Source organism: Myotis myotis, unplaced genomic scaffold, assembly GCF_014108235.1.
Source record: "Myotis myotis isolate mMyoMyo1 unplaced genomic scaffold, mMyoMyo1.p scaffold_m19_p_1, whole genome shotgun sequence".
In the NCBI taxonomy this organism is placed as follows: Eukaryota; Metazoa; Chordata; class Mammalia; order Chiroptera; family Vespertilionidae; genus Myotis; species Myotis myotis.
In genome coordinates this window covers 223142449-223263374 of record NW_023416313.1, presented here as the reverse complement: position 1 = coordinate 223263374, position 120926 = coordinate 223142449, and the positions used below count along the sequence as shown (strand labels likewise).

General features: G+C 55.4%; 1 protein-coding gene across 2 annotated transcripts; it reads right to left on the bottom strand.

Annotated features, from left to right (window-relative positions):
- Nucleotides 1-22984: 22984 nt before the first annotated feature.
- CLMN (calmin) lies at nt 22985-108931 on the bottom strand. Of its 2 annotated transcripts, XM_036317935.1 has the most exons (14): nt 108782-108931; nt 52844-52905; nt 48135-48230; nt 45811-45894; nt 43354-43446; nt 41567-41757; nt 39320-39513; nt 38389-38471; nt 32878-34470; nt 29687-29883; nt 25879-25939; nt 25227-25297; nt 24754-24850; nt 22985-23181 (listed from the first exon to the last, which is right to left on the bottom strand). In XM_036317935.1, the coding sequence occupies exons 1-14, from the start codon at nt 108861-108863 to the stop codon at nt 23017-23019; spliced, it is 3069 nt and encodes a 1022-aa protein (XP_036173828.1). In that variant the 5' UTR covers nt 108864-108931; the 3' UTR covers nt 22985-23016. The 2 variants fall into 2 exon arrangements, with proteins under 2 accessions (XP_036173828.1, XP_036173829.1); XM_036317936.1 differs by lacking the exon at nt 24754-24850 and having other exon boundaries at nt 22985-23185.
- Nucleotides 108932-120926: the final 11995 nt, after the last annotated feature.

The window sequence follows — 120926 nt, the reverse complement described above, 5'->3', positions numbered from 1 at the left end:
TTTTGCTTTTTATTACTTAATGTATCAAAAATATGTCTATAGCAGTATATACAGAGCTCCTCGTTAATTTTTTTTCAATTCCCATAACATTTTATTGTAGGAATATGCCATAATTTATTTAACCAATACTCTATTGATGGGCACTTAGACTTCCAGTCTTTTGTAATTAAACATCGGTCCATTTGGAACTGACTCGGTATATGGGGTGAGGTATGGATCCAAATTAATATTTCTTCCAGACGCTACACAGCGTGCCATTATTGCCCATTTGCTGAAGCGTTCCCTTCTAGACTCTTTTGTCCCAGTGGTGTGTCTATTCATCTTCCAGTTGCTCATGCTTTAAATCTGGAGAAGAAATCTTGTAAGGGATAGTGTTTCATACTTGGTTGAGATCACTAAAAAGCTTAGCGCTAATATTCCAGCCCATATTAAACAGTACAGTACCATGTGGTAAGCATTTTCTGTGGGTTAATTTTTATTTCCTCCTTGCCCTGACTATATTTCAGTTTGTTGTGTTTTTTTATAGAACAAGGCAGGATATAAATACACCTTTGTTTAAGCCCTAGCCGGTGTGGCTCAATGGATAGAGCGTTGGCCTGTGGACCAAAGCGTCCCAAGTTCAATTATGGTCAAGGGCATGTGCCTGGTTGCAGGCTCCTTCCCGGCCCAGGCCCTAGTTGGGCATGTACAGGAGGCAACCAGTCGGTGTGTTTCTTTCACATCAGTGTTTCTCTCTGTCTTTCCCTCTCTCTTCCACTTTCTCTCTCTAAAAGATCAATGGAAAAATATCCTCGGGTGAGGATTAAAAAAAAAAAAAAAGATTCTCTGTTTGTAACAGAAACCAACCTGAAGTAGCTTAATGGAAAGGGAAGAATTTATCATTAGGATGTCAGTTTCTCACAAAGCCAGGACCAGGAATATAGCTACATCTTAGCCAAGGGCTAGGACCAGGGTTAGGAAGTGCCCGGGAACCCAAAAGGTACGCCTCATGTCCTTCTGTGATTTTTCCCCCTGTGTGTCTGCTTCCTCTCTCTCTCTCTCTCTCTCTCTCTCTCTCTCTCTCTCTCTCTCTCTCTCTCTACTAATTTGTTCTCTCTGCTTCTCTGTCTACACAGGATAATACAGCCACGCCCATATTCAGCTAGGAAGTTGGGCTAGTGTGGGGGTCAGACCCCAAACAAGGAAGCAAGGCGGCCTCCAAAGCCAGGCGGCGGATTTCGTGGAGGGGCCCCACAGAGGAAAACCACACGAGGAAAACGGAAGCCAGGGGTCTCACCGCGGGGAAGGGGCTGCAGGCCCAGTAACGCGAAGAACAGGAAGGCTGTGACCGGACTGGAAGCAGAGGTATTAATGTGAATTCAAGCTTTGCAGTGTGCGTAGCTATAAGGATAAATGGAAATGTATTTGAAGTGCCATAGAGATGAGCCTGGAGCATCTTACTGTGTCAGAAAGTATGAAATGCACAAGGAATGATGGAGACATCTCAAAAACACAAAGCAGTCATCTTGAAGGGGCCACGTCTGGGGCAATTTGAGCATCAAAATAAATTATAAAAGGAGGAGATGGCCCATGTGATTAAGTGTAACCCACGAGCCCACACGGATATTTTTTATTGAATAAATAAATGGGGAGAAGAGATAGCTCATACATACAGTAGAATGCAGCCAAGAAATAATGGAATTAAAAATCACTATTTGGCCGAAACCGGTTTGGCTCAGTGGATGGACCGTCGGCCTGCGGACTGAAGGGTCCCAGGTTCGATTCCGGTCGGGGGCATGTACCTGGGTTGCGGGCACATCCCCAGTAGGAGATGTGCAGGAGGCAGCTGATCGATGTTTCTCTCTCATCGATGTTTCTAACTCTCTATCTCTCTCCCTTCCTCTCTGTAAAAAATCAATAAAATATATTTTTAAAAAATTTTTTTAAAAAATAAATAAAAATTTGGCAATCATCAGATAAGAAATATCAATGTATGCTATATCCAGTGGATAAAAGTTGGACAAGCAATGAACTATTTACTTAGGTCCAAAGCATCTCCCCATAAAATCCTTCTTTCAAATGTGAGAACTTTATAAAAGAGAATCTAGCCGACACCACCTTACTCAAGTATACAAAGCTAACTGTCACCCAAGGGGTCACAGACACACCGCTAAGACGACATGGTGCAGCTATAACCTGGGGTTCAGCGGGGGAAACATGTGCAGAGAAGTGGCAGAGTGCACGCTGTCCCCCAACATTCATTATCACTCAGCATAGGCCAAGTGTAGCTATTGTGTGAGCACCATGGCCAGGGACCAGCAGTCGGTATACCACGGACAGGGACAGAGCAGAGCCTGACAGAAGTGGGCACCACCCCATGGGCGCTGCATGTCTCCATGTTGACCAATGGGGTTAGGGAACTCCTGGTGTCTCTAAATAATGAGAAATAGATCCAGGGCCCCCAGGTACAGTGCTGGGAAGTTGGCATTCCCAGGGCAGAGGGCAGCTCAGTGGCCTTGGCCCACCGGAAGCCTTGACTGGCCAAGGTTTTGTCTCTCCACCGACCGGCTCAGTCCTGCTTGGGGGGCTGTGACCTCTGCTGAGAGGAGAGGGAAGGAGACGACCTTCAGGGCCATCCAGATTTGGCTCTGCTCATTAAGGTCCCTAGTGACCGAACAAATCAGCATCAGGGGCGACAGAACCACTTCTGTAGTATTTCTGCCAAAAATGCGTGTCTTACATATTAGGAGAAATGTCACACGAACCCCCAAAAGAGGGCTGGTCCACAAGATGACGGGCCTGTAATCTTCAAAACTTGAAGGTGATGAAAGTCAAAGGAAGACGGAAAATACAGCTTCGGGATGAAGGAGGCGAAAGGGACGTGACCAGTAAGTGCGTGTGGCCCTGGCTTGGAGCTCGTGGTCCTAAAGGCTTTATTGGCGTAACTGGTGAAAAGTGAACGGAGTGTGGGAGTTTTTGTGCCTGTATGTTAGGCTTCTCCAGAGAAACAGTAGCCTATATCTGAATAAAAACAAGAGATTGGCCATAGGAATTGACTCAGGCCTGTGTGGAGACTGAAACGCCGCACACTCTGCCGCCTGCACCCTAAAGAGCCAGGAAAGTCGGGGGCAGCATTCAGTCTGCGTCCAAATGCCCGAGAAGCAGGGGAGATGATGGTGCAGCTCTCAGTCTGAGGTCAAGGCCCGAGAACCAGGGGCCCATGTGTGGGAGTCCGAAGGCCTACGAACCAGGAGCTCCATCTGCTGTCTGAGCGAAGGAGAAGATGGACAGTCCGGCTCGAAAGAAGAGAGAATTAAAAAAAAAAAAAAAGAGAGAATTGCTCTTCCTTTGGCTTTGTTCCATTCAAGCCATTAAGGGATTGGACACCCGTCCAGCAGGAGAAAAGGTCACATCATAGGAAGGAGGCTGGATGGCTGCTATGGTGGCAGACCATATGGATGGCTGTGGGGCCACAGAAGGAGCGCCTGACAGTGCACGGGGTCCAGGAATTTCTTCCTGAGGAAGAACTTACATAAGCTGAGACCTGAAGTACTAGTAGCCGGAGGGAGTGGGGGATGTTCCGGGAGAAGGAACAGCAAGTCCGAGCCCACAGGCAAGGAGGTGTGGCTCATTCACGGAACTGAAAGGAGCCCAGTGTGGACCCAACCACAGAGCAGGAGACGAAAGACAGGGAAGGGCAGAGAACAGAAAGCACTTGTGTGTCCTGTTCAGGATTTACTCTTTCATCTCAGCGGTGGGGAGGCCATAGGAAGGTTCATGAGCACAAGGTGACGTGGCCAGATGCACCTTTTTAAAAGTTAACTCCAGCCTGTGTAGCAAGTGGGGAAGAGCAGCATCAAGTGTCCATTTGCAATCGTGCAATCTGACGAGAATGGCCTGGATGGGAGAGCGGTGCCCCTGAATTAGAGGTATCCGGGAGGTAAAAATGTGACTGTTTCAACTCTCCCCTTTTCTAGTTGTGGTTTCAAGGCCACCAAGACTCTATTTCCAGAAAGTAGAGGGTGCGGTGAGCAGAGCACTACTGGGCTTGGGAGCTTCCAGAGCTGACCAGGTCCGGTTCCGCTGTGATCCTGTGAGGTGGCCTCGCCACAGGGCCATACTCCTTCTGTTGTCAGTGTGCTTTGTTGCAAAATAATTAACACAGAGATGCATGAATCTTCATCTCGTCAAGTAGAATTAGACTAAAACAGAGGAAAAATATGCACCAGCCAGGCATACTCAGTGCGTTTTCCACTGTCCTGGATCAGATCAGGCCTCTCTTGACTTGAGGAGTGAAATGATCTCAGTGCTTCTTGGCATCTCTTTGGGGGCGACTTGGAATCCCACCGTGTTTGTGGCCGGCAGATCAGTACTGAACCCTGAGGCGTGTTTCACTTAGAGCTAAAGAACCCGCCTGCAGGCTGCGAGGCACTTTCCCAGGGAAAGCCACCCGAAACCGCCTTCTGCTCGCCCACGCCCTGAGCAGCTCGCCTACAGTTTCAGTGCCTTTTCACTCCCACAGAAAAAGACAACAACAGAAAGATGGCCGTGTGGTAACCAGATCAGCGATACAAGATGTGGCTGATAGTCCCCCTCATTGGAATAGAAACAATTTTCCCATATCTTAGGATCAGCTTTTTTTCATTTCATTTTCATTTTTTTTTTCAAAGAAATGCTGTCATTTTAATTTACATTGAATTGTTACTCAGTAAACAATAATCGAGCAGCATTCGTACTTCTGCAAGACAAATGCCTACAGAAGCTTGGAATTAAAAATCAGGTTTGCCCAGATTTAAAAAAAGAAACAAAAACAGTTTAGGGATCTTAAGCCAGCCAAAGGAATGACATTTCAATTTTTCATTTTTATTTTTTTATTATTATTTTTTTAGCTCTTTTTTTTTTTTTTTTGCTTTTTTCTTTGTTCTCCTTTTTTGTTTGTTGCTTTATTTTCTACTTCTTTTTACGTTATTTTTTCATCATTCAATTTTATTTTAGTTTTACTTGTTATTTTCTATTTTTATACCATTTTTTTAAAATCAATTTTTTTTGTAAATATATCATTTTGTTCCCTTTCTGTCTCTTCTTATCCATTCATCCCTTTCCTACCTCCGCTATACTGAAGTGAGGTCCTCCCCACATTTATCCAATTCTTAACCTTATTTCCTGTATATCAGCTCAGCCTCTACAGATTCTGCCCCTACACTCTTTGCTGGGTGTTTGGTGTTTGTATTTGTTTGGTTTATCTATTGGTTCTGTGGTGTTTTCTCCTTTTTCTTTTCTCTCCTGTCTTTTTTTTTTCTCTTTTTTTTCTCTCTCTTAGATATCATTTGTACTCTCTTTTCTCTCCCCTAATTCTCTTTTCTAAGGTGGTCACTTATATTGGGGTTATCGGTATCATGAGTACATTCATGCTTTGTTCCCATTGAGTCATGTCTTGTTAAGGTGAATTTTATCCTGTCTGGCTAAAGTGCTAGAGAGCAAGCCACATAACCAGACACCTGGAGATGAGGAGCAGTGATGCGTGCAGCTCACTCCCGTCCAAAGAGCAGCAGCCGTGCAAGCAGCCCACCCCAATCCGAGGAGCAGCAGACTTGCAATCAACCTGTCCAAGTCCAAGGAGCAGTAACCCCACAAGCAGCCCACCACATCAGAGGAACAACAGCAGCGTGCAGCCAGCCTCCATTCAAGGAACAGCATCCACGTGAGCAGTCTGCCCCAGTTCAAGGAGTAGCAGCTGTGTGTGTAGCCCGCCCCTATCCAAGGAACAGCAGCCTTGTGATCAGCACACCCTCTGTCTGAGGAACAGCAGCTGTGTGTGAAGCCTCCCCCCACCAGCCAGAGGAGCCACCACAGCTGTGAACAGCACCCACCGGAGGAGCTGCTGCCAACTGAGGAGCAACTGCTACCACAACCACCCGAGGAGCAACCTCAGCCCGAGGAGCCACAGCCACCCAAGGAGCAGCCCCTGAACAACTCAACATCTAGATCTGTCGGTGAGATCAAATATGGGTAGACAAAGAAACCCCCAAAGGAAAGAAGAGGAGGACTCACTAGAAAAGCAGCTAAGTGAAACAGAGGCATGCAACATGTCAGAAAAAGAATTCAGATTAAGGGTTCTAGAGTGCATAAACCGGATGGAGGAAAAAATCAACAATTTATGCAAGATTCAAGAAAAAACAGATGAAAAAAATCAACAACTTATGTAAGAACCAAGAAGAAAGGAAGAGTGATATAGCTGCAGTAAAAAACACCATTGAGCCCTAACCGGTTTGGCTCAGCGGATAGAGCGTTGGCCTGCGGACTCAAGGGTCCCAGGTTCGATTCTGGTCAAGGGCATGTACCTTGGTTGCGGGCACATCCCCAGTGGGGAGTGTGCAGGAGGCAGCTGGTCGATGTTTCTCTCTCATCGATGTTTCTAACTCTCTATCCTTCTCCCTTCCTCTCTATAAAAAATCAATAAAATATATTTTTTTAAAAAAACAAAAACACCATTGAAAGTTTCAACAGTAGACTAGGAGAAGTGGAGGACCTAATTAGCGAATTAGAAGACAGGGAAACAAAACACACCCAAACTGAACTGCAATTGGAGAAAAAAATTAAAAGACAGGAGGAGAGCTATGGGACAACATGAAACAAAACAACATACGAATAATAGGGGTGCCAGAACAACAGAAAGAGGAACAAGGGTTAGAAAATCTAATGGAAGAAACCCCCAAAGGTTTCAGAAAACTTCCCTGAGGTGGAGAAGAAAAAAGTCACACAAGCACAGAGAGTCCCAAACAAGGTAAAAAGACCCACACCAAGACACATCATAATTACCATGGCAAATGTTCAGGACAAAAAGAAAATCTTAAAGGCTGCAAGAGAGAGACAGAAAGTTACATACAAGGGATCTCCCATTAGATTTTCAAATGATTTCTCAATAGAAACACATCAGGCCAGAAAAGAATGGATGGAAATTTACAAAGTGATGCAAAGCAAAGGACTGAATCCAAGAATACTCTATCCAGCAAGGCTATCATTCAAAATTGAAGGGGAAATAAGAAGCTTCACAGACAAAAAAAGGTTAAGGGAGTTTATCACCACCAAGCCAGCAATACAATAAATGCTGAAGGGACTGGTGTAAAAAGAAGAAATAAAAAGCTAAGAAAGAAAACAGGCACAAAAAATTGAAATGGCTACAAAAAAGTACCTTTCAATAATAACTTTAAACATAAATGGACTAAATGCTCCAATCAGAAGACATCAAGTGGCTGAATGGATGAAAAAACATGACCCATATATTTTCTGTCTACAAGAGACCCACCTCAGAATAAGGGACTCACACAGACAAAGTGAAGGGATGGAAAAATATCTTTCAGGCAAATGGAAATGAAAAAACAGCTGGGGTAGCAATACTTATATCAGACAAAATAGACATCAAAGTGAAGGCCATAACAAGAGATAAGGAAGGCCACTTCATAATACTAAAGGGATCGATACAACAAGAAGATATAACCCTGATAAACATATATGCACCCAATGTTTTTTAATACATTAAAAAAAACTCCTGGAAGATATTAAGGGAGAGATCGACAACAATACAATCATAGTAGGGGACTTTAATACACCACTGACATCACTGGATAAATCCTCTAGACAAAAAATCAGCAAAGAAACAGTGATCCTAAATGATTCTCTAGATCAGATGGACTTAATTGACATCTTCAGAACATTTCACCCCAAAGCCATGGAATAAACGTTCTTCTCAAGTGCACATGGGACATTTTCAAAAATAGACCACATATTGGGTGACAAGCAAAGTCTCCCCAAATTCAAGAAGATTGAAATCATACCAAGGATCTTCTCAGATCACAATGGCATAATATTAGAAATAAACTACAATAAAAACAACCCAAAATACTCAAACACTTGGAAGCTGAATAGCATGTTATTAAATATTCATTGGATTACCAATGAGATCAAAGAAGAAATTAAAAACATCCTGGAAACTAATGACAATGAAAACATAACAATCCAAAACCTATGGGACACAATGAAAGCCATCCTGAGAGGGAAGTTTATAGCCCTACAGGCCTACCTCAAAAAACAAGAAAAAATGGTAGTAAATCATCTAACTCTTCATCTCAAAGAATTAGAAAGAGAGCAACAAGAAAAGCCCAGAGTGAGCAGAAGGAAGGAGATAATAAAGATTAGAGCAGAAATAAATGACATAGAGACCAAAAACAAAACAAAACAAAACAAAAAACAACAATACAGAAAATCAATGAAACCAAGAGCTGGTTCTTTGAAAGGATAAACAAGATTGACAAACCTCTAGCCAGGCTCACCAAGAAGCAAAGAGAGAGGACCCAAATAAACAAAATCAGAAAAGATAGAGGCGAAATAACAACACACCCCACAGAAATACAAATGATTGTTAAAAAACACTGTGGACAGCTCTACTCCAACAAACTAGACAACCTGGAGGAAATGGACAAATTCCTAGAAAAATACAACATTCCAACACTCAATCAGGAAGAATTTAAAAATCTCAATAGGCCAATAACTATGGAAGAAATTGAAGCAGTCATCTAAAAGCTTCCAGCAAACAAAAGCCCAGGACCAGACGGCTTCACAGGGGAGTTTTACCAAACATTCAAGGAAGAACTAAAACCTATCCTCCTCAGACTACTACAAAAAATTCAAGAGGAAGGAACACTTCCAAGCTCATTCTATGAAACCAGCATCACCCTAATACCAAAACCAGATAAAGACAACACACTGAAAGAGAATTACAGGCCAATATCCCTCATGAACATAGATGCCAAAATCCTCAACAAAATCTTAGCAAATCGGATCCAGCAGTACATCAGAAAGATCATACACCATGACCAAGTAGGATTTATCCCAGGGATGCACGGATGGTACAATATCTGCAAATCAATAAATGTGATACATCACATAAACAAATTGAAAGAAAAAAACCACATAGTCATATCAATTGATGCAGAAAAAGCATTTGACAAAATCCAACACCCATTTCTTATAAAAACTCTCAGCAAGGTGGAAATAGAAGGATTATTCCTCAACATAATAAAAGCCATATATGACAAACCCACAGGCAACATCATACTCAATGGACAAAAACTAAAACCATTTCCCCTAAGAACAGGGACAAGACAGGGATGCCCACTCTCACCACTCCTGTTCGACATAGTACTGGAAGTATTAGCCATTGCAATTAGACAAGAAGAAGAAATAAAAGGCATCCAAATTGGAAAAGAAGAAGTAAAACTGTCCTTATTTGCAGATGACAGATATTATACATAAAAAACCCTAAAGACTCCATCAAAAAACTATTAGACTTAATAAATGAATTTGGCAATGTAGCAGGATACAAAATTAACGTCAAGAAATCTATGGCATTTCTATACACCAATAGTGAACTTACAGAAAGAGAGACTAAAAAAGCAATCCCGTTTACCATTGCACCAAAAAAATTAAGATACCTAGGAATAAACTTAACTAAAGAGGTAAAAGACCTCTACTCAGAAAACTACAGGATGTTGAAAAAAGAGATAGAGGAAGACATAAACAGATGGAAGAACATACCATGTTCTTGGATTGGTAGAATCAACATCATCAAAATGTCCATTCTACCCAAAGCAATCTATAAATTCAACGCACGTCCCATTAAAATACCAATGGCATATTTCACAGACCTAGAACGAACTCTTCAAAAATTCATCTGGAATAAAAAAAGACCCCAAATAGCTGCAGCGATCCTGAGAAAGAAGAACAAAGTAGGTGGGATCGCAATACCAGATATTAAGTTGTATTACAAAGCCACTGTTCTCAAAACTTCCTGGTACTGGCACAACAACAGACATAGATCAGTGGAATAGAATAGAGAGCCCAGGGATCGACCTGAACCAATATGCTCAATTAATATTTGACCAAGGAGACAAGAACATACAATGGAGGTAAGACAGTCTCTTCAATAAATGGTGCTGGGAAAATTGGACAGATACATGCAAAAAATGAAACTAGACCACCAATGTATACCATACACAAAAATAAACTCAAAATGGATAAAGGACTTAAATGTAAGACGGGAAACCATAAAAATACTAGAGGAATCCAAAGGCAACAAAATCTCAGACATATGCCGAAGCAATTTCTTCACCGATACAGCTCCTAGGGCATTGGAAACTAAAGAGAAAATAAACAAATGGGACTACATCAAAATAAAAAGCTTCTGCACAGCAAAAGAAACCATCAACAAAACAACAAGAAAGCCCACTACATGGGAGAACATATTTGCCAATGTCATATCTGATAAGGGTTTAATCTCCAACATTTACAGGGAACTCATGCAACTTAACAATAGGAAGATAAACAATCCAATCAAAAAATGGGCAAAGGATCTAAATGATGTCTTTCTGAAAGAGAGTTCTGCAGACACAGCAGTGTAACCCCAAAAGGAAAAACCACCAGTGGTGTTATTTCCAGCCTGGAGAGAGGATGGGCCCGGTGTGTGTTTGGGGGGAATGAGAGAGCAGGGAATAGAAGAAGGAATGAGAAATACTTTAGGTGGAGGGCTTTCTAGATCAGCGGTCGCCAACCGGTGGTCCACGAACCACTTGTGGTCCCTGAGGTCCGAACGGTTGGCGACCGCTGTTCTAGATCCCACCCCCCACCCCATAAAAAACTCCACATCCGTAGAAACCACCTCTGCGGGTCCCGAAGACTCGTCTTAGGTCTTCCCAGCTTTGCTGTTGGTTGAAGGATGGCCTTACCTGCAAGCCAGCGTGGATGTCAGCGGTGAACCAGAGGGAAGCGGCCGAGAGTCGGGACAGGCTGGGGGTCAGGGTTCGGGAGACTAGTGTACCCGTAGACTGGAATCCACCAGGTTCCCAGGATCCAAAAGAGATCGATGGGTCTGGGCTTGGTCCAAGAATCCTGTCTGCTGGGTAGGACCAGTAGCAGATGGGGTTCTCAGAGAGTCATGACTGTCGTAAGTGTTTCCCTCCACGTCCTGCGTGGTTCAGGGTTCGGGTCTGGAAGAAGAGCCGCACAACAAATGAAAAAGAAAAGACACAAGATAATTTGGGAATATTGGGGGACCAGGCGGCAAGTCCAACTCAAGAGGAAGGACTTCCACTGTGCTCAGGCCTCACCAAGCTTTTTATAGTGAGGGGTAAGCAAGGTAGTAGTTACCAAAGTTACACTTTTCTTGTGAGTTTCACTTGTTTACACCATGGTTATACTTCCTGCACTTCCTCAGCCCCTTAGCTTCCCAGAAAAGATCTAGGGAGTATTGTAAGGTCAAGCCTAATTATGCTAAGAGGACTGTGCCCTCTAAGCTGGGAATTGTTTGTGACTTTGCCAGCAGGTCAGTCCGAGGCTTAACCCTATATCAGTTTCCCACACATGACTTCACCTCATTTTCCAGTTTGTGATAGGATTCCCACTAACTGAGGATATTTGGACAACAGTTTTGGGCTCCAAGGAGTGATAGGAAAGGCCGAGCCGTGTATCCGAGTTTCCGCCACATCGGCAGGACTCAGGGCTGCTCTTGAATCTCTGCCTGGAGAACTAAGAGGCAACCAAGAACCTGGGTGGAAGGCCGGAACCAGAGTTGGGCAAACAAGGCTGGAGTATGGGGGGACTGCGAGCTGGGGGCCGGACAAGGGCTATTCGGCCAGCCCTCAGGCTTAGAGCAGCGCCAGTTCTAGCCGCTCAGGCCCGGCCCCGCGCCCCACCCCCCCCGCGCCGTGGCTCCCCAGTGGACAGCCTTGTACTTGTAAGGGAGGAAACCTAATGTTCTTTTTGCCTTCTCCGTTCTTGGCTGAGACCCCTGTAATCAAAGACAGATTAACGAGAGGAAAACAAATGCTTCACTAACACGTGCAGCACAGACACCGGGGAGAAACCAAAACCCGAAGTGACTCCACAGGGTGGTTAGAGTCCAGCTCTGCCACCTTCGCCAAAGCACAGCGCATGTGCAGTCCGTGGCAGCCACAGGGACGCGGCCTTGGGCTTCCGAGGGAGCCGGCCCACGGGGCAGTTTCCAAGGAGGACACACAGTGTGTTTAATCCAAAAGGAGGTCATTTTTTTAAAGAAGAGATTAAATGATTTTTATTGTTCCGTCCACCCACCCACCCACTCATCCATCCATTCATTCATTCTTGATCAAAGGGCTTGCAGCCCTGGCCACGGTCTGAGGTCCCCCTGGAGACGGGGGCTGTAATGGCGAATGAGTCCTCGTGTCTGGCTTTGGAGACAGAGGCCAGTGAGGTGTTGTGATAGCCTCACGCTTTGCAGCTGCTTCACGGGGCAGCATTAAATACACTAAGTGACAGAGGCTCTGGCTTGAGGCTTCATGATCATAAATGCAATAAAATGGGTTTTCAAGTGGCCTCCGGTATTTTGCTTGCTATAAAGAAATCCAATGACAGGACTGTCCTAAAAATTATCTATGAAGATGGGTACCTGGAAAAAATCACAAAGATGACTTAATCTTTGAGATGTATAAGAGCAGTAACAACAATAAATGCCATGGATAGAACACTTTTTTTAAAAAAAAATGTCTTTATTGATTTTTTAGAGAAAGAGGATGGAAGAGAGATCCAGACATAGAAACATCGGTGAGAGAGAAACATCGTCATCGGCTGCCTTCAGCCACCACTCCCCCACCACCCCCGACCGGATTGAGCCCGCAACATGGGCATGTGCCCTGCCCGGTAATCAAACCAGTGGTCTCTTGGCTCCTGGGTGGATGCTCAACCACTGAGCCTCACCGGCTGGGCTAGAACACTTTTAATGTGTCATTTCCTGTGCCAACAGGTGGGTCATAATCAAATGCCTGATTACTCCTCCTCTGACTGTCCGGTCTTGGTTAAAGATGTCCCTCCAGCCCAGCCAGTGGCCCAGTGCTGGCCATTCCAAAGGAGAATGTGACCTCCCTCTGGTGATTCTGTTTCCTCCTCTTTATACCGTCCCTGCCCTGGTCCTGGGCCTCTGTTTCTCTCTGACCTCATTACAAGAGCTTCCTCCCGTCTCCCTGACCTCGTCTCAGCTGCTGCAGTCCGCCCTCTGCTTCACGCCCTGATAGTTCTCTCGTTTCCGCCCAGCCTCCCAGCTCGCACGGCTCTCCGTGTCTGCAGACTTTTCACCCCGGAGTTTGAGGTCCCGCAGAAGCTGGTCGCTGCTTATGTAACTTCTTGCCCTGCCATCTCCCCAAGCTTCAGCTGCAACCAGGCCGTCCTGTTTCCTGACCCAGGATGAAATTCCACACCTCTGCGCAGTCGTTCATGCTGTTCCCCTTGCCTGAAATGCCCTTCCTCTCTTTCTGGGCCCTTAGAAATCCTCCCCCTCTTCAGTGTTTATCTCCTCTTTCATGAGGTCATCCATCCTGAGACCTGGTTCCCCACTGGTCCAGCCCCTTTGAATGTCTGTCTTCTCTCTACTCTCAAGGCACATGGCAAATAGCTTTATTCTAGCATTTCTCACAGGGCATGGCTTTTACTTACGCATCCTTTCCATCACTAGGCAGTAGCTGTTGGAGGGTTCTCGGGGTCAGCATGCCATCTGGCCTGTGCTAGGCACATAGCTGCTGCAGGTGAACCATCACCTTTGGCCATGACCTATCCCTGCCCTGAAATGCTGGTCAGCCCGGATCGATGAGACCCCCATGGCCTCTCCTTAGCTTGCCTCTGGATTTCCATTTCTCTACCCCCCTCCCCCACACTTTCCAAAAGTCCTCTCCCCCTTGTCATTGATTCCCTCCCACTCCCTGTTAATTATGTTTACACCCCTCAGCGTCTAGCAAAGTGCTCCAGGTGCAGCATGACTTACAGAATTCCTAAATGAAATTCATTATGAAAGTAAACTAAGATCCATAACATATAAAAACCAGAGGTAGCCAATTCAAAGTCTTTACAGTAGATGGAGCTATATATTTCACTGTGCTCCACGCGGAATGTCATTGACTGTGTGAAATTACTAACATTTTGGCAGTTTTTCATTATACTTTCTGCTTACGTATATGAAAAGTGATGGGGCTCACTTGACCTGTTTATCCTTGTTAGCTCGAAATTGTTAGAAAATGTTACTAAAAGTGTTCTTGAAAATTGTTCTGTGAAAACTGTACTGTGGTTAAAATCAATTGGTACAATTAATACACATTATTGAAAGCCAGAGATCACCCCTAAAGTAAACTACTGAACTCCTGACTTTGGGTGAAAGCGATGTATCAGTGTAAGTTCATCAGTTGCAACAAACATCCCACTCTAGTGGGAGATGCTGATAGTGGGGGAGGCTGTGTGTGTCTTGGGCAGAGGGTATGGGTATGTGGGAAATCTGAATACTTTTCTCTTCAATTTGCCATGAACCTAAAATTGCTCTAAAAAACAAAGACTTAAAAAAAAAAGAGAGAGAGATACAATGACATCTTGAAGACTCCATTACAAGAATTCATTCTGTCCCTTCGTGTCAAATCTCAGTTAGGCTATCACTGCGCAGGGCCAGAGAGAACTATAGTGCCAAAACACTGTCCGTCTAACAGGGTGGGACCTTCTCCCTGCCAATGGCCATCGGATGTTTATGGCATCAGTCAAAGGCCACACAAAGTTATGCACTTAAAAATTAGCCTGCATGCGCGGCCGGTGAGGCTGTGGTTGAGCATCAACCAATGAACCAGGAGGTCACAGTTTGATTCCTGGTCAGGGCACATGCCCGGGTTGTGGGCTCATCCCCATGTGGGGCGTGCAGGAGGCAGCCAACCAATGATTCTCTCTCATTGTTGATGTTTTTATCTCTTCTCCCTCGCCCCTCCTCTCTGAAATCAATATATAAAAAAGGAGCCTGCTATATTTGGTCTAACATTTAATTAACTCGCCCCTAATGCCTTGGCAGGGCCAGAACAATGACTTTGCTGGCCTTATATGGCTCGCAGGCCAGACGTTCCCCACCCCTGGAAACGTTCAAGGCTGTCGGGGCATTTCAAGGATTATGGCAGTGACAAAAAAATGTCTGCAGGTGAGGACTTTTGGGTAGGAGGGGGTTGAGTCCTATAAAATAATGGAGTTTTAAGATTCTGTTGTTTAAGAGGCAAAGAGAGAAGAATGCAATTCTAATCATACCATGAACATTTGTCGTTGGATTATTTCCGGGGTATTTTCGAAGACAGTAGCTCATTTCAAACCTCAGCATGCGCAGCTGTCAGCGCCTTTTCACATTGGGAGGAATCGAGGCCTGGGCAAGCGGAGACTCATCGGGGCCCTGGATCTGCCCGATGCCGGTGGCAGGGGGCGCTCAGGCCTGGTTGTCCGCAGCCCCATCTGGGAGCCGCAGTGGATCCCAGGCCCGTCCGTTCTCTCGCCACTTCTGGGCGCTCAGAAGGTGGGCTGATGGGTTGGTACAAGCCTGGCAGCCCCAGGCCCTTCCTCTGCTCTGCGGGGCAGCACATGAACGAATGCATTTTTCCCAATCTCCACCATCCCATGGGCGGGATGGGGCCGCTGCCTCCTGGGTGGGGGCGAGTTTATGACCCTGCAATGGGCCTCCAGTCGAGGGCCTGAGAGCCCTGGGGAAATGGCGGCTCTGCTCCATGCACAGCGCTCCCCGCATGTTCCCACGAGCGCCTTCAGAGGGCAGACTTCATCTTATTCCTCTGTCTGCCCCTGACACTGAGCCCGCACACCCAGTCGGGCCTCTGTAAGAGTGTGTAATGCACAAGCTGCCCGCCTCTGGCCCAACCCGCCAGCTAAGACCGGGGCAGGTGTTACCCAGGTGGCCAGCTGCCTGTGTCCCTCCCGACGGGTAGGCCACTCAGCCCAGCGGTCAGCCAGAGGGCGCCGGGCCCTCCTGATGGCCTAGCAGCTGTGGTCAGTGACAGCGCTCGGACAATGAGCTGAAGGCTGAGGCGCTGTGTGGTGGTTCTGGAAGTCGAAAGGCAAGGGCGGCCCATCCTGCCGCCTCTCCCATCCTCAGCACGGCACCTGGATGTGTGGTTCAGACGGACAGACGCCAAGCTGCGGAGCCACCCGGCCTGGATGGCCTCTCTCGTAAGAGACACAAGTCAAACCTTGATAGTGGTGAAGCCATTGCTCCGGGGGTTATCCTGTCTGAGGCGGCTGACCTTAATCCTAGATGTTATGGCAATTCCTGGGAGGAAGACTGACACCCCATCTTCCCATGTGAGCTCTTTATGGTATAACCACCCTGAACAAAAATAAGACGGAAGCCATGGCAACCAGGTGAGCCTAACACGCCAGTCAACACGCGCTCAGACTCTCCAGTGGCTCCCACTCGTGCAGGGCGGAGGCCAAGGCCCTCCAAGGCCGACCCGACCTGCATCTCTTCCAGCTCCTCTGGTCCCCCCTCCTCCCGCACTGCGCTGGCCACAGCGGGCTCCTTGCTGTCCTTGAAAACACCAGCCACGGCCTCAGTGCCTTTGCGTGTGCAGCTCCCTTTGCCTGGAAAGCTCCTTCCCCAGATGGACAAGTGCCTTGTCCCGCATCTTTCAAGGCTTTAGTCAAGTGTCTCTTCCTCAGAAACCCGTCCAGACCACTCTGTCAACATCGTGTCACCTCCCCACCCGCCCCACTCTGCTCCCTCTTCCGGGCCTTTCTCATGCATTTACGGATGCATAGCGGATGTGCCGTATATTTCACTTATTTTATGTCCAGCTCCTCCCACTGCAATATGAGCTCTAAGGGGGCCAGGGCTATGGTCTCACTGATTGTTCTCAGCACCCAGAACAGTGCCGAGACCCCGCAGATGGGGAATCAAGATTTGGCGCCTCGCCTTTCATTTGCTTTCCGTCCTTCCTCGCCTCACTCCCGCTGCCCTCACTCACCCAGCTGGTAAGAGACAGATCCAGGACTCAAGCCCAGGCACCCAAGCAGGAAGTCTAACTCCAGGGCCACGTGGCTGCTACTGCTACTATCACTACTGCCACTACTGTCCTACTACTACTGCCACTCTCCACCACCACCACTAGTCCTGCCACTACTGGTGCTGCTACTGCTACTATACTATTACTACCACTACTAGTGCTGCTACTATACTATTACAACACTCCTACTATTACTGCTATTGCTACTATACTATTACTACCGCTATCACTACCACTACTAGTGCTGCTACTATACTATTACCACCACTCCTACTATTACTATTGCTACTATACTATTACTACCACCACCACCACCACTACTAGTGCTACTATACTATACTATACTATTATCACCACTCCTACTATTACTGCTATTGCTACTATACTATTACTACCACTACCCCCACCACTGCTAGTGCTGCTACTATACTATTACTACTACCACCACCACCACTACTAGTAATACAACTATTGTTTCTTCTTGGAGCCTCCCATGCAAAGGCCCAAGGCGAGCTGCAAGTTAAGGAGGGTACATTCCCTACCGTCTCTACAACCAGCGGCTTCACCTTCACCCTGGCAATAGCACTTTGTTGGGACAAAGGAAAGAGTGTCATTTCCGGTTGGCAGAGACACCAATGCACATGGAAATAAAGATCATCAATGAGAGTGTCGGTTCCTGAAATTTATACTCAAAAATTTTCTTAAGAATACATGTGATTTTACAAGACCACTCATCATAGCACCAAGCCTAAACTTCCTTAATAGAAAACAGTCAACAAATACTCCAGTTAATTCCCCACAGGTATAAATTATGCAAATAGTCATTAACATCTTCATTTACAATCATCAATAAATAAGAGTGCACATTCATACAACTGTTTTTACAAAGATCCCTTTTTACAAAGCTACGGCGATGTATATACTAAATCAACAAAATAACCCTCGTACTACAAAATAACATCCCGCTTTTTTCAATAGTTCTCTTGGAGGCCTCGGCGAAAACTCTCACACACTGTCCATTGGGTCCTGCCAGGGCATTAAAAGAAACTCTAGCACGAAACCTGCTAAACACATGACGGACCTTGAAAAGATAAACGCCCGTCACCGTCCAATACAACATCCTCTGAGTGAACTCCCGTGCCCAGGGTTAGGCCTTCGTCCTCGTGGCGCGCGGACGAGGATCTTGCCACCTTCCATCTTTGGCTGATGCCACCAGCACCACGCGAGGGATGCAGGCAGCTATCTCAGGTGCAGGTTCAAGGGCAAAGGGCTCTTAGGCACCCCTCCCCCACCGTACCGTGCCCGCTGCAGGAACATGCCACACCAACGTGCCAGCCTTTGGCTTAAGGGATCCGATGCCAGCATGCAAAGGGCCTCTGGCTACAGGACTTTCTGTGCCCAGGCCCCGAGTCTGCTGGGGGAAAGGGAACAAGATGGGAGGAGCAGGCAGGGCTAGTGGGTAAAAGCTGTTTATTCCTGCGGCTGAACTTCTCAAATCGAAAGACATTCCCCGGGGAAACTGTCCCTGATGCTGACTTAAGGAAACCCCGTTCGTTCTAGGAGCCTGAGGAAGGAGATCTCCCATTTCTCTCGCAAACTCTCATCCCCACACCTTTAACATAAACTACCTTTTATTTACTAAACCTTCCCAGGCACTTTCTTAGATACAAAGCAGGAAGAATGCTCTAAGCTTTGGCATTCGCTTGCCAATACAGAGGTACATTTATTTTAAGCAAATAGGCCACGTACTGAGCTTTTATAAAAATAATCTAAACTTGCTACGATTTAGATTTTAAAATCTAGGACTTTTCAAAAGTCTTCCAACGCCCAACCCAGAGAGGTGAATGGATTGTTCAAGGTGTCAGAGCAGGGGGCCACAGCCAGGATGCCGGCTCCTGGTGCCCGGGCAGCTTGTCCTAGTTTGGAACAAAGCCAGCTCTCTAGGTTAGACACTCGCAGTGTTTCCTTTAAAAAAAAGCGCTCCCAGCCCTGCATGGCATTTAGGGATACAAACGCTTTGTGGCTGCCCAACCCACAGCACACTTGGCAGGAGAATGTGCTCATACTGACTTGTGGTGGGATTGGTAGAAGTGGTAGCTGTTGCAAAAATTATGAATTTTAAACTTAAATAAAAATTACGATGCCCATCTCAGACCAACCAATCATGACGTAATCCAGGTAGTCCGTGCTCTTCATCCCACGGGGACTGTGCTCCGCCCCCTCTGTGCTCTCTATCCCACGGGGACTGTGCTCCCATCCCACGGGGACTGTGCTCCCATCCCACGGGGACTGTGCTCCCATCCCACGGGGACTGTGCTCTCCATCCCACGGGGACTGTGCTCCCCATCCCACGGGGACTGTGCTCTCCATCCCACGGGGACCGTGCTCCCCATCCCACGGCCGGGGACTGTGCTCTCCATCCCACGGGGACTGTGCTCCCATCCCACGGGGACTGTGCTCTCCATCCCACGGGGACTGTGCTCCCATCCCACAGGGACTATGCTCCGCCCCCTCTGTGCTCCCCATCCCACGGGGACTGTGCTCTCCATCCCACGGGGACTGTGCTCCCATCCCACAGGGACTGTGCTCCGCCCCCTCCGTGCTCTCCATCCCACGGGGACTGTGCTCCCATCCCACGGGGACTGTGCTCCGCCCCTCCGTGCTCTCCATCCCACGGGGACTGTGCTCCCCATCCCACAGGGACTGTGCTCCGCCCCCTCCGTGCTCTCCATCCCACGGGGACTGTGCTCCCCATCCCACAGAGACTGTGCTCCGCCCCCTCCGTGCTCTCCATCCCACGGGGACTGTGCTCCCATCCCACGGGGACTGTGCTCCGCCCAGGCCGCTGAGATGAGCGTTTTCTGAGACAGCCCACCTTCCTACTCTGAGAAGCACCTGCTAGTGGTGGAGAAGCGATGAGCAGGGGCAGGGACGAGTTGCAGTTAACTGAAGTCACTGAAGTCTTCGATGTCAAACACTGAGGTTTTACTACTTAGGGCCCCTTCGAGGCATCTGGTTGCGAATTTGCAGCCATCCGCTGAAACCTGAAACGGGCGCCTCCCAGTCATTTTCGTGTGAGCACAGGAGGATTAAGGTGTGGGTGGGACCACCACTTGGGAAGGGGTGATGGAGGCTCCCACCTCCTTCTGTCCTCTTCAGGCTTGGGTGGTGAAGCTGACCACAGGCGGGTCACTGGGCAGAGGCCCGAGGGAGGCCTCCCAGCAGAGAGGAGAGGGCCCCGTCTCTGAACTCTGGCGGGGTTTCTGGAGTCCTCCTGGATGTTCGAGAAAACCTGAGCTTGACCGAGAGTTCCTATGACCGCACTCCAGCCGCAGAGCCACAGGCAGACCACAGTGTGGTGGTGGTGGTGTGGGGGGGGGGGGGGTGTTACTTTTCACCTGAAATTCTGTGCCCAGCCACACCTGGGAAAAGGCAGAACGAAGATATTTTAAGTTATGCAAAAATCCCACAATTTTACAATAGTTACTTCCCATGTTCCTTTTCTTGAGAAGTTATTAAAGAATGTGTCAGCCCGGCTGGCGTGGCTCAGTGGTAGAGCATCGACCTATGAACCAGGAGGTCATAGTTCGATTCCAGGTCAGGGCACATGCCTGGGTTGTGGGCTCGATGCCCAGTGGGGGGCATGCAGGAGGCAGCTGATCCATGATTCTCTCTCATTATATATATATATATATATATATATATATATATATATATATATATATGCTCCACATCAAAAAAAGAAAAAAAAATCAAATCACTAAATGCGACAGGAGAGAATATGTAAGCACAGTGCACACCAAGTGATTCAGGGGCAAAAACAGTCCTTATACAGCCTCACTGAACAGCGATGCACCAAACAATACGATCCGACTGCCCTGGCGAAGCAGAGCGAGCCTCGTCTGCCATAAAGTGATGCTTCTAAATTAATTAAACAACAGAAGCATGAGCATGCTCCGTAGAAACGCAAAAGCAAGCATTAGCGTGGAAAGCGTTACTTCTAGAGAGCAAGACGGGGGGCGGGGGGGGGGGGGGGCAGGTCCTGGTTTTCATTAAGAGCCTCGTAGACCTTTCTTTTTAAACGACGAACATGTATTCCTTGGATAAGAGTCTAAAATAAATTGTTTTTAAAAATTAAAACCCCTGGGGTGGTTTGTCCTGCAGGCTTCTCTGTCCACCTTTTATACCCGCTTCTTCCCTGTGAGCCTTTACTCAAATGAGAAATGTTTTTTCCTTAAAAAAAGAATGCAGTTTGCTGCCAACCTGAACCAAATGACTCTTAGGCATCTGGCCAGTGGACGGCTTTAAACAATATTACAAGTTGTAACGGGTGAGAGGTGCAGCCTGCGGGGGGTTTTCTGAACGAGGTCTAGACCGTAAATGAAATGGTTGGACGTTGGGTCGGCCCTTCCCCGGCATCCGAGCGCCTGAGCGAGGTGAGGGTTGTAAAACACCCCCGGTGTCATCGTTAGTGTCTGTGCCGCTGAGCCTGCGCTGATGCCGGGCGCTAATGAGCTCACTTTCCACGGACACGCGGCCTGCAGGATGGAATCGCTCCAGGCTCCCGCAGCGGGGTAGAGGCCGGACTCCGCTGCCCACGCAGATGGGCCATGCGAGTCCTTTTGGCCACGCTGGGGTTCTGTCAACGTGAACCTCGCTGCCTGATGTACACGAGTCCTTGGCTTTGCGAGAGCCACACGTGGTTCCTGGAGTGAGAGCAAGGCTGGTCTGTCAGCGGCCAAGGGTCCCCAGCAGGAAGCGGGGACGGGCTTGAGAATGAATAGAAACTCTTAGTGGGAACATCCAAGAACGAAACAGAGGCTGAGAGTTGGCCTAAAAATCCTGGTTTTGCTTCCAAGAAGGTCATTCTTATCTAACCATTTTCTCCTTTTTTTCTTCAGGACATTCATGGGCACAATGGGAATTCCCTAGAAGGGGTGACTCTGGGCTGGGTGCTGGGTGGCCTGGGGTGCTGGCAAGTCTGCTCCTGGGGAGGTGGGCGACTTTGGCCATTCCCCTCTGCCTCTCGGGGTTCAGCTGGACCAGGTGCTGTCTGAGGGTCCCTCCTGGCCTGACCGCTTGTGGCTGACAAGTGTCACCTGACTTATTCTCTCTGGGGAGGAAGCCACATGGCCCCGGGACCTGCATCTCTGCAGGAAGCAGGTGCAGAGGGAGCCCAGCTGGAGGGTGGGAGGGCGGCTGGGTGCCCTCTCCTCTCCCAAACCGCCTGCCTTTTCAGGAAACCGTAGCGAAGGACCACAAAGGATGCCCGAGCCGAGACCGCACGCCCAGGCAGGAGCGCCAGGCTGTCTTGGGCAGGAACCTGCTGGACCACGTCCAGCTGCACCATCAGCCGGAGCTGGTTCCTGGCCCAGCCTCTTCTGTAGTCGTCCTTCAGCTTTTGCTAGGGCAGCTGCAGTGCCAGGTGGAGCCTTGGGGGTTAGCACAGACCCCTCAGGAGCCCCCCACGGAAGCCAGGGGGCTGCCTGGGCAAAGTGGGAGGGGTCCCAGGCCCGCCCCGCGTCAGCCAGAACTCTGCTTTTATAGATCATCTAGACTGCCCACACTCCGCCCCAAGAATTCATTTGAAAACAAACACCGCGGGCGAAACAGCGCCAGCGCCCCGCAGCTCACGTACAACGGTCGCTTCCCTGTTTGGATTCTGCTTTTCGCAGATGCCTTCCTGGGGGTGGCAGCCGTGTGTCCCCCTCGGATGTCCCCCCAGCCGCCAGACCACACAGGTGCAGGGACACCAGGCCCCTTTGCTCCCGCGCCCCCTCGGCCCAGAGGCGGCTCTGCCTGGGGCCTCCACCCCCTTTCTCACCGGGAGGGGGAGGAACCCAAGGCCACCCAGGACCTTGAGGACCGCGTGTGGGACGGGCTGAGCCCGGGCGCTGGCTAGATGCTGACAAAGCAAGGCACGCAGCACAGAGCCCACGGGGCCCGCACCCCGGAGGCCGAGGGCGCGGCCTGAGAGAACGCACGCTCAGGACGCCCAGGAGGAAAAGGAATCGTGAAGGAAAAAAGCGAGGCGTCCGCGTTTGCTGGGAGACGCTCAGCTGTGTGCAGAGGTCCCTGTGCAGGGCCCGGAGACAGTGAGAGAGAAGGCACTCCCGCCGGCCGGTCCGGTCTCTTTATTGCGCGGACGCGCTCAGAGTCTGTTGACGTCGAGCTGGGGGAAGAGCAGCAGGCAGTACACCAGCAGCCAGAGGAACAGGATGAAGTACATCATGTCCGGCTGCTGGACGAACTGCGTCAGGGAGTCGCTGTGCGGGCTCTGGCTCTCCCGCAGTGAGGCTTCACCCGAGTGGTTGGCCTTCCTGCAGGAGGGAGACACGGCTGTTATAAGCGGGACCCGGGGGAGCGGACCCCACCGCTCCCATGCTCCCACCTGGCTGCCCAACCGGAGAGCTGCGGGCAGCCCAGGGAGGCACCCACGGGCCCCCGCAGTCCACATGGAGACCCAAGGAGGGCGCTAGGGGCCAGGCGTCCGCAGCACGAAGAGGGAGGGGCTGTGAGCCCATTGCACAGCTGGGCAGACTGAGACTCACTGGGTGACGGGGCTTGCCCAGGCCACACGATGACTGTGATAGAGCCGGGCTCTGGCCCAGGTCTCACTCCCAGGCCAGGACACCTTCCTTGCCACCTCAGTGGCCTGAACACCGTTAGACACGGGCAGTTCTATTATCAGGGACAGAGGGGACTTCCTGGGTCATACAAAGGAAGAGAGCATTCCCTGATGTCAGATCATTTGAAAACAGCGGTCAGAAACAAATGCCAAAACCCAAAAACTACCACCAAGTTTGGTTTTGGGCTTTTAAATAATTAATGACTAGATTTGGTTTTGGTCAGATTAGTCTTTCTTCTTCTTCTTCTTTTTTTTTTTCCCACAGAAGGCAGCATTAAAGCAACCTTTAGCTTTTGCCTGGTGGATAAAGCCCAGAAGTTCCAAATTTTCACATCTGGTTGGAAGGGGTGCTGGGAGCCTCTGCTTGGAGCTCACTGGGACGTTTTGGGGGGCTTGTGATGGAAGCTCTGAGAGGGAACCCTACTTCATCCCGACTGTCTCCCACACAATGACAGGCCAGGCCAGGCCTTGGCCTAGGAACCCAGCGATTCACATGCGGAAACCCGACAATGGACAGAGTTGCTTTCTCTTTCTCAAAACTGTTTTTAGAGAAAATTTAAACTATATTCTTTATTGCAAAGGTAATAAATGTTCAAAATCACGGGAAACTGCCGGGCTGGTGTGGCTCAGTGGTTGAGCAGCGACCTGTGAACCGGAAGTCACAGCTGGATTCCCGCTCAGGGCATGTGCCCGGGTTGCGGGCTCCATCCCCAGGAGGGGGTGTGCAGGAGGCCGCCGATCAACGATTCTCTCTCATCACTGATGTTTCTCTCCCTCTCCCTTCCTCTCTGAAATCAGTAAAAATGTATTTTTTTAAAAAAACAATGTGGAAAACTGACCGCACGTCTCCACCTTGCCTGTTCCATTTTCCGAGTGACCCCCTCATAAAAGCTAAGCGCCGTTTCCCCAGGAGTGTGTCGAGCCTGACGGAAAATGTGAGTTCATCTCTCCATGTGACGGCAGGAGAGGGAACAGGTCTGGCCTCCAGTGAGGCGCCGCAGAGGCGGGACTCCGGCCATCACACTCCTGGGGGCGGGGGAACTTTCAGGCAGAGGTTTTCCGTTCCAATCATGCAAGTCCTTCCATGCCCATTCAAATCCGTGGCAGATATTAAAAAAAGATCAGCAAAATGAAGCGAGTCAGCGACTCGCACGGGCCCCGGGAGCAGGCCTGGCTTGGTGTTAGAGGCTTCCTGGCTCCCTAGGCCCTAAGCGGGCAGCGGTGCGGCAGCTTAGCCTAGTTCTCCACGGTAAGAGATACTTTCATGGACATCCTGGCATGTTTGCACTCCCTCTTCATGTCTGCTCTGACGCCATAAAACTGTAAAATCAGCTCAGTGAGCCTCTGAGTATTGTACCTGCAGTGGCGACAGAACGAACAGGGCCGTCAGCGCATGGCATTCCCAGCATCGCACCCCTTCCGCTCCCGCCTGGCCCTCCCTGGCCCCCAGCACACGCTGCTCACAGGCAGGTGCCCGACCCACGCCTGTCTCCACACGGAGCCGCGCTTTCCGCTCGTTAATGTCACTCTTCCCTCCCACTCTTCGCCAGTTCCCATTCATCCCCCCGGGGACGTGAAGCTCTTCGGCATGATCTCAGACTGCATTTTGTTATCGACAAAGCCTCGCTGGGGAATAGCCACCCCGCCCCCACCTTTTGCAGACGGCTGGCTGCACAATTAAAACAGAAAGAGGTTTTTTGAAACCCCACCACCCTTGGAGGGAAGCCACCAACCTGGTTAACATTCGGTTTCTTCTGTCATCCAGATCGGCTGCATTCCTCAACTGAACATAGCTAGAGTGATCCTACAGTGAAATTCATAAACAAAACCCCCGCAACCCAATTAGTAAAGATGAAATCTCTGAAACAGAAAATAAAATGGTTTTAAACATACAAAGCTGAGCACGCCCCGCTTCTCTCAATATCGTACACACCTAGTTCCTGAGGCCACGTGCTCAGCCATGTTCCACAGTATTCCACCCTCTCCCCGGCCCACCCCGGACTGGGGGCCCCATCCCCTGGGTCAGGGCCGTGGACCATGGTGCTTTGGGTGCCAACACAAGCAGAGCCACGTTGTTGCAAGCGTCAAGGACCCTCCTCTCCCGCTGCACCTGCCATTGAACTTCTCTTTCTGGGTATGGTGGGGGCGGGGGCATTGGGTGCATTTTCTTATATAACAAAGAGACCTTCGGGCTTTAAAATCATCACTTTATTTACATCCCCTATGGCCCAAACTGGACATCCGACTGGACTGTGCTTAACAACAAGATTTCAATGTGCTTGCCTTCTATCCAAAAGTATAGTTGTTGCATGCTGGGGAGGAGGAAGGATGGAAAGGAAGTGATTAGCAGTGGCGCTCAGAAGAAGAAGAAATTCGCATACTAACCGATTCCAAAGACCTGTTAGTATGTCGTCGAATGTAAATGCTGGAGTCGCTGTGGCTAGTCCTGAAAAACAAACACACGTTTTGAATTGGTGCCACCAACAGCTCCGCGTGGCTCAGCGGGGCTCCCCCACCTCCCGAAGCTTCTGCATCGCATTAGGCAAACCGCGACTTCAGACCCGGCGAGGGAGACGAGACCTTCCACCCAGGACGTCCACGCGGGCGGGAGAGGGCTACAGACACCAGGATGGATGTGAGACACAGTGAGCAAGCACTGCACACGGAAAGCAAAGCACGTGTTCTCGAAAGTCACAGGATTTTGCAGCAGAAAGGGCTCTCTTTTCCCAGCAGCCCGACGTCTGGGGCCTGCCATACGCCCTCTGCAGGTCCACCCAAGGGTTGGAAGAGCGGAGGTCAGACCTGGGCCATGACCTGGAACCCGCACCCTCCCAGGGCTGCGTCCCAGGCACCGCCTGCCCTCAGCTCGGCTAACCCTTGGCTGGACGCCCGCTTCTCATGCGCGATGAGGCTGATTTCCTGGCTGTGGCTTTGAGGCTGATGTGGAATAGATCTGACCGTCTACGGTCAGTTTTCCTCGTCTCTAAAATGGATCACTCCCCCCCCCCCCCGTACTTCACACAGCTGGGGGTGGGTAACAGGTCAGAGTGGCCCCTCTGGTGGCTTAGCAGGAAAACTAGATGCTGGGTGTCAACGTGCCGGCAGACAGTTATCTCAGTTTCCTCCCGGGAGACCGACTGTGTGGCACCCTGGGGGCCGGAAACAAGGCATCGGATGCAGAGCTGACCCTGAAGGCATTCCCCAGCGAAGCCCAGGTTCGCCCGTCCCCTGCAGTTCTGCCAACATCAGCCAGCCCTGCCTGCGCACCGGGCACATTTCAGGGACTGCTTGGTGCGGGGCGCCCGGCCAGGCCTCGGGGAAACCTCAGCCCTGTCCTTCACCCAGAGCCTGTGCTGGTTTGTGCTGGTGTCACGGCACCAGAATGAAACAACAACACTCGCCCACAAAGAAAAGAGCCCCCCTGCCGTGTCCTTGAGAGCGGGCGCAGCGCTAGGGCCCGGGTGCAGGCACTCTCTCCCGGATTTGTGATGTTTTCTGGCAAAAAGCGCATCCCCCCAGGGCGGGGCCTCCCGCTCTGCCCACCCCGCTCCCAGATGCGTTCTCTAGGTGGGCTGTGTCACAGTGCCATCCGCAGGAGACGAAGGTCTGCTCCCTGAACGTGGATCTCCGAGCACGCACAGCACCCTCAGAGCCGACGGGCGCCAGGCACTGGGCCAGGTGCCCAGGCCCCGCCCCCCAGGGAGCCAGCCACTGCCTGTAAGCATACGTTCCTTCCTTTATTTGTCCACCCACAGAACGCCTCCTGAATGCCAGCTGCAGCCAGGCTGTGCTAAGGGCACGGGCAATGCTGATGCGCCCTCCCCGCCCCCAGGGCACTGGCCCACCTCCAGTGGGGAGCCCTGGTAAACATGCTCTTCCACAAGTGATTAGAGAAGCCCTGCTCTGACAAGAGCAGGGGCTGTGAGAACATAGAAAGGCGGGTCAAAGACAGCCTGGAGGAATCCAAGAAGGCTGCCTGGAGGAAGTGGAAGTGAAGCTGGGATGGACCCAAGGGAGCAGCACGGCAGGAGACAGGCAGGGGACAGAGGGTCCTCAAAGGTGAAGGAACTTGGATGAGGGGGTGGGCATTCAAGGACCTCAACTAACACCAGGTGCCTGGAGCGCGGGGAGAAGGGGGCAGGGTGCCTGAGGTGGACGGAGACGAAGCTGGGAGGCAGCTCACGAGGGTCCAGCAGGCTGGGGACCCAGGCCCTTCCTGCCTCGACCAATAGGAAACCACAGGTGGTGACTGAGCCAAGAAACAGTCGGAAAAGCATCCTGGGAAGAGAAATGCCCAGAGCTCAGTCCCATTCAGTCGCCTGGGGCCAGGTCCTGACTTTAAACTCAGCACCATCCACACTGCAGGGAGCAGGTGAGCGGGCCGGGCCCCAGGAGGGCCCCGCGGTCCTCACTAGTCACACTCAGGAGCACACCCGCACATGCCCCGCCCGCCGCTCCTTCCCCACGCCCACCTCTCCTCCTGCCCGCCGCATGCCACCATGTGTACTGAGCGCCCCCATGCCAGACGCCTGCCCAGCTGTTTCCTTCATCTGTGATGCCTTCCCTTCTCTCCCTCCCCCAGGTCCAAATCCCGCAGAATCCTCAGCGCTCACCGCAAATGACAGGCCAGCCCCCACGCCACCCTGACCCTCCATCTGCCTCTGAGGCCTAAACCGTGAAATCCCCACTTGCCTCTTGACACCTGAGGCGTCCGTCCCCTCCAGGCCTAGTCCTGGGAGACCGGAAGGAGCCGTCTTCTCTCTCCAGCTAGGAGGCCCTGGAGGACAGAGCCGAGCCTGCACCCCGCTGTGACTGACCTCCTCGGAAGTCCCCAAGCCTCGTGGACACCATCACAGGTGGCTGCCCACACATCACTGAGAACTAACTTCTTAGGGAGAAGCTAAGCGGCCTGACAAGTGACCCTCGGCCCCTCCCCAGGCTGTGATCGAGTAGGTGACAGCGGGCCGTGTGCCTACAGAGTCAGCAGCACGTACAGCAGCCCAGCTCCACGCTAAGACACAGGTGTCTGCTGGACAGTCACGAAACGGGCGGGGAGAGGGACTCTGGAGTCAGGGCCAAAGGTGGTAGCAGTCTCCCATTGTGCCCCCCCCCCCCCCCCTCGAAGCAGGGCAGAGGGGAGGCGGGAGGCTGAGCATCTGCCAGCCACTTCTCGGCTCTCCCGTCTGGGCTTCTCACCACCCCACACGCAAACCTCACCAGCTTCCCTTTGCAGCCAGGATGGCTCCCCCTGCAAGGCCACGAGGGGCCAGGAATGCACATGGTGGTGCAGTCCCACAGGTCTGAGTCCGAGACCCAGCTCTGTGGCGTCCTAGGCTGAGGGCTGCTGCGAGCCTCCTTGTCCGCCATCATGAGGCACAATCCTAGCCCCCGCCTCTGGGGGTGCCGGGGGAGTTAAAGAGGAAACGCATAGGAGATGCCTGACCACAAGGGCAAACAGAGACCCCGTGACAGGAGTGATAATGGGGAGAGGCCAGGGTCCCCTGGAAGTCAGCAGTTCCATGTTTTCCCTGGGACGAATCCGGCCCACCTGGTGGCCGGGGAGGACAGAGTGGATGTACCTACATGCCTCGTGCCCATCAGTTCAAGTTCATGATCCTCCCTGACAAAAAGGAACCATCCTGAGCTCTTTAGAACCAAACTCCCGGGCGAAGCCATGGCGTTAAAGTCCAAATTCCATGTGACAGCTGAGACAGGTCCCTCGGGCCCCATGCGGCTCAGCCCTCCCAAGTCTGGAGGACTCTGATAGTCAGCTACGTCCCATTTCTAACTGCGCAACCTGCGGTCACCTGCGGGCCGGGCCGGCCATTGCTCGGCACACCCCACACCTCCCCGCGGCCCAGCCACGTCTCTGCTCACTGCCCTTCCCCCACAGGGACCTGGAGGAGGCAGGGGCAGGCTCCCGTCTTCCCGCTGTGCTGTTTGTCAGCAGGCCTGGCGACGGTGAGGGCCGGCGGGGACCCAGGTGGAGAGCTGAGGAGTCAGTTTCTGATTATGGCAGATGGCCACCTTGCCAGACGAACTTGGTATGAATCGGAAGAACCTTCTTACAAAGTTTCCTTTGCTGCCAGTCCCACCCCCCAACCCCGTCACGTCAGAAACTAACAATGTGCTGGGTTCAGAGACCCTCTCTCTCTAGCTGGGTCTCCCGGGTGAGGAGATGGCGACACAGTACCTGGAAGGGACTCTGTGGAAGCCAGGGTCTTCGTCCAGCTCGTCGGAGGACCGCACAGCCCCGGGGGTGAGCAATATTGAACTTTCTACGTCGTCCACATGCTTCTTTTTTTCCTTTTTTTTGCTGCTGACCGATTCTTCCATCACTTTTTCTTCTAAAGCGTTTCTTAAGTTTTCTGAGTTTGGGGATTCCTGGGACTTAAGGACAAGACAACCAAATATAAGTCAGCATTTCATGCTGAGATACCCAGTGGGTGACACCATCCCGCACCTGGATCCAAGGCCCAGAGGGGGCCTCCCTCTCACTCTGCCTCTCCCACGAATTCCCTCCAGCACAGCCTGCCGGGGAAGGGGGGCCATCCGAACTCCTGTCCCCAGTGCAGAGTTCAAATGCTCCCAACAGGTGCGGTGAAATGCCAGGAGGTCTAGAGTCCGCAGACTCTAGTTTAAAACCCTGACCAAGTCAGCTCTCTGACCTTGAGTGACTGACTTTCTCTCTCTGACCCTCAGTTTCCTTGTCTGTCAAACCCTATATAATAAAGAGGTAATATGCAAATTGACCCTCAAACCCACACAAGATGGCTGCCTATGACCAGGCCGGCAGGGGGTTAGTGAGGGATGACCAAACAACTGAACAAACAGGCTGCATGGGGCGACCAGGCTGGCAGGGGGGCCGTGAGGGGTGACCAGGCCGGCGGGGGGGGGGGGGGGGCGGAGCAGTTGGGGATGACCAGGCCAACAGGGGAGGCAGTTGGGGTGACCAGGCCGGCAGGGTGGCAGTTAGGAGCAACCAAGCTGGCAGGGGGGTACAATTGGGGGCGACCAGGCCAGCAGAGGGGGGCAGTAAGAGGCTATCAGGCTGGCAGGGGGAGGGATAGTTGGGGGCAACCAGGCCAGTGGGGTGGGGTGGGGTGCAGGAGTGCAGTTGGGGGCGATTAGGCTGGCAGGGGGGCTAGCAAGGGACAACCAGGCCAGCAGAGGGGGCAGTTAGGGGCGATCAGGCCGGCACATACAGGCAGCGAGGGACGATCAGGCCAACGGTGGCGGGGCAGTTAGGGTCAACCAGGCAGGCAGGCAGGTGAGTGATTAGGAGCCAGCGGTCCAGAATTGTGAGAGGGATGTCCGACTGCTGGTTTAGGCCCAATCCCCAGGGATCGGGCCTAAACCAGCAGTCGGACATCCCCCGAGGGGTCCTGGATTGGAGAGGATGCAGGCTGGGCTGAAGGGACCACCTCCCCTCCCCGTACACAAATTTCGTGCACCGGGCCTCTAGTGGGTATAATGATGACCAACCTCTTCCCACAACATGATTGTGCTTCCTATAAAGGATGTCCCTCACAACGGGCAATGGTTGGACCCTTCACACAACCATCAGCCGCTTAAACAGAGAAACGACTCCTGGAAGCCAGGGGGGCCCAAGGGTGCAAGGTCGCCCGAGTTTGGAGACGTGCACACACAGACACACGTACAGCTGGTGGGAGGACCCTTCCCTGTGCCCTGGCCAGAGGTGGATTATAGGGCACCTCTCACGCTTACTGGATAAGGAACGTTCTTTGAGCCGTGTCTACAGCCAACACTCTGAAACCCGTTGGCAGTGCTCGCGAGTGAAACCAAGAAGCGTGGGAACGTTGGAGCAGTGTCTCGAGAATTCCTTCGGGGCCGGAGGAACCTGCTCCACAGGCGGTGGACTAAGCACTGAGCTGCCGGCCTGCGCAGCCACAGAACAATGGCCTGTGCAGAGAGTAAACCGCCCTCGGCAACTGAAACTCCAGCCCTCCTCCGTCATCAGTGGTACCTTTCTGAGAGGTGAAATGAGGAGACACCTTTTTTTTTTAAAGACTAGAAGAACCTGCCATTTTCTGGTCTCTTTTGAAGGCATATTTTCCTTTTTTCAAGGAGGGCCAGGCATCAGAGAGATGCTCCCTCCTGTGCTGTCCTGGCTGCCCAGGGGCAAGGCTCACAGACCTCCCCTGCCACTCCGAGCTGCACTCCCTCCCTCGGCGGACCCACAGGGACCAAGGCCAGGGCTACACTCGGGCCAACAACAAGGTGGGCTGGAGAGCAGTGGGCACTGCTCGGGGGACAGGTGAGAGCCAGAGGGAGCAGATCAGGGCCGAGAGCAGACCCGGCTCAGTATCAGAGTTCCAGTCTAGGTTCTGGTTTCACTCCCGGCCCAGTGCTCCGCAGCCCCACCCCAAAGCACTGGCCACTGGCGGGGCACACGAGCAGGTGTGCAACCTACTTTCAGCAATGACCGCAAGGAAAGCGGAAGAGATCGAAGCGCCTCATCTGCGATTGATTCCATAGGCCACGTTCAGCCAGCCGGAGGCAGAGGGAGGGGGGCTGAGCCCCTAATTAGCCATTTCAAGTATCACAGAGGGGCAGAGGGTCAACACGGGCTTTCTTCCCACCAACACTCGGTCCCCTGTCTTTTGTCCTAAGAGATTTTTGGCCCATAACCACCCAGAGAATAGCCCCATTTGCTGTCACGGCCCCCCAGTCTGAGGACCCCAAGACCTGAGCTCACTGAGGGACATTTCTAACCCCTGGATCTTGGGGTTTCTGGCAGGAAGAGCCTTCTGGGACAGGGCTGGCCTCCCACAAGCCTGCAGACAGCAGGTAGAGTGGGTGGAGGACTGGGGTCAGGTCCCTTCACGTGGGGGCAAACGGGGAGATGGCAGCGGGTCCCTGGGGACCCATCCAGCCCTCTACTCCATCCCAAGATGGACAGAGTGAGTGCCCCCGACTCCCAGGGCAATAGGAGCTCCCACCGCGCTCCTGAGAGCTGCACACCCCTGTCCAGAGCTGGCAAACCGATAAGCACAAGTGACCACGCTGACCTAAACGCTGAGTGCCTCATAAGGCTGCTCGGACCCCCTCCTCCTTCGGCCTCCCAGCGGCAAGCCGGCTCATTCCTCCACCCCTCCAGTGCGTGAGCCAGAGCATCGTCGTCTATCTTGGGCTTCAGTGCACCCTACCTTCACCTTTCACCCCAAACTACCACGCAAAACACACCTTCGTCTCCCAATTGCAGGCCGTCAGGGGGTCTCCAGAGCCCAAACCTGAATCGCAAACGCGCACCTCTCCTGGGAGAGACCATCCAGCCGCGAGACTGGCGGGGCCCTGGGAGGGAGGCTGTGCCGGGGCAGGAGCTGAGCTCTGGAGGCGGAACTCCCAGGGGGCGGCCCCTACCTGCTGGCTCGCCCCAGGGGCGCGGGCTGTGGCCTCCCTCTGCTGGTGGTCCTCTGGGGCCAGGGCGGGGGGAGGGCCCGAGGCTGGCTTGGCCCCCTGTGCTCCCTGGTCCCTGTCGGGCTCCTGGGTGGGGGGCCGGGGGAGGTCCTCGCCCAGGCCCCCGAAGCTGCCGCTGCTCTCGGAGGCCTCGGGCTCGTCCTCGTCCTCCCTTTGCTCCAGGTCAGACAGGTAGTCCTCCGGGTCCTCAAAGTCCGCGTCTTCGGCTTTGAAATCCTCCTGGCCTTCCGCGTACGCCTCCAGGACGGCGGCCAGGGGCACCTCGTAGTGTGGGTAGTAGAAGAGGTCGTGCGGGATGACGGAGACCTTGGAGAGGGGCGGGGAGGGCCTGAAGTCCAGGCCTTCCTCGCTGTGGCTGCCCAGGGTCTCCAGGCTCACTTGGCTGCTGGGCGGGTTGGAGGGCAAGTCCCCCACAAACGCGGGGGGGTCCTCGGCCTCCGCCTCCTCCTCCCCGCGCGGGGGCCGTGGGGACTTGCACTTCGCCTTTTCATACACCTCTGGCTTCCTGCCCCCCGGCTCCTCCTCTGGGGCCACCACACGGCTGTGGTCTTCGTGTCCGGGCTGCCCCGGGGGCTCGTCCGCACCTTCCATCCTGGGGGCGGACGTGCTTCTCCCGTTCCCCCGGTTCTCGGCCTGCTCCTCCGCAGCCTCCGCCTCCGCGGGCCCGTCCTCCGCGGGCGGGGGGTCCTCGCCGAAAGCCTGGCTGGTGGAGGCAAAATCGACGAGGTCACTGTTAAATTTAGAGGCTTTCAGGGGTATGCCTTCGAAATCGTCTACCTCGTCCGTGGCCTCTCCGGTCTGCAGCGTCACCTTGATCTCCGAGGAATCGGCCAACACGGTCTCCTCTCCGAGGCGCGCCCGGGGGCAGCCCTCCTCGCCCGGGCTGGCCGGCCGCTCCGAGGCCCTGTTCCGGGGGGCAGAGCCCTGGGGGGTCTGAGAAGGGCCGGTCTGACGGTCCGCCGGGCAATCATCGCCCGGGGCCTGGTCCGGGGCTGCCTCCGGCCTTTCCTGGGCGACCTCCGGGCCGTGCCCATCCTGCTTCCACAAGTCCTTGGTCCCCCGCGGGCCGCCTTCGAAGCCGCAGTCTTGGCCGTGGACGGGGTCCTTGCTGCAGGAGGCGTCCTTGTAGACGTCCGCTTCAAAGTGCACCGTTTTCTTGACCGGCAGGGAGCTGGACCTCTGGTTGTCCTTTCTGGATAAGATGGAAAATTCTGGAGGCGGCTCGCTGAGGCTGCAGGTCCTGCCGGCGGCCCCGAGGGTGTCCCAGTCCGTGCCCTGCTGTGTGACCTCGGGGGGGCTGTTTGCCGGCGTGGGGCCAGAAGCGCCACCCGGGCGGGAGTTCTTCCCGCACGCGGGCTTGTCGCAGACGAAGACCTTGGAGGGGGGCGGGTGGCTGGTGTCGTGGTTGACGGTGTAGGCCCGCTCCCCGTCGTCAGTCACATAGAAGACGGTGCTCTCCTGCTCCGAGGGCGTTTCTTTAATGCGGACGAAGGTGGACTCGATCGGGGCGTCTTTATCTGGGTCCACAAAATCCTCCTGCGGACAAACACAGGGCAACAGGGTGTCAGCAGCACCTTGAAGTACAGCGTATCCCCTCTCAAAGGGCACGGCCCAGAGCAGGAAGGTGGCTTCGGAGCGAACGCTCAGTGTTGTAACTAACGTGCAGATGGGTGCCAAGGACTACTGTTTCTGCCACAGTATTTCACAAAGACTGCATTTCCCAGCTCTGGATACAAAGAAATCTCAATGCACTAAAGTAAGTAGGATGAGCCCTTCTAAGTGAGCAAAGATTTTCAGCTTTGTTTTTCCAATATATTTTTATTGATTTCAGGGAGGGGGAGAGGGAGAGATAGATCAATGATTCTCTCTCATCATTGATATGAGAGAATCACTGATCAGCTGCCTCCTGCACAGCCCCACTGGGGATTGAACCCACAACCCCGGCATTGCCCTGCCCACGGGAATCGAACCGTGACCTCCTGTTCCAAGGTTGACGTTCAACCTCTGAGCCACACAGGACAGGTGACTGTCAGCTTCGGTGGGCCACTGCCTAGTCTGGGGATGGATAGGAGGAGTGCTGACCCACCTGAGATAAGGAAAGATCAGCCCACCCTTCACTGATTGTGTGGGCAGGTATGAATCTAAAAGGACCCCAAATGCAAAACCAAATCTCCTGACAGTATGCTAAGTCTCCCACACGGGGACATTTGCTGAGTAAGAAACAGCTGTGGGCAGGGCTGCAAAGCAGAGAGTGACCTGGGGTATTGCCGTGGTTGGCACCCGGTGCACGTGTGGAATCGGTGTGTTGACCTCATCTTAAAATGATGTGAAACCAGAAAGCCAAAACTAAATAAAACTGCACCATATCCCTTACTGAGTCCTGGGAAGGCCAAAACGATTAGTTCCTCATTGTAAACCCTTGTTTAGGAAAGGACTACATTCTTGGGGGTGGGGGAGAGGGAGGGAATGTTCATTTATACACTAGGTCTGACATAAAAGAAACAATGTTAAGATACCAAGAAGCAGGGGAATGAGACCCATAAAGGAGAGAAACAACTGTCATTAGAAGTAGACCCATATATGAGCCAAGATTAGAACCAGCAGATAAAGATGCTGAAATTAACTATTTAACCTATGCTACAAGAAATACACAGGCAGTTCTTTGGGCTGAAGAGAAATGATCATAGAGGGAAGCCAGGATCTGAAGGAGGGAATGAAAAGTGCCTGAAATAGTAAATATAGGGTCAATATCAAAAAACGAAAAAGTTTTCTTAAAAAGCCTCCTAACTATTTAAAGCAAAAATGTGACAAAGTATTGGGATTAGAATATAGAGAAGTGAGGTAAATGACAGTAGTAGCACAAAGGAATGGAGAGGAAGTGAGTGGAATTAAATGTTTACATATATAAAATATATAAAAAATCCATTTTACTGCAAATGTTATAATAGGAATTCAACGTAGACTGAGGTATGTTCAAGATGAGTATTATAACCCCTAGAACAACTACTAAGAAGATAAAACAAGGAGAGGTGGCTGAAAAGCCCACAGTGGAGCTAAAACGGAAACAAAAGAATAATTGAATCATCCAAAAAAGGTTAGGCAGGAAGAACAAAGGAGCAGAGCACAGGCAGGACCAGTGGAGAACAAGGGTCAAGATGGTAGATGAAATCTCCGTAAATGGCCGAAAAACACACTAGTTAAATGACGTGCTAATTCTTGTCAGAATGGACAGAAAGCAAGACCTGACGATAAACTGTTTATAAGAGACGTGTTAAAATGTTAGCGCACACACACTGCAAAGAAAGAGAAGGAAAAAGACATATCGTGCAAACAGCATGAGAAAGCCGCTATGGCTACATACTTCTATCAGACAAAGTACCCTGCCAGAGAAAGAAAGAACCTGCGTAAAACTACAACCACCGAGTCACCAGGGCGCTACACCCATCCTAAGTGTGTGTGCGTCCATAGCATGGCTTCAGCATCCACACAGCGAAGACTGACAGAGCGAAGGAAAACAAGCCCACAGTCACGAGTTGGAGATTTTAAACATTTCTCTCTCACACTCACCGATAGGGAAAGAAGAAAAAATAGCAGTATGCCTATAGGGTGTGAGAACAGCACATTGACCAACCCGACCTAACTGATACTCAAAGAATGTTAATTCTTTCCACGCGTAGGACACATTCTTTTCAAGTGCATATGGCACACGTAACCAAAGTAAACTACATATGGGGACAGCAAGCTGGGCACAGTGTCCGGTACACGGACGGCTAGGGCTTAGAGAATGTCTGCTGAAATGAACTACACTCGGCTGAACTGCCAAGGAACAGTCCGATGGTGCCTAGATTAGTGGGGGCTTGTTGTCTGTTGTCCCCTGGGGATGTGTATGGACTGTTCTGTGGTGACGCACTATGTTCTGGGACTCAGGGGGACTTTGTCAGGTCCCATCCTGCTCCACCTCTCCTTCCCCCGCCCTGTCTGCAGCACTGGGGAGAGCCAAGTGTCAGAACTGCTGAATCCTGGCTGTGACCCCTACAAACACCGTAAGTTTGAGTTGATTTCAAACTTTGCCTACATCTTAAGGGCTCAGGGCTAAGTATCCCCGAGTTTAATCATGGACTAGGAAATTTACAAAATATTATTATACCATACTAGAGGCCTGGTGCACAGATTCAAGCACCGGTGGGGTCCCTTGGCCTGGCCTGCGCCCTCTCACAATCCGGAACCCCTCGGGGGATGTCCGACTGCCAGTTTTGGCCCAATCCCCACAGGCCAGGCTGAGGGACCCCGCGGGTGCACAGATGCGTGCACCGGGCCTCTAGTATACATATAAGATCTTTGGTTAATCTCTTCCTGACCTTCCTTCTGAGGTTCATCAGCCTGTTCCATGTTTCCATGCCTGTGCGTTGAGCATTTGCCTATGGTGTCAGTGTGCATCATAGATATCGGTTGAACGGTCGCTTAGGCTTTTATATTATATAGATACTAGAGGCCTGTTGCACGAAAAGATTCGTGCAACAGGCCTTCCCTTCCCCTCCCGTGGCTGCCAGCACCAGTTTTCCTCCAGCACCCGGGACCCAGGCCTTTGCTCCGGCCGGAGCCGCCTTCAAGCCTTCGCGGCTCCGGCCAGAGTCGCCTTCAGTCTTTGCTCCGCCGCTTCGTGCCTACGTATGCAAATTAATCGCCATCTTTGTTGGTGGTTAATTTGCATATCTCGCTGATTAGCCCATGGGAGGCGTAGCGAAGGTACGGTCAATTACCATGTTTGTCTATTCTTAGATAGGATTGTATAATGTATACAGCTGCACAATTTAATATATTAGACTATATATTGTATTATTATAAAAATAATAACAGTCCTAGCCTGTTTGGATAGAGTGGATAGAGTGTTGGCCTGTGGACTGAAGGGTCCCAGGTTCGATTCCAGTCAAGGGCACATGCTGGGGTTGTAGGCTTGATCCCTAGTAGGGGACGTGCAGGAGGCAGCCAATCAATGATTCTCTTTCATCATTGATATTTCTATCTCTCTTTCCCTCTCCTTTCCTCTCTGAAAAAATAAAAATACATTTAAAAAAAATTGTTACAGGTGTGTTTTGAACATTGTCTTTTATAAATTTTCACACTCTGATAAAATCTGCCAGACTGCTAAAATGTTCTATCTGACATCTAAAAAATCAAGCAAGTTACCCATATTAATGCGAGCATCTTTTATAACCTTAGTACAGTTTGGCATGTGAAGAGGTTTGCGAGAGGCGTAGCTGCCTAACTTCCCGTCCTGCTTTTCACATAATACACATCATACGTGATTTTGAAATTAACGTGGGGCAGGGCAACGCTCAAGGGGCTTGAGATCAAGTTTTGATGATTCCCCCTCCTCAAACAACACAGCCCAAGCCCCAGCTTCAGTGGGTGGAAACGTAGTTTCAGAATTAAAGGCAAGGAAAACCAACATACGGCTTCCAGCTCCGGGAAATGTTCTAGAAACTGTGCCACGTAAGTCACGATAGACTGCTCGTCCGGCGTGTCAACCATGATGTCTGTTAAGAGAGACACGGGCGTTAGAAGGCCACGTGAACATGCGGTCTTCAAAGAGGCCCGCGCAGGACGCCCGGTGCGAGGGATCCGCTGGCCGCCGCGGTTTTTCCCGTCTCACACTGGAGGGAAATCAGGCCGAGAGGGGGAATCTTACTCGGGCGCCCTGAGCCCCGAGCCTCACACTTACTGGACTGAAGGCTGGTGAATGGGGGGCCCGAGTGTAGAACCCAGGACTCCTTATTCCCAAGGTCATCCATTACTCCTCTCCGTCCCACCACTGTGAGCCGCCAGCTCCCGGCAGCTCTGTCAGCGGGTACAGTCACCCAGGACCTTCCTCGCTGCTGGGGGGAGCCCCACACTAGCCTGGCCCACTGGGGAGCCCATCGGACAGTGAGAGCCAAGTGCCCTGGAGGGGCGTGTCCTTTCCAACCTGTCGCTACACGGATGGGACTGGTCCTGAGGGTAATTGAGAGGCCCCGGGCTTCCTTCAGCGAGATGCTCAGTGAGATGCAGACAGGACTGTTTCTGCAACAGCCCAGGGTGCACCAGTGGCAGGAGAGCCTCGGAAACATCACAATGCCCAATAGAAATAGGTAATGAAGACACGCTAGCCCCATGCAAAACACTGACGCCAAAAGTAAAACGTTAAGTAAAAAAAAGGAGAGACAAAACCATGCATACACGGAATGATCCCATTACGTTTTTAAAAATGTAGTTAAACGCATAAAAAAGCACTGGAGACATGAGCTCAGCGGTAGGAACGCAGACGTTATAAAAACGTCGTCATCGGATTTTCTGTATTTTCTACCCGGACAGCATGTGTGACGCAGAGCGCGAGAGCCGCCGCTACCTTCCGGCTCCAGGAGCCTGGGGATGTGAAGGGCGTCGTGCGCGATGCGGAAAGCCTTCTCCAGATTCTCCGGCATGGAGTCCTCCAGGGCCGCCTTCATGTCCACCAGGCTGGGGTCGATGGCCTTGATCACAGCCAGGAACGCCAGCCCACTCCTCCAGCTGCCCGCGAAGTCCTGCACCGCCACGCCGTACCTGCGGGAAAGCAGCGGGCGGCCCCAGCAGCTCAGCAAAGAGAGCCACTGCCGGGGTCAGCACGCAGCAGCCTCTCGGGCCTCCAAGTGCGGCTGGGAGCTGCGGACCGCGCGAGGCCGGGCGCCCCGAGCCCCAGAGAGCTGCAGGGAGCCATCACATGTCCCTTCTGGACAAATGGAAGGGGAAGGTACGCGTCCTACAAGGAGGCCGCGCAGGAAGGACCTCGTGTTCCCCGATGTCCAGATAGATAAGGAGCAACGTTATAATGCTCACCTTATCAGTGACATTCAGAGCAGCAGACAGCATGCGCTGTGTAATACGGTGGAACCAGAAAGTCCCCCTGCACACCCGGCTGCCCCCTCTAGGCTTCCTGGCTGTGGCCTTGGGCAAGTCCTGCCCCTGCCAGGCCTCAGGCTCCTCAGGGATAAACAGGGATCACCGCACGGTGACCTCCTGGTGGCGGTCGCAGAGAATACGAGCTTGAACCCCAAGAGTGGGCATGGCAGGCGGACACCCAATGGGCCACGTAGGCAGCACCTGGGCGCCAGCCACTAAGTGGCAGCTAACGTCGTATGTGAGAGACGCAGAGAGCTGATCCTGCCTCACCGCTTCCTTTAGAAACCATCCCGAGACCTGCCAGTTTCCCCCCTGTGGCCACCGAGTTCTCTGGGAAACAAACAGCCCGACCTTTTCCATTTAGGAACCATTAAGATTCACAAGAAGCTGGAAAGCAGCGAGCACTGTGCGCCCCGGAGTGTCTCAGCCAGGGCACTGACGCCGGGGCAGACGACCAAAGGCGCTCCAGGCCTTGTGGGTCTCCCCAGCTTCCTTTTCACGGGCGGTGTATGCGCCGTGACATTTTACCACAGGCTCAGAGGCCTGGAGCCACGGCCGGGAGCCATGGAGACTCCGACTGCGGCATCACCCCAAGGACACCTCCCCTCCTCATCACCCCCACTCTTTTTGGTTGTTTTATTTTTATTAGAGAGAAAGAGAGAGGGAGAGAGAGAAACATGGATGAGAGAGAGAAATGTTGATCGGCTGCCTCCTGCACACCCCCTACTGGGGTCGAGCCTGCAACATGGACATGTGACCTGACTAGGAATCGAACCATGATCTCCTGGTTCATGGGGTTGATTTCTTTTCAAACAACAGGTAATGACTATTTGCATACATCAACTCCACTGTGCTCTGCCCCTCAACCAAAGCTCCAAAGACCCAGCCTCACTCCCATCTTTTTTCCTTCACCGTTCCCCCCTATGCACGGGGAGAAGGGACAGGGTCTCTGTGCAGCGCTTTAACGTGCTGGTGCCACAGGCACTTTCCTGGGGTCTCTATCATCTCAGCCTAACCGCCCTGCCAGGCCGCGGATGGTAAATGACCATCTTGCAGCTGTGGCCGGCGGGGAAAGTGATTCTTCAGGGTCCCACCTGGCGTGTGCACGGCAGAGCGGAGGTGGCCCTGAGCTGGGGTGGCTTTTGCCTGCGTGGCCTGGCTTTCTCCCCAGCCTGGCCCACAGCCCAGAGGCCCAGGGGCTGTCGGCCACCGCCAGTTAAAGGCCCGACACCCAACTGCTAAAAGGCCTGGCCTGCTACCGCGCAGGGTCAAACAGGAGGCCGGGAACTTGGCTCCAATTCATGGTGTGCATTTTGGAAAGGCCAAACCTAGCTCTGATCAGCTGCAGCCTTCACTGTTACTAGTTAAGTGGGTGCAGACTGAGCGACACCTGGGCGCTTGGTAAGAAATGTGTACGTGCGCTTAGGATCCGAGAGACAGCCCCACTGTGGGGCTGAACGCGGGGGAAGCCCCTCTGCTTTGTAGTCAGATCCTCTCATGAGCTCTCTGCGAACCACGTTCTGCAAATACAGTTCTCTGTGCACAACACCTGCAGATGCCCCGCCCGTGCGGCCGCTCTGCCAGGCTCCACGCAGCAGCCGGCAGGGAACTGGCGCCTAACGTCATGGCCGCCAGGCCCCCTCCGCCGCCCCCCGGGAGGTCCTGCTCCCCTGCCTGGCGGCGGCCCGGGCGGGCGGGCGGCGGGCGCGTGGCTCACTTGCGCGTTTTCCGCTGCACCCACGCCAGCAGGGTCCGGATGGCCTTCCTCTGGTCTTTCACGGACAGCGCCGCGCTCCTCTCGGCCGTGGGCGTGGGTGGGAACGAGGAGTCGGAGTCTGTGCCCCCGGAGCCCGGCGACAGGCTGGACGGTGGCGAGTTTCTGCTGAGGTTGCCCGTGAGCTCCTTAATCTGGGAGGAAAAGAACCGTTTCAGACCCGGAGACAGACCCAGAGCCAACCCTCGTCTGACCCCAGGGACCCCGGGGGCCCGAGTGGCGGGAGCAGCTCACGCAGACGGGAGGCCCCTTCCCGACGCCGTGTGGGGGCCACGCCGCACGCGAGATGGCCTGCCCGTTGCACGTGCCTGGCAGCACACGCAGTGACACAGACCGGGGCGTCACCTCTCCCCGAGTCTCTCTCGCTGTGGCCTGACTCCGCACACAGGTCATCCTGACCGCCTCCCCCGTCCTCTCCCATCCTGCCTCTGGCTCCCAGCCCGCTGCCTGTGCTCTTCCGGGTCCTGCTGCTGGAAGGTCCCTTTCCTCCATCACTGAACTCCTGGCCACTCAAAAGGTGGCTCCCATCACGGGGCACATGGGAGAAAGGCAGATGCCCAGGCCCTGCCCCAGACTGGCAGAGTCAGAATCCGCAGTCCACACACACACACACACACACACACCCCTGCGATCCGTGTGCACGGCAAGTCTGAGGAGCACTGGTCTGGCTCTGATGTCACTTCCCGTAGGCTGACGCTGCGGCTGGGAGTCTGCCTCAGGCCCTCTCCCCTCCGAGGTAACTGCCCCTGCGCGGTGCTCTCCCAGCTCTCTGCTCACACCCGGAGGGCGGCCTGCCCCGAGGAGCTCTGTGAGATGCGGCAACTCATCTGTGATCCCAGAGGTCATGGCTGAGGACTGGGCATGCCCAGAGCCTGGCACGTAGCAGAAACTCAACTCACAGCAGCTCTGCACGCTCACCACGCCTATGACCATGGCGCCCCCTTTCCCAGATGTGGAAACTGAGGCTCAGAGAGAGAGGCTTTGGTTTTGGACGTTCAAGGCTCACCTAGGACTTGATCTGTTACATCCAGACTTTGTCTGGGCTCGTCCCTCCCTGAAACAGAAGCATTGAGCCCAACCCCCAGCCCATCGCCACCATCTGGGTCACTTTCACTCGGGAGGGCGGTCAAGTGATGCGCCACGCGTTCTATTTCAAACGAGGGGCGTGAGAAGGCGAGGCGGCAGCTCCTGCCCCGGGAGAGGACGCAAGCATGACTTTCAATGCCGCCTTCGCAGCCCGGCCACGTCCCGCCCTCCCTCCATTAAGCCTGCATTTCCACGGAGGCGCTGCCGCTGCTACGGGTGGAAGGTCTCCCGCCACACGCGCCCCTTCCTCCCGCTGTCTCTCAGACGGGCCTTTCCTCATCTCTGATGAGCACGGCTCACTCTGGGAGCGTAACTCTACCACGTTCAATCGTTGGAAGTATTTCCCCAGTTCTTGTGACACTTTAGAACGAAGTTATTTTTTCGAGGTAAATATTTAATTCTTCCATTCCCAAGAGGATGGATGGACGCTTCTGGGGAACAGAGCTCTCACCACTTTTAAAATCATGGGGACTCAAATCTTTAGCTCCCATAGTCCTCCAGTTCTTTTTCAGGGAACAGAAAAGTCAAAACCTGCCGGACACTGAATCCCACTGTTGCCTCACTCTGGCCCCACTCCATGCTGCGGGCCCTGAGCTGACTGGAGGAGACTGCTGCCGCGTGTTACAGAAAGGCAATGATCGTACCTGGAAGAAGAGGATTATGTTCCATATCAGCCCAAGAACCAAGGAGGGGTTGCCGTCCGCTATTTCTGCCGCGTCGATGCTAACCAGTTTTACCTGCAGGGAAGCAACGGATGAGCTTAGCGGGGTGGCCACGTACGAGGAAAACAGGTGGTTTTCGGATGCCCTCGTGGGCCTGTTTCTCTGTCACCTGCCCTGCTCAGCATTGCCAAGGCCGCCTCTCAGGGCCCAGCATGCAGAAGTGTGCGGAGGAGTCTTTTATCATCACCTACAGAGGACTTACCCCGCAGACACCAGGCTAAGCTCCTGAAAGTATCACCTCAGTTCGCCCCACACCAACCCCTCCACGCAGGTACTTCGATGAGCCCTGTATTTCAGGTGAGGGAATTCCAGAGAGGGCAGACGTGACGTGCCCAGGGTCGGTCATCTTTTCCAGGACAGGTGGTGAGAGCCCGGCAGGTCTGCGCATGCTACACTATCACCCTCACACCTGCGATTGAACACGGCCGTGGACAAACACAGAGCAATGACATTGGCCATCGTGGGCCGCGATGGGAACGAGAATGACCCGAATGGGTGATCGGACACAGTGTGCCGGATAAGGCTGCTACCCGGAGTTTTGGCATCATTACCAAATAGCCTACTGATTGGCTAAACTGCCCGTCTGAGGAACCCTTAGGCCATCATCTACTGATTGAACTGCTGACCCCAGGATGACGCTCTTAGCAATGGTTCTGAAGGCAATGGTTCTCAAAGTGTGGGTCCCAGATTGATCTCCTGGGAACCCCTTAGAAACGCAAATCCTGCCCCAGACCTACTGAATCAGAGGCTCTGGGAGGGGGCCCCCCATGTGCATTTAAACCGGCCCTCCAGGTGAGAATGAGGACCACGGCCCTTAGTCACGTTGTTCTGCAAACAAAACCCGAGCCCGCAGATCAGAGAGGAATCTGCAAGACTCTGCAGGCCACTGTTTGTCAGGTCCTCCCCTTGGTTCTTCACACCCTTTATCCATGTGAAAGCCACTCCTCAGGGGACAGAAGGGGGAGGGAAGTCACACTCCATCCCATCCACCCCCTTAAAGCACGTGATTCGCTGGTTTTTTAACGAGTCCACAGGTAAGCACAGCATCACCACAGTCCATTTCTGAACATCGTTATCCCACTGACAACCCTGTCCTCTAGTTCCCTCTCCCTGAGCCCCCGTCCCCTCAACCCTAACCGACCACTAATCACTTCCCGACTCCAGGGACCTCCCTGTCCTGGATGTGTCATAGGAACAGGATCATGGAACACGGCGTCCTCTGAGCCCGGCATCTTTTATAATGTTTTCCATGTCCATCCATGTGGCAGCCGGTACGGGTACTCGGTCCTTTTTCGTGGCCGAATAATATTCCACGGATGGGCACTTGGGCTGCCTCCACCTCTTGGCTCTTCTGAGTGACGCTGCTGTGAACCGAGTGAGCTTTTTGGCCGCCGCCATCTGAAACGCCTCCTGTGCCGGGGCTCTCCCCACAGCCTGGGAGGCAGGGCACCTCCCCAATCAAGACCCGAAGTACTTTCCTCACGAAGCTCCCGTGGCACCCCGGAAGCCGGGGTGTGGGCAGGGACTGATGCTCGGGAGCCGGCCTTGGACTCTGAATGTGTGACACTGAGTTCATTCAGGGGCGGTGATATCCTCAGCAGCGGTGGGGACAGTGCGGGGCGGCAATGCCCACTTGGATGGGGGCGTGGGGAGCTTTGCAGTGGGCGCCAGGCATCCCTGGGTTCCGTCTCTGGTCCCCCAGCTTTGCAGTCGCTCTGTGCGCTCCCAGCATGCTTTCGATACATCCCTTTCCTGCTAAACTCAGCCAATCCGAGTTTCCCTTGCCGGCGGCCAGGGACGCCAAGTGAATGGCTTCCTGGCCAAGCCGCACGCGGGCAAGCTGCGTGTTTCACCCGGGCTGCCCGCGGAGGCTCCCTGGGGCGCTCCATAACCTCATCCCTCTCGGCCACCCGCCCCACGGAGGACACCAGGCAGCGTCAAAACATAGAAAAAGCGAATGAAAGTCTAGAAAGTTCTATCCAAGAGGGGAGGTATTTGTAAGTTTTCCTGGCTCACTTCGCCCTGCACTTCTCCCTGATGCGGGGTTCTAGGAGGCGGGGTTACACTGCGAGGCTCACCGCACTCTTAGTCAAAGGAGGGAAAATGTCACCTGACCCTAAAGAGCCGAGACCCCGTCAGCGTCCCGCCCTTCCCACGTGGGGGAAGCTTTGTCCCGATGGAGGCCCGGGGTGGGGGGGTGGGGGGAGGGGCAGGGGCCGCCTCGCCAACAGACGGGTTAGCCGAGTTCCGTTCACTTTGAACGTGGTCTGTAGGCCTTTCCCAGGCTCCCTCCCCACGCTTCTCCGTGACCAGCACTCAGCCACGCGGTCCTTGCAGCTGCCGGAAAGGGCCTGCTCGCCAGATGGGTCGCATACTTACGTTGCTATCTTCCAAAAACTTAAGTGCTTTCGCTATGTTGTTCAACCGAAAGATGCGGTGGGACGAGGATTTGTACTCGTGGAGCTGAAACAAACCAGACAGCCCGCGTCAGACAGCGCATCCCGGCCCGGGAGCCCGCGGCCGCCGCTCGCCTTCCCCGGCTCACATTAATCTCGGGGAAGTCGGGGGGCCCAGCTGAACCCACCCTTTATTTATGGTTCCTGGGACTTCACAAGGCTGAGCCGGTGAGTGGGGGACCCAGGGGTTAAGCAGGGGACAGATGTGTCAGGCTCTTCTCTCTGACCCGGCTCCTGGCCTTTGATCGGCCTCCCCCTCCAGAGCCCCCAGCGACGTGCTCGCTCCCACTGATGGTTTCTGTCAGAGCAGGAGCCTCTGCAGCAGCTGCTAAATCATCCGCCGGTCCCCCCGGGGGCAGATGTTCCGGTTTGCTGGCCAAGAGCTTTGTGAACAGTGATCTCAGGTCAGAGAGAGACAGAGAGGAGGAGGGGTCGGGGCGGGGGGGGGGGGGACAGAGACAGGCAGAGAGGAGGGGGGAGAGAGAGAGGGAGGGGGGAGACACAGAGAGGGAAAGAGACAGACAGAAGGGGGAAGAGAGACAGAAAGAGAAAGAGAAAAAGAGAGAGACAGAGAGAGAGAGACAGAGAGGAGGAGGGGTGGGGGTGGGGGGGGACAGAGACAGGCAGAGAGGAGGGGAGAGAGGAAAGGAGGGAGGGAGGGAGGGAGAGAGAGAGAAAGAGAGAGACAGAGACAGAGACAGAGAGAGCAAGACAGAGGGAGAGAAAGAGACAGACAGAGAAGGGGGAAGAGAGACAGAGATAGAGAGAGAGAGACAGAGAGAGGGAGGGAGACAGGCAGACAGAGAGGAGGGGAGAGACACAGAGAGCGAGACGGGGGAGGTGCCTGCAGAAGCCCAGCCCCAGCGATGCCCGCTACACTGGAGCAGCGTCAGGGTGAACACCCTACACCGCATCCCCTCGTGCCCCTCCAGGGCCTGGGCGGGAAGAGCTGACGCCCCCACCCCTCCAGGAGGGTGTTTACAGGGCAAGGCAAACCAGGCGGTGTCGGTCACCCTGGCCCACACTCGTGGGTTGTGGCTGCACCTCTGTGTCCGCCACCAGGAGCCACACAGGGCAAATCCAACCCTGATGGGGTCATTCTGGCCAGGTCACTGCCCCCCCCCCCCAGGGGACATCTGGCATGTTGAGGGGACGTGTTCGGTTGTCACACCTGGGGGTACCACTGGCACCCAATCGAGTGGGTGGAGACCAAGGATGTTGAACAGCCTGCAGTGCGCAGACAGCCCCCCCATGGGAACCCTCCCACTGAGTCCTCAGCAGCAGCAGGCCGAGCCGCGGCCACGAGGGGGACAGGGCCGGCCTGGGCACGGCAGACGCCCCACGTGAAGGGGGTGGGCTCAGATCAAAGTGAAACAGCCTCAAGACCAGCGGGTCCAATTCCATTCTGGTCATACGTATAAGAAGGTTCTAGAAGCTGGCAGTTCGTTTCAGCCTTGGGATGGATGATAGAATGTGGGTGTAATATACCTTCCCATCATCCCGATTATTTTTTATTTTTTTTAAATCTTTACTGTTGAAAGTATTACATATGTCCCCCTTCTCCCCCATTGACTGCGACTAGCTCGCCCCCGCGCCCACCCCAGGCCTCCACCCCGCTATTGTCTGTGTCCATGGGCCATGCATATGTGCACACAAGGTCTTTGGTTGATCACTTCACACCCACCCACCCTCCCCCGCTTCCCTCTGAGATTCCGCCTCTGTTCCCTGCGGAATCTGTTCCCTGCGTCCATGTCTGTGGATCTATTTTGTTCATCAGTTTATTTTGTCCATTAGGTTCCACTATGAGTGGGATCGTGTGACACTTGTCTTTCTCTGATGGCTTATTTCGCTTAGCAGGATGCTCACCAGGGCCTCCATGCTGTTGCAAGGGTAAGAGGTCCTTCTTTTTCTACGGCCATCACCCTGATTCTTAGCTATCGTTCTGGTTAATACAATGGCTGGCCAGTTCTTATTCTTTGCCTTATCATATTCACAGAAAACACGGGGCATTTATTCATCTACTTACTAAAGTATATTTTCTCAAACAAACAAAAAGAGGGAGATGCTGCCTAGTTACGCGGGATTGTGTCAGTCTTATCACCGAGGAAGGAACGTCACCCACAGTTTGGTGCCACAGGACGTGCGTAGGGCCAGGACGCACGTGCACAGGGTCTGTGCTCACAGAAGCCTCCAGCACCGCCTCCCTCGGCCTTTTCTTTCTTTCTGACCCTTCCGTGCCGTACGTACCAGGTTTCGCCCGGACAGGACTTCTAACAGCGCCATTAGGATTCTGCCGTCTTGTATGTCAATGAATAAATCTTTAACTTCCAGAGGAGGGTCGCACTGCGCAAGGAGGGGAAGAGGTCGGGCGATTAGAGACCTGTAACTCCCGGAACTAGTCCCCGTGTGCGGCTGCCACTCAAGAGAGAACTTCCCAGCACCCACATCCGTGCACGGGCAGTCAGGCCCATCCACAGAGGCCCCTCCTCCCCAGGGGACGCCCGAGCAGCGGGGGGCCTGGGGAGCTGCGGGAGCTGTGACAGGGGCCCCATCGAGCGAGTGACCCTTGGGGACCCTTCTAATAGGATCCCTCAGACCCCAGTCGTATTACACCCACGCTGCTCTTCAGGGTAGAAAGAGCAGGCATGCGCGAGAGTTACAGCCTCCCATCGGGTGAACTAGTTCTAGAAGCAGGGCTCACATCAAACGCCCGGGGGCGAGCCCTTCGCCTCAGGTCTGGGGACCCCGAGGCTCCAAGAGGATGGGTGACGTGCCCAGTGTTTGGACGAGTCAGCTCTTTGGTGCAGTCCTGTTCCATCAGGACACACTGGCTGACCACAGTGCCGCCCGACCCACCCCGCAAGGGCGTGACCCTGGGTCAGTGACCCTTTGGGCCTCGGTCCAGATGTCAGCAGGGCTCCTCCGTCCCCAGTGCTGCTCGGTCCAAGCATCACGCCTTCCTGAGGGGCCCGTGGTCCACATCTGGAGGTGGGCCACCCCCGGCCGCGGAAGCCGGAAGGAGGCTGGTGTTGATGGACACACAGCTGGACACACAGCTGGCCCGCTGGATGCTGGGAGTTGGATGAAGGGAGAGAATCTTCCCTTCCACCCCCAAGTCTGCAGGTCTGCCAGGATCTCAGCGTTTGAGAGGCTGAATTAGATGTGCATTTATATGTTTAGGTATACAACGCAACACATGCTCGTTATAGCAAATTAAACTAATTAAACTTGTTTTAAGAAGTTGATCGGTGGGACGTGACTGCCTCTTGCCTCCACCACACCAGGCTCCTGAGATAAACTGTTCTCTCAGATGCACCTTGCGCCTGTCCCACGAAGAGGCAAGGGGGTTAGACACACCTGAGTTCAAATCCAGGTCTACCCCTGACTGAACTTGGCCTTGGCATTTTCCTTCACCTCCCTGGGCCTGAGTACCCTGGGCTGCAAGGTCGGGCCTGGAATCCGACCCACCACAGGGACGGGAGCTGCAATGGGGTGAGGTCGTGCAGGTAAAGGCCTGTCCTCCCCCACAGCACCTGTGCCCCAGACCAACATCACCCGTCAAACCAGTTTCCTATGGAGGGGCTGCCTCCCTGCAGGTCTCGGGGTGCCCAGGCGTGGATGCCTCAGGGCTGGGAGTCCTGCAGGGAAGTGTCCTTAGCCGGCGCCCCTCCACAGGGAGCCACTCTGTGAGCATCATCTCTATGCCCCACTGGCTTCTCTCTCTGGGTTCCTGGGCTCGGTAAATGGCACCCTGGGCCCGAGCTCACCAGGTTCTCCCGCTGCCTGAGGAAAAGGCTCCTCTCCACAGGGGATCTGGGGGTGGAGGGGCCTGGCCGGGAGGAGGTAGACGCCCCACTCCCAGCCCGGCATTATTCTCTGAGCCTAGACCTGGAGGGCCTGCTGTCTAGGTGGCTGTGCCCACCAAGGGTTTGGCTCGATGTGGCCGGGAGCCCAGAGCCGCTGGAACTGGTCGGTCGGATGCTCCAGTGCAGGGATCTGCAAACTGGGCTTCCCAGGCCCCTAGGCTTCAGCAGAAAAGGGTGCCCTCTGGGCGCTGGGGGCCAAGAAGGGGGCTGATCCATCGCACCCCCTCCAGCTCCTAGGGGCCTTTGCTCAGGGTCTCATGCAAGAAAGGCTTCTGTGAACTAAAGCTTTAATGCTGCCTGGTGAAGAGCTACTGCAACAGAACCTCCGGGAACAGGGTCCATAAACCTGCATGCTAATGAGCCCCACCCAATGCTAATGAGCCCCACCCAGTGCTAATGAGCCCCACCCAGTGCTAATGAGCTCCACCCAGTGCTAATGAGCCCCACCCAGTGCTAATGAGCCCCACCCAGTGCTAATGAGCCCCACCCAGTGCTAATGAGCCCCACCCAATGCTAACGAGCTCCACCCAATGCTAACGAGCCCCACCCAATGCTAATGAGGCCCCATTCAATGTTAATGAGCCCCACCCAATGCTAATGAGCCCCCACCCAGTGCTAATGAGCCCCCACCCAGTGCTAATGAGCCCCACCCAGTGCTAATGAGCCCCCACCCAATGCTAATGAGCCCCACCCAATGCTAATGAGCTCCACCCAATGCTAACGAGCCCCACCCAATGCTAATGAGGCCCCATTCAATGTTAATAAGCCCCACCCAATGCTAATGAGCCCCACCCAGTGCTAATGAGCTCCACCCAGTGCTAATGAGCCCCACCCAGTGCTAATGAGCCCCACCCAGTGCTAATGAGCCCCCACCCAATGCTAATGAGCCCCACCCAATGCTAATGAGCCCCCACACAGCACAGATTCCCTTTATGTTTCAGTGCTGGGGCGTCTGCAACATTAAACAGTCAGGCTAGTGCTCTCTGCTCCCGGGGACAATGAAAGGGGGTGTCCACAGAGGTGATGAGGACACGGTATAAGTGGGGTGGGCAGCTGTGACCCCGGAGACTCACGGTGGAGCTGGGGCCCAGGCACCCTTTCCTCCAGGAAGGCTCCTGCCCGGCCAGCCTTGGAGGCTGTGGTGTCCAAACACAGGGCGATCCCACCCACAGGTGCACAGCAAAGGGCTTCGCTTCCAGGGCAACAGAGACTGCCTCTGAGCCACAGGCAGGTTATTTTCTCTGCAAACTGCCGCAGCCCCTTGGGAGCGCTCCGGGCCGAGCACCCGGCATCGGGTACGGAGCCTCTCCCGGAAACACTTTCCCTGCTAATGGGAGGCAGCGATCGAGAGACCCAAACCAACACCCCCTGATGGACGGACAAACAACGTTTCCCGTGAGCAGCCCCGACTGTGGCCGAGCCTCATGTGCGAGCAGAACTGGGAGGATCTGGGAGCCCGGGCGGCGGCAGCACTCGGGCCTTGGCCGCAGTCCATCCTGCGCGAGGGCAGGCGGAGGAATTGAACCGGCTCCAGGACAAACACTCCGGCCCGAACGTTCCGTGGGCTTCATGAGATCGGTATGGCCGAGCAAACAGCACCCCCAGGGCTTTCTTCATGATCTAACCCTTTGGTAAATGAAGGAATTTTTCCAGAAGCCAGAGCCTCGGTAAATATTTCTGACAGCCTTCAAATTGCAGGTAAGCCCAATTCCCCCAGGAGGCCTGGGTTTCCTTCCCATGAAAGGCTGCTCTTGAAAGTCTCGGGGTTGGAAACGGGGCTGTTAATTTTGCCCCGTTTATTAGGCATCAGTTCCAGGTGCTGCCTGATTTATCCTCAGAGTGGGCGCGGCCCACCTGCCCGGATGGAGCCGGGCCGGGCCGGGCCAGGGGGAGAAGCCCCCGTAGGATAAGTGCTAACGGAGGGATTTGCTCTATTCCCCTCTGTACCTCCCTCTATTTATTTTTTAATTAAAAGCAAAAAACAAAACAAAACAAAACAAAAAAACCAGAACAGAAGAAAGCTGCCAGGGCCACACTCCGTCCAGCAGGAGGAACCGCTACCCTCACACGCATCGGGCGAATCGGGAGTTCAGTGAACTCAGGACTGGGACGCGGGCTCCCTTTTTTCCAGAAGTAACACTTCTCTTTACGAGCCCCGGGAAATGCACCCACAGTCAAGTAACTGGCGAGTGATTTTTACCGCTTCACCCACGATAGGGAGGCTCTCCCCTGAAGAGTTCAGGAGCCTCCTGGGTCAAGGGTACCCCATCCCACAGGTGGGGGACAGGTGTGGGTGGCCAAGTGCTGCCAGGGAAACATCCCAGGCCCGGAAAATCAACTCCGTGAATGAGAATTTCGGCCAAGAGCCCCACTCCCCACAAACCACATTCATTTTCTCTGCTGCCTAGCTGCTCCCACGGTTCCCTCTCAGGCCCTCATTTGGGTTAAGTCTAGGACAGTCTGCAGTCACTCCTGTCCCTGTGAGGGGGCAGGAGAGAAGGAAGCAGGACCTGCCAGGCTGAGGAGGGAAGGAGGCTGCGGCTGCCTGTCCGGAGACCCAGGCAGTGGGATGTCCGAAGAAAGAAGTGACGCGGGTGGGACGAGTCCTGGTGAGTCAGCTTTCTGATAAAGAGCAAAACAGCTCGGCCGGCGTGGCTCAGGGGCTGAGCATCGACCTATGAACCAAGAGGCGAGTCCTGGTTCGATTCTCCGTCAGGGCACAGGCCCGGGTTGCGGGCTGGATCCCCAGTGGGGCGTGTGCAGGAGGCAGCCGATCGATGATTCCCTCTCATCATTGATGTTTCTATCTCTCCCTCTCACTTCCTCTCTGAAATCAATCAATAAATAAAAAGGTAGACCTCTCCTTCCCCAAGTGGACTGACAGCCCCGGCGGATAGAACCGCGCCTTACTCACCTCCCCGTTCCGGCCCGGAGCGCGATGCCAGGCCGTGAGAACACGCACTGTGGAGGTTTAAATGAATGACAACAACAACCACAGAAACCCACTGCCCCGCGTGCCCTCACCGGGCTCCCGAACTGGACTCGGTTATGGATGAGCCCTTCGTCACCCAGACCCAGGTGCCCGCTTACCTTCTCCAGATGGAGGTTTATCCACCGAGTGAAGGTCCTCTTCTGCACATTCTCCCTCTCCTCTGGGAACAGAGAAACGCGTCAGCCAGGCACAGAGAAACATGGACGAAGCCCCCCTGCTCCTCCCCAGGGGGTCGTGGGCGGATGACAGGCAGCCCCGGAGGGTCCCATGGACGAGCTCAAGGGGCTTGGCAAGGGGTTGGGTGGCACCTCGCATTCACCATCCCCGGCGTGTCCCACAGATGAAGCACCACAAACTGAGACGCACAGAACAAAACGTTCTACACGCCCTCACGTGAGCATTTGGGCCCTCGACCCTGCAGCTTCGTAAGTGCTGGCGGTGGCTCGGCGGTTGAGCGTCAACCTATGAACCAGGAGGTCACGGTTTGATTCCAGTCAGGGCGCAGGCCCGGGCTGCGGGCTCCATCTCCAGTAGGGAGCGTGCAGGAGGCAGCTGATCCATGATTCTCTCTCATCATTGATGTTTCTATCTCTCTTTCCCTTCAATAAAAATATATTTCTTAAAAAAGAAGCGCTGGTGGTAAGATACAAATTAGCCACAGGTGACGGCGCTGCCACCCGCCTGGCCAGAGCCATGGGGCTGAGGAGCGGGGACCCAGGAGAGACGGGGCAGGGGGAGGCCAGCGATTAGGGGTTGGGGTGCAGGCTCTGGGGTGTGCCAGCGTGGGGTGGAGAGAACGGACAGGCCTGGGTTTGGACTCACTTGGCCCTGTCATCTCCCAGCGGGGTGCTCTTGGCCAGCCGCCCGTCCCCACGTGGGACCTGCTCACTCCCAGGCCGCCCCCAGGGACCTGCGATCCCGCAAGTCAACTCAGCACAGCACCTGGCACAACGGCTGTTCATTTACTTTATTTCACATTTTGTTACTATTCTTTCTAGAGCCAAGAAACATGTGACCTCCTCCCGGGAGGAGAGTCCCGCAGGAGCCACAGAGGCCGGAGGGGCCAGAAACCAGATGGTGACTCCTCCGCCGACAGCACCCCACACAGGCTCCTAGGGAAAGAGCTTCCCTTTCCAGGGGTCCCTGCCATCAACTCTGTTTCCGTTTGTCTTTACAACCTGACAGCACTGCCTGCGAGCAGAGTTATCTTACAGATGAACGAAATGGGGCCCAGCCAGGTACCAGGACTGCCCAGGGCACCTGCTGGAGAGGCAGGACTGGGCATCACCCTCAGGTCAGTCTGCCCCCCATGGGCACTCGGAAAGGAAAGGTCTGGGTTCAAATCCCAGGTCTTTCAATTACAGCAAAAACATCGGCAATAACAGTAACAGAGATGGGAACACATTTACCAAGCGCTCGCTCTGTGGCGGGTGCCCATCTGGGCCCTTCACCCTTGTTCACTGTTCTAACCCTCCTACCACCCGTGGAGGCGGATGGGAAACCTGGCACCGGCCCAAGGTCACACGGTCACTAAGGTCACCGCTCCTAGTTTGCAGATGAAGAAACGGAGGGTCAGGTAACGAATCAGCGACGCTGGGACTCGGAGCCGGTGCTGCGCTCCTCCCCTCCTCCCCAGCCCTGTGGTCCTGGCCTGGCCCCCTGGACCCGAAGGTTGTTTGGAGATGTGGCAGCGGGGTCCCAGGGCTGGGCCCGCCGGCAGCCCCGCCAGCAGCCCTGCCGGCTCAAGCCGCTATGCCTCTCAGGAAGCTGACTCTCTAGTCACCGAGTTCTGGGTTTCAACAGCCGGGGACACATCACACATACTTCAGACCATTTCACGTTTCTTTAGAAAACATTTCATAAGCAAATGAGAGGCCATTTGTCTCCTGCGGGAGAAAGAGGGCTACAGTTTTCTCTGATGACTGTGGTTCTTTTTTTCCTCTCGGCCTCATTACTGGGTAGATAGTGGCGCCCATAAATCAAATTTTAATATTGTGCCCTTCAATCTTCTTAATTGAAGGGCCAGCAGACAGTAATTATGCTTTATGAGACGGGTTTTTCTCTCTTTTCCCTCCTTTTCTATAAGGGAAGGCCGCTGGCAAGTAGGCCTAAGGGTTAAGTGTCTAATTCTTGTAACTGGTGCGAGGAAGAGGAGGGAGAAAGGGAGTTGAGAGAACTGAGGTGGGGAGGGGGGCCTCTGCTGGGGGCATGAGCTCCAGAGTCTCGGAGCTTTCCAGAAGGTCGGAGATACCTCCCCAAACCCCACTGGAGACCTTGGTGCCTCTGCAGCTTTTCCCACAGCTGGGTGTCCATCTCTCTGTTGATGGCACTTAGCTACTTCCCGTTTTCGCCGTTACGAGCACCTTGTATAAGCGCCCGGCATGTGGTTTTGTGCACAAGCCCATGCATACATGTCTCCTGCCTGACAACTAGAAGTGAAACCGCTGGGTCTTAGTGGTAGGCACATTTAAAATTTTAATAGCTACTTCCAAATTGCCCTCCCAAAAGGCTGCCCCAGTTTATACTTTCGCCCCCAACTGTCTTTAAACAAGTTTATGGGGATTGTAAAGTATTTATACACACGTTCTAGCACTCAGGCTGGTTCCTCCATATGGCGTCAGAGAGAGCAAAAGTATGAAACAGAAGTACATTCAGTGGAAGCCCGAGAGGACCTGGGTTAGGCTGCTGGTTTAACTGTGCAGAAAGGTGTAAATGAGGAAGCGGGTGTCTGTTAGTCTATATATGCCTCATCCATCCATCCATCTTTCCACCCAACCATGTATCCGTCCTTCCATCTTTCCACCCATCTATCCATCCATCCACCCACCCAACCATGTATCCATCCTTCCATCTTTCCATCCACCCACCCATCTTTCCTTCCAACCTTGTATCATCCATCCATTCATCCATCCATCCATCTTTCCACCCAACCATGTATCCATCCTTCCATCTTTCCATCCACCCACCCATCTTTCCTTCCAACCTTGTATCATCCACCCACCCATCCATCTTTCCATCCATCCATCCATCCATCCATCCATCATCCATCCATCCATCCATCCTTCCACCCCACCATGTATCCATCCTCCCATCCACGCTTCCTCCCAGCAGATACTTATTCAATGATTATTACATGCCAGGAACTATGCCAGACCCTACGGGCAAAATCAGATAAAGAATTAAGCATTCACAGAATCAGCACTCCAAGAATTCACAGCCAAGTAGGAGAGAAAACACAGACACCACGGGGCACACATGTAAGGAGAAGTGAATTAGGAGTTTCCAGGGTGAGGACATGGTTTCAGGCCCCGGGGGTGCTCCGCCAGGAACTCTAAGAGAATCCTACAGTGCAAGTGGGACACGGAGGGGCTCCTGAAGACAAGGACATGTTTCTCACTCTGCCCTGACCAGGGCCAAGCTCTGGGAGGCTCTCCTTCCATTCCAGCCATGGCCAGTGGGCACATCTGAGCACATACAGTTCAGCGTGGACAGCGAAGCTGACCCACAGGAGCACAAGGTGGTGACGGAAGTTATGAGGGAACCATAAGACTAAACCACAGCCTGGCCGGTGTAGCTCAGCGGTTGAGCATTGACCCAAGAACCGAAAGGCCACCAGTTCGATTCCCGGTCAGGGCACATGCCTGGGTCACGGGCTCTATCCCCTGTGCGGGGGGTGCAGTAGGCAGCCTATCAGTGATGTTTCTTTCTCATCGATGTTTCTATCTCTCTGTTCCTCTCCCTCTCTCTCTAAAAAATCAATAAAAACATTAAAAAAAAAAAAAAAAAGACTAAACCACAAATAACAGACGAGTCCCAAACTGAAACTGGGTGCAGAGACCATATTTCCTGGACCTGAAACTGGGACACATCACTCAATACACAGCAGAGAGAGCGTGTGAATTTGGAACATCACGTGAGAGCCACACGCCATCAGCTGGGCGACCTAGGCAAGTTCATAGCTTTCAAAAACCTTTGCCTCAGTCTTCCCTCTGCAGAAGGAAGGTGGCTGTGCCGCTCACCCAGACTTCGATCGGATCACCTCCACTCTCCCTGACGCCCCCCCCTCCCCCGCCCCCCCCCCCTGCCCCACGGGCACGCCCAGCCTCAGGCGCGGTGCCTGGTGTCCCACACAAAGGTCTGCGCCCTTCAGGGCTCTCTCCGCCTCGAAGCCCCCACCCCCACGCTGCAGGCCTTGCTACTTCTGGCCTGCCAAGGCTCCATAAACTTTATATAGTTTCCATAAAGCCAACGGCCCCTTTTTTCCACCGCACCTATCACGTTGTAAAGGTGTAGGAAACCATGGCCCGGGAAGGGTCTGGCCTTCTCACACGGCGTTTGTGGGGCCCTGTGTGGGTTTCCTGGGCAACGAGAGTAGTAACAGTGCTGTAAAATGGCCCTCCCTGGCTCTGCCTGGCTGGCCAGGGTGCCCAGTGCCGGCCAGGGTGGGCGAGGAGGTCACCAGGCCCAGGACTCTGGGGACAGAGATGGAAAGGGAGGCCCAGCCTTCCGGCTCAGCCACCATCGCTATCCCCAGGCGTGAGTGGGGTCCCTGCTTTGCCAAACGCAGAGTGTGTGGAAATGAGAAGGCGGGCCTCCCTCCCCTGTGCAAGCTTTCTCAGGCGGTGGGAGCCACGGAGGGAGGGACACAGCTCTGAGCGCAAACACTGTCACTGACACAGCAGGCGTGGCCTTCTTTCCCTCTGCCCACGGTCCCCACGCACTCACATCCTATGTCATGTTTCCTCTGTAAAATGTCTGCTCTTCCCGCCCACGAGGCAGGCGTGGTGGCTGTATCTGTTTATAAAAACTGTACACTGATTACAAACAATTAAAACCATTAGGAAAGCATGTAGAAATATATCTAAAATATCTTGAACTCTCAGCATACACAGAGATCACCACTATTGACGTTTTATTGCCTATCCTCCCGGAAGGGCGTGCGCGCGCGCGCACACACACACACATACACACGGAGCTAAGGCTGGAGAGAGATATTACTGCGCACCATTTCAATGTGATCAGTGAACGACACAGTGCTTCTCAAAGCAGGACCCACAGATCACAGCATCAACGGATGACAGGCTAATTCCTGGGCCCCCGCCCCCGCCCCCCCATGACCTACCGACTCACTCCAGCTGGGGGTGACGACGGCGCATAGTTTAGGAAGCTGGGTATTAGCTGGGAAGACAAGTGCCATGGCTCCGTGGTCCCCCTTGGGCAGAGTAGGGAAGGCCGTGGCACGTCACCTGGCCCAGGAGAGGCGGCAGGCAGCACGGGGCCCACCGCGGACACGGGGCCGGGCGGACTGCCACCCCCGCTGGCTCCGGTTCCATGCGCAGCGCTCAGGCAGGAGCGTCGCTTCCGTTCCTTCTGTGGCCCAAGCACTTGCAGGCAGCGGCTGCCGTCACCGAACGTAGTCGGGAGTCTCTGATCCTGGGAGATGAGTCGGGGTTCCCCTGCAAGGACTCAGTTCCCAAAGGGAGCCGCCCCTGTGACATCGTCCAGTGGGTCCGTGGGGGCATCTGCTTCCAGCTCCAGGGCGCTGCCAGGGCAGGAGGAGGGAGGATCGAGGCCCCTTCGCTCTGTGCTCACTCCTCCAAGCCAGAGATCAGGAGGCGGAGGGTATCGGCTGGCAGACCCTCAGTGCCCACGGACCCCGACCAACACCGGGATGAAGGCTCTGGGCAAACTACAGGAAGCCACTCCCCTCCCCAGGGAAGCTGAGGAGCAGGAGGGGACCTGGGAGTTAGGGAGCCCACCCCGTGCAGCCGCTGGGAAGGCCTGAAAGCAGCAGTGGGGGCTGCGTCACGCTGCTGTCCACTGACATCCCCGAAGCTGGTCTAGAGCTGTCCCCATTCCACAGAGGAGGAGGCTGAGGCACAGAGCTTCTAGCTCTCACTGGAAGATCGGGACTTGAACCCGGGCTCCAGGGTGACCTGCCCCATGTGCCTACCACGTTTGCAGGGTCCTCTGGGTGCCCTCAGCCAGGCTACTGACCTCGGTGCCCCAACACTGTGCAGGTTGGCCAGGGGAGTTCAACCAGGGGGGCCTCTGCCCCCAGGGCACACTGGCAGGGGCTGGAGACACTTCTGATGATCACAACTGAGGGACATTCCACTGGCATCTAGTGGGTCGAGGCCCAGGACGCTGCTCAACACCCTACAGTGCCCAGGACGGCAGGAATCACTATAGGACTGCAGTGGTTTTGAGGATCAAATGCATCCCAGCTGCCTTACCCACCACGCGCGGGTGGGTGGCAGAGAGTCCACCAGCCGGACTGCCCCCAGCCCATACATGGGCACCCACGGCCCACGGACAGTGCCCAGGGCAGCCACCCGGGCGGCCCCGGCCTGTCCCCTCCAGCCGCGGTGCCACTGGACTCCCGGGATCCAGGGCGGCTCGGAGAAGAGGCCACCCCGTCTGGACGCGGCCAGGCCCCCGGCCAGGCCCTGCCCGGTGGTTTCGCTCTTTCCCGTCTTTCAACACCTCCCAGAAACACAGCCTCATTACATGGCCCCATGCTGGTTCACTTGAGAAATAAAACTCAGAAACAAATTAAATGGCAATTGCTTTTCAAACAGGAGAGGGGCCAGGCTGCAGGAATCCCGGGCCGGCGTCCTTTGGTTCCGACTCCTGGGGACCACTCCCCGGTCGGCTCTGGCGGCATTAAAGCCGGGGCTCCATGTGGTCTGCACCAGCCGTGATTTTTGCATTTAATTTCCTTTGTTTTTCCTCCTCGAATGTTTGCTCTGACCCAAGTCGCTTTTATCGAGACTTTGGCCATAAAATGTAAAACCCTCCTTGGGACCGCAGACGGAGCAGCAGGCGACTCCTGCACACCAGCGTGCAGTCCTGGCGGCCGAGCAGGCAGCGCCCCCCTCTGCGGCTCCTCCGCACCTTCGCTCCTTTGTCCCTCCTACAGGCCCGGGATGCGGGACCCTGGGCCTCGGGACAAAGACAGAGCAGCCGGCCCGAGCCCGCACAGACCGGTGGTCTCCCACTCCTCGCCCCCACGGAGACAAATAAAACTGCCAAACGCATTCTAACGGGGGACTTCAACCCAATTCTCTCACGGGTCCCAGAGGCCACCAATTAACAGGCCCCGTTCCGCGGCTCTGCCCTGCCTCTCAGCTGCTCCAAAACACATAACGCAGGGCTCCAAAGGGCGAGTCCCAATTACACACCAAATTAAGTTTTAAGCTCCATAGACATATGCAGGGCTGGTGCCTGCAACTAAAATAAAAACCTGCTCTAGTTTTTTCCTGAGCGCGACTCTACCCTCAGTGCTAAACCTCAGCCCACCTTGATTCATGACAGATGACGCCAGCCAGCCATAAAACCCCAGCTTAGGGAAAGGGGCTTTACATCCACCCAGATGGGGAGCCGGGGGGCACCGCCAGCCCCGCAGACGGCCCTGAGGTGAGCAGCCGGTCGAGACGGGGCTGCAGTGGTGTTGTCCGGGCGCCCGCACCCACCCAGGCCGCAGACCGTGAGGACGCTCAACCCCAGAGAACACTTAGCCCCAGGCTCCAGGAGAGGGAAAGGGAGAGAGGGAAGGGAAGGAGGGGAGAGAGAAAAACACTCTCTTCGCACATCAGGAAGTCTCGCCTCAGATGCACCCCGACATCCCGATCCCTAGGGCACCCAACTTCCTGGCGGGGACCGCACATTTTGGTGATTTTTTTAATTCCAGTGTTTTCTTGGAAATGTTCTGGTTTCTCGATATACACTTGAGCAACTTCTAAAGCAGTGTTTTCCCAACCACGTTCTGCGAGTACTAGCGCTAAGCCCTCTAAGGGGAGCCGCTGTGTCTGGAAATATTGCCCATTTCCCGCCGTGGGTACTTATGGCGGGAGGGCAAAGGCTCTGACAAGTCCGGTGATAAAGACATTGGTTTCACTTGTCCAAACTACGCTCACGTGAAGCCAGGCCCCTTTCCTGGGTCCAACTAATCACCACTTCCTTGCAAGCACCCTGCTTTGGAGATGTCGAGGGGTGCTCATTAGCGGGGGGAGATGTTCCGTGGGGTCTGCACAGCCACCGAGTTAGGCAGCCACACTTCCTGTGACATAGACCACCACACACTCGCCAAACCTGGTTTCCTCTTCCTCCTGGGCACTCAGCCAAACGACACTTCCCAGCCTCCCTTGAGGTGGCTGGGCCGATGCAGTGTGGACAGGGGGGTGCAGCCATGCCACCTTCAGACAGGGCCAGCGCTCCTCCGTGCCTTGCGCCACTGCACAGAGGCAACGCAATGGACGGAGAAGACAGAGCCACCGGAGGGAGGAGGCCAGGCTCCCGGGACCCCCTGGGACAGGATCACCCAGTAGAGATGCCCCACGAGGAATGCCATCGGGTGAGTGAGAAATCCTCTTGGCCGTCATTTTGGGTTGTTGCTGTAGCAGTTGCCCACCCTGGCGAATAACACTGCCGGGGGTGAGAACCAGTGCCCCTGTGAGGAAGGAAGGGAGGAAGGGAGGAAGGCAACGTTTGTCAAGCCCCTTCCAGGCAGGGAGGCTCCCGTGATGTCCGCTGTGAGTCCTCGCGGCAACCTCGACAGGCAAGAAGAGGAAGGCACTGGCCCCGGCATTCGGTGGGAAAACTCAGAGAAGGACCCAGCGCAGTCACTGTGAGCCGAGCCCCTCTCCCGGCACCATGAAGGGAAGGCTGAGCCCCTGCAAAGCATATCTTCCTGAAGAACCTTCCTGAAGAGAGTGGCACGCGCAGGATGGCTCACCTGCAGAGCGAAGGCTGACCTGGTGCTGCCCTGAGGCACAGAGCTTAACATGCCTGATAAGAAGCATTGGCCCAGGCCCGGCCCTCGGGGCTCAGTGGTTGAGCACCAACCTTCCAACCAGGTCACGGTTCGATTCCCAGTCAGGGCACATGCCTGGGTTGCAGGCTCGGTCCCCAGTGTGGGGTGTGCAGGAGGCAGCTGATCCATGATTCTCTCTCATCATTGATGTTTCTCTCTCTCTTTCCCTCTCCCTTCCTCTCTGAAATCAATAAACATATATTTTTAAAAACCCAAAACAGAAGCATTAGCCCAACTGCTTGGGTTCAGCTATTTTTTTAAAGGACATGAAAAACACTCACTTCATACAAACGACCTTGATTTGCATACAAATGACCTTGATTTGCATTTTCAAGGACATCTGTCTTAAAAACACCCACCTCACTCTTTGAATACCACCATTTTTATTACATGCAAAGGCCACCCAGCCCTGTGAACCAACGGGCCCAACTGGCCCAGGACGTTCAGTGATAACCTGGGACGGCCCCAGGCAAACCCCAAACCCGGAGGAGCCGGTCCCGCTAACAGACCCGCTAACAGACCCGGCGTGCATTCCGGAGAGCTGGCCCGCAAGGGACGCCGCAGGGAGGGCGGGAGGCCCCAGGAAGCTCCTGGGAGAGAAGACATGAAGGCCACGCGGTTAATATTTGCAACGTGGTTAATATTTGCAAGGTGGTTAATATTTGCAAGGGATAAAGCAAACTGTGAAATTCCCATTTACAACGTCTACCTGCCAACAAAAAGTGACACCGGCGCTTGAATTCTTCCCCTGAGCGGGAGAGGCACGGCTGGAAACTGTGATGGGGAAAGGCAAGAGGTGTCACGTTCTCCCGGAGCGTGACGTGTCACCAACATTTCATGTTAATTAACAGGAGAACAGAGGTTGCGGAGCCGGAGCCCAGGGACCGAGCTGTGCCAAGACAGCACATACGAGCGCTGCACACGCCACTGGGGCCTTGGTGAGACACATTTGTTTGAAAACAGACGCAAGTTATTACTTACGTAAATCATCCAAACGTACGCACTCATGCATGCTCATGCGTGTACGCGCGCGCGCGCACACACACACACACACACACACACACACACACTCCCCTCGCCGTAATGGGCTCACCTTCAACCCTCTTCAGGGAATGAGCCCTTAGGGCCCCCGGAGAGAGTCACCATGACAAGGTGTCCCTTAGGCCAGAGCACAGTGGTTCAGCCTCAAGGGCTGCACTCTGACCTTGAGGTCAAGGTCAGAGCATTGTCCCTGGGGGGAACTCTTAGAATGGCCAATCCCGGTTCTGTAATCTTAAAAAACCACCGAGAGGAGACCTGGGGTCCTCAGCCTGGCTGCACACGACCGTCACTGGGGAAACGTTGACACACAGGCCTGGGTCCGCGCTAGACCCCGGGAGCCCGGACCCGGGGCGGCCCAGGCCTCTGCATTACGCGAAGGCTCCGTGGGGATTCTGGCACTCGGCTGGCACCGGGAACCACGGCTCTAGGCCGGGTTGGCCACATTTTCCTGCCAAGGGTCAGACAGCAGATGCTTTAGACTCTGTGGGCCACACGGTCCCCGACCACTGGTCAACCCTGCAGTGTGGTCGGAAGCAGGCAGACAATGCATAAATGGGCGTGACCACGTCCCAATAAAACCTTACTTATAAGAGCAGGCGGTGGCCGCAGCTGGATCTAAGCAGCTTTCTAGAACTTACTGTGGCTGTGCCCGACTCAGCACAACTGTGAGTATTCGGCTCAGCTCCAGGAGTGGGTTTGTTTGCATGACGTTCACTGTCCTAAGGAAATCGAAGAGCAGTGGCAGACGCAGGGGCAGCAGGGGTGTGTGGGAAACAGACGCAGCAGAAAAACCAGGGTTTCGTCCTGCAAGCCCGAGAAATCCACTGGGTTTTCTCCTTCCACCACCAAAACCAGCCAGAAAAGTCAAATTTGGCAACCAGACTTTTCAGTAATTCTTGCCTTTGCTTTCCTGCTTCAGCAACGGAAACTTTCCCCATCAAGTTAGGTCCCATCACCCACCCCTCTCCCTCTGCATCCCCAACTAAACACCCCCTTTGTAGAATCCAAGGGGGACATGGACAGGAAAAATGACTCCAAACAATCACACTTGATATTTTTTCTTCTTTTGTAAAGTTTTTAAGTTGAAACAGGTTTTTAAAAAATCAAACAAGGCTACTTGGGAGGTAAAAGTTCCCAGTAGATCAAATTTTGTTCAAGGACAGTCATCGCCCCCAATTTCTTAGCCCCGAGAGGAACCCAGAATTATTCTGCCCAGCAGGGCACCTGGCTATCACTTTTCTGATTGGCGAGGTCATTGCACACCGAGGGTAGCTCCCATCCAACACAGCCATCGAGGCAGTTGTCCAGCGTCTGCTTGAATGCCTCCCAGGACGAGGAGCTCAGTACCCAACCACCATCAGGCTTCCACCACCTCACAGCTTGTCTTGCAGAAAAGGGGAAAGTGCTAGGGTACAAACTCGGACCAGCAGTTGGGCGGTACGGACGGCAGGTTTCGGCCCTGCCACACCCTGTTCTGTGGGTTCAGTGGGACCCCTGTGCTTCTCCTAACGTCAGTGCAATTTTGTAGCTTAACTGTTTCTGTTCATTACAATTAAAAGCGTCCTCACCAATTTCTTCAACAAGCAAACTGCAAAGAAAAAAAGAAATGAAGAGAAACCTGTATTTTAGGAAAGGCTTAGGGACACCTCCCGATTGCAATGTCTGGTCCTAATTGAGTCCTGATTCAAACAAACAGTTTTTTTAAAAAGGAATTATATTTTGAATGTTTGAAAATATAACTAAATAAATTCTTAGGCAAATATAAAGTGTCACAATTGGGGCAAGAAGAAAAACAAAATTTAAATGCATCAATACATGTTGAAAAGCAACAGGGAGTGCTTAATGGTCAGGGTCCTGTTTCCCATTCTACAGACGCACTAACCAAGGCAGGAACAAGTTAGGTCACCCATCTGGTCGGCAGCAGAGCCAGTTTCACACGCAGGCTGAGCCCCAACGCCCGCATCCTCCCCGAGACGCAGTACTGCTTCCCGACCTCGCCCATGACCGGGACACCACCCACCACAGCGACGCGCGGACTTCCAGGGAGCCAGGTCAGAAATCGTTAGCAGAACTATTCTCACTCCTCCCATTCAGGTCACTGCCTGTGCGACACCACCTGCCGCTGGGCGGCCGCCTCTGCACCTACTGCAGCCGGTTCTCCCTCTCCAAGCGACAACTTCTGCAAGGGAAGGACCCTCTCTGCAAGTTATTTAAAACATTTTAAATCATATTTTTATTGATTTCAGAGAGGAAGGGAGAGGGAGAGAGAGATAGAAACATCAATGATGAGAGAGAATCATTGATCGGCTGCCTCCTGCACGCCCCCTACTGGGATCGAGCCTACAACCCAGGCATGTGTCCTGACTGGCAATCAAACCGTGATCTCCTGGTTCATAGATCGATGCTCAACCACTGAGCCACACCGGCCAGGCTATTTTATTTTTTTAAAACTATGTGCTTATAGTTCATAAAAATTTTAAGTTTCACTTTAAAAAATGACTATGTACTCAACCCTGTGCATGGTGCAATATTTCTGAGCTATTATCTCAACAACACTGGGGGAAATATTTATAAAATGTAATGAATTTTGTTTATGTAATTAATAGCTTACCACTAACAGAAAAAAATTAAACATACAGTGGAAAGAAAGAATCCCATGGATTAAATGATCCCAAGGCAGCTTTTTTCCTTTTACACTTTTTTAAAACTTTTGCTTACTTACTTTAACATGATTCTGGCCACAGTGTATATGCAATGTGGTGTTCTGTGGGTTGGGCTCTACTGGTCACCTGCCCCTATCTTTTCTCACCTTTCCTGAATGGCAGTAGCTTGTTGTTATTATTATACTTGTGGCCCGGTGCATGACTTTGTGCACATTGAAAGGAAATTAATTAGAAGAAATACTTTAATATCGCTATTCGCCCTTTCTCTATAATAGAAGTATCAACCAAATTCACGATAGACAATGGCAGATCGAAACAACACACGTGTGCAATTGGCACCAGCGAGAGCTTTATATATATAGATAAACTTGCTTAATTAGACCTGCTTTCTGATTTAGCTAAACTTTTTCCAGCCCAGTGAAGCACCCCAACTTCTCTTTCAGGTAATTGTCAGCAACACAGCAGTAAATATCAACACGAAGCAGATTATTATTGTAGATCACACAGGGAGAACAAAGGGTGAAATATTTAACTGCAGCCGTGTTTGACTCTATTCTGTGCAGTGAGAAAACCTAGTCATGTTCAAGGTCCACTATTGCTTACTTCTTTTCAGTCAGGTCAAGTTTCCAAGCTTTCTAAATCTTCATTTTCTGGCTAATGAAAAGAAAATAGGATTCCACCAAGTCTCCTAGCTACCTACTCCAGGAATTCTGTGAGGATCAGATGAGATGAGACACGGGAAAACGCTTCACAGACATTTGGTTACAGTGTGAGATGTTTCCACCTGGCTGTAAAGCACATTGTGTTCCTGGGCTGAAGAAACTCCAAGGAGGCTAGTCGCTAGGGAGAGGAAGCCAGGAGTTGCTACATGATGTCATTACCCAGTGCCCACAGCCACCATTTCCGGGCTGGAGTGGGCTGTGGGCCGCATTTTGCGCTATGGGGTCTCGGCAGAGTTGGCTGCGATTTGGTGGGGCGTTTCTCCGGGGTGGTGGCAGGCCTGTGTCCCATTTGGGGTGAGCTGAGTGTTGCTTTGTGGGCGCCAGGTCCATGGTGCCATTTCTCTGTAAATGGCCAGTGTGTGTCACAGCAGCTCCAGCGTGGAGTGTCTGCCCCCTGGTGGTCTGTGTGCATCATAGCAACCAGTCGGACACTTAGCATATTAGCCTTTTATATATATATATCTTATTGATCTTGCTCCTTCTCCATCACTGTGCTGGGGGAGGAAGGCAAAGAGCTTGTCTTGTAGTTTACAGGCGCAAGGAACCTGACACACTCAAGCTTGATGGGGCACCGGCATGGCCCCTCACGGTCCTGGATTCTGAGCCCCAGCTGTGATGACACAGTGACACTGCGACTCTCCCCTGGGGAAGAAGGCGGATGAGTTCTGATATGAAAAGAAGGGAGGAGGGATGCTGGGTGGCTAATGGGGTGGACTATGGCAGACCCTGCTAGTTGTCTCCCCAACGGACACCCTTCCCTTCTTCTCAACTAACAGAATGCTGATGCTGAGTCAGCAATCTGCCTAGTTTAAAAATGATCATTCTGCCCTAGCCAGTGTGGCTAGTTGGTTGGGCGCTGACTCATGCATGAGGTTGCTGGTTCTATTCCTGCTCAGGGCACATGCCCAGGGTTTTGGGTTCAATCCCTAGTGGGGGGCATGCAGGAGGCAACCCATCCATGTTTCTCTCTCACATAGATGTTTCTCTCTCTCCCTCTCCCTTCCTAAGAACCAATACAAAATCTTAAAAATTATCATTCCAGCCCTAGCGGGTTTGGCTCAGTGGATAGAGTGTTGGCCTGCAGACCAAAGGGTCCCAGCTTCGATTCTGGTCAAGGGCACATACCTCCGGTTGCAGGCTCCTCCCCTGGTCGGGGCACATGCAGGAGGGAACCAATCGATGTATTTCTCTGGCATTGGTATTTCTCTCTGTCTTTCCCTCTCTCTCTCTCTTTTCCACTCTCTCTAAAAATCAATGGAAAAATACCCTCAGGTGAGGATTAAAAAAATAAATAAAATAAAAAATACTTTTAAAAAATGATTATTCCCCAGCCTCCCCTGCAAGTAGGCGTAGTCATGAAGGGGAAGGGAAGCTAGGGGGCGGGCTCTCTGTAAGAGGGAGTTGAGAGTGCTGATGTGCGCCCTTTCCTTTTAGCCCCGTGGCTTCCTGCAATGGGCTGTGAAGCTGGAAAACCCAGCAGCCAATGCTAGGAATGACTGCGCAGTGGACAGAGGGAGCCAGTACCTCGATGGCGCTGCAGGGCCCCAGGTTGCAGGTCCCGGGTTTCATCGTCTGAGAGAAAGAAATCCTCTTGGATGAAGTACCTGTACGTGTGGTTTGTTACTTGCAGCTGAACACAGTCCGAGCTGATACAACCCCATCTTCTTGCTGTTACAGCCCATCCTCTGTGTTTGTGAACAGAAGGTGCACTGGGCCACACAGGCCAGCCCATCGCTTTGCCGTCTGTAAATACTCCAGAAATAAGCACTCTCCTGCCTAAACCTGTGGGGCCTGTACGGCACTTTATGAGCTGCACAACTCCTTCGCCTCCGTTCCCTCACGAAACCAGAGAAGGTCAAGATAAGATGGCTCAGCAGCCAAGTCATGGGCAACGCATCTTCCACGATGGCCTGTCTCCTTCATGCTCCCCCAGCATCGAGGTTCTGCCCCCAAACCAGCCAGCCTCAGTAAACAGTTGTGCCGGGTCGCAGCGCGAAGTGACAGCGCGAAGAGCTTGGCTCGTGTCACCCAGGCTCCCCAGCCCTGCAGATCAGCCTTAGGGAGGTCACCCTGGAAGCCTGTCTCCAACCGCAGGGCGCAAAGGACGCACGGGCGCAAGAGGTCACGGCCTTCGCAGGGGCTCGGAAATGCTGCAGAGTGCTCGGGGCCCTGGACCAATCCTCGGAGATAACGAGACAAGTCTGTGTATGTGTCAGGGGGTGGCCTCGTGGAGTGGGGGTGGGGGTGGGGAAGGACCTGCATCAGAAAAGGGGGCTTGCCTGGCCGTGTGGCTCAGTGGTTGAGCGTCCACCTATGAACTCTAAGGTCACAGTTCGATTCCCGGTCGGGGCACATGCCAGGTTGGGGGCTTGATCCCCAGAGTGGGGCGTGCAGGGGGCAGCCCATCCATGATTCTTTCTCATCATTGATGTTTCTCTCTCTCTCCCTCTCCCTTCCTCTCTGAAATCAATCGTTTTTACAAAGAAAACAAGAAAGAAGAGGGGACTAGACCGTGGGATCTTGAAAAGGCATTAGGAGAGGCTGTGCTTGGCGACAGCGCAGGAAGGCTGCTCGGGGACCACCTGGAACCAGCCCCCCGGGCCCTCTGGGCTTCCTGACACGCTTCTTATTTCCCAGGCGTCCTCACTCGGCACACAGTGGCCCGGAGGGAGGGGGGGGGGGATGCGGGGCCACAGATGACGCCCACCTTCTCAGCTCGTAGACAAGCTCGTGGTCCAGCCGCCACGCACCACCCTGCATTCTGAAAAAGCGGGGACCCCTGCACCTGGTGTCAGCTCTGCGATGGGGCCCAGTCATTCCGGCTATAAAGTGAACCCTGTATTCTCGCTGACCGACCCTAGAAAAACAGAGAGTGGCCTCCGGACTGGCTTAAGCACATCTGCTCCTCGCACGTCCGATTGCGAGCATCTCCCAGCCCATAAACGGAACTCACTTGTTAGAGAGCAGGGAGCACCCACTGTCAGAATCCCCAAGGCTGCCTGCGCCAGCACTGTGGAACGAGGCGCCTGTATGTATTGAGTGCTGGGCGCTTGTGAGGCGGCGTTAGTGTCCCCATTTTACACGCGAGGAAACCAAGGCTCAGACAGGCGAGGGGATGCAGTGCTCCGGATCACACAGAAGAAGAAGAATTCCGCTCGCCTGGCGTGGCTCAGTGGTGAGCGTCGACCTATGAGCCTTGCGATCACAGTTTGATTCCCGGTCAGGGCACAGGCCCAGGTTGCAGGCTCGATCCCCAGTGTCGGGTGTGCAGGAGGCAGCCGATCCATGATTCTCTCTCATCATTAATGTTTCTCTCTCTTCCTTCATCTCTAAAATCAATAAAAATATACTAAAACAATAAAAAGAATTCCAAATGTCTCAGGTAGGTTTGCTCAGGTTCCCGGAGCGAGGGTGTCTCAGAGAGAGTTGGGGGGCCTCTGTGGTGAGCACCCCCCTCCCGCCGCCCAATGCTGTTCTCCTGAGCAGCGGCTGGAACCCTCCGGGCCCATGTTTTGCTGGGACACATGCCTCCGCTTCTGCCGCCCTCAAAGCTGCAGGCCAGGTTCTAACTCGGCTCCGAGGGTCGGAGCCAGGCCTGGGCGTCCTCACGCAGAGAGGTTTCCTGCCCTCGGCGCCCCCCCGAGGAGAAGGATTAGCCAGCAAAGCCCGACTTAATTGAAAAATAACTTCCCTCCGGGCTGCTTTATGGCGCTGCGCCGCTTCCTTCCAGCTCTCGCCGAGTCTGGCCCCCAAACCGGGGAACGGGACGGGGGTGGTCGTCTCCCAGGGCGGAAATCACAAGAAGCCCCGGGGTGTCCAGCAGGCGCGGGACGGAGAGCAGCCACTTATTAATTAAAAAGTCAAAACGACCGCGGCGAGGGGTCCAGCTCTGTGATGGCGAAGTGCTCCCCTCACTGTCCCCTCTGCCAAGTGCGGGGAGGGGACAGGCCCGGCACCACAGACAGAGCCACGTGGGACACGCAAACACACGCGTGTGTGTGTGGGCACCTCAAACACCTGCCAGCTCCCATGTTGCTAAAAGCCACGCCATCCAGCTCGCTAGGGGCTGACGGTGTCCCCTGCCACCTCCGAATGCGCTGCCTGGAGCGGGGTGTTTAAGGAGAGGAGTTCGCTCGGCTGCTACGGGCCCGGGCAGCCTCACCGTGTCCCTGGAGGAGGAAGTGTGGGCACGGAGGGACCCCAGAGCCATGCGCGCACAGGAGCCCCGGGAGGGCGCAGCGGGACGGCCGCATCTGAGAGGAGGACAGAGGGGAGGGGGACCCAGCCCCGCCAGCACTCCCACCGGGACTGCCAGCCTCGGACCCTGAGAAACGCGTGCCCCGTTCCCGCGCCTGGACTGACAGCCATGCCCAGCCCCTCTTTCCTTCTTGCAGGTCCCCCCCCAAACGCGTGCCCCGTTCCCGCGCCTGGGCTGACAGCCGCGCCCAGCCCCGCTTTCCTTCTCGCAGGTCCCCCCCCCCCAAACGCGTGCCCCGTTCCTGCGCCTGGACTGACAGCCATGCCCAGCCCCGCTTTCCTTCTTGCAGGTCCCCCCCCTAAACGCGTGCCCCGTTCCTGCGCCTGGACTGACAGCCGCGCCCAGCCCCGCTTTCCTTCTCGCAGGTCCCCCCCCAAACGCGTGCCCGTTCCTGCGCCTGGACTGACAGCCGCGCCCAGCCCCGCTTTCCTTCTCGCAGGTCCCTCCGTGTGGGCCTTCCGGGAGCGCGGCCGCCATCGCACTGCGCTCGCCTCCGCAGGTCAGCATGGAGGCTTTCCCGCTTCACGCAGCCCCGGGAGGCAGGTGCTACCACCCACTGTGAACACGAGGACGCTGCTGGCAGCGCGGCACAGAGAGGTTAGGGAACTTGCCTGCAGTCACACAGCCCACGGGATGCGCTGTGGTCACGGGGGGTGGGGGGGGCCCTGGGGAACAGCCCACGCTCTCTCCCCGCGGCGGCCCCTGCGGAGTCCGCACTCAGCGCTCACGCCCCGCAGGGGGCGAGGACGGACTCGGGGCTCTCACCTCAAACCCGCGTCTACGCGCAAGTCTCGGGCTCGGAAAGGTCCACGGGAAGGGACTCTGCTCTCCTCGGCGACAGCGAGTCTTGAGGAAACGGCGACCAGTGGCCTTGCGATCCAGCGGGTTCTTCCAGGGCCCAGGCCCCGCACGTGCTTCCCCTGGGACACGGGTCCTCCCGAGGAGGCGCCGGCGCGTGCCACCTGCGGGCCCAGGCGGAGTGCTCCCGGCCCCCGGCCCTTTCATTCACTCACACATGGAACCCAGCCCGGCGCTGGGCACCAAGGTGGGTCTGGGCTGGTGGGGGAGCAGCCGCCAAACACCGGGTCCCAGGCCGCACCTGCCGGCCCACTGGCCCAGGACCCCGGGCGGCAGGGCAGGGCGCTGTTGTGGATCCGGCCACCGCCCAGGGGCGTCCCGGGTGGGGTGCGCAGGGCAGGCACTTGCAGATGGTGGGACTCGGGAAGCGGGCAGGGCACCCACACGGAGGGGTGGGGCCCCAGAGGCTGGAGTGGGACCAATAACTGCAGGTCCTGAGACTTGGGAAGCCCCCGCTCCGGCAGGGAGGGGCACGGAGCAGAGCTGGGTGACAGCCTGGAAGCGGCCCCAGGGCTCCTCGGGACCAAATACACAGTGAGGCCACTACTCACCGATCCCGCACATCAGGACACGTGGAGTTGGAGGGGTAACCAAAGACCAGGGCGAGAGTAAACCACATGATACTCCCTCCACCCCGCGATACTCCCTCCACCCCGCGGTGCTCCCTCCACCCCGAGGTATTCCCTCCACCTTGAGGTACTCCCTCTACCCGCGGTACTCCCTCCACCCCGCGATGCTCCCTCCACCCCGCGGTACTCCCTCCACCCTGAGGTACTCCCTCCACCCCAAGGTACTCCCTCCACCCTGAGGTACTCCCTCTACCCGCGGTACTCCCTCCACCCCGCGATGCTCCCTCCACCCCCCAGTACTCCCTCCACCCCGCGATACTCCCTCCACCCCGCGAGGCCCTGCGGCCAGCTGCGTGTGGATGAGGACCTGCCTGTGACTGTTTAGTCGTGTCCCCTCTCTCTCCTCCACAAATGATGGTTTGCAGCCGCTCTCTTGGATGCGAAGGGAGCCAGCTGCAAAGGAAAGTGCTCTTCGTTGCCAAGCACCCACCGCAGCCATGCAAAATATTGTCCATGGAACCTCTATGTGCTTAGTGTTAAAAATGCTTTGCCGGCACCTCATTAATTCATATTAATCTCTCGTAATTAACTTGCACGGGGGTGGGGAAGGGAGAGGGGCGCTAGCACGTCTGGAGGCTGGCTGTCGGCTAAGAGCTCCAGGAACACCACCTTGATTAATTCTCGCAAGGACGCGGTGCGAGCTCCCCCTTTCAGAGGCTGCCTCCTGCCTCCGAGCGCCCCTGCCCCGGGCGGTGAGGGGTATGGAGCGATCCTGCCTCAACGTGACTCCCCAGGTCTAGGCCATGACCCTGCCTCGGCTCAGAACCCGCCATCGTCACAGCTCGGCTGGCTGAGAGGATGAGAGCCACTGAGCCAGGGAGCCTCTTCCCTGGGAGCCGTGGACTGGGAACCACAGAGACCAGTGGGGACGCCTCTCCCGGGACTGAGCTGTGATGTGAACTTGAGGGCTGATGCGGCCACATTGCCCGCTCCGTGGAGAAAGTCAGTCTAGAGCAGTGGTTCTCAACCTTCCTAAGGCCGCGACCCTTTAATACAGCTCCTCATGTTGTGGTGACCCCCAATTTCATTGTTACAAATTGAACATAATGAAAGCATAGTGATGCATCACAAAAACAATCTGTAATCATATATGTGTTTTCCAATGGTCTTAGGCGACCCCTGTGAAAGGGTCATTCGATCCCCAAAGGGTTCTCTACCCACACATTGAGAACCGCTGGTCTAGAGGATGAGAGAGAATTAGACAAAAGGCAGAGGAGGAATGCAGTTGGTGATGCCGAACCTGGTTCCCTTTTCCGCTGCGTCCCTGCCCGGCCAGGCGCTCAGGATCTCACCTGTGAGCCCCAGGGCAGAGGGGTCCCCTTTTGTGCCTGGGTTGGCTCCTTAGATTTCTGTCAGGTGCCTCCAGGAGTCCTAGCAGGCAGGTAACATTATCGCCTCCTCAGCCAGGACGAAGGGAGCCTGGGGGCGCGTGCCCAAGGCCACGCTGCTAGAAAGTTTCAGAACTAGAATTTGACCCCAAATCTCTTTTCCAATGTACCTTTGGGCATGTGCACTAGGAAAAGTCTCTGGGATTGACGCTGTACCCCCGGAGTTAAGGACATGGAGGTATGTGAGAGGATGGATCTTCCACTCTCCTCCAGCCCTTCCAGGAAGGCCCCACCCCATCCCACCCCACAGAGCCAAGGGCCAGGAGGCGCCTCTGAGGTGGCTGCTCAGGCTGCTGCCCTGCCCCCCTCTGGAGTCCAGCAGAACGGGGTTCCTCTCTTAGACCGTCACCGGCTGCATGGTCAGGGCGGGGGGAGAGGGTGTGGGGGGGTGCTTCTCTCAGGGGCTGCACTGTGTTCCCTCAAAATTCACATGTTGGTATCCCAACTCCCAGTGCTCAGAACTGACCCTCTTTGGTAACAAGTTAAAATGAGGCCATTGGGGGTGGGGACGCTAACCCAGTGTGACTAGTGTCCTTAAACACCCATAGAGCCCAATTAGCGTGGCTCAGAAGTTGAGCGTCAACCTATGAACCCGGAGGTCACAGTTCAATTCCTGGGCAGGGCACATGCCCGGGTTGCGGGCTCGATCCCCAGTGTGGGGTGTGCAGGAGGCAGCCAATCCATGATTCTCTCTCATCATTGATGTTTCTCTCTTGCCCTCTCCCTTCCTCTCTGAAATCAATAAAAATATATTTAAAAAACAAACAAACAAAAAATCCACACATGGAGACCGTGTGAAGACACAGGGAAAGACGGAATCTACAAGCCATGGCGGGAGGCCTGGCACAGACAGCTGCTCCCTCAGCACCCTCATAAGAGACCAGCCCAGATGAACTTGACCTTGGACCTCTGGGCTCCAGAGCTATGAGAAAACAGACTCCTGTTGTTGAAGACCAGTCGGGGTTCTTTGTCACGGCAGCCCCAGCAAACGAGTAGGCTCTCTGCATTCACTCCTCCCCGCTGTGGAACGACTGACGCGCACCTGGGACCCCCGGAGGGCGTGATAAGATTGAGAGATTACACACACAAGGCCAGTGCCATCGGCAGGCCTTCAGCATAGCTGCTCTTCATCCTATCTAATAAAAGCCTAATATGCTAAGTGCCTGGTCGTCCAGTCGGCCGTTCAACCAATCAAAGCATAATATGCTAATGATATGCGATGACGTGCACTGACCACCAGGGGGCAGACGCTCCGACTGGTAGGTTAGCTTGTTGCTGGGGTCCGGCTGATCAGGACTAAGCGAGATGGGCCAGACACGCCTTGGAACCCTCCTGTGGTCCCTCCCAGGCTGGCCAACCTCTCGAGTCCTTCCCCGGCCCCGATTATGCACCAGTGGGGTCCCTCAGCCTGGCCTGTGCCCTCTTGCAATCCGGGAACTCTCAGGGGGTGTCGAAGAGCCGGCTTCAGCCGATCCCACAGGCCAGGCCATGGGACCCCACTGGTGCACAAATTCATGCACTGGGCCTCTTGTGTTCTAATAATTACGCTGCCCCACGAGCTGCAGAAGTTTCTCCGCCCTTTGCTGGTTCTTCAAGGAAGCCCCGGTTTCTTTGGCAACGCTGTTCTAAAAGGAGGTGGCGCATTTGCACCTTTCCTTCCTGAATGCCAAGAGCGGGCTGGTGGGGAGCCACCTGGGTCCCTGCGTGCGGGGCTGGGAGGCTTCCGGGGGGGGCCCAGCCCGAGCCACCCAGGACGTGCCTGGGTGGTGTGCAGATTACTTTAAGCTTCAGGTTCAAGAGGAAGTTCTGCCCCTTCCCCAGTCACTAGTCTAACGATTTTTAAAAATACATTTTTATTGATTTCAGAGAGGAAGGGAGAGGGAAAGGTGGAAACATCAATAATGAGAGAGAATCACTGATAGGCTGCCTCCTGCGCGCCCCACATTGGGGATCGAGCCTGCAACCCGGGCATGTGCCCTGACCAGGAATCGAACCCGGGACCCTTCAGTCCGCAGGTTGACACTCTATCTACTGAGCCACACCAGCTAGGACTCTACCTAAGAGATTTTAATCAGGCCTTGTCCATGCGTGTTGGTCAAAGCTGGCTTCTTCCCTCTCTCTAGGGGGCAGAAGCGTCTGTGTTCTCACGGCCTGCTTCCTCATCTGCAATGACCGTCCACAGCCCAGGCACCGCACCTCAGCCCTAGCTCTGGGTACCGCATACACCTCACCCCCTTCCCTCTGGCCCCTCATGCACGCAAGGTTCCGTTCACGATATGAGTGCCGTGTTCTCTCGTCAGGCTGCCTCCTGCTGACTTGATTTCTTGGCCAAAAAGAAGCGGAGGAGGGAAGGGGGCTTTCCCGGCCCCACAGGAGGGACTCACCCAAGGGAAGAGGGAGGGGAGTGAGGATGGGTCAGCAGGTGCCCCCAGAGGGCGTGTGGAGGAAGCAGTGGCCTGGAGCTCAGAGAGGCCCGGGTGACATGAATGAGAGCTGGCCAGGAGCCGCAGGCCCCGGGGCCTCAGCAAAGGGGCACGAGGGAGAAGACGACACCGGCAGCAAGTATCTCCGAGGAAACAGCGTGTGGGGGCTGGGCCGCAGCCGATAACAGAGCGCATCTCCTGTGAGGGGTGTGTGTGTGTGTATGGTGTATGGATGTGTGTATGTGTGTGTATTGGTGTGTGGTGTGTGTGGTGTGTGTGCTGTGTGTGGTGTGTGTGGTGTATAGGTGTGTGTGTGTGTGTGCTGTGTGTGGTGTATGGGGGTGTGTATATGTGTGTGTATTGGTGTGTGGTGTGTATGTGTGGTGTGTGTGGCATATGGGTGTGTGTGTGTGTGTGTGTGTGTGGTGTATGGATGTGTGTATGTGTGTGTGTATTAGTGTGTGGTGTGTGGTGTGTGTGGTGTGTGTGTATGTGTGTGTGTGTAGTGTATGGATGTGTGTATGTGTGTGTATTGGTGTGTGGTGTGTGGTGTGTGTGGTGTGTGTGTATGTGTGTGGTGTGTGTGGTGTGTGTGGTGTGTGTGTATGTGTGTGCTGTGTGTGGTGTATGGGGGTGTGTATATGTGTGTGTATTGGTGTGTGGTGTGTGTGGTGTGTGTATGTGTGTGCTGTGTGTGGTGTATGTGTGTGTGTGTGTGTATTGGTGTGTGGTGGGTATGTATGGTGTGTGTGGTATATGGGTGTGTGTGGTATGTGTGTGTATGTGTGGTATATGATGTGTGTGTATGTGTGTGGTGTGTGTGTGGTATATAGGTGTGTGTGTGTGTGGTGTGTGGTGTGTATGTTTGTGTATGTGTGTGTAGTGTGTGTGTGTGTGAGTAGTGTATTGGTGTGTGGTGTGTGTATGTGGTGTGTGTGTGTGGTGTGTGTGGTATATGTGTGTGTGTGTGGTGTATTGGTGTGTGGTGGGTATATATGGTGTGATGTGTGTGGTATATGTGTGTGGTATATGTACGTGTGTGTGTGTGGTGTATGGGGGTGTATGTGTGCATGTGTGTATGTGTGTGTAGTGTATTGGTGTGTGGTGTGTGTGTGTGTGGTGTGTGTGTGTGGTGTGTGTGTGTGGTGTGTGTGTGTAGTGTGTGTGTGTGGTGTGTGTGGTGTGTGTGTGTGTGGTGTATAGTGTGTGTGGCGTATGGGGGTGTATGTGTGCATGTGTGTATGTGTGTGTAGTGTATTGGTGTGTGGTGTGTGTGTCTGTGTGTGTGCGTGCTCAGGGTTGCTGCTGGGCCTGGAGCGGAAGCAATGGCAGGCCTGCTATCAGGGCAGGGAGAGCAGAGGGAGCCGGGCAGACAGCCCTCCTGTGGGCCGGAGGGCGCGAGGTGACGGTACGTTGGCTGTGGCACAGGGCAAACCTGAGCGCTCCATGCGGGCTCGACCTCAGTGCCAGGGCAGGAGGACACGCCTCGTGGACAAGCCTTCACGGGACCTGGGCGCCAACCACGGGAGGGGAGGAGCGCCTCTCCCACAGCGCTGGGAGCGGCCAGGAGGGGATCCTGGTCTGTGTGGAGCCTGTGTCCGGGCCTGGCCGCTGGGGCGGACGGAGTTACTTCTGTGGGTCTCGCCCCGGCTCCCCTCCTGGGCGGGGCCCCCCGAGGACCACAGGCTGCGTAGCCCCGTGAGCCGCCCACCGGCCACACACGGTGGAGAGCTCCCTCCAGCGCGGGCCAACTGTTGGCTAATTAGGGACAAAAGCATCGTCCAACCCCAAACCGTCAGTGCCCAGCCCCCCTGCAGAACCCAGGATCCTCAAGAGACAAGCAGGGGCCCTGGGCCTGCACCCCCACTGTCCAGCGCTCCTCCCTCCCTCGCCCACTCCCCAGGCCGCCATGGCTTTGTGCTGCCCATCTCTGTGGCCCCCAGCGGGCCCGCTCGCCCTGCCTCCAGGCCTGGGCACTTGCTGTCCCCACTGCCTGGGACACAGTCCCTGCACGTCTCCATTTACTGTCAAATTCCCCAGGAGGCCGTCCTTTCCATCCTAAGTTGTGGGGGCTCCTCTCTGCTCCCCGCTTTGCAGCACCCAAGAGTCTACGTATGATGACTTCCTCATCCTCCGGCTTTGCTGCCTCCCACGGGTGCCCGGCTTCAGGAGCACATCATTCCTTCACCCATCCAGCCTTCTGTCCGCTTGTTCGTCACAGGAACAAATCCAACACGCCAATCAAATGAACGAGTCGTACGGTTACTGTATTGCCTGCTGTAAGCAGGGCTCAAAGACTTTGACACATTCCCAGCTTCAGGGGTTCATCATATTGTCGCTCATGAGATAAGTGTATAGGAAAAAAAGACTAATATCTTGCAGTCTATGTTATGTGTCAAATCAATGGTAAACATAAAACATACTGTGGGGCATGATGGGTAGGGAAAGGTTATTAGGGGCTGGGAAGACCCTGGGGGGCTTCCTGGAGGAGGTGGCGTTGAGTCAAGTCTTGAGTGACTACATGACCCCATGTACCCCTATTGACCCAAGGTAACAGAGTTGATTCTCATTATTCACAGCGGTTATGTTCTAGACCAGCGGTTCTCAACCTGTGGGTCACGACCCCTTTGGGGGTCGAACGACCCTTTCACGGGGGTCGCCTAAGACCATCGGAAAACACATATATAATTACATATTGTTTTTGTGATTAATCACTATGCTTTCATTATGTTCAATTTGTAACAATGAAAATACATCCTGCATATCAAATATTTACATGACGATTCATAACAGTAGCAAAATTACAGTTATGAAGTAGCAACGAAAATAATTTTATGGTTGGGGTCACCACAACATGAGGAACTGCATTAAAGGGTCGCGGCATTAGGAAGGCTGAGAACCACTGTTCCAGACGGTCGCCACGAACACCAATGAGTAAATACTAAATGAGTGCTCCCGGGGAAAACAGACGAGGCTCCTGAGCCTCTGGACACCACACGTTTGTCAGCCGATCGATGCATACGTCGCTTTATGTGTGTGTCTGTCTAAAGACCCCTTATTCGCTATACACTGTTGACTCATTGACACCGAACTCACGGCCGGCAGCGCTGTCACTCACGCCTCACGAAGCTCAGCTAACGCACGGTCCTCGGAAAGGCACATCGCGGCTCGCGCTTTCGGCCCTGCGTGGTCAACGGCACGCTCACCCACCAAAAGCACAGACACGCCACAGCCGGCGCCAAACCCCGGCGAGGACTTGTTTACAGAGCGAGAGCTGCCCCGAGACGCCGGACTGTCGCCCTGTCCCATCGCTGCTGGGACATGTGCGGCCGATGGCTCGGATGGCTGCCACTCTGCATGTCTGCGGGTGACCGTGACAGCCCCTCAGGCATGGGTGGTGGGGTTCCGCTAGTTTCAGCGAGTAGGGGAGCGGCAGACATGGAATCCGTGAATAACAAGCACTGACTGCAATGGACAGCAGCCTCTGGTTCACTTTCTTTGTTTTTTAATACATTTTTATTGATTCCAGAGAGGAAGGGAGAGGGAGAGGGAGACATCAAAGATGAGAGAGCATCATTGATTGGCTGCCTCCTGCACGCCCCACACTGGAGATTGAGCCCGAAACCAGGGCATGTGCCCTTGACCGGGCATCAAACCGTGGCCTCCTGGTTCATAGGTTGACGCTCAACCACTGAGCCACTGTGGCCGGGCCCTAGTTCACTTCCACAAGTTTGAGAGTCACCAGGGGACCCGAGCCTTTGCAGTGGGACCCAGCAGAGCACATAACTGCTCTCAGGGCGGCTCTTCCGACCCCAGCCTTAATCCTAAGCCTGCAGGTGTGCTGGCTCCTCCCGCCCCTGCGTGCCCCAGACACACGGGATCCCCACGGCCCGTCTTCCAGCCGCAGCCAGAACCTGGAAATCATCACCGTCCTCTCACCGCCCCACCTCTGAGAGCATCCATCAACGCTGCTCCGAGCAGGAGGGACACCTGACGACCTGCAGGCAGCTCCCCCCCCCCCCCCGTACCTCCCCACTTTCCCGGGAATCTGTCTGCAGAGCAGCTCAGGGCTCAGGGCTCAGGAGAGCCAGCATAAAGCCTGGCTGACAGGCACTGGGGCTGGGCCAGCATCCGCGTCTCCACTCCCAAACGCCCCGGGACTTCCATCTGAACTCCCCACGTGTCTCCCCCGCGTGTGGGCGTCAGCATCAGCGTCATCACCTGTTGAACAGCATTAAAGCCGTTCTCAGCGCGGCTCCGGGTCGCTCCCGAAGCCGACAGTCCCAGGCCCGCCTGGGTGAACCGGGTCTCGGCCTGGCGACTGAGCACCAGCTCTGCCCAGCCGGTCTGCTCACCAGAACACCAACCCCAGCCCCATCCACAGAGACACATACATTCCAGTGACCAGGGCACAGCCCAGCAATCCGGCCTGAACACTAACCTAGAGCCAGCAGCGTCAGCCGAGGGGGTCCGCTTGGCATCGGGTAAGCGACGAAGACAATGGAGAGCGTTTGCTGGGCGCGTGCTGTGTGCCAGGCAGGCACTGCGCTACGTGCTCGCGACTTACAGATATTACCGAACCTTGCCGAGTCTGAGGTATGGGCTTTTTAAAATATATAAATTTTTATTGATTTCAGAGAGGAAGGGCAAGGGGGAGAGACAAAAACCTCAATGATGAGAGAGAAACATTGATCGACTGCCTCCTGCACGCCCCCTACTGGGGATGGAGCCCTGACCAGGAATTGAGCTGTGATCTCCTGGTTCATGGGTAGATGCTCAAGCACTGAGCCACCCTGGCCTCGCGTACGGGCCATGCTTTCCCCATTTTCCTGCTGAGGCGGGCAGGTGTGAGGACTGGGGGCAGTGCTCCAGGTCACCTGCTTGTCCCGGAGGCGGGCTGTGAAGACAGGGCTGGGCCTCAGAGTCCAGCTCTGAGCTACCTCGCAGCGAGCGCTACTCCCGGTGTGGCCTGTGGCGGCAGAACCAATTGCCTGGCGGGCATGTGGCTCATCTGGGACAGGAACCCAGCAGGCCGGAGTGGCCTGGGCACCGATGAGAGAACGGGGCTGCCACCGCTGTCCAGAGAGGGGGCTCCATGGCCCAGGAGGAGACCGAAGAGCCAGCTCTCTTCACCCCAAACCCAGAATGTCAGCCACGAAGCCGGGACATTTACTCGGCGTGTGAACACACAAGTAGAATATCAGGTATCTGAGCTGGAAAGGAGGGGAGAGCGCTGCGGACTGCATGTCTGTGTCTCCCCCAATTCAAATGCTGAAACCCAACTCCTAATGTGATGTGCTAGGAGGTGGGGCCTGGGGAGGTGACCAGGCCATGAGGGTGGAGCCCTCGTGCCCTTATCATTAGGGGGCCCAGAGGGCTTCCTGGGGAGGACAAAGGGACAAGATGCCATCGTGAACCAGGCGCGGGTCCTCACCAGGCCCAGAGCCTGCCGGAGTCCTGACGTGGGCTTCCAGCCCCCAGAACTGTGAGAAATACATTTCTGTTGTTGGTAAACACCCGGCCGTGGCACCTTCTTACAGCACCTGCCCTGCCCAGACAGAGGCCTGCAGAGCCGGGAGGAGCCACGAGTGACGGGGGAGGTGCCGGAGAAGAAGTGAGACCTTGGGGACAAGTCACAGACGCGGAGCCTCGCTCTCCTGGGAAGTGAGGGTAATTGCCGTGCCCACCGCATGGGGTGGCATGAGGCTGGATGGGTTAGCGCCTGGGAAGAGGTTAGACAAATGGCCGGCACGCCAAGGCCCAGGAAGTACCGGCTGCCGCTGTCACTGTCACCTCCATCATCACGGCCGTGGGTTCTGCAAGTCCAGGTGAAACACCACCATTCCCAGTGGGGCCCGGCCTGCACCTTATTCTGATAGGTCCTCGCCCCTGCCCGGTGTGCAGCGGTGGGAAGCCTGTGACCTCTGGGCCAGAACTGGGTCCTGGGTCCCCATCTCCCACTCAGCAGCTGTGCAACCCTGGGGTCGTCCCTTCCAACACCCTGCCTTGAACTTGGAGAGAACCGGGAATACCACGCTCAGTCGGAGGAGGGGCTGCAGAAAGGCCAGGATTTTACCTGGGCCCAGGGGCCGGCATGCCCTTCCCAGAGCAGCCAGGAGGAAGGCTCACACCAGCTTCCCTGCGTCCACGCACCGGGCAGGTCCGCTGCTGCTGCTGGGGGCACATCTGGAATACGCAGTCTGCTCGTTGATGTTATGTGTTGACCTGACTGGGCCGTGCACCCAGATCTTTAGTCACACGTAATTCTGGGTGTTTCTAAGAAGGTTGTTCTAGAGGAGATGAACATGGAAATCAGTGGACTTTGAGTAAAGCAGACTGCCCTACAAAATGTGGGTGGGCCTCATCCAATCAGTTGAAGGTCTGAATAAAACAAAGACTGAGCTCCCTCCAGCAAGAAGGGGTTCTGCCCGCAGGTGGCCTCTGAACTTGAACTGAAACCCTTCCCTGAACCTCCAGGTACCCTACTCTTGGTGAGGCCAGCCTCCATGATCGAGTGAGCCAATTCCTTAAACTACATCTCTCTCTCTACCTATCCTGTTGGCTCGTCTCCGGAGAAGCCTGACTAACGCACACAGGTATGCACTGTGGCAGGCGCGTGCGGGCAGGGGAGGAGAAAGGCTCCACCTGGGAGTGGGGCCTCCGGTCGGTCGGCAAGGACTTGCAGCTGCTGCAGCCACCTCGGCGCCTCTTTCCCGCCCAGTGAGCCCGGCGTCGAGCAGCTGCCGGGATGGGGATCGGGAGGAGCGAGGCTTGCTCTTCAAGCTCAGCTCAGCACTGCGAGCAGTCACCTCCCAGCAGCCTGACGCAGGCAGGAGGAGGGAGGCAGGCCTTCTCCGGCCGTCGGGAAAGAGGACGTTCTGATTTAATGAATCTGAGTCTGCAGACAATCAGGTTTTCTCTATAGCAACAGCTCCCCACACAGCCTTCTTGGCGGCTGCCAGCAGCAAGCAGGCATCTATCTCCTGGTGAAACCCATCCCACTCGCCGGCCACGGGAGGGGCTGCCACCGACACACGAGGCACCGGAGCCCTGCTGTCCAGACGAGACGCAAGTGGGGAAGAGCAAGAAGCGTCACGGCCCTTCACCCGGAAGCGTGTAGGCGTTTGTGTGGAAACCCGCCTCCCCTCCCGTGGGTAGACCTGAAATGGGGGCGGACGGCCCGAGCCAGGCCAGAGCGGACACACATCCTGGAGCTCTGTGTTCATATTCCGCCTTTCCCCTCCGCCAAGGCCTGCCACCCAGGCCCCGTGGATAGCCGCATGGACGCTTGCTGTGGCCCACAGGCTCTGAGTCGGGTTCGGAGAGGCCGGCATCAGGTGGATAACCATGGAAACTGTCTAGTCCAGCGGTTCTCAACCTGTGGGTCGCGACCCCTTTGGGGGTCGAACGACCCTTTCACAGGGGTCGTCTAAGACCATCGGAAAACACATATATAATTACACATTGTTTTTGTGATTAATCACTATGCTTTAATTATGTTCAATTTGTCACAATGAAAACACATCCTGCATATCAGTTATTTACATTACAATTCATAACAGTATGCCGAAACCGGTTTGGCTCAGTGGATAGAGCGTCGGCCTGCGGACTGAAAGGTCCCAGGTTCGATTCCGGTCAAGGGCATGTACCTGGGTTGCGGGCTCATCCCCAATAGGAGATGTGCAGGAGGCAGCTGATCGATGTTTCTCTCTCATCGATGTTTCTAACTCTCTCTATCTCTCTCCCTTCCTCTCTGTAAAAAAATCAATAAAATATATTTAAAAAAAAAAATTCATAACAGTAGCAAAATTACAGTTATGAAGTAGCAACGAAAATAATTTTATGGTTGGGGGTCACCACAACATGAGGAACTGCATTAAAGGGTTGCGGCATTAGGAAGGTTGAGAACCACTGGTCTAGTCTGTTAGTGGGGATGAGCGCTAAAGCGACAACGCATAACAGAGGAAGGGAGATTGTGGGGGAGGGGGGAAGGGTAGAAAGTGGTGATTTGTACTTTCCCCAATTTAAAGTTAAATTTGCCCTTAACCTGGGCCAATTTTGCCCCCAGGGGACAACTGGCAATTCCTAGACCGGGTTTGGAGCATCACAACTGGGGAGGGTGCTACTGGCCTCTAGTGGGCGGGGACCGGGGCAGCCGCTAAACACCCTGAGAGGCACGGGGCAGCCCCGCGACACGGGGCACCTGGCCCAGCGACACGGGGCATCTGGCCCCGCGACACAGGGCATCTGGCCCCGAGACACAGGGCATCTGGCCCCGCGACACAGGGCATCTGGCCCAGCAAGCCCGCAGGATGCGGCCAGGGCCCCGGCCTAAGCACAGTGGCGGGGAAGGCCTTGCTGAAAAGGCGGCATTAGATTCAGCAAGTCCCTCTCTGAGTCCATCTACCTGGCTTACTTGCCAAACGGGTGAAATCTCACAGCGGGGAGCACAGAGCTAAAGCGGGAGGGCTGCCCCTGCATCCTCCCCGAGTAAACGCTGACACGCGCAGAGGACAGGAAACCCAGCAGCCCAGGCACGAAACCCTCAGGGCGGAGCTCCGATCTTTGGCGAATGTCTTTCAGGGATGAGAGCTTCACGGCGATGCGGCGTCAGAGAAGAAAGGCTGGTGAAGCCTCTCATTAAAGAGAAGTCGCCTTAATGCCAAGGCTGTTCTCCTCGGCGCTTGTCACTGTAAACCCTCCGCTGGGCAGGGGCTGCTCATGGCCCAGGCTCCGGCCAACAGGCTGCCCCGGCCCCAGAGGGCGTCCCCAGACGTCCCCGGTCCGCAGGGACCTCTCCCGCCCCCCCTCGCATCCTGGCCCGGCACATATTCTGTTGGCAAAGAAACCGCGTTCCTGTGGGCTTCCCTGCACCTCCGCGGAGCCCTAAGTGTGCTCAGCGTCTCGCGGACGGCGGGCGCTTGTGCTTCGCCCTGACCGTGACGGGGGTCAGCGCCGTGCACTGGTGTCTTCGGTCGATCGTGCTCAGCGATTTTTCTCCTGGAACTTCCAGGAGGCACGCAGCCCGGCTGGTCCCTGGCCGCGAGGCCGCAGCAGCTGCGGACCTCAGGGCGTGTGGGGGACGCAGGTGGGTGGTTTGAAATGCAGGAGCTCATTTGTTCCAGCGGCCACAGCGAACGAACACCGGCCTCACGGCTGTGAGGCACCGAATGCAGACATCCCTGCGGCTCACAGAATGCACACCCCCCTCCCGCCCCCGGTGTGGGGCGCACAGCAGCACGCCCTCAGCGCGGGGTGTGTGAAGGGAGCACGGGTCAGGGCACAGACGGGCAGACCTGGGTACGATGCTGGCTCTGCCTCTTCTCAGCTCACCTCTCTGGGCCTCTGTGTCCTGTCGGTGAAGCAGGCGTTGTTTTACCTGCATTGGTTCGGCTTCATTTTGCTCCGGTTCTAAGAGCTCATGGAGGGGGCATTCGGCAAAGGGCCTGAACATCTCAGCAGCCCAGGCATCGTGATGCAGAGAAACGGGGCCCGGAGGGCGTGGTGCCGGGGCTCGCAGGAGAGGTCACAGGAAAACACGCTGGGAACGCACTGGGCCCCTGGACTGCTGGCTGCCGGTGATGCCTGGTGATCACTGTTGTTATTACTATTTCTATCCTCCTAGCCACCTGCCCAAGCTGAGTGGCAGAGTCTTAATTTCCAAAAGAACAAGAACAATTGAAAAATAAAAGAGATTCCTAGCCGGCTTGGCTCAGTGGATAAAGTTTGCACCCACGACTGAAGGGTCCTGGGTTTGATTCTGGTCAAGGGCATGTACCTCGGCTGCAGGCTTGATCCCTGGCACTGGTTGGGGCGCATGCGGAGGCAACCAATCCATGTGTCTCCCTCATATGGATGTTTCTCTCCCTCTGTCTCTCCCCTTCCCTTGCACTCTCTGTGGAAAAAATATCCTTGGGTGCATATTAATAAAAGGGAGGGAGGGAGGAAAAAGAAAGAAAAGGAAAGGAAAGGCACCTCCTTGGTAACGGCTTCAGCGCCTGGAAGGGCCCGGGGCTGCGAAGTGTCCTTGGTTACAGATGACAACACCCACGGCTGGGCAGGAGGCGGGGCACTTCCTGTCTGCCTGGGCTTGGCTGGCCCTCCAGGGGCCCAGCAGCCTGGCGATGGCTCAGTAAACAGATTCCGCCTCCTGCCCATGGGAGTCTGCAGCCCACAGCCCTGCAGCGCCGCCCCTCTCCGAGCTAAGACTGGGACCGCAAGCTGCCCACGCCAGGAACAAACACCCAGGCACAGGCACACTCCCCGGAAACGCCGGGAGTGGGCGCCTCTCACCCCCACAGGCTCCCAGGTACAGGCACGGCCAGGTAGGCCCCTTTGCAAAGAAGCGTCAACCCCCCAGGTCGGTGATGGGGCGGGCAGGGTGAGATGGTGCTGGTCCCTCCCTCCCTCCCTCCCTCCCTCCCTCCCTCCGGAAAAGCAACCTGGTCTCACGTGACCCAGTGCCCCAGAAATAAATTCCCATCGCCTGTGACCCAGTATGTCTACATCCCGGGACTGGTCCTAAAAGATCATCAGAAACGGGGACGAGAATGGATGTGCAGGGGGGTCATCGCAGCAGACACAGCACAAGCCGCGAAACACGAGACTGAGGGCGCACGGCGGCCACGGAAACCATAAGGGGCTTCTCGTGCAGCCACAGCAAGGGCGTGCGAACATCCCATGTTTGAGGCGTGGGAAAATTCTGAGATCAGAATACAAAAGGGAAAAAGGAGGGGTTCCTAATTACGTAACACACGGCCCACTGCAATGGCTAATGGCGGTGGCAAGCATTTATTGAGCACTTACTGGGTGCCTGGCACTGTGCCGGGGCCCGACGTATAATCACATGATGTCTTTTAGTTCCACTGCAAGCCTGTGAAGAAGTCCACCTTCAGGCCATTTCCCAGATGGAGGAGGAAGAGGATAAGGAGGGAGGGAGGCGAGAAGTCTGGCCCTTGGTAACGGCTTGGTACCAAGGGCTGCCCAGCTCTCCAGGCACCCCCTCCCCAAGCAGCCAGGAGAGCATGGTCGGCCTGCCATTGAAGAACCGCAAAGGAACTGTCCCCCGCGAGGGCGGGGACTGCAGGGAAGAGGCACAGGCGGCTGGGCCCCTCCTCCCACCCTGGGGACCTGGCTGGCCCCGGGCACTGACCACCTGGCATGGTAGCCCTGTTTGGTTGCCCTGTTCGGAGGCAGGACGAGGTCTTGCTCTGGACTCCAGGGAACGGACACTGTGGGTCCCCAGCCTGGGTGCAGAGGAGGCCACAGAGCCTGGGGGGGGCGGGGCGGGAGGGCAGGCGCGGCCAGGATGGGTGGAACGGAGGACAGGCTGCTGCCACTGGGTGCCAGGCGCCTCCTTCCCGAGCGTGTCTGTGTGTCCAAGCCTGGCGTCAGGCCTGTGATACGGGAAAAACAAAGCAGAAGCTCAGAGGCCGTGCAGCTGGCCGGCGGCAGGGCGAGGACTCCCATCAGCCTGCACGCACGCCAATGGCATCCCCCCAATGCACACTTATTCCCACTCCAACAGTTCCGTGGAACACGGAGTAAGTCGCCCTGACCTCCCTGACCATGCCCGTGGGCGCACCTTTCTCCATTATCGCCACCTTTTCCCGATGCCTGGGGCCCTCCCCCTCCCTTCGGCCCAGCTCGATACTGGGATGCTCTCCTTTCAAAGGGACATCCATCTTGGGGATCCCGCGGCCCCAGGGAATGCATCTGCCCACTGCCCCGCCGTTCTGCCCTGGCGTGCACAGTCTGTCCCTGCACAAAGCTGTGGGCGTCTGCAGCCCAGGCCCCACACTGCCAGGTCTCAGAGCCGCCTCCCACTGGCCATGGGACCTTGGACAGGCGCCTAATCCACTCAGCGCTCAGGCTCCCCGCTGCCAAACGGGACGGACACATCACGGTGCCGCGCTCGGAAGGGCACCGCGCTCAGTGCCTCTGCGGAGCAGACAGTGGTGGTGCCGGTAGCCGGGCCCGCGGGCCTGTCGGAGTTAAGGGTGGAGTATGTACGGTTGCATGACTGGGACTTGGGTGACTCCAAAGTGTGTCGTCTCTTTACGGCGTCCTCCACAGTGCCGCTCAGCCGAGACACCGCGGGCAGAGGCCACGCGTAGCTAACACAGTGGGAGTCCTAGAAATGGTCATCATGGGGAACGGAGCGCCCCAAGGGTCATATCCACATTCTCTCTTTAGTCTCCGTAACAAGCTAGAGAGAAAGGCGTCACTGTGCCCATTTCACAGATAGGAAAACTAAGACCGAGAGAGGTTGGAGACTGGTCCAAGGCTCCAGAGCAAAAACACGGCAGCACTGGGTGTTCTAGCAGAGACTACTGGCTGTCTTCCCACCCCCAAGGCCTGTTCTCTCTTTCCTTCCCTGAAGGAGAACCACCCGTGTTTAGGTGGGCACTGCAGACGACTTCTCAGCCTCCCTCAAGGTTATTCGCAAGCACAGGACCAAGTGCTGGCCAACAGGTGTAAGCGGAAATGCCACAGGCATTAGCAGAGCCAGCATTCACCCTGGACCCTTCCTTACTGTCCCTTCCTCATTCCTGCTGCCTGAAACTTAACGTAATGGCTGGAGCGTTCGCAGCCCTCCTGGCCACGAGGTCACAGCCACACGGGGGGATGGCAGTACTCTGAGCTGGGGAGCCGGGGTGCCTCACAGTTGCCATACCAGCTTTGAACTGTCTGTACAGAATGCAGATGTTTAGGACACAGTTATTCGGGACTTTCTGTAACTCACAGACAGCTGACTCTAATCAAGACTGAGTCCGAGTTACCGCAGGTCTGCCTCTCAGAGTGGGAGAAAGTAGAGGCAGGCCAGCTGGTGCACTGGGGGAAGTGGGCGTTGAGGGGGGGACGCACTCTGGGCTCGGTGCCTGCGGGGCCAGATTGAAAGGGTGGCGGTCCGACTCCTCCCTGCGGCTCCCCCGGCAGGTCTCACTTTACTGGGCTTGAAAGGCGTCTGTAAAGTCTCGTTTACAAGGGAAATCTATGCCCGGGGCTCAGTGGGATTCCCGTGGCTTTTATGGGGAAGAGATTTCAAAGATCAGTGAGACGGTGCGGACTTGCATCGGTGGTCACAGAGCCAGAAAAAAGCCCCTTTTGTGCGGGCCAGTTTCAATGGACACGCGGTGTCACCAAACAGGTGGGACGGGGAGCTTCTCAGCCACCGGCGGTCCCCGCTCTCCTGTCGCCTTAGGTTTACGGAGGCGTAACTCACACAGACCAAGCGACACCCTTTCCCTGTGTATAGTTCTGTGAGTTTTGATGAACAAAGTCACGGAAACGCCACATTGAAGACAGAGGATATCTTATCACCCCAAACAGCGTTCCTGGCTCATAGTAGGTATTCAATATGGGACATGCTGGTGATATGGTGGGGAGCCTACTGCCACCGCCACCCACACCATCGTCCACACTTTAATCATCCCCCACCCGGAGGGTCATGCTGGGGGGGAGCGGTCCCTCTGCTGGGGGGCAGGGGGCTGGGTAGGGGGCGTGGGAGGGGCAATTGAAGTATGGGGCCTATTTGCTTTGCTTTAACAATGGACAGGTTATTTTGATGTTCTGAATTGTATACATCATCCCATTAGATTGAATGACTATCCCATCGATTGTGACCTTACTGGTTTTAGAAAGCACATGCTCTGTACCTGGGAAACAGGACGGCGCAATTATCCTGAATTGTTTTAGTGGCCACAGATAATGCGTTCCAGTTGACTCAGTGGTCCCAAGACCAGGCAGCGCAATTACTCTAAATTGTCTTGATGGCTCTAGATAATGAGTTCCTGGCAACTCAGTGGTCCCAGGTTACCCAAGGGCTCTAGATAATGTGTTTATAACATGCTGTTTAAACTGCTTTTTGCAGACCAGGTTCCTCATTCCAGACCCGAGGGCTCTAGATAATGTATTTCTGTCAATTCAGTGACCCCCCCCCCCCCAGACCCAAACCTATAATTAACATACTTAATTCTGCTTCTGTAAACTGCTTTTTTGCAAACCAGGTTCCTCATTCTAAACCTTGAGATGTAATCAATACCTTTGTGATCTTTGCCTATATAAGTCTGGTTTTGCCACCATCTTATCGCTATGAGATTTGGGAATGGCCCCTCGTAGTCCCGGATTGCAATAAATGTGACTCTTTAATTCGACTTCCTGAGGCGTCCTTCTGTGATTCGCGGGGTACATTACAAGATTTGCTGGACTGGGAAAGGGGCAGGAAAAAGCAAGGAGAGATGGGCATGGGGGAAGGGAGGACACAGGCACAGGGCACGAGAACCTGCTGTACCCCAAACACACGGAGCATGAAACAGGAGCCCCCAACGCCATGGGCCAGCGTCTGAGCCAACCCACGGCTATGTGGACGAAAGGGGCCACATGCTGACCTGACAGGCTCAGGGGAGGCCTGCATAGCAGTCTTGCAGACTCAGAGACCTAAAGTAACCACAAAGGATGGTCTGAAATTAAACTTTAACTAAAAGCAGTGATGGTGGGCAGTTACGTCCTAGGCCAGTATCTTCACTGACAAGGTCAACCTTCACCTTAACGGAGCCTATCTGTCTTTTTGCATCTATGATAACACACCCTTGAAATGTCTAGGTAACTTGTGACTTCCCTTTATCTGGAGCCCCTGGGGCACAACCTAATGTTCTGGGTCCCAGGACAGCCACCACAGATTCCTTCATCATCATGTTAATTGTTCCTGCACCCACCTAAGTATGTGTCCATCATTTTACTTTTTATCCAATCCCAGGGGTTTCCCTGCTTTGCTTTATCCCTCCTCCTTAGTCTGTCACCAATGAATTTCATGTAACCCACCTACGTCCCTCCTTTGATTGAAATGTATAAATATAGATGTAACCCCGCCATTCTCCGGAGCACTATCTCAATTCGTTGAGGTTCTGCTTCCCGGCCTATGTCGACAGTTTGGCTCAAATAAACTCACAAAAATTCTTTACAGGTTTCAATGTTTTTTTTACGTTAACAGCTATGAGTGGGGGGAGAGGGGGGCACCTCTACACAGCTAAGCCTATTTTATTCTTTTTTTTAATTTTTATTATATTTTTATTGATTTCAGAGAGGGAGGGAGAGAGAGAGAGGGAGAGAAACATCAATGATGAGAGAGAATCATGGATCGGCTGCCTCCTGCACGCCCCCTACTAGGGATGGAGCCTGTGGGAAGCCGCCCATTGCCTTCACTGCCAGGGAGGTGTGGACAAGGAGCCGGAAGGCTGGTGGCCCTTGAGCCCTGGCAAAGGCCAGGGCTATGCACAGACTGTTTAGTCCAGACAATGGTAGCTGAAGCAACTTCCCCACCAGATAGTCATGTAAATCCTCACTGATAAGATAGTCTGTCTGATCCTGGAATTACCTGCCTAAGGGCTATGGGTGGACCCCAAACTGAATAAAAAGATGGAGAGGCCTGAGCACAAGCGGAGTCCATCCTCTTGGGATGGGCTCTCGCCTGGCCCCCCAATTTCCAAATTATCTCTTGTCTCGTCTCTTTCATTTGTGGGCGGCCCCTCTTCCAGATCCTGAACCCTGAACCATGCGGGACGTGAGGGAACATACACATCTACACAGGAGCCCACAACCCAGGCATGTGCCCTGACCAGGAATCGAACCGTGACCTCCTGGGTCGCAGGTCGATGCAGCTGAGCCTATGTTAAAGGAAGCGAATCGTAAACCCTTCGGCCCCTGTGATAACAGCCGGGAACCCCCGTCTATGGCTGGGCCGGGTGGGAAAAAACCAGCAGCCCTACTGGCAACTCCAAAGACACACTCGTCCTCACGCGGCGGCTCAGGGCTCTGCGCCCAGGCTCAGGCCTGACACAGCCCCTGACGCGACCTCTATGGGCTCCAGTCGGGCAGCCGTGCCCCTGACCACGCTCCGCCCACCTCGGCGCCTGGGCCCACAGCTGCCTCTGCAGGGAATGTCCCCCTCCCCTTCCAGGCAGTCTTCGCATTTCAAGCTGAACTGCCACCTCGTCTGAAGGTCCTCCCCGGCACCCGGTGGGGCCCCGTTACTAGACACGATAGTCCGCCATCGGCTGTCCCCCTATCCCAGTGGGGCTGTGGGTACCGAGGCCCCGCCGTGGGGGAGGCTGGGACCACCTCTGACCGGGGCCTGAGAGCCTGCCTGACACCAAGCACACATGCAAGAGGCTGCTGGTAATGTTAACTCCGAAATCAGCGGGCTCCGATCGGTCTGACTCAGAGAGAAAACAGAAATAAAGTGGCAGCATTGCCCGGCTGATGGGGCTCAGGGATTGAGCGTCCACCTACGAACCAGGGGTTCACTGTTGGATTCCTGACTGGGGCACATGCCCAAGTTTGTGGGCTCCATCCCCAGTGTGGGGCGTGCAGGAGGCAGCCGATCCATGATTCTCTCTCATCATTGCTGTTTCTCTCTCTCTCTCTCTCTCTCTCTCTCTCTCTCTCTCTCTCTCTCCCTCCCTCTCCCTTCCTCTCTGAAATCAATAAAGATACACATTTTTTTAAAAGTTGCAGCATCTGCACCTGACACATGAGTCACTTTCTGGAGGATAATCCAAAAGGGTCACCCAGGGTCAGGCTGCTCCGCCGGGTTCTTCCAACAACCAGAGAGAATTCGGTTACAATGGACGCGATTCACAGAACAACCATCACAGCCACTGTTGATTTCCAAGAGCCTCAAAGCTGGAGCTTCGCATCAGAGAGCCTCTTGCGAGAGGGACACACGCCATCGTCATCACAGCTCGGTGTGCCCGAGGGCGGAGACGGCTCTTTGGAGAAGCGGTCCCCCCTTTCGTCTGCATACACGTCACCCTGCTGATTCGCCCAGGGTGAGTGGCAGCCGGGGAATGAGCCCACAGGTCACCCATTACTGACAAGGACCCGCTCCCACCGCCCCTCCAGGCCTCTTCCCGCCTGGGAGGACCCCAGCCCATCCCCTCTCTGCACTGTGGCTCAGAGACACGGCCTCACTCACCCGCCTGCCCACCCTGCCCATCCCCGCCTCCTCCAATCCCCACCCAACACCAGTCCTGCTGCAGGACCTTGCTGGGTGGCTCAACCCATCACCCTTCCTATCTCCAATGGACCCCCAGCCTCCACCGGACAACTCACTGAGGGCTTATCAGCTACTGCTGTGGGCTCCACAATGTGATCCGAGTGCAGACACTAAACCGGACCTCATACAGGAACTAACAGATGGCCGCAGGCACAGCAGTCAGCTGAATCTCTACCAAGTTCTTGACCACCATGCCCAAGAAACTCCCCTCCTCCTTCATGTATCTATTTATCTTGTTAATCCTCACCCAAGGATATCTTTCCATTGACTTTTAGAGAGAGTGGAGGAGAGACTGAGAGAGAGAAACATTGATGTGAGAGAGACACATGGATTGGTTGCCTCCTGCCTGCCCGCTGCTGGGACAGGGGAGGAGCCTGCAACCGAGGTAGGTGCCCTTGACCGGAATCAAACCCAGGACCCTTCAGTCCAAGGGCTGATGTTCTATCCCCTGAGCTGGGCCGGCTAGGGCTCCCCTTCTACTTTAAAGAAACATTTATCCCAATGTCCCGATGAGCTTTGGACACTCAGCATTCACGATTTCATTGGCTCTTCCAGACAGCCCCGGGCGGGCATCGCTATTATGCAAGTCCCGTTACAGAGCGACGAGAGCCGAACTGCACAGGGACGTGTCCATGGGCTCACGCTCCGAAGCCACACATGACGGCGCGAAACGTCAAGCCCGCCCCCGGCGGCACACGCCTCCTCTCTCCACTGCGGCCAGGCAGGCTCTCCGGGGTCTGTTCTGTTCTTACTGACCGGCGTGTTTGCTCGACAAGGGCTTCGGGATGAAAGGGCATCGTTCAGGGGACCTGGAGGGTGCCGGATTGATTGGTCGTGGCTGGAATATCTAAAGGGCGTGTCCACGGCACTCTTCCCCCGGGGGAGCCAACCCACGCAGACATCTGGAAGATCGAGAAAAGTCGGCCTGGCTGGTCTGAGGCGGCTCGGGCAGGATAAACTTGAATCTGGCCACAAGCACAGCTCGACTTGAAAAGCTCGCGCCAGCCAGTTCGGCCCCAGGGAGCCTGTGGCTCTGGGCTGGGCTGGGCTCCGACCTCACAGGGTAGACACCGACAGCAGCGCTGCCCTGCCAGCCAGTTGGTTTTCTCTCCCAAGGAGCCGGCCCCCTGCGGGCGCACAGGCTGCAGCTTCACTCAAGAACAGGCCAGGACAGAGGTGATGACGCGCAGTGCGGGGCCCATGAAAGCCCACCCGCCCAGCCCACCTGCCCAGCCCACCTGCCCCGCCCGGAGGAGCTAGCCACGCACCTACCACCTATGGGAACTGAGGCCTGGGAGGACCCGCAGGCAAGTTCCTTGGAGGAAGGCTCAGCCTCTACGGCTGCACCCCACCTGGACCGGCACCCAGGCCTTGGGCCCCCGGCCCCAGGTAACCAGAGTGTGTGGCTGCAGAAAGAGCCGTTAGAGCCCTAGCTGGTTTGGTTCAGTGGATACAGTATCAGCCTATGGACTGAAGGGTCCCAGGTTCGATTCCAGTCAAGGGCACATGCCCGTGTTGCAGGTTTGATCCCCGGTAGGGGGCGTGCAGGAGGCAGCCGATTGATGACTCTCTCTCATTGTGGATGTTTTATCTCTCTCTCCCTCTCCCTTCCTCTCTGAAATCAATGAAATATATATAAACAATCTGCTGGCCAGACACTCCCACCCCCGCACTTAGAGCCTGCAGGACACATTTCAGTCCCCAACTCTAAAGACGAGGACAACCCAGGACTACGAAACAGTAAAGAAGGAACCTCCGCCATGACGGCTCCCGGCCTTGCGCACGTGCAGAGCGAGGGCAGAGGACACGCCCTCAGCACACCCAGCGGGTGCCGCCGGGCCAGGCCCTTCCCCTCCAGCAGCTCCTGTGCCGTCACAGCTCTGGAGGCAGAGCTCAGCACCATTACCCTCATCTGACAGACGCGGTGTGTGAAGAATATCGCGGCTAAACAGCTCACCGAAGTCAGAAACCACGGAGGGAGCAGAGCCGGGATTCCAACCAGGCCGTGGGCTCCGTGCTCTCGGCCGCTTGCCTCCCACCGCGTCCCCCAGCCCCTGCCCATCCTCGGCACCTGGGCAGGTGAGGGAAGGCACTGCAGCCCTGCAGCACGACTGGGCTTCTCTCGAGAATCAGAGAGAACGTGTGTGAATGAACACGCGGTAGATAAAAAAGGGAGTGGGAGACGGAGGAAATCTCCCAGAAAGTGGAGAAAAACGCCAAAGGGCTGTGAAATGGAAAAGGTAGGGATGTTAGAGAATCGGTCCGCCAGGACCAGGACCCAGATAAAGGGGTTCTGGCAGATTAGGGAAAGCCCAGGGGCAGAAATCATGCTGGAATAGCCCAAGAACATTTCCCAGAGCCACAGGGCACGGCTCCAGATGCTGCTCAGCTAATGGGTGAGAAGAGACCAGCACAAGGCGGTCACCCTGAGGTCTCAGGCACTGAAGACAAAAACGGGACCTTATTCGCTTCCAGAGAGAACAAAGCCGGGCACACAAAGGACCAGGCATGGCCACTCTCCCCAACCACAACCCCGCCACCATTCAGGCCCGCGACAACGACTCCCGCCTCGAACTGGGTGCCTGGCTGGTCCAGCAATGGAGAAGCAGAGAATAGAGTCATTTTCCCGCGTGCACGGTCTCAGGGCACTTCCCTCGGCTTCCTTTCTTCAGAAGCAGTTGCTCCTGCATTCGAGGGGCTGAGCCGTCCCAGGGAAACAGGAACTGGGAGATCTGAGCCAGGAGACAGTGAGGGGAATCCCAGGTGAAGGGGACAGAGGGCCCGGTGGCCGCCAGGCCCAGGTGTGGCGGGCAGCAGGCCCAGGCCCCAACGGGCTCAAGAAGAGGAAACGGAATGTACCTGGTGCCCCTGACAACCGGGGGCTCTCTAGACACTAGCATAGAGTTTGGGGTGAACAATAAGCACCCACACCATCGACAACAGGCGACTTCCAGCTCCACAGACACCAGTGAAGCAGGGAGGGAGAAGGGAGCATCGTTCACGCCGCGGCTGGGCTCGGGAGGGCGCTGGCCTAGCAGTGACCGTGTGAACCCCATCACCGATCTCACCAGATCAGGCTGTGAATCTACGGGGCACGTGGGAGAAGCTAGAGAGGTCAAGAGGAGACCCACAGCCTCACCTTCCACAGCAAGAAACCGGAGCCCAGAACCAAAAAGGCAAGACGGAGTGCCAGGGCATGTTCCTCAGACACAGAAGAAAGCACCGACATCATCGGCTCAGAAAACCTGCCAGCGATCGATGCCCACAGCAAATGGCCACGTGGGGACCCAGAGTTTGTCCTGCAAACCCGGGGGAGCTATGGGTATGTGTGACATGGCAACGACAAGGGAAGGGGACACAGACACTGCTGAAGACCTGTGACATCCCGAGAGTTCTACCCACCAAGCGGGGTTGGGATTGTTCCTTCTCACGGAGAAGGTACCCCCGCTCCGACCGGTGCGGCCAGACCTCCGGCTCTGCCTTGCCCTGTGACTGTGCACTCATATTCACAGGGAAACTAAACACTCGCGGGGCCCAAGGCAGGAGGGTGGGCTGGGCCCTTCTTCTCTTCCAGCGACGAAACAGGTTGCACCAAGGACCCGTGGTGGGCAGGACAGGCCCAGCACCCAACCCAGGGGGGCTTCTGGTCCCCTCGGGCAAACCCACAGGGAAACAAGCCAGCGCAGATAGCAGGGCCCGCCTGTCAGTGACAGTGCATCGAGGGTCACTGCAGTCCGACTCCTCTGCCAGCCCATCACCCCACAGGCTTTGTGGGGCCTTGTCCCCTTCATCCAATGCCCAGCGAGGCCATCACATGCCCTTTCCTGGCACTTGCCCGCAGGCCCCCAACAGGCCATCGCCAGGCCTGCCAACGCCCCGCCTCCGAGGCCCAGGCCCTCAGCTTTGATGGGAAGGTATCGTGTTTTGTTTTGTTTTGTTTCGGATCAGAGTTGAGCTCATAGGCCAGCCGGCTGTGCCGAGGAGAGCCCACACAGTCCCTGCGCCGGTAGGAAAGTGAGCCCCCTGTCCTGACCAGCCTCCAGCAGGTGCCATGGGGCGTGGGGGGCCGGGGTCTCAGACGCCAGCATGCGCATGAAACCTCAGACGTCCGCTCACTAGCTGTGGGACAGGGCAGCATGGCTGAGCGCTGCCGGCCTCAGTGTCTCTGTCTGCAAAGTGGGGACATGACAGCAACCGCAGAGGGTCACGGGAGAATCAAATGACATAACGGAGACGGCGTGTGGTGTGGTCGTCGCCACAGGGTGACGCAGGATGAGGACCACAGAGCCTAAACGGGGTCCTGTGACATCGGCTCCTGGTGATTCCACGTCCTGCGTGTATCTCAGATCACACTCCACTGCATTTGGACTCCTGGGCAAAGAGTCTCTGTTGACCTGGCCGGCCCCCTCAGCTGCCCCCCAGTCCTGCTCTCCTGCCCCTGGTCAGGCAGCCGCCCCGGGTCTCTGCACTCCCAGCTCAGGCTCAGTGCCCCCACCCTGGGCGCCCATCAGACGCCCCTGGAACCTAAAGGGCATCCAGCTGTGCAAATGCCTCCCAGGTGTGTCTCCCGTAGGAAGCAGACAAGAGCCCCTTGTAATTCACGCGCACGTTAGATTCCTGTTGCTGCTGTGACAGGTAACCACATCCTCAGTGGCTTAAAACAACAAGAACTGATTCTCATGGCCCAGCCGTCCCAGATGGGTTTGACGGGCTCATGTCACCTTGCGGGCAGAGCCGCGTTCCTCTGGGGACTCCAGGAGGGCATCTGTTCCCTCCTCTCTTCCCGCAGGAAGCGGCCGGCACGCCTCAGCTCACGGCCTCCTCCCGCAGTGGCATCACTCCATCCAGTTTCCCTCGCACACCTCCCGCCCCCGCTGCCCCTCCTCCTCGTTCTTATAGGGGTGCTGGTGCTAACCAAACACCTGGGTAACCCAAGGTCGTCCCCGATGTCAGCATCGCTCACTTAACTGCATCTGCAAAGTCCCTGTTACCAAGTCAGCTACCATATGCCTAGGTTCTGGGGATTAGGCTGTGGTCATCATTGGGGGGCACCATTTGGCCAACAGATGAGAAGACCTACTTCTCTTGGGGACCTACTCGGGGGTGGGCCCCACAGAGTCCAGGGGAGGCCGCTGTGAAATCCACCCAGCCGGGCGCAGGTGGGGTTCTGGGAGACCACCCTCTGCCCGGCCGGGGTTCTGGGAGACCACCCTCGGGGCAGTCATGGCCGTTCCCTGCGGGAGGAACCTTGCAGACAAGGTGCCGGACAGAGAAAGGGCGTGGCCTGTGGGGGAAACAGGAGACCTCTGGGTGCAGCTGCGTCCGGTTCACTCCAGGAAGCCTGGAGAAGTGAGGGGCCAGAGCACACAGTAGGCTTCTTCCTGAGACATGAAGAGAGGAAGATCTCTAGGCTGCAGGGCTGACGCAGGGTGGGGGCACGGAGGCGGGAAACCTGGCCCCAGCCATGACGGTAGGATGCTCACAAGAGCGGGCAAGAGCGGCAGGCGTACGTGGGACTCAGGGCCAGGCCTGGTGGCCCGAGAGCAGAGGTGAGTGGAGGACGCCCTCTGAGGTTACATCATTTCACCACCAAACTGGCAGGTCATCTCTGTGCCCCCTCTCCACCCCTCGCCCCAGTTCTCCACTAGAAGGCCCCAGAGCGCCGCTATTGAAGTATGTCACCCCGAAGAGGATTAAAAATAGTTCAAAACAGCAGAGGGATATAAATATCGCAAAGGACCCTGCCCGCGTGGAGAGCCCCCGGAGAGGCCAGCAGGAGTGGGCATCCTGTCCTCAGAGCCCTAAAGGGCCCCCAGTGACCCCAGGGCTTCTGCACATTCCCCAGGTCCTGCCCGGCTCTTCCTCACCCTCGGGGGCTGTGAACTATCACCTCCGTGCAGCAGGCATGACTGGGCTCAGGGAGGGCAAGAAGGAGGGGGAATGCCAAGGGCACGGCCACCTGTGGGACCACCTCCAGGCACTGCCCCAGCCCTGGCACCGGCCACCACACACCGCCTGCTCCCTGCTTTCACACGGCCTGCCCATGTGATTCCAGATGTTTCCCTGCCCCTCCCCCCACCCTTAAAGCTGGATTGGGCGTTCCACCCTCCCCCACAGCACCCACCTGTGCACCCCTCAGTCCTAACACCCTCCCCACAGCCTCACAGCGCGGTGGCCTCTGTGTCCTGGGGACCCCTGGAGTGTCCCGTTCAGCCCTCCATCCCGGCGCCCAGCATTTTGGGGAGACTCCGTAACGGCTATTGATCGAATGGCCAGGCTTCCAGTGGGAGAGTCCATTTCTAAATCGAGGACGGAGCCCACCCACGCAGCGTCAGCCCTCTGGAAACAAGGCTGGCCGTGGCACAGGCGGCACGCGTTCCTCCTTGTCGCGTGTCCTGAGTCGGGTTCAGCCAATCAGGCCCCTGCCATCCTGCAGGGAGCACCTGGTTCTCACGCTCACAAAGGGCCAGAGAGGAAGCACTTTTGGCTTTGTGGATACTTCTCTGTCACAATGGAACTGCCATTGCAGTACAAATGCAGCCCTGGACAACTGCAAACGGATGGACACAGCTGTGCCTCAATAAAACTTTATTCAAAAAAACAGGCAGTGGGCCGGATTTGGCCCACAAATCATAGTTTGCCAATCCCTGCTCTGATTTAAAAAAGAAAAAGAAAAGGAGATGAAGCAGTGAGGGGGGAAAATGGCAAACATTCTATTTTTTAAAATATATTCTTATTGATTTCAGAGAAGAAGGGAAAGGAAGAGAGAAATAGAAACATCAATGATGAGAATCATTGATTGGCTGCCTCCTGCACGCCCCCTACCGGGGATCGAGCCCACAACCCGGTCATGTGCCCTTGACCGGAATCGAACCCAGGACCCTTGAGTCCACAGGCCGACGCTCTACCCACTGAGCCAAACCGGCTAGAGTCCGGCAAACATTCTTTAAAGCCAGACGCGTGACCTTGGACGCTGCCTCTAAGTCCTTCTGTGATGGACACAGTTTTAAAGCAGAGGTGCCGAGATCGGGGAGCAATCAGAAAAGGTTGCTATGGGAACAGGGAGTTTACTTTTAATGGCTCAACCACTGAAGAGACAATGACTTTATTTTTCTCGCTTTCCCTTGCAGACAAGCAGGAGGGCTCTGCCCAGGGCCTCAGCTGTTCAGTCAAAAATTAAATGCCAGAGAGTCCCAGGGTCGGGGAGGGCCGTGCCCATCATCAGGGCCTCTTCTTCCCGCTCCCCCTCCCCGGGGCCGGGACTGGTCAGAAGTCCCGCCTCCCCGGAAGGCTGCTAGAGGCAAGGCCAGCAGAAGCTCCTGTGCTAACAACTGATCCTGTGGGAACCTCTTCCCAGGCCACCGCGGGACTGCGGACGCCGCTCAGTACTGACAGGCCGTCTAGGTGCCCGGCTCCTGCTTCACCTGCGCCCAGGCACCTCCATCCAATGTGCGCGGGGTTGGGGGGGGGAAGGCAGGGGCCCCCCCAGGCACCTCCATCCAATGTGCGCGGGGTTGGGGGGGAGGGAGGCAGGGACCCCCAGGCACCTCCATCCAATGTGTGCGGGTTGGGGGGGGAGGCAGGGCCCCCCCCAGGCACCTCCAACCAATGTGCGCGGGGGAAGGCAGGGACCCCCCCAGGCACCTCCATCCAATGTGCGAACGGGGGGGCGGGGAAGGCAGGGCCCCCCCCAGGCACCTCCAACCAATGTGCGCGGGGGAAGGCAGGGACCCCGCCAGGCACCTCCATGCCCATGTGCGCGGGGGAAGGCAGGGACCCCGCCAGGCACCTCCATGGTGAAGGCAGGAACCCCATGCCCCTGGGCACCTTCGACTGTGCCCAGCTAGGTCAGAGCAGGGGCTTTTCACAGAAGCTATCATTGATCCAGAACAAACCAAGAATGCTCCTCGTTTCCCGGTTCTAGTTTTAGGCAGGGCGTAGGAACAGGACCTCAGTGGGAGTGAGGCTCCAGCACTTGACAGTGAAAGAATCCAGGAACACGGCCAGCTGAGCTCAGCAGTGCCCAGCGGCCCACACGGCCGCCCGCCCATGTGTGCCAGGGACCGGAACGCGATGGCTTTCCGTGGGCAAGCTCTGTCCTTGTGCCACCTTCCAGGGGGCCCGTTGGAGCCTGACAGCCCAGCCCTCTCGTTCTGTAGAGGAGGAAACTGAGGCGCAGCACACGGGAAAGGCTTCCCAAGATCCCACAGCAAGCTAGCAGCAGAGCCAGGGCGGACCCAGGCCTGAAGCTGCGCCCTGGCTGTGCCCCCCACACACACACACACACACGCACACACACACACACACACACACACGACCTGCCCCGTGGTTGGGGATGAGCCGCCTGGAACGTGGCTTTTGAGGGCAGAACCCAGAGCTAGCTCAGCTCCGTGACTCGCCTCCGGCCAGGCGGAAAGTGTTCTCCATGGTGACTCATCCTTGGGAGCCAAGCACACAGCCTGGGGCAGGGCCCTGCCAGGCAGCAAGTTCCTGGAGGGCATGAAACCTCTGCATTTGGTTTTCTGTGGTTTTTATCCCAAAGCCTCCAGCACCCACTGTGCCCTCCAAGCGCCCTCGCTGTGCCCCCAGGAGCCAGGGGAGGCGGAAGCGGCCAGCAGCCTCCTGGACGCCTCTGCTCGGGGTGCGGGATCACTGAGGCCTCAGTGTCCGTCCTGATGCCCCTGCTGTGTGCACAGGCTGCCAGGAGGGATGAAGGTGGAACCGGAGGGCAAGGTGCTGGGTGGGGGGGTGGGGGGGTGTCTGTGGGAGAGGAGGCTGGGGTGGCACCCCCAACCAGAGCACGGAGGGCCCGGCACGCCAGGCTGAGGGCCTTGGACTTGACCCTGAAAGCCAGTGCAGCCCAACCTTTTGCCCATCGGGATTCATGGACGATGCTGTTAGTCCTGGGGAGGGCCCAGGGGCTGCCCACGGGTTGGCCATGGAGACCCAGTGAAGGGGGAGCAGGGACGTGTGTTGGGTGGCTGGTGGCAGCTAGACTGGAGGGGACTCAAGGCCCGGAGCCATCAGAGGTCCCTAGGGAGTCGGCAAGCACCCAGAGAGGCCTGCAGTGGCTCTGAGCCAGTGGAACGCAAGGAAGAAGTGGCACCATGGCGAGGGCTGACCTTTCGACCACACAGGCATTGCCCTGCCCTGAGCCTGCCTCGGGGCTCCCCCACCACTCCCCTCCTTCTCCACAGACGTCGGGGTGCATGCAGCCGAGCTGCTGCTCAGCCCTGGGGGTCCGACCTAACAGCCTCCCCCAGAGGCCTCCCAGCCCCCAGCCGCGGGCGAGCAGCTCTCCTCCGGCTTCGCGGAGCGTGTGCGCCGGATGCGTGGGCTCGGTCTGACCTGGTTTCACATCCCAGCTCCACTTACAAGTCCATGACCTTGGGCAAGTCCTGTCACCTCTCCACTCCCGCAACACACACCAGCCTCGAAGGCTGGGGGTCGCGTGGAAAGGAGCGTTAGCACCGGGCACCGGCTCAGACAGGGGGCCTGCCCCCTCCCGCGCCACACACACACACACACACACACACACACACACACACACACGGTTCCCGTCTGCTAACCCAGAGGTACTGCTTCCTAAAAGTTCTAAAGGAGACACTGAGGCAGGGCTGGGAGGCTCAGCCCGCAGAGGTGAGCACCCGCCCTGGCTCCCCCAGAGCCTAGCCCCCCTCACTCCATCCACCTCCAGCTCTGGATGCCGGGGAACAACGAGGTCAAAGTTCACAGCATCCAAAGCATCAGGCACTAGGGCAACAGGAGACAGCCCCAAGCTGAGCTGCCAGAGGCAGAAAATCCCAGCTTGGGCCTGGCTGGGCGCCCGCCGGCTCCAGCTCCTTACAGGCAGGGAAAGTCCCGCCTGGCACCGCTGTCCGCAGGGCGCCAGGCCTGGCGCATGTTGGCTAAGTGCACGGAGAAGGGCTGCGAGTGTCGGGGGTGGAGGAGGCTTTCACAGGAACAGGAGCACCTGCCAAATCCCGCCAGGATGCCACCCTTTGACCCAGGACTAATGGCGCTTTCAGCTGGACCCCCAAGCCCGGTCCCGGAGAGAGGGGGGGAGCCAGAGCACCTCGCCGCCTACAGCGCAGCCCGGTCACCGACTGCCCGTGGCCACCATCCCCCCCCCATGTGGCTGCAGGGAGGCGGGCCACCAGGTGGAGGCTGCCCACATCCTGCAATTCCGTTTTCCCCTAAGGGAAGGTCAACCACGTGGGCCACCCCTGCTTCCTTGCAAGGGACACTGCGAGGCGGCAGAGGCGGCCTCTGCCCAGAGGGACACCAGCGGGCTCTGCCAGAGAGCCCTTCCTTCATGCCCTCTGTATGAGCCACCAAGTGGACACAGCAACAGGGAGGGCCTGCCTCTGCCCAGGGGTCATACAGCCAGCGGCGTGACCCGCCCCGGGACCGGCCACGCTCTCTGCCCGGCTCACCTGACCGCCAAGGCAGCCAGAAGGCCTTCCTCCCCACCCCACTCCCGGGGGGTGATCTGGCGATGCCACAATCCTACCCACGTGGACTGCGGAAGGGCACAGTTCAGGGCCATAGAAAACAATTCAGATGAGCAGCTGAGCAGAGGTCAGATGCCTCCACGTTAATGTACACATACAGCTACAGAGAAAGGGACAACCCAGCCGGCGTGGCTCAGTGGGTGAGCGTCAACCTATGAACCAGGAGGTCACGGTTCGATTCCCAGTCAGGGCACATGTCTGGGTTGTGGTCACCAGTAGGGGGCGAGCAAGAGTCAGCCGATCCATGATTCTCTCTCATCATTGATGTTTCTCTCTCCCTCTCTCTTCCTCTCTGAAATCAACAAAAATATATATTTTTTAAGAAGAGAGAGAAAGAGGTAAAGATATCCGTATGCTCCTGAACCATTTTTCCTGAAATGCAGGGTCCCCGTGCCTGCCCCTGGCAGCACCTGGTCCCAGGACGGGCGAGTCTAACTTTGTGAAAAGAATCGGAATGGACTGACCGGGACAGCAGCTACCGCCTGCGCATGGAGGCCCTATGATTACAGGTTCGTGAACTCCCTCTGTGCCTGCCCTCCCATCACCACGACCACCGGTGCTCCAAGTAACACACAGCTTACAAGACACCCCTTCTGCCTGGACTCCTGCTCCCCGGACCAGCTCCCGCCCACGGCGCAGATGAACAAGGCCGCGCCCACCGCCCACAGAGCTGATCGCCCGGACCATCAGGGCCTGCTGACACCCATCAGCTGGTTTGGGCAGACGCTCGAGGCATGGCGTGGGTGCCTTCTGGGCGTGGCCCTGCGGTTGGGACTTCCTGAGCACCACAGAGATAAGGAGAGAACATGTCTGCTAACATCCAATCAAGAGACAGGGAAGCCCAGGGAATAATGGAGACAGAGAGAAGACAGATTACTGCTGCCACCCCCTCTCCCAGCCCCTTCTCAGGGGTGCCGGGCAGAGCAGCAAAGCTGGGTGCCCGGGACCGACAGCTCTTTCACTCATAGTAGCCCGAACTGTGAGCACCCCGAATGTCCCTCCCCGATGGCTGCGCACACGATGGATCTGTGCACTGCCTGGCCCAGGGCTGGGAGCGGGGACTGACGCACAGGCTGGGCACCAGCAGGTAAGGAAACCGCTCCCACGCTGGACTGCTGTGATGTTTGCACAATGCTGTAGCTGCACTAAAAATGACTGAAACATAAACTTAAAACAGGCGAATTTTATTCTATGTACATCACACCTCGGTAAAGTAGTTCTACAGTTTCCCCCCTCCCAAAAAGTACTGAAACAAGCAAGCAGTGGATCCACTGCTCCGACATAACGGGGAATAAAAAAGGCCAGTTTCAAAGAGCACGCACTGTCCAGGTCAATGTACTGGAGAGTTCCAGAGGCAAGACAACAACAATAGAGATCAGAGCAGTGGCTGCCTAGTGTGCGTGTGGGGTTGTTACTGACTGGGGAGGGCGAGGCGGCACCCACCCAGGATGGCGGAACTCTCCTGCATCTTGACTGGGGTGATGGTGTATCCACATGTAAAAATTTGTTGGGCTCATCCTTAAGATTAATGCACTTTATATAAATCTATGTAACCTATTCATATAAAAGGCTAAGTGTCCATCCTTCCCACCGACCGGTAGCTATGACGCGCACTGACCACCAGGGGGCAGATGCTCAACGCAGGAGCTGCCATGACACCCACTGGCCATTTAAAAATAAACAGCACCACAGACCTGGTGCAGACAAACCAATACTTGGCTTCCCCCAAGTGGGACACAGGCCTCGCCACCATCCGGGGTGACACCCCACCCAATCACAGCCAACGCTGCCGAGACCCCCATGGCGCAAAATGCAGCCCACATCCCAGTCCAGCCTGGAAACGGTCGCTGTGGGCGCCGGGTAATGATGTCACATAGCAACACCCGGCTTCCTCTCCCTAGCAACTAGCCTCCTTGGCTAATTGACGAACAAGGCCGCACCCACCGAACACAACTTGTTCCGCCCAGGAACACCACTTGTTTTACAACCAGGTGCAAACATTTTACAGTTTAACCAAATGTTCGTGCAGTGTTTTCCCATGCCTCATCTCATTTGATTCCTGGAGTAGGAAGAAAGGAGACTCAGTAGAATCCTATTTTCTTTTCATTAGCCAGAAAATGGAGATTTAGAAAATTTAAAAACTTGGCCAGACTGAAAAGAAGAAATGGAGGAACTTGAAAATGACTTCAGGTTTTCTCACTGCGCAGAATATAGTCAAACACTGCTATAGTTAAATATTTTGCTCTTTTTTCTCCCTGTGTGATCTACAATAATAATCTGCTTCATGTTGATATTTACTGCTGTGTTGTTGACAATTACCTGAAAGAGAAGTTGGGGTGCTTCACTGGGCTATAAAAAGTTTAGCTAAATCAGAAAGCAGGTCTAATTAAGCAATTTTATCTACATATATAAAAGGCTACTAGTAAGTTAACTCATGCATATGCGATACTTTGTAAAACTCGCTGGCACCAATCACACGCATGTGTTTCCATCTGTCATTGTCAATCACGAATTTGGTTGACACTTCTATTATAGAGAAAGGGCGAATAGCGATATTAAAATATTTCTTCTAATTATTTCCTTTCGATGTGCACAAATACGTGCATGGGGACACTAGTCATATATAAGATGCATATGAAGTACATACATAAGTTTAAAAGTTTATTATTTTTTTAATGGCAAAGGTTTTGATGCTCAAATTGTAACTGGCATTGCCTAAAAGTGAGGACAGTTCACTGGTAACTGAGAGATAGGAGCCCACCAGTGAACTCCTATCCAACCTTCAGGACCCATATCAAATTATCCCCATTTGGCGAAGCCTTCTCTCACAGTTCTACTAGGTGTACCAGTTAATAATGCAGATTTTTTTCAATAGATGGAGTTACACATATGTTGATATATACGCAATTTGATATCTATGCTATTTTGTTGTATTGACAGCAAGCTTCAAAACTTCATATATCAAATTTGCTGAAGGTGTTAACATCATAGATATTTTTACACTTAAAAACGTCGAATTTCATGCAAAAAAAAAGAGCATTTGCGGGAAGTTTTAATCGACTACTTTATTTTAAAGAAAAAGTTGCCATCTACTTCGGGAAGCTTATGGTGAACATGCTCCATCTCAATATACTTGTGAACGCTGGTTTAAACGCTTTAAAAGTGGTGATTTCTATGTGGAAGACAAAGAACGCCCAGGTCAACCGAAAAAGTTTGAAGACCAACAATTACAAGCATTATTGGATGAAGATGCGTGTCAAACTCAAAGACAACTTGCAGGAAGATTAAACGTTGCTCAGCAAACAATTTCCAATCACTTACAGCACTGGGAAAGACTTTAAAGGAAGGAAAATGGGTGCCACATCAACTGAACGAAAGACAAATGGAAAACTGAAAAGTCATCAGTAAAATGTTGCTTCAATGGCATAAAAGAGAGTCTTTTTTGCATCGAATTGTGACTGGCGATGAAAAGTGGATTTATTTTGAGAATCCCAAAAGCACAAAATCATGGGTTGATCCAGGTCAACCATCAACATCAACTGCAAGGCCAAATGGCTTCGGAAAGAAGACAATGCTCTGCGTTTGGTGGGATCAGGAAGGTGTGGTGCATTATGAGCTTCTCAAACCAGGTGAAACCGTTAATACTGATCGCTACCGACAACAAATAATCAATTTGAACCACACTTTGATCGTGAAACGACCAGAATGGGCCAGAAGACACAGCAAAGTAATTTTGCTTCGTGATGACGCACCAGCACACACTTCAAAACCAGTTAAAGACATTAAAAGATCTTGCCTGGGAAGTATTAGCCCACCCGCCGTATTCACCAGACCTCACTCCTTCAGATGACCACTTGTTCCGACCGATGGCACACGCACTTTCTGAGCAGCACTTCTAAACATGCGAAGAAGTGGAAAATTGGGTCTCTGAATGGTTTGCCTCAAAACAAGAAAAGTTCTATTGGGACGGTATCCACAAATTACCTGAAATGGGGAAATGTGTAGCTAGCGATGGACGTTACTTTGAATAAAGCACTTTTGATGTTTCTCTTGAAATGATTGTTTTCTTTGATTACAAAGTCCGCCATTATGAATCAGTACACCTAGTAGGTATAACTAACTGCTCACATTGCTGAACATCCCTGCACACTGGGAGCTGATCCTAGAGGAATGCAGGAAGTTGTACCAAGAATTGATTAGAAGGTGTTTATTAAACACCCACTAGTTGCCTAAGACACACACACACACACACACACACACACACACACACACACACACCCTGACAGCCCAAACCAGATGCCATCTCAGCAAAAGGTATTAACTGCCAGCCCCCTGAATAGGGTGTCAGCTCTGCGGCCACAGGATCCAGGCGTGCGGCTTATTATCAAAAGGAATCATTTTCAACATCTCCAGCCAGTCCTCCTCCTTTTACACAAATCACAGCCAGAGGGATCAGGGGAGCTCAGAGCAAACTCCTTTCCACTGGCCCGGCCCCCTCTCCGCTTTAGGTCACCTCTGCCTGCGCTGTCCTTGCCCAACCTGGGGGTGGAGCTGGTCCACGTGGGCCCAGAAACATTCCACCGGGTGTAATGTTTAAACTTGACTGCCCAGCCACCCCCAGCTGGGGCTCCCTGCCCCGCCCCCAAGCCATAAAGTCATGCCACCTGCTGGGGGCAGGGGCAACAGGCCCCCAAAACCTCTCAGTACCGGCCTCCCCACTCCCTGGGAGCCACCCCAGCCTTGGAACCTCCGGAAACCCAAGTCCGCGGGGGAAACTGCTAAAGCACCTCCCCCTGCCCAGGTCCATGTGCACGGAGAGAGGCCGGAAGTGGAACTCTGTCCAGTTCTGCGAAGTTCATGTATGAACGAGAGAGAGAGAGAGAGAGAGAGAGAGAGAGAGAGAGAGAGAGAGAGAGAGAGAGAGAGAGAGATTGGAAATACACCTCCAGGCAGAGCAGCTTTGTTTGGGCGGGTGGGTGAGGAGGTGAATGTGGGTGACTTTCCCCTTGAAATATTTTTGTGCTAAGTTTCCACCGTGAACAAACTCCTTTGCAAGACAGATGAGCCTCGTCCGCGGCGGAGGCACCCAGCCCTGGGCAGAGGCGGGCACCTGGGCTTCTCCTTCGCCTCCTTTCGGGGTGGACGCCGTCTGGCCCGGTGGGCGGGGCCTCTGGCCCCCCGAGCGAGCGCGGGCCAGGGGAGGGGCAGCTCCCGGCCGAGCGCGACCTGACCGGCGGGGGCGGTGCCCTCCTGAACCCACAGATCAGCCCGGCCCCCTGCTCCCAGCCCGCCGGCGGGGGCGCCGTCCCGGTCACCCCGGCCCCAGGGGTACGGAGGAGGGAGGGCACTCACCCGGGGCGCACGGAGCCGCGCCTTCTCCTCCCCTCCCGGACCTGGGCCGCCGCCCCCAGCGCCCAGGACAAACTTCTCCAAACTCGCCGCGGGGGCCGGAGGGGACTCGCGACGCCCCGCAGAAAAAGGGGGACCCCCCAAACCACGCACGTGTGCCGCCCCACCCACGGAGCCGGCGCGGCGGGGGGTTGGGGGCGGGCGCTTCACCCCCTCCTCCCAGCCGGTGACGGATGCGGGGTCAGGACCCGCCGGGGCGGCGGGGCGGGAGCGGCTCCAGCGACCCCCGCCCGGCGCCCCTCGGCGGGGGCGGCGCTTACCCTGCAGGTTCTGGACGCGGATGTCGCTGATCTGCCCGATGAGCTCCTCGCGCTGGAACCAGTCCCACTCCGGAGCCGCCATGGGGCGCGGGCGGCGGGCCGGGCGCCGGCGGGCGCGGGCGGCGGGCGCGGGGAGCCGGGCGGCGGGCGCGAGCGGCACGCACCCGGCGAGGGCGCCGCGGAGCCGAGGAGCCGAGGAGCGGCGGGCGCGGGCGGGGCGCGGGCGGGCGGGGCGGGCGCGTTCGGGCCGCCCCCGCCGCGGGCGGGCAGCTGGCGGGCGCGGGGCGGCGGTGCGGGCGCCCTGGCTCGCGCTCACTCCCCCATGTGGGGGCGGGGGCCCCGGGGGCGCTGGGAGGAGCGGAGGTGGCGGCCGGGCGCGGGCCGGTGTCCTCGCCCCGGTGTTTGTTGGGGGGATTGTTTGTGTGCAGACGGCGGTGATGAGGCGCGGGGTCCCGGCCCCTAGATTGTGATCTCAGGGGGCGGTGGGCCGCGTGACGCCACCGCGGGGTGCGCCCGGAGCCCGCGGTCCCAGGGCCTAGTGCTACCCCGGCGCCATCCCCGGCGCCCTGTCCCGCGGCTGACCCCTCCTGCACACCCTCCAGGCAGGTCCTGCCCTGGGCAGTTCGGAGGGGCAGCCTCCTGCGGGGAGGTGGGGGGCTGAGGGCACCGGGGAGGGGCCAGGGCCTGGGGAGGGGTGAAGGGTGGAAATGGAGTTGGGGGAGGCTCTCCTCTATCTCCAAATCGGGGCGGTGGGGGGAGCATGGCAAAAAGGACCTCTTTCCTGGGCTTGGATTTGGGGAACCGTTCTTGGGGCACCCAGTCCAGGCCCGGCCTCGGGTCTGGGGAGGAGGGAGAAACAGTGGACGCTGGGCTGCGGGGGTGTCCTGGGCCGCTGCCCCCCCCCCCCACGTGACCCTCTCTGGGGCTTCATGGGGATGAGTGCTGGGCCTTCCCTACTGTGCTGTTTCTTTTAACGCTTGGGAGCCCCGGATCTTATCTTGTTTGGGGCTTACACAGACTCCGGCGAGCTCTTCAGTGGTTGCACAGGCGGGAAAGCGACTGTCTGGAGCCCTGGAATGCGCCCCGGGCCGGAATGAGTTGGGGGCAGGAGGGCTGTGACCCTGTCCCCAGCCTGCGCATGTGCCGGCGCGCACACAGTGGCTTATATATGGGCCGCTCCAGCGGGGCGGGGGGGGGGGGGGGGGGGGGGGGGGGATGGCCAGGCCTCACTGAGCATCTAAACCTGGGCCGTGTTCATCATCGCTGTTGATTCTACTGAAATACTGGCCATGGGGCGGGTGGCCTCCTCCCTCCCTAACAGCCACGGGGAGCCGCACTGGTGAGCCCACCTGGGCCCTTGAGGCCCGGCTCTTAAGGGGAGCGAGTCTACCCTCGGGAGAGTGCTGGGGAGCCAGGGGATGGACAGCCAGCAAACAAGGACACAAGACCGTTACACTGGCAAGTAGTTCCAGAAAAAAGGAAATCAACTGAGGGTGGTCACTGGGATGGGGGCAGGGGGCAGGAGAGGCCTCTGAGGACCAGCCTTGGGGCTGACCACTGAGAGCCGGGGTCAGGGTCAGTGGAAACGGCCTTGGCTTCCTTTGCGTTTGGCTTGTCTGGGTACCAGGGGCACAGCTGGGACCGGCCGGCACTGGGCCAGGTGACACTGGTGGGGAGTCCGTTCACAGGATGGAGGCATAGAAGCAAGAGGCAGAGCTTGGGTGGCTTTTTCTCTCCCTTTGCTCTCCATGGCCCACATGGCCCACCGTGAGCACAATCTTTACAATCAGACAGAAAACCAATACTTTCTTTTATAACCTCTCGAGGCCTTTCCAGGAGTCACCAGCCTGCCCCGTGGTCTTCGTGTGCAGGTCTGGAGGCCCGATGGAGGCCCCACGGTGCCAGTGGGGCTCATGGGTGCCAGGGAGACTCATGGGTGTCTGGGCTCATGGGTGCCAATGGGGCTCATGGGTGCCAGTGGGGCTCATGGGTGCCTGGGCACATGCTCCCGGCTGGAGGCAGGAGTTGCCTTCTCCCCCACTTGATTGGAAAGCACACGGTCACTTCACACTCCAGGATCTGCTGGTCTGTCCTGCAGGGCAGGGAGCGTGTATCTGGTGGCACCTGATTTTGCCCCATCTGCTAGCCATGTCTTGTTTTTTACACTTTATTTTCTGTAATTGCCATGGGGTAAAGTCGGGCTGAAAGTAAGTTTCCTTCCAAAGCAAAGAGCTTAAGAGCATCAGCCTTCCCTTCCATCCAGAGGCCGGTCTAGGGACAGAAGGCTTTGAACAAAGGGTGCGGGCGGTAGCCGCAGGGCCGGGCCATTGTTCACCACACAAGGATGACTGTTCCTATGAACGGATTCACTGCTGCATCTCTAGGGAACATGGCTTAGGCCAGGGGTTCTCAACCTGTGGGTCGCGACCCCTTTGGCGGTCGAACGATCCTTTCACAGGGGTGGCCTAAGACCATCCTGCATATCAGATGTTTACATGACGATTCACAACAGTAGCAACATGACAGTTATGAAGTAGCCACGAAAGTAATTTTATGGTTGGGTCACAACATGAGGAACTGTATTTAAAGGACCAGAAGGTTGAGAACCACTGGCTTAGGTGGTAACAACTCCCTGGCAGGGAGGAGCCTGACCCCATAGACTGAGCACCAACTGTGTACCAGACGTTAGATCAGCAGCATGAACCTAGTCCTATTCCAAACAAAAAACAAAACTCCAGAGAGATTTTTAGGTGGTTTTTAAAGTGGAATAGGAGCCTGCGCCAGCACTGAACATAGGCTGGCCCTGAAAGGCACTGGCATGTTCATTGCTCTAACGTGTCCACATCACCCCTCTTCCCTTCAGTGTCTCTAAGCTCGGGCCTCCCTCATTGGTCTCCGAGCCACCTCCTTGCCCATCAATCCTGGCTTACACTTTTGGATGGAATGCTGTAAGTCCTGGCCATGCCCAGCACTTCCAGGCCTCTGCTCATTCTGTTCCCTTTAAATGCCCTTCCCTCCCCTACACCCCGCTCTTCACCTTCACCTCAGGTAGATTGGGGGGGGGGGGGGGCGGGAAGATGGTCAGCCAGTAAACAAGGACACAAGATCATCACAGTGGCAAATAGTTCCAGAAAGGAGAAAACCAGCTGGGGGTGCGTCACTGGGATGGGGACAGGGGGCAGGAGAGGTCTCCGAGGCCGGGCCTTGGGGCTGGCCACGGAGTCAGCCGGGGTCAGGGGTCAGTGGGAACAGGGCCTCCTGCTCCATCGAGTCCACCTCAAGAGAGCCTTCTCCAACCCATAATATTGAGTACAACCTCGTAATAGCCATGAACCAACGCTCCTGTGTCTGGGTTGCATGGAACTCATGCTTACTTGATGGTCCCCCATAGACTGAGAACAAGGTCACTTCCCTGTCCGCACACTCGGCACAGTGCCTGGCAGAGTTCTCCTAGTGAGCGAATGGATGGGCGGTGCCTCAGGACGGGCCTGAACTCGGGAAGCAGGGACCAAACCACAAGCATTGGCCCCATGTCCTGGGCCCGAGTTCTTCTGGGGAGGCGATCAAAAACACGCTCACATACTGGCACCGGGCACAGCACATGCTGCTGGGCGCCAGGCAGGGGCCAGGCTGTGTGCCTCTGCCCGGCTTGGGTGCGGCCTCCTGGGTCTGCGATCCGGCGGGGGCAGGGGCGTGTGGCTTCCCAGGGTAGGTATTCGCCCTCTTGCATGAACGGGCAGCACTCGTTTTCTTTGCACTTTTATTTTGGGGAAGAAAATGTTCTCTGTCTGAGGCTTGGCTTCCGGGAGTTTCCAGAAGCGGGTTTTCTTGAAGTTGCCCAATTCTGCTAGAATCCTTGTCTTTGTTTAAAACGGAATCCTGCCAAGGGAGAGGAAGAGGCTCCCAGAGAATTCTGGGTCTGAACCTCAGGGTCATCGAACCCAACTGCCCTCCTCACGGAAGGGGTCCCTGAGCGGCCGGTGAGTGTCCTTCCTGCCTCTGTCCGTGGGGACGGGGGGCTGAGGCCCAGACGCCCGACGGAAGGTCTGCCTCTCACATCCCAGGCCAGAATCAGAGCAACAAAGACAATCCCAGTGCACACTCCGGCCACTGCCAGGAGAGGGGTGTACCGGGCTTCCCACAGAGGGAGCTGCCCGCTGGACTCCGCCGTGGCCTTCTGTGTGCCCAGCCCTTTCGCGTTTGGACAGCCTTTCCTCAGCCAGGGCTCCGCTGGGCTTCACAGCAGCCGCGTTAGGCCCACTGGGCAGGGATCACTTTTAAGTTTGTTTTTTAAAATATATTATTGATTTCAGAGAGGAAGGGAGAAGGACAGAGAGATAGAAACATCAATGAGAGAGAATCATTGATCGGCTGCCTCCTGAACGCCCCACCCTGGGGATCAAGCCCGCAACCCGGGCATGTGCCCTGACCCAGAATCAAACTGTGACCTCCTGGTTCATAGGTCGATGCTCAACCACTGAGCCACGCCGGCCGGGCAGCAGGGGTCATTTTTAGATGGAGCTTAAAGCTGCTGAGTAAACGCTCAAGATCACAGAGTAGGCCCAACCGGACTCGGGGCTGTGGTCCTTACTGTGGTCTTCCCGTTGCAATCCCCAATATGGCTGGACTTATGCTATAGACTAGACTAGCGCACCAACTTGGTACCAGCCATTTCTGCCTATGGTCATGTCTCTATAGCATTTTTTTAAAGTCTCAGCTCCATTAAAATCATAGCTCTCATCTGCATCGAAACACTGATAGGAATTTCCAATTAAACCCAGTTACCAGGTTATCCTGTAAATAGACCAATATCCTCTCCTGGGCGGGGTCTGTATTATGATGTCACAAGGCCCCACTGTAGGGTAGAGACCCACACCCACCCTGGCCTTGTATAGTCACTTAACAAACATTGGTTGAATGGCCGCCCATGGCCTGGCCCTTTTGAGGACCCAACGATGGTCAAGACCCTGACTCAGCCTGTGAGAAAGGGACTCGGCTCAGGCATTTGGACTTCATTGTAAGGGCAGAGAGGAGCCTTGGAAGACGGACTGGGTCCGACTGTCCCTTCGGTTGTAGCGCAGAGAAGGATCAGCGGTGTAGGCAGAGCTCGGGAGGCCTTGCTGGGCTCAGGACACGGGTGAGAGCTGGTGGCCTACCCCAGAGCTGTAGTCACGGACACAATTCTCCGGTCGTGCAGACCGTGGAACTGACAGCACTGGTGGCCGGCCACGGCGTGGTGCAGCCCTGGTCCCTCTGCTTCTGCTTCCAGTTTTGCGCACGTCTCTACAGCCGCTTCACCGCAAACGCCTCCAGAAGGCCTTGCAAGCAGGGCTGCCTAAGTCAGCTTCGTATCCCACAGCCCAGTACCATGCTGGACACATAGTAAGTGCTCAGTACATGTCAGTGACATGTATGAATAAATTGTACATTTGCGTCACACTCAGTGACTCTAAAAACTCTCTGAGCCCCCAGGCTCCTCTAGACAGCCTGGGTCACTCCCATGCCTTAGGAAGGCCAGGTTCTGCCCATCCGCTGATGGTTTTTTCCTGGTATATTCCCCCCTTTGATTGCTACCTGTCTCCAGGAATACTGCAGGGCATGACGCAAAGGCTGGTGTCAGAGGGAGAGGCTGAAGTGGAAGGAGTCCAGGCTCAAGCGAAAGGGTGGAGAACACGTGGTGTGCTGGACAGTGCTGGACAGTGTGGGTCAGAGCTGTGTGGCCTTACGCAAGTTCTTAACCCCTCTGGGCCGTCATCTGTACAATGAGGCCCAGAATCCCTGCCTGTCAGGGTTGCTGTGAGATCAGGGAGATGCATGTAGAGAAGAAACACTTCCGGAAGTTTCTCCAGGAAGATGCGGGTCATTGCGATGGCATAAATGACCCCCACACAGAAGGAAAACTACGCCCTGAATTGGGGAGATGACCTGTCACGTAAAATATTAACGTGTCCTCTGGGGTTTCAGTGCTTTTCTGGTGTGTGGAGGTGTCGGTGGGTGGTTTTAAAAGCTCCTGCTCTCTGAAGTAGACCGCTCCGGTGTCCCCATTTCCATAAATAAAGCCCTTCGTTTCTTCCAGGTTCTGCTAGCCAAAGGCAGCTCCCCTGGAGACAACCCTGCTAATTTGCTTATTTTTCTGTTGGTATCAGAACACTAGTTAAGAAGGGTACACTTTGTAGTAAAACAAGTGGTAAGAGATTTTTTTCCCCGCAAAGTGAGAGAGACTGGCCACGTGAGGATGTGGGGGGAGACCGGATGCAGCCGAGGGAGAGGAAACACCGACCTGATGTGTTTGCGACAACACTGTGAAAATATATATATACTAGAGGCCCAGTGCACGAAATTCGTGCATGGGTGGGGTGGGGCTGTCCCTCAGCCCAGCCTGCACTCTCTCTAATCTGGGACCCCTCGGGGGATGTCTGACTGCCGGTTCAGGCCTGACCTAAGCCGGCATTTGGACATCCCTCTCCACTCCTGCAACACACACCAGACTCGAAGGCTGGGGGTCGCATGCTGTCTCCTAACCACTCTGCCTGTCAGCCTGATCACCCCCTAACCACTCCCCTGCTGGCCTGATTGACACCTAACTGCTCTCCTGTCGGCAGGATCGCTCCCAACTGCCTTCCCCTGCAGGGCTGAGGGGACTGGGGGACTCTGGCTGGTTGAGGTAGGGCTGAGGGGACTGGGTGCCACCATATTATGAGGGCATGACAGTCAATTAGCATATTCCCTCTATTGGCTGTGGGCACCATCATCTTGTGAGGGCATGATGGTCAATTAGCATATTCCCTCTTTATTAGGCTAATTTTTAAAAACATTTTGGAATCAAAAGTAGGCTTTGCTGCAAATAACTCCAGGAAGGGTCCTTTGAAAGCCACAGCTTGGTGCAAAAAAAAAAAAAAAAAAAAAAGATCAAATAAAACCCCACGGCCAGCCCCCTGGGCTGACATTCCCTGCACAGGCAAGTCAAGTTCAGCAGATTTATGGTGGATGCAGGTCTGCCATACAGGCCACATTCCCTGAGCGCTCACTAAGTACTGAGCATTATCTCATTTAATCTCATCAACAGCCCGCTGTTATCATCCCGATCTCAGGAGGAAACTAAGGACAAAGAGTTCAGTAACAGCCCTAAGGCCACGGGGTCACAGGTGAGCAGAGGAGGGACTGGCCCCAGACACGGTGCGGAAACCAAGTCTGGGCTTTCCTGCATGTCAGCCTTCGGCCTTTTGGCCTGGGCCCAGGTTGCTGAGTGGAGCAGGTCACGCGGGAGACTCGCTGGGGAGTAAGTGCAGCCAGTTGACCACCAGGGGCCCGGGTTCCCTCTGGGTCCGGAATGAAAGCCTCTCTCCTTTCCCTCCGTGGGCGGTTCTGAGGTCTGTGTGCATCGCTGGGCAGGTTTCCACTTCTGACCCTGACTATCTCAGGTGGATCACAGGTCTTCGTGAAGAACCCTGGGCGTGGCTCTGCTGGAAACGTATGTAGGTATGTGTGTATGTATGTATGTATGTATATTTGTGCTGTTCAAATGGATTCTAAACACGTAGGTTCCAGGCCAGCAGCAGGTCCTGTCACTTTTCTCTGGGCTCCAAATCCATCCTGGGGAGCCAGTGCCCAGCGATGGCCATCATCAACCCTCCCTCCTGTGCGTGGGTGCTGCTCCTCACGTGAAGAGTCGCATCTAACCCCCTTCCCATGACCTGAGGCTGGACTGCATGACTTGCTTGACCCAGAGAATGGGGTGGAAGCAATGTTCTGAGAGCTCTGAGGCTGGGTCACGAGAAGTCTTGCTGCCTCTTCCAACGCCTGCTCTGGGGAGAGCCAGGGGCTGTGTCATCTGAGTGGCCAGGCTGTGAAGGAACCCAAACTGGTCAGGGGGGAGGTGAAAGGGGGGAGGGAGAGAGAGAGAGAAAGAGAGAGAGAGAGAAAGAGAGAGAGAGAGAGAGAGCCCAGCCTCTCCAGCCAGCCCAGCCCAGGCACCAGGCAAGCCGCCTTGAACAAGAGCTCATCTTCCGTCCAGTTGAACTTGAATGACTCCGGCCCCAGCGACCCTCTGACTGTAGCTGTAGGAGACCCCAAGTGAGAACCGCCTGGCAGAGCCCAATCCATCCCAAAAACGTGGCAGAAAATGCGCTGCTGTTTGAAGGCATAAAGTTGTGTTTGCAGTGCAGGATGACCAGACTCCATCCCTGTCTCCCTCTTCGCTGACCTGGGGTCCAGGCCACCGCCAGCTCCACCTGCCTGCCTCCTGGCTGCCCCTGACAGTGCCCAGCCTCCCAGCCCAGCCCGTGCCCCATGCAGCCCACAGGGGGAGGGAGCCTGCCACTCCCTGGCTTCCCACAGCCCTCTCCAAGGACCAGCCTCCTCGCCACGCCCCCTACAGAGCTCACTTCCCCTCATCACTCACCCCCATTCAAGACCCTGTGCCCTTCGGTTCTTCAGATGCAAACCCACAGCCCAGCCATTTCACTGCTACTCTGTGACATTTTTAGGATGTCCCCCCAAAAATGTACACACCCACTTTGAATAATTATAAAGGCAGTTTCTTAGAATATATTTCATTTTCAAAATTGAGCTATCAGCTATTAAAATGTGTATACAATTTGGGGGGACACCCTGTATAATTCCTCAAGTAAAGTGTTCGAGTATTCATAGTAGCGTTATTCTTTTTTTACTATATATATATATATATATATATATATATATATATATATATATATATATTTTTATTGATTTCAGAGAGGAAGGGAGAAGAAGAGAGAGACAGAAACATCAATGATGAGAGAGAATCATTGATCGGCCGCCTCCTGCACGCCCCACACTGGGGATCAATGGCGCAACCCGGGCCTGTGCCCTGACCAGGAATTGAACCAAGACCTTCTGTTTATAAGTCGACGCTCAACCATGGAGCCATGCTGGCTGGGCAGCAGTATTACCCTTAATGGCCAAAACAACCCACATCCATCAGGTGAAGAGCAGGTAAACGATGGAATTTATCAACGAGAATGAAAGAGCCACACAGATGCATCTCACAGCCACAATGTGGGAGAAAAGAAACCAGACTCAGGAGAGAGCCAGCCACAGGATTCTGCTGGTCAAAAGCTGAAATCCACGGAGTCCCAGACTAAGAAGGTCAAAGGCACTTCTCTGTGGGGAGGGGTGCAGGGCCGTGGTCAGCCTGGAGGGAGGGGCAGGTGTGAGAGACCTGAGGGGCCCTCCGTGGTGCTGGTCGTGATCTGTTTCTTCTGTGGGTCTGGTTACACAAGTGTTGATTCGCGATGTTATCGTTCACCAAGTTGAGCCTCAAATAAAGTGTTCAAACGGAAAAGCACCACTCGGCCTCCTGTCACACGGCTTTCGCTCACATCCTTGGTGCCACCTGAAACTCTCCATGCTTCTCAGTCCTTCCCTGCTTAGTTCCTGCCAGCTGTTTGGATCTAGCGCAGACTTCCTTCCGTAGAGAACCCTTTGTTGTATCAGTCAGTCTTGGCTGTGTAACAAACCGCCCAATGTGGTGACTTAGAGCACCAGCCGCCGGTTAGCCATGACTCTATGGCTGCTGATCTGGGTGGGTCTTGGGCTGGTCTTGCCTGGGCACAGTCATGTATCTGCAGTTAGCTGGCACCGTGGCTGGCGGGAGACTTGAGGAGGGCCTCTGGTGAGTGCCACTGGGCGCACTGTTGGTGGGACACCTGGGTCCTATTCCATGTGACCCCTGCAGGAGACTAACGTGAGCTCATCACGTCATGGTCTCAGGATTCCAGGGGCCACACAGAGGGCAGCCTCAATGCTCATGTGCTCCTTAAGCCCCTGCAGGGGTCTCCTTTGCTCAAGTCCATTGGCCAAAGCGAGTCACACGGCCAAGGTCAGATTCCAGCGGTGAGACATGAACGCTGCCTCTGGGTGGGAGGAATCCTTATGGCCGCGCCCTCTGAACAATCTACCTCCCTGCCCTGCCCCACCCCCCAGAGAAGAGCTTCCCTGTTACACTGGCTCCCACCCCTGAACCTTCCCTTCTGGCACTCGCCCCGCGGCAACGGGCTGTTTGTACAGTGAGCTGTCTCTCCTCTCCCCCTCCCACTTCCTTGTAATGCTGCACCGGCTGCGGCTGGTGTGGACACACCGTGGCCAGCACGGGCTGGGAGTAGTATTACTAATACGGATCTGGAGAAGAAAGTAGAAGAGAAAGAAAAAAAGAAAGGGAGGGAAGGGAGAAAATGGGGAGAAGGAGGCATTTCGTTGGCAGAGGGCAGACGGGGCCATCTCTGGGAGGCGGTGCCCTCCTTCCCCCACACTCGCTGTTCTCACTGTGGCCTCTGAGGCTTGGCTCACCTGTTCCTCCCGCCTGGCTGCCCTCTCACCTGCTCTCCTCTGCCTGCTTAGCTCTTGGGTGCCTTCAGGGGGTGGCGGCTCAAGGTTCCCATTTTGCCTTTGCCTCCATCCCTTCTTCCTGATATCCATGTGGATCCTGGCATCACTGCCCGCCTGCGGACAGAAGGGGCCACATGCTCACCTGACAGGCTCAGGGGAGGCCTGCATGGTGGACTTGCAAACTCAGAGACCTAAAGTCACCACAAGTATGGTCTGAAATTAAACTTTAAAAGCAGTGATGGTGGGTAGTCACATCCTAAGCCGGTATCTTCCCTGACAAGGTCAACCTTTATCTTAACTGAGCCTACCTGTCTTTTTTGCATCTATGATAACACACCCTTGAAATGTCTGGGTAACTTGTAACTTCCCTTTTCCCCCAACCCCTTGGGGCACAACCTAATGTGCCTGGGCGCCAGGACAGATGCCCCAAATTCCTTCATTGTTATGTTAATTGCTCCTGCACCCACCTAAGTATGTGTCTATCATTTTACCTTTTATCCAATCCCAGGGGTTCCCCCCCCCACACACTTTGCTTTCTCCCGCCTCTCTAGCCTATCACCAATGGATTTCATGTAACCCACCTACATCCCTTTCCTTTGATTGCAGTGTATAAATATAGATGTCACCCAGAGCATTAGCTCAATTCGTTGAGGTTCTGCTTCCCGGCATGTGTCGACAGTTTGGCTCAAATAAACTCACAAATATTCTTTACAGGTTTCAATGTTTTTTTTACGCATGAACACGCCCCCTCCCAATCTCGAACACCCCAGCAGCCCCGTGAGAAATTTGGGTTAGAAGTATCCATATTTCTATGGGATGGATGAGAGCGCAGGGTTGAGGGAAGCTTTGTGTCCATGATCACCCACCAGCAAGATCACCCACCAGCTAGATGTGGCGCTGGGGTCAGGCCGGCAGAGTCCCCAAACTATGATGCCACAGCAAAACCATGCGCCCCGGAAGGGAGGGCTCCCTCCTCTGTCCAGTGGACGTGGCAGCTCTGTGGGGAGGGGAGCGGAGGAGGCCCTGGAGCCGGGGGCCTGGGGTCTGACCTCTGGACAAGCGCAGGCAGAGGGCAGGATGGGACGGAGGAGCCTGCCTGCCCTGGAGCCAGGGGCTGCCCTGGAGGGACTGGCCCGGGGCAGACCTGCAGCGGCCTGGGTGATGCTCCTGTGGGCAGTGCGGGGCCGCGTCTCCCACGGACTGAAAAGCAGCTGGGCTCCCGCTTGCTCAGAGCACAGATGAGCCTGATTCTCACGAGGGGAAGGCAGTGACCTTTGTGTCACACCCTGTCCTTCCTGCCTCCTCCCTGGCCCTTCCTTCCCACCTCCACACCCAGCTTCCTGGGCTCGTAAAAGGCTTAGGGGAAGAGACCAGTTATTGAGATGGTGGGCGGGTTCCCCAGGCCCAGGAGGGAGGGGACACAGCATGAGATCCGCCCCTTAAGAACCTGCCCCACATCTGCCTGCCAACGGGGCTGCAGGGGAACCCGCTGGAGGTGGATGGGGCAGCCAGGTGCACTGGTGTGCTGAAGCGGCCGCAGAGGGCTGGGTGGCGAGCAGAGCAGAAGTTGCAGACACTTTCTGTGCAAGAAACATGTCCAGCCACGGAGACCTCGCAGGTCCTTCCTGTCTGCGTGGCCCAAGTTCAAGGATCCTGTGAACCCAGGGCTCACGCCTTCAGAGGCTCATTCAGGTCACAGCTCCACCTGGATCCCTGTCACCCGCTGCCTCCCGAACCCGGCCCTCCTCAGGGTCCTGCCCTTGCTCAGCTGCCCAGTGGA

Coding starts and splice junctions, on each gene's coding strand:
- CLMN (XM_036317935.1), bottom strand. CDS start 108,863: ATGGCGGCTCCGGAGTGGGACTGGTTCCAGCGCGAGGAGCTCATCGGG. Junction 52,906..108,781: donor CCGCGTCCAGAACCTGCAGG/GTAAGCGCCGCC, acceptor CTCTGTTCCCAG/AGGAGAGGGAGAATGTGCAG. Junction 43,447..45,810: donor AGTTTTTGGAAGATAGCAAC/GTAAGTATGCGA, acceptor GCTTCCCTGCAG/GTAAAACTGGTTAGCATCGA.